This window comes from Erigeron canadensis, chromosome 4, assembly GCF_010389155.1.
Source record: "Erigeron canadensis isolate Cc75 chromosome 4, C_canadensis_v1, whole genome shotgun sequence".
Lineage (NCBI taxonomy): Eukaryota > Viridiplantae > Streptophyta > Magnoliopsida > Asterales > Asteraceae > Erigeron > Erigeron canadensis.
In genome coordinates, this window is record NC_057764.1 from 6,180,946 (window position 1) to 6,306,521 (window position 125,576).

The 125,576-nt window shown below is 34.7% G+C and overlaps 6 protein-coding genes and 5 long non-coding RNA genes across 11 annotated transcripts; 4 read left to right on the forward strand and 7 right to left on the reverse strand.

Moving 5' to 3' along the window:
- The first annotated feature begins 15,770 nt into the window (after window positions 1-15,770).
- Window positions 15,771-16,163, forward strand: LOC122596896 (translation initiation factor IF-2-like). The gene has a single exon (XM_043769540.1). The coding sequence runs from the start codon at window positions 15,771-15,773 to the stop codon at window positions 16,161-16,163; it is 393 nt and encodes a 130-aa protein (XP_043625475.1).
- A 4,762-nt stretch (window positions 16,164-20,925) lies between these two features.
- On the forward strand, window positions 20,926-28,510 carry LOC122598418. Its single transcript, XR_006323612.1, has 4 exons — window positions 20,926-21,210; window positions 21,646-21,716; window positions 22,020-22,084; window positions 28,316-28,510. It is a non-coding gene; the product is annotated as an uncharacterized LOC122598418 (long non-coding RNA).
- Window positions 28,511-30,945: 2,435 nt separating this feature from the next.
- LOC122598417 lies at window positions 30,946-31,906 on the reverse strand. Its single transcript, XR_006323611.1, has 3 exons — window positions 31,771-31,906; window positions 31,245-31,345; window positions 30,946-31,022 (listed from the first exon to the last, which is right to left on the reverse strand). It is a non-coding gene; the product is annotated as an uncharacterized LOC122598417 (long non-coding RNA).
- Window positions 31,907-32,710: 804 nt separating this feature from the next.
- Window positions 32,711-36,981, reverse strand: LOC122596592. The gene is made up of 8 exons (XR_006323336.1): window positions 36,809-36,981; window positions 36,080-36,154; window positions 35,665-35,771; window positions 35,333-35,505; window positions 33,928-34,079; window positions 33,770-33,809; window positions 33,089-33,220; window positions 32,711-32,982 (listed from the first exon to the last, which is right to left on the reverse strand). It is a non-coding gene; the product is annotated as an uncharacterized LOC122596592 (long non-coding RNA).
- A 1,197-nt stretch (window positions 36,982-38,178) lies between these two features.
- LOC122596591 lies at window positions 38,179-38,968 on the reverse strand. The gene has a single exon (XM_043769202.1). The coding sequence runs from the start codon at window positions 38,930-38,932 to the stop codon at window positions 38,360-38,362; it is 573 nt and encodes a 190-aa protein (XP_043625137.1). The 5' UTR covers window positions 38,933-38,968; the 3' UTR covers window positions 38,179-38,359.
- Window positions 38,969-40,390: 1,422 nt separating this feature from the next.
- LOC122596590 (probable hexosyltransferase MUCI70) lies at window positions 40,391-48,035 on the reverse strand. Its single transcript, XM_043769201.1, has 8 exons — window positions 47,905-48,035; window positions 47,632-47,772; window positions 44,971-45,147; window positions 43,961-44,029; window positions 43,678-43,877; window positions 43,168-43,583; window positions 42,015-42,199; window positions 40,391-41,035 (listed from the first exon to the last, which is right to left on the reverse strand). The coding sequence occupies exons 2-8, from the start codon at window positions 47,711-47,713 to the stop codon at window positions 40,662-40,664; spliced, it is 1,503 nt and encodes a 500-aa protein (XP_043625136.1). The 5' UTR covers window positions 47,714-47,772; window positions 47,905-48,035; the 3' UTR covers window positions 40,391-40,661.
- Window positions 48,036-51,411: 3,376 nt separating this feature from the next.
- On the reverse strand, window positions 51,412-55,243 carry LOC122598083. The gene is made up of 3 exons (XR_006323531.1): window positions 55,060-55,243; window positions 53,885-54,010; window positions 51,412-52,036 (listed from the first exon to the last, which is right to left on the reverse strand). It is a non-coding gene; the product is annotated as an uncharacterized LOC122598083 (long non-coding RNA).
- Window positions 55,244-63,510: 8,267 nt separating this feature from the next.
- Window positions 63,511-64,095, reverse strand: LOC122598301. Its single transcript, XM_043770892.1, has 2 exons — window positions 64,065-64,095; window positions 63,511-63,961 (listed from the first exon to the last, which is right to left on the reverse strand). The coding sequence occupies exons 1-2, from the start codon at window positions 64,092-64,094 to the stop codon at window positions 63,608-63,610; spliced, it is 384 nt and encodes a 127-aa protein (XP_043626827.1). The 5' UTR covers window position 64,095; the 3' UTR covers window positions 63,511-63,607.
- An 823-nt stretch (window positions 64,096-64,918) lies between these two features.
- LOC122594858 lies at window positions 64,919-65,811 on the reverse strand. Its single transcript, XR_006323126.1, has 3 exons — window positions 65,742-65,811; window positions 65,012-65,102; window positions 64,919-64,929 (listed from the first exon to the last, which is right to left on the reverse strand). It is a non-coding gene; the product is annotated as an uncharacterized LOC122594858 (long non-coding RNA).
- A 19,746-nt stretch (window positions 65,812-85,557) lies between these two features.
- Window positions 85,558-86,487, forward strand: LOC122596897. Its single transcript, XM_043769541.1, has one exon. The coding sequence runs from the start codon at window positions 85,558-85,560 to the stop codon at window positions 86,485-86,487; it is 930 nt and encodes a 309-aa protein (XP_043625476.1).
- A 21,833-nt stretch (window positions 86,488-108,320) lies between these two features.
- LOC122596898 (pentatricopeptide repeat-containing protein At4g35130, chloroplastic) lies at window positions 108,321-111,032 on the forward strand. The gene has a single exon (XM_043769542.1). It carries the CDS (start codon window positions 108,321-108,323, stop codon window positions 110,697-110,699), a length of 2,379 nt encoding a protein of 792 aa, XP_043625477.1. The 3' UTR covers window positions 110,700-111,032.
- Window positions 111,033-125,576: the final 14,544 nt, after the last annotated feature.

Genomic DNA, 125,576 nt, shown 5'->3' on the forward strand with positions numbered 1-125,576 from the left:
CTGGTCGTGCTATTGAGACTTGGAACCAGTTTGATGCTCTATGCCAGATTAACACTAATGATGTTAGTATTCCCTCAGTTGAGCCTTCTTTTCCTGCTACACATGCTGCTGGGGATGATGATGATATGTATGCTGAAGAAGATGTTGAATCAGATGACGGTTTTGGACAGTTCATGAAGATGGACGAGTAGCTCTGATAGTTATACTAGCTCTGTTTTATACTCTTATTGTTTAGATTGCTAGTTTGATTATTTATTGGGTATCTGGGCCTGTCCAGTTACTCAGTTGGTTCATTTTCTGCACCATGGGTCCTCTTTATCTTTTATGGGGGGCATGTGGGGGCATTACTTTGTAAATGTTTATTGCATTTATACATTTTCCTTTAATCCAACAAGTAAACCCGACTGGCAAGTAATTCTGAACTAGAAAAATGACTAGTTCAGAATACGATCCAGATATGGATATAACTAAGATATAATTGACTTAAATTAAATACAAGAACATAAAGTGCTGAAACTATATAAATAATATGTATAGTCAAGTATGTAGCATTGAGACACTTATGTATTTTTCAAATGTATTTTATTCATGTATATAAACAAAATACAAAGATTGTTGCGGAACAAAGATAAAAACCCAAGTGTAGTATCTAAACACTCTTGAAATACAAGTGATCTAATTAACTTGGAAATATTCGTAATAATTACTTAGAGTATATCTCACAAGTTGCAATGCCAAAGTTGAGCACTTTGCAAATTGTGAGAAACCTTGTATTTATAGGCAAAGTCCATGATGACGTGGACTTGGCCGCACAATACGTGGTTGGGACACATTTAAAGAAATCAACAAGATTCCTTAAATCGTGCATTTTAAGGTTAAGTGTGAAAGTCATTTAATGTGACATTTCACACTTTATTCCCAACCATTTGACTTAACCAAAAAGCTTTCCCAGAGATAATGTTATTATCCGGGTAAAGAATGGTAAAGTAAAAAAGGCTTCCTAGTAATCAGTGTAAAGTGCTGTAAATACTTTACACTGAGATGCTTCAGTCTTCGACCAAATAGAATCTTCTCAGAACTTTGGTTCTGAGATGATTCTCTTCTTCAGTCTTCAGTCTTTGACTTCATAATGAACGTCTTCAGTTTGGGTTGATCTTGATCTAAAGTGAAGCTTCAAAGAACTTATTCTGAATGACTTCAGAATTCTATACAAGTATCTTCTATGAGATTCAGCTATTTCTGAACAAATTATACTTGGTCGATTTTCGACCTAATAGGCTAAAATTTCAATCTTGACCATTGATTTCAATTTAAGGGTCAAGATTTGGCTAACATGATCATGTTAGCCAACTTGAAAATCCCCTCCTAGTCTTGAAGACTCATGATGTCAAAAGCAGCCTCACATTTTCACATTAAATGAGGGTAGTTGGTGCAAGTAAGTAATTTTGCATGCACTCGATTAAAGTACCATCCAAACATTATTGAGTTTGGTGGAGCATGTGTAATTAATGTGGGAGTTGATTGAATATTTTGAGACACATATTTATCCAAACTATCTATCTCTCTTATTAATTAATTTAAATATTTTCATTTAATATCTTTATAATATTTTTAATAAAGTTATTTAAAAAACATACATCTCTTAACCATAAAATAACTACACTACCACTTACGTCAATTACTTTTAGATACCATTTACGTCAATTACTTTTAGATACCATTTACGTCAATTACTTTTAGATACCATTTACGTTAATTACTTTTAGATTAATAACCACATTGTTACCACCACCGCCATTAGCACCACTCGTTGCCGTCACCGCCGTCGCATTACGCGGGTACCCATCTCGTTAAAATATACGTACAAGTTTAAAATCTAATGTTATAAATAACAAGTCTAATATCTATCGGCTAAAAGTGCCTAAAATAATATGAGATACAAGTCCAAAATCTAATGTTAAAAGAGAGAATTCAAATATCTAGCGACTAAAACAATATGAGATATATACAAGTGTAAAATCATCTGGCGCTTTATGAGACAATTGAAAAATCTACCAATTAAAACATAATAAACACACACATGAATAAACTTCGCAAACGTGTGGAAACTTATATTTTCCAAGCAAAGAAAGATAAAATGTAAACATAAATAAACAAAAACATTTCGAAGCATATACCAAAATGACAAATCGACCCACACACAAAACATTACATCTAGATGACCCCCGACAATTGTTATCTCCGGATCCCACATGCGAAATGGGTTACCAAAACGGATCAGTCTATACACGTGGGATAAAGTGGGGAGTAATTTAAAGGCATCTATGCTGCTGCTCGACGGGAGAAATGGGTACAAACATGGTATCAAGCATAGTTGTTGGACTATCACTTTTGACTCGACTCAAAAACATGATTTTTTGACTTGTGACTCGAAAAGTGACTCGACTCATAAGAGTCTGGACAACACGTAATATTGTATAATTTTATATATGTGATGTTTTTTGAAACAAAATATAAGTTGATCATCTTAATTTATTTACAAAATAATTACATATTCGATAATTTTGAGTTATAAACATACAGTTTATCTCCAAATTCGAATTAAAAGTATAAAAAATACATATATAACAAACAAAATTATATAACTATAAATAAAATACCTAGTACATAACCATAGTATCTAATTACAACAATTATAAGTTTGCAACTCGTATGACTAGGTTCAATTTCACACAGTGATTCATAAGAGTCTGGACAAAAAATGGGTCACCTAATGAGTCGACTCGTTTTTAATGTAAATCGACTCGTCTCGTTACTCGTAAGAGCTTAACAACTATGGTATCAAGGATTAAGACATTTCTTCCAATTCACTCGTTTACCAAAAGATAAACATGACATTCAATAGAATACATGAAACATTTGATACATGTTGCCTCTAAAAGTTTTATTGTCGCATGTTAGAAAGCCATGTAGGAATGCTATCTAACTTATCACACTTCTTGTCAATCTCCTTAAAATCAACTGAAAGGTGGTTCTGTGTACAATAAAGATAACATTTTTCCCTTTTCAATACGTTACATATCTCACCATAAGACAGTTTGACAAAAATATATATATATATATATATATAGTCACCTTGTCAAAATATTTGGCAAGCCTAAGTACATTCGAACCAATGTTGCATCCTGTCAAAAAGAATTATACCATCTTTCACACTTTCAGGGTCTCTAACAGTCTCTTTATTTATTTTACAACAAATATTAAAAAATTAATATGTGGGAAACATATATAATAACGACACGTTAAACTTTTTATAATATCATAAGTTAACAAATATTTAACTACGTAAGAATTAAACCACTAAAAAACATGAAGTTACATTAATTAGTGGTCGTTTAGATTCCAGTTAATAGTGACAAGACAGTGGAAAAATTAATACATCATCTATTAGAGGTATCGCTAAGCAAACTTTTCGTTTATTTGGATGTCTTTCATTCATTCGGATATGTTTAACGTTTTGCTCGAATAATTTAGTTATACACTAAAATTATTAAGCAATTTAATTATCAATCTATATATCACAGGTTGTTTTAATCTAACTTAAAATCATGCATTATATCATTGCAATTTTCATACAATTATTTTTCTGATATATAATTGTGATAGCTTACTATAAACTCCATTTTTAATTTTTAGTTCTTTATTAAGGTCGGGACATTCTGTTCAGTTTTTAAAACATTGAATTAAAACGATAAATGATAAAAATCCTATAAAAAAATCTTTATAACCAAATTTTATTCGTTATATGATAAAAAAATCATAAAAAATATATTTTAATATAAACGTATTAGACTAAAAAAGAAAATTTTTATTGTAACAACATTATGTTAATTTTAAAGATTAAAATATGATGTAAAATATAAAAATATTAATTTCTATAATTATATTATTAAAAATATTAATTATTAATGTCTACAATCTTTAATAAGGAATTAATAATAATTTAAATTTATTAAAATAAAATTAAATCTAAAAAAGTTGATTAAAGTATATGACATCATCATTTAATCATTTGATTTAATAACTCTAAATAAAAGTTGAATTTTATCTAAGAGTTATATTTCTCCAATTATTAATTAAGGTTTCCTATCTATATATTTAGAGATTAGAGATAATAAAGATAATATGGGCCGAGTTGCTGGACTGGATTTGGCAGCTTGATACCAACTTAAAATTTGTTACTACGTATTATTGGCCCAATACTTGACAATGACATCGGCTCAACCAAATGACTTTTATGAGGGAGTTTATGAGGGGAAATGATGTAACCAATTTATACCCATCGCCTACATCATCATTGGCTTATTTCTTAAGTGTTTTAAGTCATTTTCGTATGCATTTGGCGCGTTTATGGTATTTGTTAGTGTTTTCAGGCTTTAAACAGGTTACGCGTTCATTTGGCACATTTTCAGGTGATCTTAGGTCAATAAGTGATTTTTGATAATCGAGAGTTGTTTCAAGAGGAAGAGATGGCAAGGTTCAGCAACTTTCAAAGTCGAAAGAACATGTTTGCACATATGCTTCGGACTGCGCCGCGGTGGGACGTACCCTGTCCACTGCGCCGCAGCCATTATCTACGGCTGAATTGTGAACCAACCCCACTGCGCCGCAGTCAGTTAATGAGGAAAAGACTCCGTGGATTTGGACTGCGCCGCAGTGGAGGATGTAATGCCCACTGCGCCGCAGTCACCTGAAGGTCTAATGTGTATTTTCTAGTTTTAAATTTATATCACGAAATACCTAGTAACTGTCTACTACACACTTACGGGCAGTGTACCCGTTCGTATGCAATATAGTGACTTGGTAAGTACGAGGTCGAACACAAGGACTTATTAGGCAATTATTACAATAAAGTGATTCAGATTAAAAGGGGGTTTTGTGCCCGAATTGCCACTTTGCAAGAGTTAGTTGAAAAGTCAGTAATCCTGTAGGATTAATCGCAATAAAATATTTTGTTGTTGAATTTCGAACAATAGTTTAAAAGGGCACCCACTAGGATCAGCTCACATGTCAATCATCAGGTCTAAACATTACTTGCATTTGTTGAACGACTCAAAAGATAGACAAGACGAACTTCCGTTATACTTGACACTTAAATTGCTCTAAATATATTTATCGCTTCCGCATTTAATTTCTATCCAAAACAATAAAGCATTAAGATCCTGAGTTGATTTTCACGATTTAACCTATAAAAGCTTTCTTCCGAACTGCTTATTCACCTAATCAGATTCCTCTATCATAAGTGTTTACACATTCAAAATGAATTTAATTGTTTAAAATCTTTACCGTTGGTTCTTTCCGAACTCCAACAATTTTTAGGTTAATTATAGACCGACGATTGACCTTTTCATAAACTAATTGACAATGACATAGATTTCTACCGAACTTCTAATTACAATTATCAATCAATAAATATAAAAGATAAAAACAATATTTAAACTCAAATAAATATGGATCTTCGATTAAACATGGAAATCTTGTTCAACGATTGCAAGTAACATTCAAAACGACCCTATGACATGTTCAGTACCCAAGCGGGTGTAAAGAGATTTAGCCTCTCATAATGAAAAGATTAAAACAAACAATAGTATATGAAGACATAATGTACCGAATGTAGAAATCCTTCCAAGAATGACTAAAAATCTAGTCCGAAATGATGAAAATAATCCAATCTTAATCTTGATCTTCAAGGATGAATAAACTGATGAAAAACCTCCTCTAAAGATGCAAAAATCGGCTGGATAAAGTAAGGTAGGGTTCTGGAATGATAAAACAAGCTATTTATATGTTTTCTAATTTTATGTGCAGAATCGTCCTTAAGCTGCGGGGCAGCTTAGTAGCTGCGACCTTTTGACCTTTTGACCTTTTGACTTTCATTGACTTCGCAAGGATCAAGACTGGAGGAGCTGCTGCGCAGCTTAGGCTTTCTGTTTCAGAGCTGAGGCGCAGCTTCTAAGCTGCTGCTCAGCTCTTCTTGATTCTAGGTTTGACTTTTGTTGACTTTTTCCAAACTTCATCCAAACGACCCAGTAATCATCCGTAAGCACTTATTTCACTTCAAGAATGTCGTTTTCTTCAGAAATACGCTCAAGTACCTGTTATTAACCTGAAACACTAACAAATACAATAAACGCACCAATTGTATACAAAAATGACTCATTAAACATGCTAAATCAACCATATTAACTATGGGAAATAGGTATAAAATACGACATATCAAGGTCAAAGTCAAAAACACCTCACTGCGCCGCAGTGAGGGAAGGCACGACCTACTGCGCCGCAGTGGGTGCACAGGAAAAAAAGCTGGAGTCGGTTTTGCATCAGATTTTTGGAGGAGTATATATACAAAACCCTAGGTCGAATTTATTTTTATCCAAAGTCTTTCTAGGTTCTGTTCTACAAGGGTTCTTCGATCTCCAAGTAGGTTTTCACTTAGGCAGACTCATCGAAGATTCACGGACACCCATCTAGATCGTATTAATTTACTCTCTTGCAATTTTCTCTTTTACTCAAACAATTGGTACAATATGTTCTTCTTTTTATTTGATTATCATTGTTACTTAATCATGAGTGGCTAAACTATTTATCATCCACCTTGATTAAACAAAACGAATAATGTGATTGCAATATCTTTAATTCAAAAGAGTTTATTTAATTATCGGTATTCTGTGATCTTGGTGATTTTAATTCTTTTTATTAACTAAATTTGATATTGGTTGCATATAATTCTTCGTTGGTGGTACCAGTTGAATGTATATGTGATTTTAAAACAGTTACTTGTCTATGAATAATTATCACTAGTTCATGGTATGATAGTGAATATCATTTTAAAAAAAGATTAGTTTTGTCAACGTGATTCATAGCGGTTGGTGGTACCACGTTGTTGTCACATAGGTGCAATTGATAATTCGATAGCCAATAAAACTAATTGTTGGAAAAAGTTGTCTTTGCTTTGGTGGTACCGGCTTGGGTAATTCGACTAGCAATTAGGTGATTCGGTAATTTGTTCACGGTTGGTGGTACAACGCGAGCACTTTAATCTTGTCACGATTATCTTTAAACTCTCAAGAATTTGATCTTAATTAAATGCAATCACATTTGAAGTCAAGGTGGATGACTTTTAATTATATTGTTTGAAGTTCTTTTCAATTTTATGCAATTTGTTTTGCAAATCAATTTTAACTTAATTGTCAAAGAGGATTTTCGAAGCAACACCTGTTTTCCAAACTATTTCATAAAGCAACTAGTCATATCCAATCCCTGAGAACGAACACAGACTTATCTCTTAACTATATTACAAACGATCGGGTCCACTGCTCGTGAGTGCGTAGTAGTGAATTTTTAGGTAGTTCTAGTTTTATTAATTTAAAGCTCGATTTTGCACATCAATTTTTTTGCGCCACTGTCGGGGATTGTGTGCCGATTTAGTTGTTAATTTAATGGTTTGATCCTTCCTCACGCGTGAGGAAGTTATTTGCTTTAATAGTTTAGTTCTTTTTCTTTGTTTATCACAGGTGCATTTGACGTGTGGTGTTAGTTGTGTTTTGAAGGTTTGCTTTATTAGTTGATGAACTTGTGTTCTTCGGGGTTACCTTTGCATAGTCCTTGAGAAATCCACCAAGTCGTAGGTTTAATTTCGAAGCACCAATACTGTATTCACCTGTAGCTCACCCAACTACGGATTCGGACGAAGAAGGCTTCTACTTGGGGAAAATTCTTTAATCTTGCACTTATTAAAGAAGAGATGGGTGACGAAAGACCGAGAGATTCAAATGACATCCGGTATGGTGACTGAGCCCGAACTATTCCTACGGCTCGAGGTTCCGCTATTAGAACACCGGTTGTTGATCAGAATTTCAACTTGAAGCCGAATCATCTCAAGAGCATCGAAGAGCAGAAATTTGATGGCAAAAAGAAATGGGATCCATATAAGCACTTGGAGAGATTTAAGAAATTAGCACGGCTCTACCAATATGGCCAAAATCAAATGAATGCCGTGAAGCTTGAGTCTTTTCCCATTACTCTAACTGGAGAAGCCGAAGATTGGTTTAATGAACTTCCCGAGAATTCGATTACTACTTGGGATCAACTCAAAGAAGCGTTTATTGGTAAGTTTTACTCGGTTAGAACTCAAAGGCAATTAGAAAAATTGATTAGATCCTTTTTTCAAGAAGATGGGGAAGATGTTGTTGATGAATGGATCCGATTTAAAAAAATGTTGAGAAATTGTCCGGGTCATGAATTAACCAAGGAAAAGTATGTCGAGTTGTTCTTTGATGGTTTGAATAAGGCGTCCAAAAGAGAGATGGGGTATGCTTTTGGTGGAAGTTTTAGCAAGATTACTCCAAATGAAGGTTATGACATTTTGGAAGCTATGGTGAAGGATAATGCATCTATGGATGATAAAAGATTTTTGAATAATGAGAGCCGGTTTAAGCAAGGTAAAGTTGCAAGGGCCGATGGTAGACACAATTCTAATGTAATTGACGAGATTCAGGCTTTGTCTGCACGTATGGATAAGGGATTTGCAGCTCAAGAGTCCCAGTTTGGTTATCTTGAAAGGGATGTGAAAGTTCTTGCTGATGGATGTGATCATTGTGGAGATACACATTATTCTGAAGATTGTCCCAACAGGGGACCTGAAGATGTAAACTACATTCAGAATCAGCAACAAGGAGGTTTTCAGCGAAACACCGGTTTTTGAAACCGGTCATGAGGTAGTAACTCCTATAACTCTTCTTTTCCTGCTAATACTACTCGTTTTTCAGGTAACAGGTGGCAAAGGAACAACTATCAAAATCAGCCACAACAACAGGAGACTTAACAAAGCCAAGGATCAGGTTCTTCTTCTTCTACTACCGATCCTAATGCCGAGTTGAGAGAGATGATGAAACAAATGATAAGCAATCATATTGAGACCAACCAAAGCATTCAGAATATAAGAGAGGATACTAAGGAGTTGAGTAAGAGGTTGGATAGGATTAATGGCAAAGTAGAGATGAATGCAAAGAATCAGAGCATCAACTTCAAGGATCTTGAAAGTAGGATGGCTGTTATAACTAGGCCTCAAGGTGCTTTACCTAGTAACACTCAGCAGAATCCGAAGCAGAATGAAGGGTCGAATAATGGTCAGAAGAACACTCCACCTCCAGTTCGTCAGGAGCAAGCAAAGGCCATTACAACCAGAACAGGTAGATCCTATGACCCTCCTCCTAATCCTAATGTTATTGTTTCAGATGTGCAGGATACAGGTGATCATGATGAAGCTGAAGTTGATGAAGAAATTGAGATGGAAGATAGTTCGACTGTGAAGACTCCGGTTACTCCACCAAAACCGGCTGTGATACCCGAGGCTAGGCCATACAAGCCTAAGGTTCCATTTCCACAGCGGTTCAGAAAGACTAAGCTAAAGGAACAGTATGATAAATTTGTTAATATGATTAAAAATGTTCACATTAATGTTCCTTTAGTTGATTTGATCCAGGGAATGCCAAATTATGTAAAGTTTATCAAAGAACTTATGACGGATAAAGGAAAGATGGATGAGGTGAAAGACGCTTATCTTAATGCCGAGTATTCTACTATCTTGCAGAACCAACAGATTCCACCTAAGCTTGAGGATCCAGGGAGTTTCCTTATCACTTGTTCTATTCATTCTTTAACTTGTAAGGCACTTGCCGATTTAGGTGCTAGCATTAACTTGATGCCTTACTCGGTTTGGAGTAAGTTGGCTTCCGGAATTTTGAGACCTACTCGTATGAGTATAAGATTAGCTGACCATTCTTTTCAGTATCCCATTGGGATTGCTGAAAACATGAGTGTCCAAGTAGGTCATATTGTTTTTCTTGTTGATTTTGTGATCCTCGAAATGGAGGAAGATACTAAGGTACCCATAATTTTAGGTAGACCATTCCTTAATACCGCGGATGCTATCATCCGGGTGAAAGATAAGGAGATTTTTCTAGGTGTGGGTACGGATAGGATTTGTTTTTCAATGTTGAAAGATCTATTAAGCATTCTTACTCTACTGATGAGTCTTGTTTCAGGATATATGTCATTGATGATGCTTTGGATCAGGAATTTGAGGAATTCATGGAGACTGAGGTTAATGAAGAGCTCACTCGCTTAGGAGCTGGAGATATAGATGATGATGATTTGTTTGCAGAGGTTTTGGCACTAAGTTTGGATGAGACACCTCCAGAGGATGAGAGCTTTGAAAGAGTTGTTGCTGATGGAACCTCAAGGGTACCGAATTCTGTTGATGTACCCTCTACTGATCTGGAGCTTAAGCCATTGCCTGGCTACTTGGAGTATGCTTCCTTGGCAGGTAAATCCTCTTTACCTGTAGTTATCTCTTCTTCGCTCTCGAGTGAAGAGAAAGGACTTCTTTTGGCCGTACTTAAAGCTCATAAGCGGGCTTTTGCTTGGAAGACTACCGACATTCCAGGTATTAGTCCTGATTTTTGCCAACATAAAATAGATTTTGTTGATGATGTGAAGCCCGTTGTCCAGAGACAAAGGAGGCTTAATCCTAACATGAAAGAGGTAGTTAAGAAAGAAGTCATTAAGTTGTTAGATGCATGGATCATTTTCCCTATTGTCGATAGTTCTTGGGTAAGTCCGGTCCATTGTGTGCCCAAAAAGGGGGGCATGACCATTGTTGAAAATGAGGATAAGGAACTCTTGGCCACTAGAACTGTCACGGGTTGGCGTGTTTGTATTGATTACCGTAAGCTTAATGATGCCACCCGTAAGGATCACTTTCCCCTACCTTTCATTGATCAAATGTTGGAAAGACTTGCAGGCAATGAATTATTTTGTTTCTTGGATGGGTTCTCCAGGTACTTCCAAATACCCATCGATCCGAAAGACCAAGAAAAGACCACTTTCACATGCCCATTTGGTACTTTTGCTTATCGGCGAATGCCGTTTGGTTTGTGTAATGCCCCGGGCACCTTTCAAAGGTGCATGATTGTTATTTTCCAGGACATGCTTGAGACCTCAATGGAGGTTTTCATGGATGATTTCTCGGTTTTTGGGGATTCTTTTCGGTCTTGCTTGCATAGCTTAGATAAGATGTTGACACGGTGTGAAAGGGCACACCTTGTTTTGAATTGAGAAAAGTTACATTTCATGGTGACCAAGGGTATTGTGTTGGGGCACAAAGTGTCAAGGGCCGGGATAGAGGTTGATAGGGCTAAGATTGATGTTATAGTCAAGCTACCCCCACCTTCCAATGTGAAAGGGGTAAGAAGTTTTCTTGGACATGCCGGTTTTTACTGTAGATTTATTAAGGATTTCTCTAAGATTACTCGTCTGATGACCCACTTGTTGGAGAAGGACGTCCCTTTTGTGTTTGATGATGCTTGTTTGAGTGCTTTTCAGGTATCAAAGGAGAAGCTGACTAATTCTCCCATCATGGTTGGTCCGAATTGGAATTTGCCGTTTGAATTAATGTGTGATGCAAGTGACTATGCCGTAGGAGCGGTGCTTGGGCAAAGGGTTGATAAGCATTTCAAGGCAATCTACTTTGCTAGTAAAACCTTGAACCCAGCCCAACAAATTTACACCACAACTGAGAAGGAGTTGCTTGCTGTTGTTTATGCATTTGATAAATTTAGATCATATGTAGTATTGAGTAAAACTGTTGTGTTTACTGACCATTCGGCCCTAAAGTACTTGTTCTCGAAACAAGATGCTAAGCCTAGACTTATCCGTTGGATTTTGTTATTGCAAGAATTTGACATAGAAATTAAGGATAAGAAAGGGGCCGAAAATTTGGCTGCCGACCATTTGAGTCGTCTAGAGGATCCTCACCGGAAGGAACTTCAAGAGGGGGAGATCAATGATTGTTTCTCCGATGAGTCGGTTAATGTTATTTATAATACTAATGATGGTCCTTGGTTTGCAAATATAGCTAATTATTTGGTTGCAGGAGAGATACCAGATGATTTCCCGAAACAGCAAAAGAATAAGCTCAAGACTGATGCTAGGCACTACTTTTGGGAGTCACCATATTTGTTTCGTATTTGGGCAGATGGCATGGTGAGGAGATGTGTAGCTGAAGCTGAAACCAGGGAGATTTTGGATGCTTGTCACTATGGGCCAAGTGGAGGTCACTATGGTCCTCAAGTTACTGGTAAGAAAGTGTATGATGCAGGTTTCTATTGGCCTACAATTTTTCAAGAGGCCCGGACTTTGGTAGAAACTTGTGACGTGTGCCAACGACAAGGGAACATCACTAGACGGGATGAAATGCCTCAGCAAGGAATACAGGTATGTGAAGTATTTGACATTTGGGGTATAGACTTCATGGGACCATTCCCACCGTCTAATAAGTTTCAGTATATTTTAGTTGCTGTTGACTACGTATCTAAGTGGGCTGAAGCCAAGGCTTTGCCTACAAACGATGCGAGAGTAGTCATTGATTTTTTGAAACAGTTGTTCTCTCGTTTTGGTTGTCCTGGGCCCTAATTAGTGACCATGGTACCCATTTTGCAAATCATCAACTAGCTAAGGTTCTAAAAAGATATGGTGTTTGTCTCTACTTTTCTACTTCTTATCACCCACAGACCAGTGGTCAAGTAGAAAATAGCAACAGGGCTTTGAAAAGAATTTTGGAAAAAACAGTCGGGGATAACCCCAAGGTTTGGTCAAAGAAGTTAGATGACGCCTTGTGGGCATTTAGGACCGCTTTTAAGACGCCGATTGGCACCACACCATACCGGGTGCTCTGTGGTAAGACATGTCATCTACCGGTTGAACTAGAGCATAAGGCGTATTGGGCGTTAAGAAACTTGAACTAGACATGATGGAAGCTGGTGAACTTAGAATGTTGCAACTTCATGAGCTCGATGAGCTTAGGTTGGGTGCATATGAAAACTTAAGGATTTATAAAGAGAAAAAACCAAAGTTTACCATGACAAAAGGATCCGTAGAAAGGAGTTTAAGGTTGGGGCAAAGGTTTTGTTATTCTTGTCGAAATTTAAAATTAAACAACCTAAGTTAACTTCTAGGTGGATAGGACCTTTTGTAATCAAGCATGTGTATCCTTCTGGCTATGTTGAGCTTTTCAAAAGAAATGGAGACGGTTCTTTCATTGTTAATGGTCATAGGTTAAAGTTGTATTTGGAAGAAGATCAAGAGGAGGGGATGACTGAGGAGATCCCCATTTTTTAATCCGAAACTTAGAAGATGGTCGAGTCTAGCTCATGACTCGTAAATAAATTAAGCGCTTCTCGGGAGGCAACCCGTGTCTAATTTTGTTAAATTATATTTTCATTTTGTTAGTTAGATTTGATTGTGTATTGTCAAGAAAGTGCAGGAACAGACTCGGTGTGAAGCGGAAGGAGGTATGTTTTCTTTTGAAAATTTTCTAAGTAAATAGAAGACATTTTGAGCCGTGGATCCCCACTGCGCCACAGTGGGGGAATAACATCATGACTGCGCCGCAGTGGGGGAATAACATCATGACTGCGCAGCAGTCTGAATGCACGGAAATTTTGTGTTCAAAAGCCCACTGCGCCACAGTAGGTGAAGATCAAAGCCCACTACGCCGCAGTGAGCGAGTTGACTAGTCAATGACAGGAGCGGGGGGTTATAATTAGGATAAGGAGGGATGTATTTGTTTTTCACCACAAAAAATCTCTCTCTCTTTTTCTCTCTATTTTCAAAACCGAACGGGACTTTTTAATACCCTCCAAGAGCTCCGAATTTTAATCTTAATCCACCATCAATCTTGCACTTTTATTCTCTCTTTCTCTTAGATTATCATCCATTCATCATCAACATGGGAAGAGGAGTAAGTTTTCTTGACTATTTTCTTTTTATTTTCTTTAATTTGTGATTTTTAATTTTTAAGGTTTAATTTCCGAATTAAGTTGTGGGTTTTGTTGGTTATGGGGTATTGAAGCCAATGTGGTATGTAATTTCCCAATTCAAACACTTGTTCATCCGGATTTGATTTGAAATTAAAGCTAGGGATTTGAAAAAAAAATTAGGGCTTTTTGATAAACAAGTGTGGAGGAGGATTAATGATTAATATTCTAGTGATTATTACTTGTTGAGGCTGATTAAATGAAGAATTGCCCTGTATGTTTGCTTGAATTCGTAATGAACAATGATGAAACTGCCCAGAAAGCCCAGCCACTGCGCCGCAGTGGTGAAGGGCCTTGCCCACTGTGCCACAGTGGCAATCTTCGTCTCTGTTTGTCCTTATGCCTCACTGCGCTGCAGTGAAGTGGTGCTTATGCCTACTGCGCCGCAGTGGGGGTTTTTCCTGTCCAATTTTGCTCATTTGATTTACATGATTCCCGTTTAGCATTTCTTATTTAACACGTGTGATTATCTTATTGTTTGTGATTATAGGATGCTACCGGAGTTGACAAAAGGAAACAGACAGAAGTCAGGCAAGGTAGCGGAACTACCAAAGTCCCCACTAAGACTGCCAGGCAAGCACCTGAAGCTCCCACTCTTACTTTCTGGCTGGGCCAATTGAAGGAGAAGCACACATGACTTGAGTTTGAAGGAATAAGGCAGCCACACAAGAACAGCTACCTTAATAAGTTGTTCTCTCTTCATAAGCACGTTGTTTGCCCGCCAAGATACCTTCATCCTACAGGTGCTCAGTTTTTTGATATTCAGGGGGATATCAACGGGTGGTTTAGAGTTGAGGCACAAGTAGGTGACTGGGTAGTTACTAGTAATTTGTGGCAAAATGTGTTCAATAATCGGGAACCAGTCTATAGGGAGTTGTGTTTGGAGTTTTATTCAACTCTAAAATTGTCAAAAGAATTGCATAAGGTGAAAGACATTTTTGAGGAAATGTGTGTGTCTTTCTATTATGGGGGAAAGCAGAGGAAGTTGTCCATTGGTGAGTTTGGTTACTATACGGGTATGTATACTAGGGATGAGCTAAATAACAGGGAATTTAGAGCGTTGTTGAGGAAGGGTTTATATGTTAAACAAGATTTAGGTGACGGTGAGTCCATTCCTCAATATTAGACTCGCATTTCTGGGGGTGAAGCTTGGCCTACTAGGGGGTCTGGTAGTGTGTCGAAGGTTAGGAGTGTTAAGTTGAGGATGCTTCACCGAATGATTGTTACTTTCTTGGTACAGGAATCCACTCACTGGGACAAGGCGTACCAACTTGACTTGTGGTTGATGAAGCTGATTTCTGAGGGGGCGCCTAGGAAGTTCGCATTGGTCCCATGATTGTTCTGGATCGGATGTGTAACCACTCCGACTCGGAGTTGGTTTTGGGGCACTTTATTACCCAGATTTACAGGAGGATGGGTATATTTAATACGGATGAGTGCCAGACTGATCTTTCTCCCCAGATTTTTCAAGAGAGTTTCACTGAGAAAGAACTGATACGGGCAAAAATTGTAAAGAAAGGGTCGGGGGGCCAAAATGCTAGGTTGATGGATGATATAGGAGTTATTGTTGCGCTGCATCCAATTGTGGAGGCTGATGAGGATGTACAGATGGAGGATGCTCCACAGGAGCAACCCAGGCCACGTGCTCGCACCATTCCTGTCCCGGGTTCATTTGATCTCACACTGTTAGGACAGACGGTGCAGAACATTTATGAGCAGCAGCAGCAGAGCCGCCAGGCATTTGATGATTATCAGCGGAGGATGGACCAGGATATGACCTGGATTGGTTCCCATTAGGCTTATACTAACTACACGGTAGATTATTATCAACCCATGTGGAGCGCCCAGTATTTAGGACAGGAGTTTGTCCGACCTGACCCGAATCCTGCTTTCAGCCCTCCACCCATCCATGTTCCCCCATATCGACAGGGAGGTGGTTCCTTCTTTTCTATGTCTACCCAGGGTGGTATGTCTCCACGACCTCATGATTTGGGAGGATCTCCTAGATCACCGATGCAGTTTGGCACATTTACAGGTGGTGATGCTGGTGTTTCCTCTTCTATGCCTAGTTTTCCTGTAGATACTGGCTCTGGATTCGCTGATTTTGCTGGAGGCTCAGGAGGTTTTGCTGCTGGTGGTTCTGGATATGCAGGTGATCAGTCAGGAGGTGGTTATGGTGGCTCTGGCTCAGGAGCGGGAGATGCATCGGAGCAGGCTACTCGCTAGGTGGATGATCTTTTTGGTCCACCTGGTGCTCCTTATGACTATCACGGGCAGCAACAATGATGATAGTGATGATGTTGATTCCCATCCGATCCCGTGGGATGGAGTCATATGATTGTTGATTGATTATTCATTTGGGTATCTGGATGACTGTACTCTATACATTATTTCTTATTTTTTTGTCTTTATTTTTTGGTATCCACCCTACAGGTGATGAGACATTGTACTTTGTTATTTTTCTTTTTCTTTTGGTTTGTTTGCATGAACAGTAGGGATTAGGATATGTTTGGAATTTGTTATGGTTTATTTCTGATGCAATGTGAGCAGGTTATTGATAGTTATAGCGCAACACAAGTGTGGGGGAAATCCTTTGGATTTTCTTCCCATCTAATTTCTATGGCATCAATGTTGATTGTGTGATGGTGTGCGTATGCTGGCAGTAACTTCAGCGCCATATTTGTTATTGCTATGTTTGATGCACACACATGACTCTCGCACCATCCGTTTTGGTACAAGTTGTTTCTCCCGCTAACCAAAGTGTTCTTCCTATTTCGGAAGTGCCCTTTGTGACACGGGGTCGACTAACTTGTTTCAAAATGGAATGTGTCCTTATTTCGGTATGTGCTCTTATTTTTCTATGTCGCTTACCCCTATTTACTTTTGTTTGACCGGATATGGACATTGATGGCATTGTCCATCTTAAGTGTGGGAGTGGGAAATAGGTTTAAGCTACCGGGTTTATCGCTTTTGTTATGTTGCCACCGAGATTTCTACTGGTTTCGTGGATGTGTCCCTATTATAGGCCTTTGGATTCTATCTAAGGGTATGAGTCTCCATTTCGAGCTCTTTACTGTGATGTGCATGTTTAAAACTGGTGCTTTCAATTTGGCGGGATAATAGAAGTTGATATGATTTTTAAACTTGAGTTGAACTTGTCCTTGTGGTAAATTGCTTTTGTCACTTAATCTTTAATTTAATAAGCAATTTTACTACAAACTTTTTCCTTGACAAAAAATTTTAATTGGCGAAGTGTGTTCTGAACGGTTATTTGGCTAGTCCTTTGGGATTGATAACATTACTTGCATACTCATATATATCCAAAACACCCAATTGTGAGATTTCATCATTTCATATATAGTTGTTCAGGTAGCGGTTTTGGTTTGTTCGCCTCGTAAATACGTCCCTCTCTTAGGCTCTTGGATTTATTCGGGAGTAAGGGTTTTTATTTTGATGCCCTGCACTAGGATGTGCGTGTTTGAGGTATTTCTAAGCCATTTCCGGGTTCTTTTCTTGATAAGAGTATACCGGTGATGTGTTGATTCTAGAACTTGGCCTGGTGATCGTGACGAGTACATCGGATGACGAATTGGCATTTAGGTTTGACCATACAAGTTCTTTCTTTCTTTTCACTTTTCTTTGGTATATCCATACTCACCTAAACAACCTTATACACATACATGTATATTTACACACATTTTCCCTTTTCTTTGTATACCTTAGATCACTTTATACACATATACATCCCTATTAACTTTAGCCTTTTCCTTTGTATCATTTCACCTTTATATGTAAACTTTACCTAATTGTACCTAACTATACCGATAGTCTAATCTGGGGGGGCCATTGATTGTCATTGGTTTGTTTGGATGGTTTGGGAGAGTTTCAGTGGATTGATTTGTGAAATATTCTTGTCTATGAGAATACGTCAATGAGTTAAGTTATTGAAGATTGTCTTGGATTGTTCAAACAAAGAAAGTGAAGTATTATAGACATGTTTATTATTGTAAGAGGGTATCTACTAGTTGAGTAAAAATGGTTCAAAAGAATAAAAAGTATTGAAAAACAGAAAAATTAAAAAAAAAAAAAAAAAAGAACTTGGGCTACTGGTGGGTATTTCTCATTCTTAAATGTCTAGAAAGTTTGTTGTATCATTATTATGGAAGACTTGGTTGATAATAAGTTGTTTGAAGTTGATACACCACAATGGTGTCGGTTTTGCTTGGTACTTTGGAGGTGTGTTCGCGGGATAGCATCTTATGGGTTAGTGGTTTGTTGACAATCAATGGTATAGGTTTGATTAGACTATTTTGTTCATTTTTCATATATCTTATACTATCAATTCTTACCTTTCACTTTTAACCTATAAAGTTCCCATATTTCATTGTACATATCCATATATGCATAGCCTTAGTTTAACTAAACAACCTCCCTTGTGCCTATTTTGACGATGTACTCTTGCGCCGTGTTGGTGCAGTGACAGTCCTAGTTCAAGCCTATGGTAAAAGAGTATACATCACGACTGAGCTATGAGTGATTCTTCATATATTCAACCCCGAAAGTAAGTTTGTTGGAGTAGAATGATATTGATAAGATCGTTTGTTTCATTTATGTTTAGTTAATTATCATGGCTTGCGGATTGTTCAGGTATTGTCAAACATTTCGAGTTTTCATTTAAGATTAAAACTGCTTCACCCGCTTTTTGTCATTCGACACGCTTGGTGTTGCTTCTTTTTGATACTTGTCACTTGTTTGTTAGTTTGATTGTCAAGGAAAACTTTTACTTAAATTCCGGATTTGCTTGAGGACAAGCAATGCTCACGAGTGGGGGGATTTGATGTGACCAATTTATACCCATCGCCCACATCATTATTGGCCTATTTCTTAAGTGTTTTAAGTCGTTTTCGTATGCATTTGGCGCGTTTATGGTGTTTGTTAGTGTTTTCAGGTTTTAAACAGGTTACGCGTTCATTTGGCACATTTTCGGGTAATCTTAGGTCAAGAAGTGATTTCTGATAATCGAGAGTTGTTTCAAGTGGAAGAGATGGCAAGGTTCAGCAAATTTCAAAGTTGAAAGAACATGTTTGCACATATGCTTCGGACTGCACCGCAGTGGGAGGTACCTTGTCCACGACACCGCAACCATTATCTACGGCTGAATTGTGAACCAACCCCACTGCGCCGCAGTGGGGAGTGCAACAGAGAGACTGCGCAGCAGTCAGTTAATGAGTAAAAGACTCCGTGGATTTAGACTGTGCCGCAGTGGAGGATGTAATGCCCACTGCGCCGCAGTCACCTGAAGGTCAAAGTCAACAACACCTCACTGCGCCGCAGTGAGGGAAGGCACGACCCACTGCGCCACAGTGGGTGCACGGGCAAAGAAGCTGGAGTCAGTTTTTGCATCAGATTTTTGGAGGAGTATATATACAAAACCCTAGGTCGAATTTATTTTTATCCAAAGTCTTTCTAGGAGCTGTTCTACAAGGGTTCTTCGATCTCCAAGTAGGTTTTCGCTTAGGCGGACTCATCGAAGATTCACGGACACCCATCTAGATCGTATTAATTTACTGTCTTGCGATTTTCTCTTTTACTCAAACGATTGGTATAATATGTTCTTTTTATTTGATTATTATTGTTACTTAATCATGAGTGGCTAAACTATTCATCATCCACCTTGATTAATCGAGATGAATAATGTGATTGCAATATCTTTAATTCAAAAGAGTTTATTTAATTATCGTTGTTCTATGATCTTGATGATTTTAATTCTTTTTATTAATTAAATTTGATATTGGTTGCATATAATTCTTCGTTGGTGGTACAGTTGAATGTATATGTGATTTTAAAACGGTTACTTGTCTATGAGTAATTATTACTAATTCATGGTATGATAGTGAATATCATTTTAAGAAAAGATTAATTTTGTCAACGTGATTCATAGCGGTTGGTGGTACCACGTTGTTGTCACACAGGTGCAATTGATAATTCGATAGTCAATAAAACTAATTGTTGGAAAAAGTTGTTTTTACTTTGGTGGTACCGGCTTGGGTAATTCGAGTAATTTGTTCACGATTGGTGGTACCACGTGAGCACCTTAATCTTGTCACGATTATCTTTAAACTCTCAAGAATTTGAACTTAATTAAATGCAATTACATTTGAAGTCAAGTGAAGTCAAGGTGGATGACTTTTAATTATATTGTTTGAAGTTCTTTTCAATTTTATGCAATTTGCTTTGCAAATCAATTTTAATTTAATTGTCAAAGAGGATTTTCGAAGCAACACCTGTTTTCCAAACCATTTCATAAAGCAACTAGTCATATCCAATCCCTAAGAACGAACACGGACTTATCTCTTAACTATATTACAAAAAATAGGGTCCACTGCCTGTGACTGCGTAGTAGTGAGTTTTTAGGTAGTTCTAGTTTTATTAATTTAAAGCTCGATTTTGCACATCAGGAATCATGCTTCTCTTTTAACAGCATATGATTTTTCCTTTTACACTGTATTCTTGAATTCAAAACATTAGAAAACAAAAGAAAATAGTAGATAGGAAAGAGAAAAGAGAAAAATTATATTCATAAAAAAACATTCTTGAGTTTAAATAAGTAGACAAGAAAAGAAAGAATATAAAATATGATTTTACAATTTTGTCCTCATTGTATATATAGATTTATTAATTAAAAATCAAAGATATTAAAAAAAGAACTGATCAACTCATTCTATACCATTACGATATATTGTTTTGTCAAATTTATGAGTAGAAAAAGTGAATGTATAGAATGGATGTATAGAACCACATCTCGTAAGAAGAGAGCCCCACCATCTATTATTACTGTCCATTGTTCCATTCATTTATCTCTTAAAAAAAATCACAAAAGAGCCACCATCCATTCATTATCCATCTTCAAAAACTTAAAAAAACACCACCTTTTTCTCTGCTTCTATTCGCCTACAAACACATAAACCATAATTCTACCATCTCCACGGTTGTCTACCGCAGAACAAACCATCAAGTTATCCTATCATTCCTTTTCTTTTCCTGTATAAAAAAACTCAAGAATGAGAAAGTTAGGTTTTTTTCTTATCATTTCTTTTCCTATCCCTCCTTAAAAAACTCAAGAACGGAGTGTTAGTAAAATTGTTTATACTAGTTTTTTTACTTCCTTACCCTAGAATCCTAGATCACTCATTCAGTACCTTATCATCTGCCTTCTCTTTTCTTTTACCTAACCTCGACGATTTTCCACCTCAACCATCTTGGAAGCCCATCGGTATACTTTAGTATCATATTTGTATATCTATATTATTATTATCTTTTTGTTTTGTTTTGTTTTTTTCTTCTTCTTTTTTACCTGCCATACCGTCATTCTTTGTGTATCTATATTCTCTAATTTCTATTCATTGTTGGGCTGCTAGCATGTGATGAAATAAAATTTATATATAAAATATTTTAAGGTTAAGCTATACTAATTTAATCAATATTAAGATAGAGTTTTATTAAATATTGAGCTGTAGACACTATTTCACCTTTTGGGCGAATGTCCTTATTGAAGAGTCTCTCTGCCATTTACAGCTCATTTCGTATATCAGTACCACGGTATTTGTTGTAAAAACCCTTTGAAAATGACAATATTAATATAATCTTTGGTAGGATTTTTTAGTTTTGGTTACAACAGATTGTGTTTAATTTGTTGTTTTTGTTTTAGTCATAATGCTCAAGTTGTTTCAAAAGATTGGCGGATTTACTTCCGGTGATCATGGAATAGTGAATCATATGGTAAGTTTGCATATATTTTATGTTATGTTAACACCCGACCCAATTTCAAATATGAAAATCTTACTTATCTAACCTTCGTTAATATGCAATTTAATTGAATATCATAGTTGATGATTGAGATTATATATGAGTTGACAACTAATTTTCCAAAGACCCTGTATCTTATTATAAATAAGGTACCAGAGTCGAAAATCCAGAATTCCCGCAAATGGATTTAATGATTTTTGTTTGTTGTCAAAGCGCTTTTTTATTATTATTATTTTTAGTTATTCTGGTAATTGCTTAACCACCATGTATCAGCAGATGAAATCGAAGGAGACATTAATGGGTATTTTGAAAACTAAAGCATATCCTTTATGTAGCATCAGGTATCTATCTTGCTATCCCTCATGATTACACTTGTTTTCTTGAAAAATCGTTATGGTAGTCTGAAAAACTTAAGTTTCAATCCTTGTTAACTATTTCATAATTTAATATTACACTTATGAGCCAATAAATTATAAGTTTTAATGGTTTAGTAAATATGTTTGAATTTGTGTTTTAATTTTAATAAATATAAATACTTTTTGCTTCATATAAATTAATGCATTAAAAAACCTAAGACTGAAAGAGAATCATCATTCAATTCGATGGTCTTATTATATTGACTTTTATAGGTTTATTACTCTATGATTTGATGATTTGCAAGGAAGCAAGCGATCTTAAGTCTTAAATACGAAACATCCTTATGATCATATTACTATGTAATAATTTTGTATTCATTTGGTTATTTTTACTCTCATTTTCATATTCAAATGGAGAAATTGCTTCGACTCGAAGGGAAGAGAAGTTTTAATATATACGTGTTTATGTCACATCCTTCGAATGGCATGAGGTTTACAACATCAGATATATTTAGTAGATGGTATAACTCTAATCTCCAAAAAAACAATAATATCGTCACAATATTTACACATCTACACCATCACCATCTATTCATACAACAAACAACAGGTTAAGTGCATAGTTGTTCATCACACGCACTTCGAGATATTTAGGCTTACATCCATTCTTTGAATATTGGAAGCAACAAAATTATGGAGAAGAAATTATAATTGGAGGTTATTGACACTGGAATAATACCAAAACACCTTTCCTTCAACCCTATAAGAATCCCTTCTCTACCCCACAGATGGAAAGGAACAAACTTTTATGAAAGGAACAAACTTTTATAACAATAAAAGTTTATTCTTTTCCATCTGTGGGGTGGAGAAGGGATTCTTATAGGGTTGAAGGAAAGATGTTTTGGTATTATTCTAATGTCAATTACCCCTATTATAATTCCTTCTCCGTAATTTTGTTGCTTCCATTATCCAAAAAATGGATGCAAGCTAAATATCTCCAAGTGCGTGTGGTGAACAACTGTGCAAATAACCTGTTGTTTGTTGTATGAGTAGATGGTGATGGTGTACGATGTGTAAATATTGTGCCGATATTATTGCTTTCTTGGAGATTAGAGTTATACGATTTACCAAATATATCTGATGTTGGAAACCTCATGCCATTCGAAGGATATGACATAAACACGTATATATTAAAACTTCTCTTCCTTCCAAGTCGAAGTAATTTTTCCATTTGAATATGAAAATGAGAGTAAAAATAAGAAAATGAATACAAAAATATTACATAGCAATATTCAAGAGATGCGAGTCTTTTTACATAGAGTAACATAATCATAAGGATGTTTCGTATTTAAGAGTTAAGACTCTTTGCTTCCTTGCAAATCATAGAGTAATATACCTATACAAGTCAATATAATAAGACAATCGAATTGAATGATGATTCTCTTTCAGTCTTAGGTATGTAAGTTTAAGCTCATTATGTTTCAAAACCTCAACTAGAGGTTAAAGTCTCCTCAAATGAATTTAAAAAAATGCCCCTTTTTGATAGTGGTAAATAAAGAGTGATGGGAAGAAAACAAAGAAAAGCTCATTGGTAATTAGGCATATATATGCATATTCAGCTCCGATATTCACATTATTGTTAAACAAATACTAGTATGTTGCAAAGTAAGTCACATTATCACAAAAGCAAAGTATTCACTTCATTTTAATGCATTAATTTAAATAAAGAAAAAAGTAATTATATTATTTCCTGTTTTGTAGCACATATTACTCCATCTGTCCAATTAAAAGTGTCCATATTCCCTTTTTTATTTATCCCACTCATAGTGTCCACATTTAAAATACACTAGCCAAATTCCAAATTTACCCTTACCATTTGACATATAGAACTTGCATAAATAAACAATATAAGTGGACCATATCACAGAATAAAGCAAAACGTAAAGAGTTTCATCTTTCAATTGATACACTAACTTGACAACAAGACAAAAGACTTTTCGTCTTCAATTTTTTTACCACGAGCACATGCATTTTGTAGTATGAGGAATTCATATACAAACTTGACAACAAGACAAAAAATTTTCCATCTTCATTTTTTTTACATGCATGTTATGTTATGTACATGACAAAAGACTTTCCATCCTTCCCTTTGCTTCATTTTTTTTCTTTTGTTCGTTTCTTTACTGGGCTAAATGTAAGATTACTTCATCGATCAAATTTCTATCACACTCGATTTGTAATGGTAACTTTCCTTGACGTTCCAATTTACCTTTACCAATATGTGGTGTTTGATAATGGTTGCTACCATGCACCTTCATTATTTCTTTCATGTATGTTTGTAAAGTCAAAAACACATTGTTAAGCTCATGGGATGACATTCTTTCAAAAGAGGTTTGGACTGCATGAACCAATTCATCTATTGAACCCAAAACCTCTTGTTCTTGAAGTGATTGAATTGCACGAAAAAACCCGAGATCTAACACATTTAAATCCTGGCTATTTGGAGGTTGAAAACGAAGTCGAATATCAAACCCATCTCGAGATGCTTCTTGAATAAATTGTTCATCGTCAATGCTAATATGTGGCTTCGCATTGTCTTGTTGAATGAAAATTGGACTCAAATGACCTTGTGGCCATTTATCCCTAATAGTTGGTAGTACTTTATCAATTAACCATGACCTCGTTACTTCTTTAGTCACCAATAAGATAGGCTTAGTCTCTAAAGTTCTCGCAACACGATTCTTATTTGAACGTTTTACGGGTTCAAGTTTTGTGAAAGGAAAGATACATATCTTTCCCGAAAAAAGTTCATTACCCGACATATCAAATCTCGGTCGTGCAACAGCGGCTAAAAACATGACCTTCGTGATAAAATTTTTTGATTTACACGTTCTTAACGGCTCATCTTCGTCGAGTACAAGGTAGTAACTTTTTTATGGTTTGGACATGTAAAACCATTTTTCATCAATGTGAACAACGTTAAACATATCATAAAATGAAGGAGTAGACAAAGATGAAGAAATCATTGATAAACAAAATTCTAACCTTGCCTTCTTATTCTCTTTAGTCAAAGTCGGCTTGGTAGAAGTTGTTTGTGGTCGAAGTGCACCTTCTTTTATTCGTCTACGCACCGTTGATTTTGGAATATTGATTGCTTTCGCAATTGATCGGATATTGGTTCGACGGCGTAGTGGTATTTTTAAAACTTGGTCGAAATTGATTTGTACCCTTTTTTGTCTACCTACGAATGGCTTCCTTCAAGACACATCGACTACATATCCATGGCTGAATTGAAACCTAGCTCGATGCCAAATACGACTTACAGTGCGAGTAGATACAGAGAAATTTTATGCCACATCGCTTATAGATCCCTATTTTAGTTTTCCGACGATACTTTGTTGCAACAAGGCTTCATATATGGTTCGACGTTGGGAATCAGTCAAGTTTGGTTTAGTGTTTGAGTTAGTAAGGCTATCTATTTACTAATAGGAAATCGAGTGTAAGTGCTAGCTTATTGAAGGTGAAGGACAGAATGTGACATTAAGCAAATGGTTTTAACCACAATTGAAATAGGTATTTTATCTTTACCAAAAAAAAGGGCGGTAATATGAAGTATCAACCTGGCGGCATAATACACAATTGAAATGAAATGGTAATGTTATGTGTAAACAAAGAAGTATTTCGCGGTAAATGTGCAGTAATATTGACTCCAAAAATTAAATAGCTAAACTCTATCGTAAAAAAATTGTTTTGGCGGTAACTAGTGGCTCCAAAAACTACTTCTGTATGACTCTTTGGAAACAAATTTGTCAATATGCTAGTACAACTTGAGTAGGGTCACAAACATTAGTTCATTTCTTTTTGCAGAGTTGATGTTTTGGTTAGTAATAGGCTCATGGGTAATATAGTCATTTGGTAAGTAAAGAAGGCAATAATTCCATCAACCTTAAATCTTGTGTTTTTGAAAAGTAGGACACTTTGACTGGGGTAGAGGGAATATTAAAATTAGATTAAATTACACTTTTCGTCCCTGAAGTTGGCACGTTTTTCACTTTTCGTCCTTTAAGTGAAAAAATTACAATTTTGACCTTAAAGTTGGCAGATTTTTTCAATAATCGTCCCTCGCCAAACGTCGTTAAGTTTCAGCCGTTAAGTCGGACACGTGCAACACACGTGAGGGACTGAAACTGCAAAAAATGACAAGTTCAGGGACGAAAAATGAAATTTACTTTTCTGTTGTCATCATCTTCATCTTCTCCGGCTGACTTTCATCGGAAAATTCACCGGAAAACTTAAAATGTCGATATCTCACTCGTTTCTTCGAATTAGACCACGAAACCACCACCAAACTTCTCAAAATTAATTTCCGCACGAATCCTAACCAAAAGATTTCAGATTCAACACTTGCCAGAAAACTCAAAATACCCATAACATGGATTTTGAGGAATATTTCTGTACGATTTAGCTTGTTCCAAGAATGCAATATTTCTCTTTTCGCAAATAAATCCATGTTGGATTAAGTGTACGTGCTCCTCACTAAGACACCAATTGTGTGCCTCATTTATTATTCCATAAGCTCTGCACCAAAAAAAAAAGTACAAAATGGGGAGAGACCTTCATGTGGGTTCGGTTTTTGTCAATGAGGCAAAGACATAAGATCGAAAAATTACAAATATATATAAAAGGGAGCAAAAAGGGACGAAAGGACCAGGAGGCCTAACAAGCCCCGACAACTCAATTATTTCAGATCAAAAATTCCGATCATCGTCACCTGATTCTTAGTTTATGTAATAGAAGTTCAAAGCAATTTACAGTTCGTCATTTGGTTGATTATAGCTCTTGTTCTATATTTTGTATAGAAACTTTAAATCCGTTGTTCGTAAAATCCTTACGTCGATATCTCATTCTGAAAGTTGTTACAAGTTTACTATTGATTCAGCTAGTATTGTGTTAAGTTTCATAGCGATTCGTTACCTTTCATTTTTGGCGATTTAGTTAGATGTTAGTTTTATCGTAAGGTTTTCGATATAGTTTACTGGTCAATCGTTAAGGTTATTAAGTTATTAATCCATGCTAGTTTGTTCCTTTTTTTTTTTGTCAACTGGGTCTTGGTTACAATTTCATTTATGATGCTTTTAATTTACATTTCATGAAATATCAACATTTTAAGATTTTTTGTTAGGATTCGTGCGGAAATTAATTTTGAGAAGCTTGGTGGTGGTTTCGTGATCTAATTCGAAGAAACGAGTGAGATATCGGCATTTTAAGTTTTCCGGCGAATTTTTCGACGAAAGTCAGCCGGAGAAGATGAAGATGATGACAACAGAAAAGTAAATTTCAGCTTTCGTCCCTGAACTTGTCATTTTTTGCAGTTTCAGTCCCTCACGTGTTTTGCACGTGTCCGACTTAATGGCTGAAACTTAACGACATTTGACGATGGACGATGATTAAAAAAATCTGCCAACTTTAAGTTCAAAATTATAATTTTTCACTTAAGGGACGAAAAGTGAAAAATGTGCCAACTTCAGGGACGAAAGTGTAATTTACTCTTAAAACTAAAACACACATTCAGACATATTTACTAAACCATTAAAATTTATAATGTATTGGCTCATAAGTGTAACTTCAAATCCAAAGGGCTTTTATAACAAAAAGGACTTATGTTTAGATATGTATCGCTACAAAAAATGACATTTCGGGTAAAAAGTCATTTTGAGAAAGATAAAGGTAAAAAAAAGTTGACAAATAAAGAGAGAGCAATCTTTTTGACACAAATTGCCAAGTAAAAGTTCTTTACATTACCAGCTATATTCTTGGAAACAGTAAAATATTTTATCTTTTACATGACCAGTCACTTCAATAAAGGTGATCCGTAGATTTTTTTTACACATTCATGGTATTATATAGAACGACACTTTAAATCATTTTGATAATGTATAGTCAAAAAAGTTAATAGCTTTTTTAAAATGCAACACAAAGAAAAACAATTTACAGTTTATGGACATGTAAATTATCATTTCCTTCATGTTTTATAAACAAACAAAAATACAACCCGAATATAAACTTATGTAAATCATCGAAAGCTGGAAGTTGCTAGCTTCTTTTCATCTTGGTTGCCCTTCTTTCAAAGCTACAATATAATATTTTAGCTCAATGACAAATAAACTCAAGGCAGTTACATTTTTGTAATGTTGGTGTCCTTTTGTACATGATCAGGATCATCAAGCTCACTCAGCTGATTAATTGTTTCGAAGAAAATAGAATCTAGAAGCCTTACGGTGTGGTTGTGTTACTAGACCCGTGTGTAACATGTAATAAACTTGGCTTTCTTTGTTACAAATAGCTGCATAGTAGTAAAAGGAAGTATGATACATCAGTTATATAGAATTTCAGCCAACTGCCACAAAAGCATTAAAGCATTGTTCTATTAACATTGGTATAAACATATTGAGGAGGCATATTACATTTTTAAACATATTGAGGAGGCATATTACATCAGTGAAAAGTTCATTTAAAAACTAAAATTTGTGTGAAAACTAGAAAACTGATCAAAACAAACTGTGATTTGAATTTAACACAACGTGTTTTAATTGTGTTTTTATAAAACACAATGTGTTTTTATTGTGTAATCTAAAATACGTTGTGTTAAGTTTTAAATCACAGTGTGTTTTTTTATAGCGTTGTAAATGAGAAAATTGTTCAAACACACCGTGATATGAACTTAACACAATGTGTTTTCGAAAAACATATTAAAAACACATAATACTAACATAATACTTAAATTTTAGTTTTCACGAAAATTTTAGTTTTCAAATAATCAAAACCCTATTACATAATACTTAAATTTTTTAACATTTATTATTGAATTAGATCTCTTTAACTACTAGTCAAGATATGTTTTATGCAGCATGAAAGAGAGAAATCAGATAAGGAATAGGCGGCGACTACGTTTTCTACAGTTTAAATTCCAAAAAAAAAAATCTACTTATCTAAACATACTTGGTAGCAGAATGACTAAAATTGATACGAGAAGGTCAGGCTCAGGAAGAAGAATATATTGCATGCCTAAAGGAAAAACCGAATTAAAACAGTAAAACCTGGGAAAAAATTTTAGAGATGCTAAACAGTGTCTAGAGTATGCCTCACAAGTTAGATGCAGAAGATGAGGTTTCCTAGAACTAAAGTAGGTCTTGGTCAACTTACATATATTCTAAATAGATTTAAATCCCTCGTGCAGTTTTGTTGAACAAAATTTGCTTTCAATTAACGCATTTACCTATCCTAGAAAGATTACCTAAGATAACCCATAAGCCCGTTAAATTAAATCTTATATATACAACATGTCTCGCTAAATAATGAATCACTATAATCACATGCCGACCCAAAATATCTTAGTACAAAATGACAATTTTTATAGAGCAACTTTAAGAACCCCAAATTGGTACAGGGTATTCACACTTGTGTGCATAAAAAAAAGTCATGTCTTGAATGTTGCCCTTTAATCATAAGCTTCAATATTTGCTCCTTCATGTGGGTTGCTTCATGTTGCCTTAAATCTAAACATCCAACTGCCAATCATATATTCGCCATTAAACAATTTCCATATATTAGGGGGAGGGAGCCGGAGCGAGATGGAGGAGAGAGTTGGCGGCGAGCTCGTGAGATGGAGCGAGCTTCGGTTGCCGGTGAGGGGAGCTGGGCGCGAAATGGAACCGGCGAGTATGTATCTCGCGGAGAGTTGGAGAAGACAGGGACCATTTGTGAAACTTTTCAAACGGTCAAATGACCGTTAAAGGGACTGTCGGTGCAAATTAAGACGCTCCAGGGACCATTTGTGACAAGTCTGGCAAACTTTTTTTTTTTTAAATTTCTATATAAAGGGCCGAACCTATTACACCAAAATCACCACCAAACACCATTTTTACTCTATATTTCTCATTTCAAACACAAATATTAACATATTTTCATCATATGGATCCATCATCTTCATCATCTTCATCATCGTCGTCCGAAGCAATTTCTTCAGCTTCGGAATTTTCAATTCCTTTGCCGTTTTCAAATTTATCCACGGGTAGTAGCCTACCTTTTTTGCAAAGTGTTCTTGACGCGGTTGAAGACGACACGGCAAGCTCAACCAAAACCCGCGCCTACATCGAGCGGTTTCGGGAACGAGCTCACGAAACGCTTATGCGTGAGTGCGTGACTACTTTGTTGAAAACCCAAAGTTTGGCCCGGTTTGGTTTCGTGAAAGATTTTGAATGAGTGGATGAGATAGAAGATGAAGAAGTTCATCATCGTCTTCGATATGATCTTACAGAGCACGTTGGGAGACAAAATTTATCCCACCTCGACGACCCGGCGGCTCAACCAACACCGATTGCCGATTTATTTATTTAGTTTTTTATATTTCGTAATAAAATGTATGTGGTTTTATTTTATTTTATGTTTTGTATCTTTAAATTTTTAATATCTAAATGAAATGTATGTGTTTTCCTTATATATTTGATTTATATTAAAAAGAGTTAGTTATGTAAAGTTTATAAAGTTAAGGATAAATTATTAAAATGTGAAGAAAAGGTTGGGAGTTTCGGATGCCACTAAAAAAAGGTTGAAAAAAGGTTAGAGGGTTAAAATGAGGTGGAGTAATTTGATTGGATAAAATTGAGGGTTGAGAGGGTTGAGCTCTCCGGCTCCCTCCCCCCTTAAGGTCCATATTGAAATTTGCATAATTTTCAGTCTCATGATTGTGTTTAAAGGTAAAAAACGATACCAACATTTGCACATTCAAGAGACTAATTAGTATATAATATAAAACATAAGCAAATCATCATAAATCTAAATTGATCACGACACACACATTCCGAATTTTAACTTAAACCCCTCTTTGGCAGATTGGGTAATGGGCTAAAAGCTTGCCCTAAACCTGAAACAACAACCCAAAAACAGACCAAAGCAGCATAAAAGAACCCAAATTAAAGAATATCAAACATGAACTTTTCAAGTGACAAAACCACTCTTTTTTTTTGTTGTTGTAAACACAATGGAGATATAGTCATTCTCAGAACATATATAATATATATAGTTGAGATATAGCCATTCTCAAAACATAATTAATATATACATGTTCAATATTCTCGGGACATACCTCAAACCATGTATACTTCAGACTATTGTTTTTTGTAGCCACACCCCTCTTATGCAGTACTGAAGTAACTTTGCATCCATGACAATCGCAACAGCAGTACCCTATGAAGATAAAAGTGAAACGTTAGTGAATTGGGGAAACATAGCAAGATAGTTGTCATTTTAGTTAACAGTTTGCAGTAAACACAAAAATAACTATACATCAGCCTCTTTTTTTCATGGATATTTGGAAACAAAGAAAAGATATCAAAACAAAATAATTAACCTCGGGTCCCTTTTACTAAATGGCAAAAAAGAAGAATGAATTTTCAAGGCCATCAACAGTGGCAACAATGAAATTGCACAACAACCACCACCTGAAACTTGCATAATAGGTTTCTAAAAAAACCCATCAACGTATATCCACAGATCTAACAAAGAGATTTATAACATATGAAAATATATTGCAGCCGTCATAACATTAGAGACTGAAATTGATTATTTAAAAAAAACATAACAAAGAGTTAATACCACTTGATCATACTCACTTTCCTCTGAGCCAATGGCTTCAGAACTCGCTCTCTTCTTTCTTTGACTGGGTTGCCACATTCTCATCATCTTGGATATATGGATTTATTAGTTCAAATAATGCGACACCAAATACCTAAAGGTACATATAAGCAAGTTTCGAGAAATATAATAAAAGCTGGAGTATAGTATCTAATGCTTAAGTTTAAGCATTTTAGAAGAATGAAACCCATTTCATTCATGATCTCCATAACCCATTTTTCTTTGACTATCAACTCTTGAAGCCCAACACAAAAGCCCATATAACCTTTTTTCTTATAATACCGAGCTGTGTCAAAAAAAACCCATCAAACTTAATACTTCTCTACTCAAACTTAATACTTCTCTACTTACCAAATGCTTTACAGACTTCAATTGTCTTCAAGTTCCTACTATATGCAAAATCAATAGAGATCTTCAATCAAAAACATTTAGTCACTATCTGAATTATCATTTTTTTACACCATTCTGGTGACCAATACAACCCATGCCACCAACCATAATATGCATGCCTTCCCCATATCACAATTCTCCCTGGCTTCTAATACCAACTCTAAAAAACCAACTCTAAGTAACCCAAGACCCATTCAGAAAACCAAAACTTATCCACCCTAAAATGTGTCATATTTTTTACCCAAATTAAATATTGCCAACATTGACCAACAAAGAAACTCAGTGGGGACCAAACAACCAGACTCATTGAGCAATATAAGAGACATAACCAACTTCATGAATATTTTTTAGCTTCCAATTAGAACTAAGAGGTCACATTATTTGCTACGTTTACCTTGTTGATACATGTCACTTACCATGACATGTTTAGAAGTCCGTAGTCACATATAAAACATATCTCAGCAAGCTCATCCATGTAAGTCAATTTCTTAATTTTGTATAGAAAAGTCAAATCAAGTTCTGCCTCAAATTGGGTCAGCACCAAATTTTAATTTTTGTCCAAGTCAAGTTCTTCATCAATATAGTATTCAACCATGAAAGTCAATGATATAGAAAAGTTGAACAAATGTAAATACTTAAAAAGAAATTGAGTTATACTTGTCCCAACTCATATACTAACATCAATATTTTCTCATCTATACTTGTTAGAGCTACTCTACACTTGTTCAGTGCGAAAACCTGGCAGACAGTCAACCTTTCCCATACAATACGGCCATCAATTTCTGGATCATGCCTCATGCCTGGTAAAAAAGAATACAAAGACGAATATGCAGTTAATAACCAGAAATGGCTTTACCAATGACTGAACATAAATTTGATCTTAAGCAAAAATGAAACAAATGAGACCTTCTCTTGTGATCTTGGCTGCTTTCTCCCGTGAGGGTTTCTGATTCAAAGGCACGTAAGATCAAAGGCATTAAAAAAGAAAAAGTTGATTAGCCAGCTGATGCTTTCGTTTTTTAATTCTTTCGAGTAGCTCTGCACACGGATGCTTAATTCTTTAGATCCTTTTTTAATTCTTTAGAGTAGCTCTACACACGGATGTTTAATTCTTTAGAACCTTTTAATTCTTTTGTAAATCAGACTTTATCAAATAGACAAACAAATCTCTACAATCTAAACTTGTTTTCGACCTTCCAAGTTCTATTCTTAATGCTCTACATCCTTCCCACTTTTAATGCCCGCATTTCAATCATCAAGGTTTACTTTTTATATTATGTGTGTATATATATATATATATACCTTGATATTAGGTTGAATCTGTTCAAAGCTAGTCATCCCACATAATGCATACACTTAGTTTCAAGAACATCAATACTGGAGGAGCAAGAGGGAAGAGGGAGATTTTGGGGGGGGAGGGGGGTATTATTTGGTTGGTTTACCATAAAATGCATGGGGGGGCTTTTTAGGTGGTGGGTGGCTGGGTGCATAGATATGAAGGTTACCTTCTCACTGGCCATTTAAACACAACTTCATACCAGTAATTTTAGGTGGGTGGCTGGGAGCATAGATATGAAACACTTGTACCTGAACGTTTGATCTTCTTTCGTCTACTTGCATTGTCAACCTGTAAGTGACATGCATATCACTCCGATAAAAGCCATCAACAATACAAAATACTGAAAAAGCTATATAAACAATAATACTAAATTTAACATAATAATACTAAACATTAATACTTCTACCTTTTAGAACTTATATTTTCTTCCAAGCAAGGTCATTTGAACTTCTACCATTTCCAGAGCATTATTCTTGCAATGGAAACTTTACAGCTTTTTCTTGTGATTTTAGCAAGGCCAACTCCTTAAGCATGTAACCTTCGGCTTCATCTCTCACACTTTGCAATGTCAATCATGTTAATCAACTATTTTGTAAAATAAGTCTGTGCATTAGTTATAATCTCAAACAGGCAGCTTATGACCTCCAAACATCTGAACCACCCCAAACATCTTCTTATTTAGAGCTTCAAACCTTAATCAAAATCATTTCCCAAAACTGTTTCATACGTTCCACTTGCTAACGAAGAAAAAAAATAACAAAAAAACCCAACTGAATATAAAGGATTATAAAGGATCGAAAAAAGTTACCCCATTCACACCCCATAACTAGATACTACATTAATCACTGAATTTGGATCAATTCTTTGATACGAATTGACCTTTAATCTTTGGATCCAATACATGAGACTCTGTAGCTCACATAGATAACAATATAGTCTCGCTACATGAATTTAATATTACCAAGTATTGGACAACTTAAGAATTACATTGTTGCTAGCAATACTCATTGAAGCAACTATGGGATTACATCCCTAATTAACTCAATGAAGTTAGTAGCAGTAGACTTTTTGATAGTCCCAAACGTATGAACAGATCAGAAATATAATCCGAGATAGGAAGTAGCAATGAGATAAAGGCTCAGCATTCGTCGATAGTCGTTCAACAACAGTTTATCTGAGACTTATGATACAGTCACACCACATAAGATTCAAATAAACCTTCCAAAGATCAATTCCTAAAATGCCAAATTTAGGATTGCAATGGAAATTGATATGCTCGACTAGAAAACCCAGGGAGCAAACATTTTACTTGAAAATAAAATAACTGCCTGTTTGCCACCACATGGCTGTACATGAAAACCATAAGACAGGTAACCACCCAACACGTCGCCCCCTTGAAGAAGTCTAAACAAATACGAGTACTTGACTATTTCATAAAATAATAATAATAATAATAATAATAATAATAATAATAATAATAATAATAATAATAATAATAATAATAATAATAAAAATAATAATAATAATAATAATAATAATAATAATAATAATAATAAGACTTCCAGGTGCAAATAATCAACTGTTAACAGGCTCCAACTGGACTAAGCTAGCCCAGTTCGTAATCTCATTTATTGGTCTCGGCTCTGGAACCTAGGCTGCTGGTTCCCTATCACTTCTAATGATGGGTAATGCAATCTAATAGCATGCTAACAAATTGCGCAATATGTGCGATAATATACTTTAAACCATATATATAATATATCAAATGAAAGAAAAGAAAAGAAATAGCATATATATATGAACAGCAGTACCTGAAAAGAAAAGAATAGACGATTGGCATGTATATATGAAAGTACTACAGTTAGAATGAGCAGCATCCACAGAATACCACCCACTAGAAGCAAACGAACAAATCCACTCTTCCACTCATTTTTGATTGAGTAGTCCACAGATGACTTGTTTGCCTCAGAGAAACCATCCCTGCCTATAAAAAAAAACCATCACTTTTTATACAATTTTCTTCAAATGTGTATAAAAACACCAAGTTATCCAACAGAATCATCAGAAAATTTTAACCCCATATAGCATAAAATACTATTAGCATAACAAGAAGTTAACATGCAAAATGAAAAACTATCAATACCATTTCATACTCATTCAACTTCACTAATTAGTAATCCCGCTTTCCGCCTACCATAGAAATCTCACACCATCCAACTGACCCAACACTACTGTGTGATAAATCTCAACCTACACCAACTATAATTTGTTAAACCAACTAATTCACAATAGAAAATGTCAGACCGTCAGATAACTTGACAATACACAGACCATATTAAGAGATAATAAACTGACACTAACAGCATAACTTGGTTAAAATGCATGCCTAAACATAAAGGGTGTGTGCACATAAATTCTTTTAGGGATTATTTCCAAAATGACACACTTCTATCAGTTCTAATTCAATTCCCAATAGTTACAATTTATGGAGAATCGCTATATATTCACAGACACTGGTATCCGAAGTTCACATCAGCATTCAGAAAACAAATACGAACCTTATCAAGCTTTTGGTCCCACGGTCCAGATTACATCACGCCTAAGCTTCCGTATGTCATGCTTTTAAATATTATCTAAATAACCACAAAACTAATACTTCAATCCAACATTGAAAATAATTAGCATTGTTCTAGTTAACTTCAGAATTCAGAGTATAGACACAGTACTTATATTTCACAAAGAAAATAATAACAGATAACTAGGTAACACAAAATCGAATTCGTGTAAATCAATTTATAAAATCTCCTTAAACTTCAAAGTAGTATCAGACAATCAGGCCAGCAGGATCACAAATACATTCAGCATAATCAAACAATCTGTAGATTCATTCGATACAAAATCCCTAACTACACTAAACGAGCAAATAAAAGACCCACAGCTTCAATATTGACAATTTTAGACAAAAGAATTTCAAAAAATAAAAGCTCTGACAAAAACACTTGATCAAATCTATTCCTTCAAAGCCAAAGGTACATGCCACAAACTAATTGACTCACCTAATATTAAAATGCAGACTCTATTACCCAACTGGAAGAGTAAGTATACCTCTAAAAAGTTAACTGTGGAAGACCTAATCGACCTCTTAAGCGTCGTATAAACCTATTTCTTTCGATTATTATTCTACTTTGCTGTTTAGTTCATATCACATTAATCCTAGTATCCTCATTAACTAGTTAAATCATTCATCGAGTTTTATTTGAAAAAAGACTACGGAAGGTTGGACTCACATAATACGAGTGCTATAGTTCTCGTCAGTGCTTTTAATCAGTCATCAAATGGATTGACCAGTTTAAAAAGTACTGTTGATGGAATCCTCCAGTAGTAGTTAGCAGTACTGAAGAAACGAGCCATCTGTCCAGAAGCAAATATTCCAGACGCAACCACAAACTTACATTTTTTAACATATTCAATGTCTTTAGGGGACATTTCTGCACTGGCCACCATCCTGCATAAACCCATAATGCACCTAATAAGGAAAAGACAATGTACCAACTAGCATTTAACAAGACAAGGAGGATAATCGAATTCGACAATTAGAGGGACTCTGTACCTTGTGCTTGATTTTAGCGTGAAACTATCCTTTCGCTGTTTCCAGCTTTGATGCCCACCAAATAATGGAGAAGAGTCTGATCCGTTTATGCATGCATTATCCACCTCAAAGTATGATAAACTTTGAACAAACTTTTTTCTCAGGAATTACTACTTTTTCTGGGTCACGAGCCAAGGGAATAGTACAGCCTAACATATATTACAGACCAGTATCATCAAGCTCACTCGGTTGATTAATGGTTTCGAAGAAACTAATATCTAGCAGTCTCACGGCGTGGTTGTGTTACCAGCCCCATTGTGTGTAACATGTAATAAACTTGACTTTCTTTGTTACATAGTTAAAAAGAATTGCAGCCAACTGCCACGAAAGAAAAAAAGCAATGTTCTATTAACATTGGTATAACTTAGCATTACATTTTTAAACATATTGAGCAGCGTATTATATATACTCTACTTTTTAACATTTATTGTTGAATTAGATCTATTAACACCTAGTCCAGATATGATGTATGCAGCATGAAAGTCAGAAGTCAGATAAGGAATAGGCAACAATTACGTTTTTTACAGTTTAAATTCCAAAAAGAATACATCTAAACACACTTTGGAAGCAGAAAGACTAAAATTGAAACAAGAAGGTCAGGTTCAAGAAGAAGAATATATTGCATGCCTAAAGGAAAAACCGAATTAGAACAGTAAAACCCGGAAAAAGGTTTTGAGATGCTAGACAGTGTCTAGAGTATGCCTCACAAAGTCACAAGTTAGATGCAGAAGATGAGGTTTCCTTGAAACTAAAGTAGGCGCTGATGATTTAACTAGATACTAGATGAATCACATGTTGAATTTGGATCAATTATGTCGTACCAATTGACCTTTTAATCTTTGGATCCAATACGCAAGACTCTGTAACTCAGATAAATAACAATGTAGTCTCACTATACCAAGTATTAGACAACTTATAAATAACATTGTTGCTAGCATTTAATACCTACTCAAGCAATAAATAACCCATTTTCCTAGCTCCAAATTACATCCATATATCTTCGAAATATCAAACATCAAAAACATTGATTCCAATAACTCCATATGATGCCCATTTTCCATATCATCATAACACAAAAGAAAAAACAAACAAAAACCAAAAATACCCAAATATATAATACTAATACTAATAAGATGTAATAAAACCATAATCTCTCAATCAGTCCATTATTTATAAGTACAATAAAACATTATCCCAATTTTTCCCCAATCTTTCTCAATTTCTTCTTTCCCTTGCCAACACTCTTCTTCACTTCCTCTTCAACTTTTCGACCTCGGGTCCTCGAAGCGACACCATCCGTCTTATTTGCAACAAGATCAAATTCATCAGACAGCTTTCTTATCGGCCACTTGCCCCTTATTTCTTCATCTTCCTCTTCTTCATCAATCAATCCAACCAATTTCCTCTTTCTTTTCGGGGCCGGTGGGGGCGACAAACTCCGCCCCCGCCCCTTTTCAACACCCTTGTTTTTTTTCGAAATAGCCGCTTTTTTAAGGGGGATCTGGGTTTCTTTTTTTATGATTGTTTTTTCAATTTGGTTTCTTAGTTTTTCGACATTTCCTTCGATACGACCTTGGAGACGGTGTCGTTTGAAGCTTAGACCACCCATTGACCAATGAGCTTCTTCTGCCCATGACATTAATGGGTCAAGTACTGAAACTGGTGGGTCGACCCGATCCGTGTTGTATTTGATATCTGTATAGTAACGTGGCCTTGGAAGACTGCTTCCATAAAACTTTCCCGGCCCTAATGCAATCACCATTCTTGTTTGTGTTTTTCTGTTTTTGTGTGTGTAAAAGAGAGAGATTAAAAAGATGGTAAAAGCAAAAGGGGTGATTGTGTATCTTTATAGATGATGAATTTTCTATTATTGGCGGGAAGGATTAGGCGCCACAATTCTTTTTTGGCGGGACTCTTCAGAATCAGAATTAATTATATATTGAGAGGGGATAATTTTGATATTTTCTTTTAATTGAGTTTTTGCATTTTCTATTTATCGTTTACATATACTGTATTTAACTAATGGGCTACCCGTAACTTTTTTTTTTTTTTAACATTAAAGACTATGACATCTAATTCGACAATTTGTGGAAGTCGAATCGCATACGAAACACAAGACCCTCGAAAATCACCTTAATAATCCACTCTTACAAAAATAGAAAATGTGATTCGAACCCTGATAGAGATCTACAAAGTTTATGATATTACCAATAGGCTACCCGTAATTTTAGGTTACCGGATAGACACATACATGTTATGATAAAATTAACACTATATGATAATCCTGTTATTTTTCCAAACATGAATTCAACATAAAAATGAACAGGTTAATCTGTTAGGACTGTTACTATATTAGAAAAATTGTTGTACTATAGATTAGAAAACAATCAAACATAACTCACAATTACAAATGCCAAAACCAACTATTGCATGACAATGAACAACTAAATTGCTGTACTGGAGATTGAGGTAAGCCGGAATGGTGTGAAGATTAGCATGTCTTATATCCGGGAAGCTTAAAAAGGAGTGCATACATGAAGAAAAAAAATAGTTAAATTCTAGAGGTCAATCATGTATTCTCATAACGTTTTTTGACACTAAACATAATAGTAAGACCAACAATGAAGCTCAAAGAGTCATGTTGGAAAGCAAGCTATTCAGTTTCACAATCTGATACCATATTTTGGGCGAATCAACTTTAGGGAATTTCAATCCTTCTTGCAAGGCCATTCCGGTTTACAGCACCCTCGACCAATTCGAAAATTCAAGTACCTGGTTTTAATAAAATGCATTTAACTTTTGTATCTCGTTTCCCACCATAAAAAGTTGAGGACTCACTCAATAATGATGCTTAGTTATCTTAATCGGACTCGCTAGATATCATCCATAGAAAAACCCCATTAGGTCTCAAATTATACGAGTAAATGTTTTCTGTTTATTTACATTTCCCTTTCACATGTATTTGAATACCGGAGTTTGGTATTCAAATGGGATAATATCTGATCCAAAATGATTTTTTCCTCAAATTGAGAATAATTCAATTTTTCACATCTCTTCAAATCTTAAATGAAACCTCATAAACTGGTACAACAAATTTGAAAGCTTTTGTAGTTGAATTTAATTTCCGTGGCTAGTTGAGGTGAGTAGGTGACCAGACAAAGGGTCGCAACAATCCAATACGAGGGAGTGAGGGACAACATCTAGGCTTTAAACATTATGATGAAAACAACAAAAGTATTATACAGCTAAAATAACATTTCGAATTTCCGAAGAATCAATATTTAGTGCAAAACAACCTCATCACTTACGGCAATAATCTTTTCTCCTAGATCTACGATCTGAAAAAATAAACAAATTCTACCCTACAACCTTCAAGATAACAACCTAACAACAGAGTAAACATCTACTATATAACGTTTTCTATAAGATGCGTATAGAAACAGCATTCTAAAAAAACACAAATATGACTCTCAAATAATGTTCAATAACTATCATCCGGCTTTGGATGTTCTTGCAACGGGTGGAAGCAAAACCGAATCAAGGTCGCCTGGATAAGGTGACCACAACCCTAATCCTCCCCGGCTTTCTTTTAAACTACTATTGTTGCCTTTAAGCTCATTTAGAGATTTCACCCACTCGATTTTAGAAGAATGTTCACGAGTATGTGGGTGTAATATAAAGATTGAGTTATACTCGCAGTTTGGGAACATGAAGAACTTGAATTGTCCCTTTAGTCTGTAGACAACAAAGCCAAAGCTTAACTGATCTCTTGGTGTGAGTAAATTTACTTCGTTGAACCACAAGCAACTAAATAAGTTATTCAAAGGAGTATGTTCACGTATGATTATAGCCCCTTCTGGCACGTCTGGTTGACAAGAAAAATATATCAGGTTCAGGATAATGTCAAACTAAAAGATTATAAACACGTTTAGTTACTTTTAAATTTTTAAGTACTTTGGATTTGGGTTAACAATCGACACTTCTAGTGAACTATACACATAATATGAAGTTTTACATGTTTAGTGAAGTAAAGACTAAAGAGTATAAACTTTTAAATTTCTCATCTTTTGAACTTGGCATCAAAATTCACGTGTTAATTAGTAATATATAGTCGACCAAATGCTCCCAGTCAAACCAATGCAATTATGTTTTGGGAAGATGGGATTATGATATTTGAAACTCATATTACAGGACCCAAAAACAATTGTATGACAGTGGCTTACAAATTACGGAGTACAATATATATAGTTATGAGTTATTTCATATCTCTACTACTTTATAAAAATTACTCATATCACCCTCTCTCCTAACACTTTTCAACACCCTCTCTCCTAACAATGTCCCCATACAAAATGACCATTCTACCCTTAAATGAATTAAATAATTCTCTCTTTTATTCATTAATTTAAACATCTTCACATAAAATACCTATAATACCGCTAATGAAATAATTTACAATATAGACCCATCAACTCCTAAAATAACTACATTATCTTTTTTACATTAATTATTTTTACAATAATAACCACACCGCCACTACCCATCACACCACCACCACTACCAACCACCGCCCCTAACACCACACAGCCGCCACATTGCGCGGGTAAGATGCTAGTATCATCTCGTTTAACATTCAAAAGCAAAATCTGAAGTCTGAACACTTCATTTAAGCTAGAGATAGATAAATCATGCAGATCCAGATACGTTATTTTTAAGGGTATATAAGACATTTGGTTGAGGGTAAGTGTATTTTCTAAAACTAAAATTCATGCTAACGCTGGAATTTCCATCAGAGAGGGATATAAGTTAACCAGATAGAAAAGATAGCAATATTGATATCTTACCACTTTTGGTCTGCTTCAATGGGCTCCAGGGCTCTAATCCCTCATAACGATATATTTTCATGTGGCGATCAATAAGAGGCCGAGCATATCGTTTCCTTCGCTTGTTAGAATCAGCCTCCTCGTATATATTCTTGTGATGCTTGTGTTGAGCTATCGCAAATGTATGCTTCCCACGCCATAAATACCTGCATGCAAAAAGGCAAAACGTCATCCCAATTCTACTTTCTACATTAAAAAAATTCTGTTCGTGTTGAATAACAAAATTACATCAATTCAAATCAAAATAGAAAAAAAAAACTGATAGAATCATATGTCATAAATTATCATTGACTATTAACGATTCTTCATCAGGTAACCAGTATTGTTATTTTCCAGACTGCCCCATGAAAACTATAAAACATGATCATTAAAATCATTTTTATTCTGAAGAACAGATGATTACTGAAGTAATACAAAAGATGTAATCAAATTTGACACGCAAACTACTTAGATATATATTGACATATTTAGACAGAAACTGTTACTGGTCAGCTTGACCTGACATGACCCAAAACTATGTATTACGGAGTACAAGTTTTGGTAACTGCCCATGTCGCCATCTCTAGCATATAATATAACTGTAGCTATAGGTCATAGATAAAAGCTTGGAACCTCGGATTTCTATAAGAATGGTAATTTGTAAAAAGGGTCTTCTAGATTATTGCATACATCAAAGACGAATCCACTTGTTTCAATTGCTACTACTTATTGTTGAAAATACGAGGAAACAAAATGGACAAGTAGGGACGGTAACAAATAATGACATGGTAACTTTTTGGCACTAGCGGAAAGGGATTGGTCTTGTCCAACGTTAATAATCAACTATATATAATTAGTGTGTTATGGATTGGAAATCAAAGATTTTTTCAATAGCAATCTGACGTATATTATGAAATGATTTAGGAGATTTTATGCAGTGAAAGAAAACTTGTGGCAACTTTTGACCCAGTTAGCCTGTCCAACAGATTCATTATCACACAAAAATTGTTGGTTTCAAAAGAAACATAACCCAAACCAACCCATTTATAATCAGTGTGTCTAAATTGCCACGTCTATCATACTACACAAAGCATAAAGACCCGATACATCTGTAACACTCAATAGCTGACTATACCTTTCCAACATAAGCAATGGATCTACAATTAGCTCCATTTTTCCATCAATCCAGATACTGTAAAGAGCTTGAGGAAAGAGCCTATGAGTCAATATCTTAGGAACCTTCCCGTTCCTTCTAGGCTCATCATACGGTGGATGCTTTAGTAGAATAATGCGCCAAATTCCTACCCATTCTCCCCCGTCACTATCTTCCCTCACAGTAACATTTTGCTTAATGAAATTTAGAGATATCTCATCCACCACCATAAGAAAACAGAACAATTTTTTGGATCGTGGGCTTACATTTGATGGCTGATGAGGTGTATCATATCCATCAAATATTCCAGATGCAACCACAAACTTACATTTCTTAACATATTCAATGTCTTTAGGAGACATTTCTGCACCACCACCCCGCATAAACCCACAATGCACCTAATAACGGAAAGACAATGCTACAATTAGGCAATTAACCATATTAACAGGATAAGGAGGATACTGGAAGTCGACATTTAGAGAGATTATTTACCTTTGTGCTTGATTTTAGCTTAAAACTATCCTCTCGCTGTTTCCAAGTTTGATGCCCTCCAAATAATGGAGATGACTCTGATCCATTTATGTATGCATCATCCTCCTCAAAGTACGATAAACTTTGAACAAACTTTGAAGGAGTCCTTTTCTCAGGAATTACTACTTTTTCTGGGTCACTAGCAAGGGGAATAGAACAGCCTAACATATATTACAGAACAGTATCATCAAGCTAGCTTAGTTGATTAATTGTTTCGAAAAAAAATAGAATCTAGCAGCCTTACGGTGTGGTGGTGTTACTAGCCCCATTGTGTGTAGCATGTAATAAACTTGGCTTTCTTTGTTACAGATAGCTGCATAGTAGTAAAAGGAAGTATGATACATCATTTATATAGAATTGCAGCCAACTGCCACAAAAGCAAAAAGCATTGTTCTATTAACAGTGGTATAACGTAGCACACATTTTTATACATATTGAGCAGGCATATTACATATACTCTACTTTTTAACATTTATTGGCGAGCTAGATCCCTTAACACCGCGTCAGAATCGAGATATGTTTTATGCAGCATTAGACTCAGAAGTGAGATAAAGAACAGGCGACAATTTACGTTTTCTACAGTTCCAAATCCAAAAAGAATACATCTAAACATACTTTCAAAGCAGAAAGACTAAATTTGATACAAGAGGGTCGGGAAAAAAGAATATATTGCATGCCTAAAGGAAAAACCGAACAAAAACAGTAAAATAAGAAAAAGAATTTGGAGATGGTAGATAGTGTATAGAGTATGTAAAAGATGCAGTTTCCTAGAACTAAAGTAGGTCCTGATGATTTATAGAACTTACATATATTCTAAATACATTGGCAACAAATGAGTTGCCAAAAAAAGTGAGTTTGACACTCTTCCAATTGCTTTAACTGGATACTAGACTACTAGATGAATTACATATTGATTTCAATTATTTCATACCAATTGACCTTTAATCTTTGGATCCGATACATGAGACTCTGTAGCTCACAAAAATAGAAATATAGTCTCACCACATGAATTTAACTTTACCAAGCATCGGAGAACTTATGAATTACATTGTTGCTAGCAATACTTATTTAAGCAACTATGTGACTACATCCCTAAGTCAATAAAGTTAGTAGCGGTAGACTCATAATGATGGATAATGCAATCTAATGACATGTTAACAAATTGCGCATTATGTGCAATACCTGAAAAGATATATATAAAATATATCAAATGAAAGAAAAGAAAAGATATAGCATATCTACGAACAGCAGTACCTGAAAAGAAAACAATAGACGATTGGCAAGTCCATATATGAAATAGAAGTACAGTTAGAATGAGCAGCATCCACAGAATACCACCCACTAGAAGCAAACGAACAAATCCTCTCTTCCACATATTTTTAATTGGGAACTCCGCAGATAACTTGTTTGTATCAGAGAAACCATCAGCACCTATCAAAAAAAAGAAAAAACACAGCGCTTTTATTTTTTCAAATGTGTGTATTTTGAATACCAATTTATCCAACAGAATCATCAGAAAAGTTTAACCCTTCATATACAAAATCTATAATCAGTTAAATTTTAATAGCATTATATACAGTTAGCATGATAACAAGTTTAGAGGCAAAATGAAAAACTATCCATACCATTTCATACTCTAATAACTTCACTCATTAGTACTCCCGCTTTCCTCACATCCCATAGAAATCTAACACCAAACTATTAACCCATCACTAATGTGTTATAAATCTCAGCCTACACCAATTTGAATTTGTTAACCCAACTAATTCACAGTAGAAAAGGTCAGACAATCAGATAACTTGACAATACACAGACCATAATGAGAAATAATAAACTGACAATTACAGCAAGTTTCGATCAAAATGCGCCCTAAACATAAAGGGTGTGCACATAAAATCTTTTAGGGGTTATTTCCAAGATGACGAACTCTTTCACTTTGATCAGTTCTAATACACTTCCCAAAATTTACAATTTATGGAGAATCACTATATATTCACAGACACTGGTATCCGAAGTTCACATCAGCATTCAGAAAACAAATTTCAAACCTTATCAAGCTTTTGGTTCCATGGTGCAGATTACACCCCAATTGCCTAAGCTTCCACATGTCATGCTAGATACATCTAATTAACCACAAAACTAATACTTCAATCCAACATTAGAAATAACTACCATTGTTCTAGATAACTTCGGACTTCAGAGTATAGACGCATACCAATATTTCACAAAGAAAACAATAACTACTAGCTAGGTTAACCCAAAATCGAATCCATAAAATTCAATTTATAAAATCACCTTAAATTTCAAAGTAGTTATTCAAACAATCAGGCCAACAAGATTTAAATACATTTAGCATAATTAAACAATCTGTAGATTCATTCGATACAAGTTCGCTAACTACACTAAACAAGCAGGTAAAAGACCCACAGCTGCAATATTGACAATTTTAGAGAAAACAATAAAAATACTATTCAAAGCCACTCATTCCTTCAAAGCCAAAGTGCCACTCGATCAGTATACATTCCACAAACTAATTGACACCAAATACTAAAATGTAGACTCATGTAACTAATTGGAAGAATAAGTTTGCCTCTAAAAGGTTAACTGTGGAAGACCTAATCAACCTCTTGAACGTCTTATAAACCCATTTCATTCGTTTATTCTACATTTCTATTCAGTTCATATCAGATTCATCCTAGTATCTTCATTAACTGGTTAAATCATTCATCAAGTTATATTTGAAAAAAAAACTATATCGAAGGTTGGACTCACATAATTCGAGTGCTATGGTTCTCATCAGTGCTTAAACTGATAAACAGGTTAAATGTAAATGATATGTTTCTAATCAGTCCTCAAATAGATTGAACAGTTCAAACAGTGCTGTTTATAGTAGCTGGAAAATGATCAATCTACTAATCTGCGTGTTATGTTAAATTCGATGGCTTTTCAGGTTACTGATCCATAGCAATTACAGACATTGATTTTATGCAGTAAAAATACATTTGCAGGTGATTTTTTTTATCTGTTTAGTCCATATCTAACAACCCTTGCTGATCTACTTTTTACATCACACATATGACCTATCATAGGTAAAAGTAAACATAACCAAAATTAAATCGAAGCAGATAGATCGAAACTGATACTGCTCACGTATTCCTCCTAATCAGCAGAAACAAAAGTCAAGCTGATGACAGCATCCTATTGAACAAAGAACCCAGCTCGTGGTTATATTTAGGAAGACCCAATGGACTCATGTTGCTAAAATGATTCGATATGAACTAGCAAGCCCATACAAAAACCATGGTGTAAAAATAATATATATTGTCGATTAATCAATAGTGCCACCAGCAAGTCCAATATATTTTTCTTGACAGAGAGAAAAATATTGCAACTTAGACACTTAGTCGAACTACGTGGGTGTGCCTTCATGTGTTTCCACCTATCTATAACACTCTCAACTCCTAAACATGAGAATGCCATCTCTATTTATACTAATTGACACACCGAATACTAAAATGCAGACTCATTTATCGAACACCAATTCAAAATCTTAATCGGAGATCGACCATGAACCAATAACTTCAGAGGCTGTATATCAGTTATCCGCACTACAACCAAAAAGTGATTTGTGTCTATTGCAGTCTGTAAAACTATCTTAAGTCAAAATGAGTATGAGATGTAGATATGTATTTTACTGCTCGGTTTCTGTCCTACATTTCATAACTATTATCAGTTTTTCGAGGCATTGTCAAAGGACCAAAAAGGGACGACGAAGATACTAAACGGGCGAATTCTAAATACACTCAAAATCTACAAAACTAACTAACAAACTCACAAATTAGTATATAAACGATATTTTAAAACTACTGCAAAGAACGAAATATAAATAGTACTATATAAGTAATGTATAATTACCTTTAATCTGGAAGCTTGAACTATCAACACGATCGGGAGGCCGGCGAGTTTTTTGCCGTAAAGAAACCGAATTATTATCCATATATGTATTTAAATATACTCTTCTTAGATTGTAGTAATTTCTAATCTCAATCTAAATGACTGAAACATTCAGCAGTAAAATCAAACACAACATAATATCAGTAGGTATTTAAATTTAAAAATAGTTAAAAAAAACAGCTAAAATAAGGAGAAAAATCATGAAATCAGTAAATAATAGATGATGGTGATTACCTAACTGGGCACGATTAATGGTTGCAATGGGGGATTGTCGGAAAAGGCTGATAAAAATCAAAACTTATAATTTCCGGCCACTTCTTCAGTTACTAGTAGTTCGTCGGTGATTGGATTTTTGTCAGAATCTCATTCCTAATTCCAAGCAATATATATATATATATATATACACGGCTATGCAACACAAAAATAGTTTAGACATTTATATGTACTTTATAATTTATTTTTTGGGTAATCATCCATCTTAACATAACCTAATAACTTATTAACTAATAAATTGAATTAAGCAAATTCAATGAATTATACAGAGTCAACGGTACGACAGGCAGCGTTGCCTACACGCAAATTTGCTTCTGAACTCAATTTAATCAAATTGATTTCCGATTATGTCATCATTGATTATGTTTCATAATAATATCACATTACGAGTATAACTATTTTAAAAAATTATATAATAAAGAAAATATTATAGGATGTGCCTTGTGGAATAACTACGGCAAATAATTCCATCAATATGTATCAGCTAATAATGACAGTGACGAACCTATGATTATTGTAATACATATTGCAAAGCATAAAATTTGGAACCGTATATCTTCAAAATTATAAGCTTTTATGACTTAAATGTATGAAGATCTAATATTAATAATATCGTAAACTCTGTGTCCAGTGTTGGACACCGGTCTAAAATCTAGTACCCTCTATTAGGGATGAGATCGGTACTGAAACCGTACCGAAACAATTAGAACCGAACCGAAATCGACTTAGAATGATAACCGAATACCGTACCAATTAGGTAGAGAAATAAATAGCGCTGGACATGCCATACGTAACTTTTTATTCCATTGGTTACTCTTATTGAATTTTCATAACTAGTGTGACTTGTTCTTATTGGAGGTGGAAAAATAATTGTGTTGGAACTTTGGGTACTATTATTATCAAGGTTGGGAAATTCGTGATTCGAGATCGGATTGACGAATGAAGGAGTCAGGATTTTTAAAGAATCAGAATCGGATCGGAAAAAATCTGATTGACATTTTTTATGTAAAAGTTATAATTTATGAAATTATATGTAAAAATCTTTAAATCAAACATTATTATTTAAAAATGTTAATATAATATTTTAGAATTTAAAACTTAACAGAATTATAAATTTAGAAATTAAATAATTATAAAGTTTTTATGAATATGATAATATTGGGCTTTGATCCACAACTCATTTGTTGGTTAATCCTAGGCAGTCACGGCCACACTTTTAAAAGGAAAAAAATATACGTGTTGTCAGTTTTACATCCATCATTTTAGGGTTTTTGTATTTCCAAGCTTTTCTTTCACATCAGCCTGTAACATGTAAGAAACCATACTCCTCTTTTACATCTTCATTTTATCTTTCACATCCGTCTTCTCCGTCTTTATGGCCTGAAATCTTTATCTCCGACCACAAAATCCACTTTTCAGACTCCAATTTGAGATAAATCCGGTCATTTTTGACTGTGGACTACCATTGACCGATTTTTCGTTCGATACAGCCTGACTCGACTCGTTGGGAGGCCGATCCACGATCTAAATCCGATTTTTTGCCTACTCCATCCGATTTTTACAACCTTGATTATTACGTATATGTTAACCTTCAAAATTGTTTGTTTGCTAGTAAGATGCAAATTTGAAGGTAAGCTTTTTATGAGTTTTGGTACAAAATTTCGGTTTCCCCGTATCGAACCGGTACCGAAACCAAAAATAACCTAAACTAGAAACCTATATCGAAACTGAATCCCAATCAGTACTGATTTTTGGTACGAGTTTGGTTTCGTTATTTCGGTAATTTTACTCAACCCTACCCTCTACCCCTAAATTTTACAAGATGCACACCATATACTAAGCCTTAGTCTTATTTCTTTTTAGGTATTTATTAGTTTTTATAAGGGAGGGGCTTCCCTCTTTATTTCCTCAACTTGAGTCAAGTTGGAGAAATCTTGACCCTTGATTGAAAATAAATAAATAAAAACTTCCCATATATACAAACTTTTGATGTTCTACTGGAATCATACCTCAACTTACAAATTTCTACCCGGACCATACCTATTTTGATAGTTGTTAATTTGGTTGTTAAGTCCAGCCATATGTTGTGCATGTGAGGGCTATTTTGGTGTTTTCAAACCTATCTCTAATAAAAGATATCAAATCAGTAAATTCATGTATACTTCAGACATCATCCGTATAATTATATATGATATAATTCTATCTTTTAGGTTTTTAAGGTACCATCGTGTATACCTTTTAACTAAATAATTTAAACAATTCAATAATTTTAATATATCTTAATAACAAATCATCATTGAAGGTATTTTAAACTATCATTGCTTACTTTCTTTTGAATAACAATACTTAATCTAGTTAGTTGATAAAAATTTAATTTTCTTTTTAGAGAAGGTTTTTTTTTAAAGGTGTAGATCATTTGCATACAACAGAGAATCTAGCATAAGTTGTTTTAATCGAGTCCGTGCGAGAGAGCCTCCTCACCGTCAATAGTAGGAGGAGAAACTCCCAACTAAACCGTCCGAAAGTACGACATTTAATTGGGATAAAACTTTGTCACCTCTGCAGGACTCAAACCTACTTCACTGGAGGACTTTAATGTAAAATTTCTTCAAATGTCTTTCCCATGTCTCAAATTCATAACGAAAATTACTTCTTTTTAAAGAAGGTAAAAATCAAACTTAAAACGATTACAAGAAAACTTATTAAAATTTAATGTTCTATATAATTTATATAATTTTAAAATTTTGTCAATTGCATGTTTTGAGTATTACTAGCTCAGAAGTCGGGACCAAACGTACTTTATGAAACCCGAAGAGGCAGTGGACTTGAATGACATGGAAGTCAACCTTTCAATTGCAGAAAGAGCTAGGAGCAAGCCATTTTGGAGTTGTTCACATGTAAATTGAACAATCCGAGTCACAGATTAAGTACTTGTTTGGTAAAGTTATTGAAGTTGATTTTGTGATTGCAAGTGCTTCTCATTGTCGGTCGATTGAATTGGATTAGTCTGTTTCTAAATGGGCGTGGTTCTTTAGAGGTAGATATTGAAGGTAGACAGTAGACACCATACTTTGTTTCTTGAATAATCTATGAAAAGTTTATCGGATCATGTGGAATCACAATGTAGTAATTCAGTTCTTTGTTGTGACTCAAGTAGAGTGACGGGTCAACGCTCATCTGGTTCTTTGACTTTTCATGTTCCTAAAACAAGGGTGGCTGTGATCACCCGACCAAACACTCCTATCGACCTTAAAAAGTCTATAATTGCGTCCCACTACCAATTAATCCTTATATATATATAGTTTATTTATGTTAAGACATCTGACCTGCGTTAAGAGACTAATTCGAGATCATCTGCTTTGTGGGTAGCAAGAAGTCACTGGGTGAACCTGGCTACGTGACCACAAAAGTCCATAGACTTTGTTCTTAAGATTCAAACTTGCGATCTCTAGATATTTTTAATAATCCTTAATTAGAAACCAAGTTTATTCAAATGATGAAATGAACTATATAGTTTTATAAACCTGTTACACAATCTCCCAACCAATAGATAAGTCTATAGTGTAGTTTCCACATCAATACCATGTCACTGTGGACTTAGCTTACAACATACATGCGAATGAATAAATTGTCATTTCCTTATACATGAGCTATTGCTATAAAACATGAAAAAGCTGGTGCATTCTATGATAATCATCATATTATGCATCTGGCTCTTCTTATAACCTTTTTCCCTATGCCCCCTACACACCAATATCATGGATCTTCCTTTGGTTGAGGAGTGAATAATGTTGGCACAACCAACACCATTGCAAGAATCCACAAGATATAATAAGCATAAGTTAGGATTTTATAATGTCCACGGGAAAAGTGTTGATTAGATGGTCTTTTTAAAGTATCGTATAGGCAAAACAAAATCGCTAAGTCCAGAATAGCCATGAGATAAGCTACAATGGAGATGATCATAAAGGGAATGTGAGTGTCAAAAGGAGAATACTTTTGAGCTATGAACTTGAATGATAAGAGTGTTGTAATTGTTGGATACACTCCAACAAAATATGTACCAATTTTAGGATTCGAGTAATCATGTAACCTGCATAAAGACAAAAAAGCAAAGATGGATCAGCAAGAAGATATATTATTAAAATGAGCCTCTATCAAGATGCTAGAGGGACCGAAACAAAGACGTTTAGAGTTACAGCAAAAAAATAAACGAAAGATGGATAATATATATGAGATTCTATTAAAGTATTATACATTAAACAAAAAGGAGTAGTGCTACCATAAGTACAAAGATATTCTATACGCTAACAATGAATAATGCAATCTGGACTGTGTGATTAAGGATTCCTCATATCCAATCCAAGTTAAAAATACGAGTATTTCATTTTGACCGATCAAAAGGAAAACAAATACGAAAAAGTTCAAATATGAAATCATATTCATTGATCTCAATCCCTAAATTTCACCACAGTTTTACCATTAAAATCAGGATATCCCATTCTCTTTCTATAGAGAAAAAAAAAAAAAAAAAAACCCTTAAAGATGGGTATATATATTGACAAAGTTAATATGTTGATGTAAGCAAGAGAACAACATATTAGCATGAAATCTCCTAGATAGAAAAATAGTACATTTTAACAAACTGGTCTTTTAAGTTTTAAGAAGGAAGCAAATCGGTTTTTACTAGCACAACCATTTTAACTAGAACTAAGGGTAACATAGTAGCGTAGCCAAGAATTTATTTAGTACTAAGCTGAACAATAAATATCATGTATTTCTCCAGAAGTCCTCGTAAGATATCGAAGCATTAGAATATCATAATGACATTGTTACTTTAGAAGACTATTGACAATTTGTCACATACAATTCCACGTATGATAGATTCACAACTAAATTTAAACTAAAAACCTCATCGATATCAGATTTACGTATATGTGAATGTAACTAACTATGAAGGAATGTATATAGTGTGAAAAAACTAAAGTTGTGTTCATTGTATGTAATGATTTTTCGAAGCTTGTGCATTGTATGTATTCAGGTATATGTGTCAACCATATAAGTTGCCACTTGTAAGGTTTTGATTGGTTGGACAATGCACAAGATTTGAAAGTTCATTACAAGCAATGAACACAACTTTAGTTTTTTACACTATAGACATTTGTCCATAATTAGTTACAATCACACATACTAATCCCAAACCTTTATTGTCAATACAAAGAAGCAGACTATCAACATTTAACAACATCACAGACAAGGGTCAAGGTTGATAATCCGAAGTATATGTAAACTATGAATATGATAAGAACAAACAAGTATTTTCTAACCGATTAAAAAATAGTATGTTTAAAAACTTGTTAACTTGGCTACAAACATAAGGGTGAACTATGTGCGTACTGAAATAATACATAAAAGAAAGTTTAATAGAAATTTAAGAGAATAAGTTACCCGAGTGAATCGCAACTGAAAGATATGATAGCGGTTACTCCGATTAGGATAAAACTCAGTTTCAAAATGAAAGTCAGAATGCATCGCATTTTTTTCAAATTTATTGCTGCCAAAAAAGTGCCATGTTGGGTGGCAAGTTATTTTATAGGTTAAAACCTACATTGTTTAGACATGGACTAATTTCCATGTTGATATGTTACTAAAATCACAAATTTAAAGAATATCATACTCAAAGCAAGTACTACAAAAACAGGGGATCTTGGGAATATGCTTAAAACACAGACACATGTTCTTTGCTTTTCTTTATTAAATTGCATTAAAAGTTAGATGAAAAGACTTCGTAAGTCGCTATAAGTTCATAAAGAAAGCTTTATAAGATGAAGATACAGAAATATCGACACACTAAAACGTTCATAGAAAATAAGTGTCGTAGCCATAATCAACATCTTCAAAAGGAAATATGTAAGACAAAAACAGGGGATAAAGAGCTTACAATGCAGTGTGTGGAGGTTTTGCAATCTGAGTAGCTATAAGGGGATGATTACTTGAATCATCCCCAGGATTCACCATGCTTGTTGCTGTGGATTCATTCTGAGTTTCAATGTCCGGCAACACATTCCTATAGAAAATGATTATCGAATATAAGAAAACTGAACCAAAGGAACTTCGGTGACTGTATTGGATGAAGACCTTCAATAAAAAAGGTTGTGAGTTCAAATTCCGCTCAAGACACTAGACATTTTTAACCAAGCCACTAGACATTGTTAAAGCATTTACTGCTCAAATTCTAAAAACAGAGGATACAATAATAAATCAACAACCAACATCTCAACAAAAAGGTTGCTCTTTAAAATAAAAAGAAAAAGGTATTGGACATGCTCCGGCAGTGGGTCTCTTGGTTTTAAAAAGCGATAGGCGCACAAAATCAACAGGGTCCATATATAAAGTGGGGCAAAATCCAGGAAATTAAGATAGTGGGAGCAAAAGAAAAATTCCTTAAAAAGAATCGAATAGCCTTATGGTAACATCAAACTAGTTAACCCACCTAAAATTAGCTTACAAACAGCACTAAAATCAGCTGTAAAACAACAGCAAAGCAGCACTCGATAGTGAAACTGTAGCAAATTAGCAGTAAAAACTGCAGTAAAACAAGAGTAATTACTTCATAGAATCAGCATACAAACACCACAAAAAACAGCCCAAAATCTGCATAAAACAGGCTAAACATAACTTAAAATCAACATAAAACTACTAACAAAAGTAAGTTTCATTAAACTAAGAGAACCAAATTACAAATTACAATTGCCCTATGTGAGGACCCATATTTAGAAAGTGTTTGATAATTTTTCATTCGTGACACTAGCAAGTGCTTCTAATTTTTTGACCGCACAAATTAAACATGAGTAAAAGAACATATCACCAATTCGATTTCGCAAAACTGTCTTTATAAGTATTTCTTCATGTCCTTTAATATCACAAATATAACTAATAAAGTTATAAAATGGCTTACAAAAACAACTTTAAAAATATATAAAAACTAGGAACTTTCCAACAAGAATTGAATCATAAAATATTTACAAAATTAAGACATTCATAAAGATTCATAAAATTATGACCTATCATTAAGTAAAATTAGGGATTTGGAATAAATCATAAATAAAAGTTTACCATTATAGCATTCGTAAAATTGGAGATTTGAATTCAAGATCAATGTAGAATAATCGGATAGTCGTTGCTGTTGTTCATGTTGTGTGTTGAAAACTTTCACCAAAAGGCAAAAGCTAATACAATAATAGATCACGTTTTTTTATAAATTAATTACTGAAATTTCTTTTCTTCAGCAATTGTTTTTTCTAGATGTGCTGGGTTCATTTAATCATTTTGTACTTAAGGCTTGGTTTTAAAAGCAGATCAGTGGTAAACACCCTTGCTTCTCGAGACAGAGGTTATAGGTTCGATCTTCATCCCATGCAAAGGTTGGAGGGCCTATTCTACCATTTAGGTAGAAACTGGAAGCAGCCTCTCTACTTAGGTAGAGGTAAGGTATGCCTACATCTTAACCTCCCCCATACACCGTCAAGGTATTGGGGCTCAAAACCCGCAGAAGACGACACTGAGCAGTTACTTACTTTTTTTTGTACTTAAGGCTTGGTTCGTTATAAAAATTAGTGGCATTGGGATTTGAGTTGACTAAGTTCATCATCCCCCTCCTCTACGGCTCTACGAGACTAATTATGGATCATCGTTTTTGATATTTGTATCATCGTTTTTGAAATATCTATACAGTCTATTACTAGCATATTAATCGTATAATGCGGCAGAGGTGGTGATAGCGGCGGTGGTTGGTAGTGGTAGTGGTTTGACGGTGGTGGCGTAAAAATAATTAATGCAAAAAGGATATTGTAGTTATATAATGAGTATGAATCTTTATTGTAAATTATTTCATTAAGGTTATTATATGTATTTTAAGTGGAGATGTTTAACTTAATGAATACAAGAGAGAAAAATTTTTATATAGTAGTTGAGATATAAGTTGTACATTGTGATAGATGTATGAAAAAGAGTGGCACGAATATCACATCCTATTTCCGAAGTGCGACCAGCTTTTCGTAAGCAAGGCGCACACTTATGAAATATTAATTATTTATATAGTATTTATAACACATAAAATACTAACACTCCATCATTAAAAGCCTCGTGTAAGTTCGCATTGATAAAATTTTGTGTTCCGAAAGAAATTCCATAAAGATTGTTGGTCTAGGAAAGAAGATATAAATTTTTTTAAAGGTAAGGAAAAAAATTTCACATGTTAAGAAAATAAAGAGTAAATTACATTTTTTGTCGCTCAAGTTGACTTGATTTGCAGTTATTACCTTTAAGTGAAAAAATTAAACTTTTAACACTAAAGTGAGTCAATTTTTTCAGTTTTTACTCCACCACCAGTCACCGTCTATTTGGTCTGTTAAGTTAGGGACACATTCATCATTTTATCTTCTTCTCCTTCTTCTTCCACACTTAAGCATCACCAATCACCAGATCTTAATCACCAAAATTTTCATTAGTAAGCCCATTAGTATGTTTCTCACATAATTCTCATGATCTCATTTTCATCAACAGATCTCCTCAGTTTTAGTATGTTTCTCACAGAAGTATTTGGTACTTACTCCATTACCACATACTTTGTATTCAGCAAATTTCTATTCAGTTTGTTTTATTATTAGGGATTCGTTTGTTTCATTTTGAAAGTGTTTGGTATTTCGCCTTGTACAAAAAACTTTAAACAAAGTTTTCGGCCTTTATGTACATGACTGGTTCGATTATTGGAAGAGTAAAATGTCACCAATTTAAAGCTTATTACTTTTCAATTTTCACTATAATAACCAGTGTGCCCTACACATCTCTAAGACTCATGTTCACTATGAGCATACAAAACACATAATTGTTATGTTACAAGAGATAGGAGGGAGTGATGCACGACGTAAGTTAGTAGACAACAATATTTGTTAAATAAAAGAGTAAAAATGTCTTAGGATGAGTCATAAGAAAAATGTCTTTCTCAGTTTTTATTATTTTTTATTATTATTAAAATAAATAAATTAGTGTATATAGAAATTAAAGAACAAGGAAGAGCAACAACCCCTATCTGAAGAGTTAGTTATACGTTTTAAGCATTTTAAGAGCACCTCCAATAGGTATCCCCAATACATTCCAATACACTGCCACATCATTGTCACATTAGAAAAAACCTCTTTCCAATACATTTCTCTCAATTTACACCCAATACCCAATACATCAAATACATTCTAATACACTTCAACAAATTTATTTTCACACTTTTAATTAAATAAAATCACAAATATATTTTATAAAATAAATACAAATAATAAAACAATGATAAATATAGGAAATTTCTTATTTATGAAAACAATAACAATATATGAAACTATGGGGTAAAATTTGAAAATTTATGTATACTAGATGACAAAAGTGTCATAATCTTCTTCACAAACACACACACACACAAAATTACAGATCGGAAAAAAAAGCCAGCCAGCTGGAGATACACACACACACACACACATATATATATACATATTTTAGAAAATAAAATTAAAAAAAAAACAAAATAAGCTCCGACCTCCGTATTAGCCACCATGGAGCAACCCAATACGCACCTCAATACAGTCGAATACAGAGCAATACAGAGTATATTGGGGGTGCTCTAAGCAGAAATTCTTGAGTTACTCCGTATTAATAAGTTGTTGTCTCAGCAAAACAATACGTTTATTCATTATTCTATTTTCACTAATAAATTTCATAACTGCAAATACTAATTTATAATCCAGGATTATCAACATCAATACAATGCACATATTTAATTTGTAACCAAATTTTATGTAACTCTCAATATGCACCAATAAAAAAAATATAGGAGTATAATTTTTATAGAATAATAACATATATAGAGTATGTTCATTACTCTATGGAATGTTTGATTTTCGATCACTTCATTTTACTAGTTTCTTTGTCTTCTAATATTACTCCGTATTTTTGAACATAACCCAAAACTGCTACCAAAACCTAAAGAATCCATAGATGAGAAAGTTTATTTTAATTAGAAAAAAACTGATATCTATAATTTAACACTTTAAAATACTTAAAAAAATTAAATCGGAGGAAACCTTTAAATCTCCGTACCACATTGGTATCAAAATGTACAGGCCACATAAAATATGTTCTAGTTAGATGTTTTTACCCAATACCTCACACATATTTAAATTTTTAAATATTTCACAATCATGTTTGCAAACAAGATAGAACTTGGGTCACTTAAAAAACATCGGCCTAGGATTTGTAGATGGTTAGTGCTTTGTAGATTAATAACAATTTGTATCAAATTTTTGTGTTTGAAAATTAGGTAAATTCTCATAGCATTTTATAGAAATTTATCAACACTAATAAGAATAAAGAAAACACAATAAACATGTAGCTAGTAAAAGTACTTACTCTGTACGTGTTAGATTATCAATTTCTTCGTTGGAAACTCCAATCGTTCCACCTTGGTTTAAGAGTTCAATGCTTAATGTTGCCATCACACGTTGATCATCTTGGTCGTTTGAAGATTCAAACCTTTATTAAGAAAAGCACAAAAACAAATTGAACTATTTAAGAATAATGATATATTTAATTTCCTAAAACATCATATTCAAAGGCTTTCTATTTTTTTTAAAAAGAACATTAAAATTATAGCTCACTAAATCCCCCAACATCAAGTTGGGTTTCGAATCTACGTACGTTTGTCGTTTCATACCTCATTATTGACAAACGTGAAAATCAATAGATAATATGAGGAGAAAGAATTTGGGTTAGACATTTCACTCAAGTCTCGCTATTTAAAAGTAAACCAGAAATGTTGGGTTTTACCCTGAGAATTTTATGTTTATTCTATGCTATAACATATAAATTTGATATCGAAATTTTTCTCAATTACTATAATAATATCCCCACGCTCCATCGAACCTCCTAACCAAAAATCACACGGCGTGAACAATTATATAATCTTGCAAAATCAATTCACCTGGCTTCAAATTCATTCTGATAAAAATGATATATAGACGTGCTCGGTAAGTCAGAAAATGCAATAATATTATGTAGAAATAATAAATGACGTATCACATAAAGACGATTAACAATGATATGATATATATGTTTGGAACATAACCGGTACCTTCACATGTTTATCCGATGAGGAATCTGATACCTGAACCCGATTTGATCGGGAAATCCCCGACTTGACCGAGGATGGAGACGGGGATGGGGATATAATTCTAATTCCCGATGGGGATGGGGATGGGGATGGGGATGGAAAACCGTAAATCCCCGATCCCCATACCCGACCCCGAAATTACTATATATATTTATTAGAATTAATTTAAGTTTTTCTAGGATTATATTAGGTTTAGAGTTTTTATTTAATATTTTTTATGTGTTAAATTTTATTTATCATTTAGTTAACATAGATATTAATTTATATATATAAAAAAATGTCGAACTACATGTTCTACTACTTATATTATGCTACAATAAATTTATGTTTACACAAAATGGGTATACCCGATATCCGACGGGGACGGGTATGAGGATGTAATTTATATCCCCGACAGGGATGGGGACGGGAATGGAGATTACAAGTGGAAACCAGGGATGGGGATGGGGATCATGATATCCGACAATACTCGCCCCGTTGCCATCCCTACAGCGGTACGACTGTACCTATAACAAAATATAAAATGGAATAACAATACAAAATAAAAATTTAGAAAGTAAGACTGCTAAACAAAAATTTGTTATATATGGAGAATAAATTGAAAAAGAAAAATGGTTTCATGGATTCGAACCAAAAAGAAAAACTCAAAGGCAACTGACCCATTTCACTTTTAAATCATGTAAGTTACGATCATCAATTATATATAGAAAATTGATTAGTTAGTTTGGAGAATTGGAGTTCCGATACACGAACTTTGCTTAAACGGTTTTTATATAAATCATATATTAGGCCGCTAGTCAAAGGGACGGAATTGACAAAACATATGTAATTCAAGGGCCAACTTTGTGAAGAAGTCATATGAAACAATCTTCCCGCAAAGAGACAACCGAACATGAATTCCCTCCATTAAATCACAGCCTCTATCATGACTTTAAATCTATAATTGTTCAAAAAAAATCATGACTTTAATGTAAATTGTGTTCTTTCAACTTAATATTACCAGAAAAACTCATCAAAATACTAGTACACACTCATATATGAATTTCAGATTTTTGCAGGGGATGGTGTTAATGCGACGGAGTTAATGCGACGGAGTGGGAATGACAAGTAAGATTAGTAATTGAAATAAAAGGGGCCAATAGTGCATATTATTTAAAGAGTTAAAGGATAAATAATATAAATAGGTGAGAGGGGTATATTGACTATTTTGCAAAACTTTAACTTTTTAACGTGAAGTCTAATTTTTATATACTCCAGTATTATTGATAAAAGGGATAATAAATCATGAACATAAAGAAAAAGAAAAATAATAATTGGGAAAAAATAACTTTCCAACGTCTAGTTAGAAAATAAAATAAAAGGAACGGAATCGACAAAACATATATAGTAAAAGGGCCAACTTTGTGAAGAGATCATATGAAACAACTTAACTGCAACATCTTCCCGCAAAGACAGAACCAAACCCGAGTTCCCTCCATTAAATCAAAGCTTACAAACTCTTATTTCTTTCTATCATCAATTTAATAATAATAACTTTCTGATTGTATGAAATGTATTCTTTCAACAACATATTACTGGATAAGCTCATTCAAATACTACTTTACACTTATAATAATTAAATTTCAGAATAAAACAGGGGATATGTACAGTACACTAGTACACTACACTATTTAATTAAACAATATATACGTATAATATATATAAATATATATGTATAGAAAGTTGGCTCAAACAAAGTAATTGAACATACTCTGAAGTGGGGTGGTGTTCTTCATATTCACGGATGGGAAAGGTAGCAACAGTAGTCCCACCAGAATTGAACCTTGAAATCTCATATATGCGAATCGTAGTGGATTCAGGCAGGTTTTGACCACCAAAGTAAGGTACAAACCTTCAAAAAGAAACAAACGTTAATTATATTTAGAAAGAAGGTGGAAAAAGAAAATGGAAATGTGGGCAAATAAAACAGAAATGGATGAATTTACTAATACATATGTATTGGTGTGTTTAATGGAGAAACGGAAATCTGTGTTTGATTTCCTCCTGTTGTGGTTGTGATTGAATTCTCCATATTTTTGGTTGTTCAGGAAAAGCGAGTGGCCGACTTTTATAGTGTAAAATTAAAACATCATCAAATTATTAAAAGACGTTCGAAAAAGATTATTGATAAATAAAAAAAATTAAGCAAGTTAAATTACGTACTGCATCATAGAGTCCAACATACATAAACCTCAAATCAGTTTTTTACAAAATTTATGACACTTTATATTTTTAAATATTATAAGATATACAACATAGTATTTATCTCTAACACTCCATTCTTATCTTCCATAACCACAATTCATACTTACATAACCAAAATTCATACTTAAATATTGAAATCTTTCAAAACTTCATTAAAAAAAAAATCATCCGCATATTGAAAATTTGAAACCTTTCAAGCTCCATTAAGAGGTGAATAAAGTCTTTTTTATTATAAATCCTTACGTATTGGAATATTAGTCCTAATACTTATTGGATACAACACCGACATTGGATAACGACGTCACGTTGACCGTTGACTGTATCGTGACGTCACCAGGGTATTAGCGGCGACGTCGCCGCTAATACCCTGGTGACGTCACGATAACAGTCAACGTCAACGTGACACCCTGGTGACGTAATGATAACAGTCAACGACGTCGTTATCCAATGTTATCCAATGTCATGCTGTGTTACCCAATGTCATTCCGCTATCTAGCCTTCAAAGATGACTTTTTAAGTTTACCAGCTTGAGTGTTATGATTAAGGAGCTTAGCTTGCCTAAGAGCTTATTAGAAGGAGTCAAAACTAGCTCGAGTGTTATGATTAAGGAGCTTAGCTTGCCTAAGAGCTTATTAGAAGGAGTCAAAACTAGCTCGACAGCTAGGTGTAGAGATGGTCAATATGGAGTTTAAGGGTGAGTTGATATTATTGATATGTTAGATGGTATCTTGGGAGTTGGACTTTATCTGTCAACTACTACATCCTTTCAATAATATAATGTTTACATTAAGCTCATACTTAAAAGTTATCAATTTATATATAAAAAATTTTTAACTACTTTTTTTGTCATTGTTTTAGGAAATTACAATGCAATATAAAGTTACCTGTCTACAAAAGTGATATAGATCAATACCTGGTCGGTGAACGGGTTATAAGTAAACAAAAAGTCTTTTACTTAAAAGTTAAAATTTATTATGAAAATCAAGCATAATGTTAACATATATAGAGTCGGGTTAAAATTTAACTTGTATAATTTTCGATATAATATATATAGAGTCGGGTTATTATATATTAAGATTGTATATACTCGACCTTACTCGAAATTTGACTTGAAACCAACTCGGAAAACTGGGCTAAGACTGTGAATTCTCGACCCGGTAACCCGCCTACTTGATTTTTTTGGGTTTGGGTCAGGTTGACTTTTTAAGTTAAAAGGTCAACATGTCATCCAAAAATTATTAAAAATTTTATAATATTTTTTATTAGGTCGACCCACCAACTCACTTGATCTGACATCTTACAACTTATTTGATTTGAAATCAACCCGCCAACCCATATAATCTCAGATCATCAACCCACCAACCTGTGTGACTTGAAATCAACCCACCCACCCGATTTTTTGGGGGTTTGTGGTTTGGTTCAGTTTGACAGATTGGACGGTTTGTTTGAGATTTCCAAATTGATTTTCATATATACTCGGGTTCAAGTTGAGTATTTCAACCCGCTAATTCGAGTTGAGAATGTTTTCCGAATTAAATGGCTAAATGTTTGATGTTAAAATAATATAATTCAAAATTTTAAACATGTCGTTATTTCAATGGCTAAGATTAATTTATCAATGTATTTCAATGACTAAGATTAAAAGGTGAACTTATTTTTTTTCTCTTAGTTCTACCAACAATATATATATAGTAAAAAGATAAAATGAGAACCATATATTTGTCAAGAACTATGAGAACTTTTATTTAGAAGGGTAGATTTGTATTTTATAAAATCAATAGCGGCGACGTCGCCGCAAATGGTGATGACGTGGCACTGCCACGTGGTCGGTCACGTTAGTCTGCAAGCTGGTTTTTACGTATCGGGAATGGTTTTTTGTATTTGTTTCAGTAAGATGAACATTAGTTTCAATAAGATTAACACTTGTTTCAATAGTACCACGAGGCCCTCCTATTGTATTGTAATAAATGATTAAATTCGTTAAATGTTTTAAATCTACTAATTGCTCATACTTTTCTCATACTTTTCTGTTGTACATACATTGATTTTATAATACTTTTCTAAATTTGATAGCAATTATTTTTTTATCAACAAATGTATAAAAACAGAAAAAAATACAAATGAAAATTTCACGCAAATCAAGATTACAAAAGGAAATTACACTTCCGTTAAACGATGAATACAAACAATAAAAAAAAGGGAAAACTAATCACTTTCATCATCACTATCACTATCACTACCCAACCGCTGTGTGGGGGCCCGTGACGTGCTAGGCCCAGCATGGGATGATGACGTGCTAGGTCCGTCTTTGAATGATGACTGGGTCCAAGTGCTACCCTGGGCGAACATATCATTGACGTTATAGGACGGTGACTGCTGGGCTGGGAAGGGTTGCTCTATATCCTCTGGGAGGGGGACATTCAGTCCACGTGTTCCCCTAACCACATGCCCAACCATACGAGTATGTCTCGATCGTGTCCCTAAAGCGTCCACATATGTCTGCGTAGGCGGGGTATTGGGCACTTGGGAAAGTCTTTGGTGGGTATCAAGAAGCTGCTCCTGTAGCACATAAAAATTAAGTTAATAATAACTAAAAATTAGTTATACTTAATATAAATATACCAAAAAAATATCTTTTTCCCGGATTTGTGCAAGATCTTACATAAATGGGCATAACCGCGTCCTGCACCATCCCATCTCGTCTTGTGTGGGCCCACAAATAAAACTCGGGCGGGTCCTCACGTCGCCCGTCATTATCTTCCTGTATATACATTAATCAAAGTTATATATTTGTATGTCTATCTCTGTATAGATATATGTTTACATACGTGGGTATAAATAATTACGTATAACTTACAGCGTAACGCCATTCACGCTGAGCGTATGACTGCCGACCGTGAGTACTGACAAAATTATTTTGTTGCTGCCTGTTTGTCGTGTTTCTTTGGGCAGCAATCATCCGGGGCTCGCTGGTCCAGTAACCCAGTAGATAACTCCACGCCTGTGGAGGCATCCCATACGGAGGTTGACCCTCCAGTTCTGCCAGCCTTTGGGACCCACCCCTGTTAGTGAACCAAGTCTTCTTGAATTTTGCTTTTTTATCCCTGTAGATCTTCAGGGCATCCTGACGTATCATCCTGGTCACGGCCTCGCGTAACGGGTGATTTTCTGGGTGACCTAGATATGGTTCTAAGTAGAACCGTCTCTGCAATAGTACCAAGTAAAAGTTAGCATCTACCATTTTTTTAAAATAAAGTATTTAAAAAGTAAAAAAAATTAGTTTTATACCATAAGCCAGTCAGTAAGTCCATCCTTGATGGGCTGGGGCACCTGATCCCACGACTCGTAATTATGTGGGACGGTAGCGACATAGGTCCCCAAATAGCTCTTGTACCACTTGGCGTGGTCCCCGATTGCCTGCCACCTACTGAGATCGTTATTTAACATAAGCGAAATTCGGCGTCCCGAATTCTGAAACTCGCGCTCCAGATCGTTGTTAGCAGCAGCAGCTCTCCTTGTGCTAATACCTGCAAAACAAAATAAATTAACAAATATATATATACATATGTACCATATATTTATATGCAACGTACATTAATATATACTTACCACCCGTACGCCTACAACCCCATTCGGGATTCCACCCCCAGTTTGGAGGGTCGTTGCCACCATCTCCGCCGTGAAGTGCAGTCATTTTAACCTACATCAGCCGTCTCAATTTATAAAATAACATAAACAATCATAAAAGTCATAAAAAAGGTGTAACCTAAATTAACATATTTTCGACACAAAATTGTTTTCCAAAATTATTATACCTAAAATGACCACTTTTTTGCAACTATTTTTCAAACATTCGTTTATAACATTAATACTAACCTAATAACAACTATATTAACAATTACAATCATACTAAAAAGTGTTTTTCTAACTAAGAATCATACTTTGAACTATAATAAACAATAATTATAACTACAAATGTTTTCCTAAAAATTAATAAATTTCTAAAAATCATATCATTCCTAACTATAATAACATAAGTAATCTTTCCTAACTATAAAACTATAACATTTCTATAACTAATACTTTCTAACATATATTTACTAACACTTGTTCCTAACATATATTTTATATAACATTAAACTATAACATTTATATAACTAATATTTTCTAACACGTATTTTCTAACCCATATTTTTTCTAACTTTTTTTTTCAACATATATTTTCTAACAAAAATATATAACAATTCTATAACTAATAATTTCTATAAGAAATAAATATTTGATAACATTATTATATATTAAAATAAAAACAAGTATTTAAAAGGTAAATGAGTGTTACCTCGTCTGAAAAATAGTTTACCGGAAAAATATGTATAGCAAAAAACGCACTGTCTGGCTGGCCGGAAAAATAATAGTCGCCGAAAACTATAAAAACTGTTTTCCCGTACGTCAGTGGTGGAAAATACGTTCCCCACAAAACTGGTAGGCCGGAATAAATTATCGCCGGAAAAATGTCGCCGCTAAAACTACGCCTGAAAATGGACTCCGGGAAGCCGGAAAAGGTAGATAGTGTAAAAAGGAATGTTGATAACGATGATGAGGGGATAGATGACCGGATTTGTGAGTTATAAGAATGGAGTAAAAAGGATTTTCCTGCAGAAAGAATGGAGGAGGAGGAGAAGTATTCCGGAGAAGAGGAACGAATGGATTGCATTGTTTATATCGAAAATCTGCCAGTGGGGGACCCACTATTAGCGGCGACGTCGCCGCTAATAGTGGGGACCACCACCACGTGATACGGTCAAACGTTACAGGCGCATGTGACTCTGGGGCCCACTATTTGCGGCGACGTCGCCGCTAATAGTGGGTGGTCGGGTTACACTTTTCTTCCTGGTCGGGTTACGCGCTTCGTGAATAGTAATGAAAAGCTTGGAGTAAAGGAAGATTCGTGAGTGAAGATAGCCATGAATGGAGGATGAGACCATGAGAGTGTCACTACTAAAAAGAATCTAAAATTGAGACCTCTTATAGAAACCGAATAGATTTTTATCCTGCGAAAAACACGGATAAGTTTTTAAAAATCGATTTTAGTAAATTGATACCAAATAATATTTCAGAGAATAAAATAATTAGTTTAGAAGTTAATATATTAGATAAAAAACAAGTATTAAGACATACTAATAACATAATTAGTAAATAAGGTAAAAAATGTATATCCATCATCAATACAACTATATAGATTTTTAACCCGTGAAAAACGCGGGTAAGTTTAAATAAAATGGTTTATATTTAGTTTGTTATTAGTTAACTAAATGTAAGAACAAATAACCCCAAAAATTCCAAATCCGTTATTAGTTAATAAACCATATTATAAATGGTTAAAAAAGGGAGACTCGTACTTTCTATGCAACATACTTTAGATTTCATTTTATGGATGCATGCTATTATGTGGATTTCCTTGGAAAATATCTGGATTTGTTCGTAAAAGATACAAGTCAGGATCCCAGATTTTTTGCTTCTCATTTGGGCACAGGGTTGAATCAGCATGTGTGTATTCCCCATCAGATAGTACCATTTCATTGCTATCAAATATGTTTCACTTTGTTTTAAATACATACTCATGCCTACTTTATATTACAAAGTGATCAACGATAAGTATCCTTAACAAAACAATGTCAACTTTTTTTCAAATTTCATCAGAAACATATTTGCAAACCATCTATGCTCTCGTGTAGCTTTTAAATTATCTACCACTTCACAGTTTCCTTATGACAATTCCGAATATTTAGCAACAGAACTCGGCTTTAAATACTCGCCACTGACCCCGTTCACTTGTGGGTGCAGTGCCACATAACGTGTAGTTGGTGCCCCCTGAAAATCAAAATTCAAGAACCTTGAAAATGAGTCATTTCCTACAAAATATATCCGGTTTAGTATGTAAAGATCAAGTGATCCAATGCTAACAATAAATAATTGCAGGGACACCTACGTGCAATGATCTTCCGGTGCCTTGATTCATCACTTATCTTGTCAAATTCGACTTCTTTGACTACAAACTAATGACCCATATATGACAAGTTATATATTCTCCTTTTTTGTGTTCACACAAGGTATTCTTCATCATCTCTGAGTAAAAGATTTGTTTACTAAAATATTTATTATAATGGTGGCAATACAATAATAATCATTCGGAACCTTTATTACACGCTAACAACATCACACATGATATTTTTATTAGTTGATAATGGAAATGATGGAACTTTACCTGATGACATCCTCATTTCGGGTATCCACAATCAACAACAAAGAAGCTACCTGCTACAACGGCTCTGGAACTTGACACTCAAATCTTTATGTGCAAAATAAGTAATCTTAAGAGAACATGGCCCTAGATCTAGAATTAAATAGTCGAAACAACTGAAGAACCTCAATGACAGATTGTATATATTATGAAATGTCACAAATGATGCTAACCTAAGAATCTGCCCCAAATGAGACGAGTTATAAAAGTGTTGGTAGCTCAAACAATCTCGATCTAAAATGTTAGTGGGTTAATTTATAGCACTTTAAATTGTATCCAAAGTAGTTTACCTCTAATTTGAGACATATTTAAAGTACCGTGTGGAGTATCATGAGAAACCCAGGGACGCTCAAACAACCTTTAACCAGATTAATCAACGTTTTATTTAATGTTGCTATAATTGAATAGAAATTTCTACAGAAAAAAACTACCTTATGAAGCATGGCCTTGCACCTTCTTACAGTTTCTGGTTCAAAACTCTTAACAGCACCTTGTGGACTTTTATTCAGGCTTGGTACCAGCTACACTTGAAGAAACTGCAAATCAGAAACATGTTTTAAAGATTAAGATACATGATGGGAGAGATTTAAAACTTCATCTTTAGGGAGGTTCATAACATCTACACTAACAGGTTCATAACATCAATTCCAAGCTACGGCCAGTAAATATGACCAGTCACGACTCCAGTTACAATCCAGTGAATGAAGTCTTGTGCTATTTTTATACCTGTTATTATTGTCCAATTGACCAGTCATGACTCCAGTTCATCCACCAGTTCACCCACCAGTTGAAGTCTCAGTCAACACATCATTCACCTGGCAATTAAAGCCCCATCACAACTGCAAATTCAATGGCTTTCACCTACATATACAAAGACAATAATATAAGATATAGTCCTTAGCAAGTGCTGGCCATTTCTACTTTTTTACCCAAGTTGCCCGCCAACCCGTATTTGCAACTTTAATGACTCGATACATTTCCATAAGCTTTATCACTTAAAAACACACCAAAAATCTGCAGATTACTTTTAAATAACAAATTAATCACTTCCAACTTACATATTTCCTATTTTGGTTATAAAAAAAAAGGTTAAGTGGGTCAAATAACCCAAAATAGAATACCAAATTATTCTTGCTACCTCTATAAACCACCATGTATCTAAACACCCGTATAGACCATGCAGCATATAACTAATCCTGTATATGAATCAAATTATTTCCCAAAGTATATCCTGAAAACCATGCAGCTTAAAACCTTCCGGATCTCAAACTCCTAACACAAAAATATATAAAACCTAATTTATATAATGACAGTCTTAATTTTAAACCAAAACAACCTTTTTTGACTCTCTATAAAGTCCCATGGCTGCAACATAGAATGGGACCTCCCGAAAAAGAGTAGCACCGGTCTCACGGAAGAAGCCTTTGAGACCATTTTGTTGCCATGTACAGATGCTTGCCTCCGCCACATTGTTGCATATACCTGCCTGCAACCTTTGTGATGATTTCCCTAAAAAATTTGTTAATTTACATATAGCTTTAAAACCCGTGTCCCGACACGGGCGTGTTATATATACATTTGACTTATCGAGGTGAGTATAGGCCAGAAGATCAAAGGTGAAAAAGCTCAAAACTAAATCTTTATAGCTCAATAATGTGTTATAATAGCATCAGCGTCCTAATCATGTGACAAAACCAAATATTTATAGCTTAATCATGTGTAATTCATATTGCATCAGGGTACCTAATCCCTGTTGACCCAAACCAGTTTTTAACCTCTTACCCAACCCAACCCAACCCCCATTTATCTAACTCTAGTGTAAACATATAGTATCAGGTATCTTTAGAGGTGACACGTCTTACATAATTTTATTTAGAGGGTTAGTTTAATGCCGAAATATTTCATCAACACGGTTTGACCCATTTCGGAAAATATGATCAGGGTGTTTCACGCAGACGCAAACTTATCTAACCCATTTAAAGATAATTTAAGTTGTTTCAACATATTCAACCTAACCTGCCAAGTAATTTGCTTCCGCAGGCGGATTAATGTCTATTTTTATAGCCTAGCAATAAGATTAAATATATATAACAGTTAATTACGCAAGATAATTATAAGAAATAACAATTATGTACTAAAAAGAGACTTTTTATGACCAAGCCCGTATCCAACCCACCCATGTTACCATCTTTAGTCTAAGAATCCGTTTAATGTACAAATTCATGACTGTTATACCAAGCTCAATCACTTACCACAGGAGGCCTTGATAAGCATGTCCTTCTGGTCCAGTTATACCAAGTTCAATCATTTTCGGCATGAACCATTGCCAATACACCAAGAGACTTGCATTTTCTAAGACCCCCCAACAAAAGCTCATCACTGATCATAAGAGAACCCTTATAAGCCATCAAAAACTTAAAAGAGTTAATACCTGTAGTTTAGGACAGGAACAACTACTTTAGTCATTTTAAGAACGAAAAAACGTTTTCAATCTTCATGACTGAAAAATCCAAACCTTTTTCCTTAACCATAATTTTCATCTCCTTGGAAACAGTATCATCCCATTTTGTGATCACCATGTGAAAGTTGTAATCCATGCAAGCCAGCTTTGCTTTTTCAGCATAGGCTTCGTAACCTCTTGTTACAAAATATTAGTTTTAATATTAGTTTTAATGTTGTAATTCCAAGTTAGAGGGTCAATATGTACAACGAATAAGTCGAGGGGGCGTTTATGTCAACTTTGAAAGTCTGTAACAACTAACCGTTGAGGACGGTTATTAGTGTCGTTGTATATATAAACCAATATTATCAATATAATGGATATACAGAAAATTAAACAAATCTCTTTTCTCTCTCTCTACAAATTCTTCATTTCATTTGGTATCAGAGACACTCTGAAGTGGAGCGCTTCCGATAACCACCACCGAATTTCATCTCCGATCATAATTCCGGTTAGGTTTCTGGCGAATCATTGAATTCTCTTCTTCTCATCAAAATCAATGGCGCCAGACACTCGCAATCAGGATTACGAACGTTTGAAGAAGGAATTCGATCAAACTCAAAAGGATTTAGCTACTCAGATCAATTCTTCACTAACGATGCGAGCTACAATTGAGGAATTGACAAAGGAGGTTGAAATTTTAAAAAATCAACGACAATTGACGACGGCGCGTGGTGATGGTGAACGTTATAGTGCTAACAAGTTAACTCGACTTGAATTTCCGCGATTTAATGGTGATGAGGTGGATTCGTGGCTTTATAAGTGTGATCATTTTTTCACCATTGATGAAACTCTGGAAACTAGTAAGGTGAGGTATGCAGCAGTGCATATGGACAACAGAGCACTTTCATGGCACTTAGGTTACATGAGAACAATTGGCAAGACTATGGAAGCTATTTTGTGGACAGATTATGCTAAAGCTATTACTGCCAGATTTTCAACCACATAAATGGAGGATCCTATGGCTTCCTTGAAGGCTCTCACTCAGACTGGGGATTTGGAGGTTTATTGTGATGAATTTGATACACTACTCACCAAGGTTAGTCTTCCTGAAGATCACATTATTAGCTGCTTTATTGAAGGCCTGAAACCTGAAATTAAATGTCCTCTTAGAATGTTTAAGCCAAAAACACTTAGAGATATCTATATTTTAGCAAAAATGCAGAATGAAAGCAATAAATCCTTAGGCAAAGCTTCCACTGGTAGTAGTAGTTATGGTTATAAAGGATGGGGAATCAGGAATATGCCTCAGTTAAGTAATGCTTCAAAACCACCAATATTGGCTACACCTGTGAGTTCAGTACCTTCAAATGCCATAGTGCCTGCAAAAATAACTAATAAACATTTAGAGGAAAAGAGATCCAAGGGAGAATGCTTCTATTGCAATGAGAAGTTTGTACCTGGTCACATTAAGGTCTGTAAGGGGAAGAAACAATTCTTTTTGATACAAGTTGAGGAAGGTGTAGAAGAGGAGGTTAATCAGGTGCAAGAAGTGGTGGAATGTAGAGATATTGTTGTGAGAAATCCTGAAAAAGCTGTGATGATAACCTCACATTTCATTGAATGCAATTCTAGGAATTCCTTCCTACTCCACAATGCAAGTAGTGGGAACCGTAGGTACTAGGAATTTGCATATTCTAGTGGATAGTGGCAGTACACACAGTTTTATGAGTAGAGCCCTTTCAGAGAAAATGAAGTGTACTCTGCTCCAAATTCCACATGTTAAGGTGTCTGTGGCCAATGGAAATGACATGACCACTGTGGATATGTGCGAAACATTTGAATGGATGATGCAGGGAGAGTGGTTTTCTGCGTATATGTTATTATTAGAGCTAAGCAATTATGATATTGTCTTGGGAGTACAATGGTTAGCCACCTTGAATGATATAGTTTGGAATTTTAAGAACTTGACAATGAAATTTAGTCTGGAAGGCAAGCAATTTGAGCTAAAAGGAGTGGGCAAACAAGGAGTCAGTTTATGTTCTATGGAGAAGATGAATAATATTTGAAGTCATAATGGGGTGGTTCAAGCAGAATTACTGGCTTTCACAGAGCTTGATGGTACCAATAATAGCCCATTTGCTGCCCCAGTAGTGTTAGTGAAGAAAAAGGATGGCACATGGAGGATGTGCATTGATTACAGAAGCTTAAATGCAGCTACAATTAAAGATGTATATCCCATACCCTTGATTGAAGAGCTCTTGGATGAGTTGCAGGGTGCTTCTATTTTTTCTAATTTGGATTTAAGATGAGGGTATCATCAAATTAGGATGAATGAAGCAGATATCTATAAGACTGCATTTAAGACTCATGCAGGCCATTTTGAGTTCCGGGTGCTTCCATTGGCTTGACAAATGCACCAGCAACCTTTCAATCTTTGATGAATGAGGTTTTTAGACCATTATTGAGGAAATGCACACTGGTATTCTTTGATGACATCTTGGTGTACAATCAAGGTTGGTCTCAGCATATGAAGGATTTGGAGTTGGTCTTATCAATAATGAGGGAGAATGAATTAAAAGCCAAAAAGACTAAGTGTGCTTTTGCAGGAGAAAAGGTAGAGTACTTGGGTCATGTAATTGATAAGGAAGGGGTAGCTACTGATCCCAACAAGATTAAAGCAATAATGGAGTGGCCAGTACCTTTGAATGTGAAGCAGTTAAGAGGGTTTTTAGGATTGGCAGGGTATTATAGAAAATTTATCAAAAATTTTGGGATTATTGCCAAGCCATTGACTGAATTGCTTAAGAAAAATAATTTTGGTTGGTATACTGAAGCTGAAGTAACATTTATCCAACTTAAATTGGCTTTGAGTAAACCCCCTGTGTTAAGCCTACCAGTTTTTTCAAAATCCTTTATTATTGAAACTGATGCATCTGGAAAAGGTTTGGGAGCAGTTTTGATGCAAGATAAGCATCCTATTGCCTTCATTAGTAAAGCTTTGTCCAATAGACAATTGGCATGGTCTGTATATAAAAAGGAGCTTTTGGCAATAATTTTGGCAGTCAAGCAATGGCATCACTATTTGGTTAGTAATCATTTTATTATCCAAACTGATCATCATAGCCTGAAATATCTAACTGAACAAACCATTGTGACTCCACTGCAACAAAAATGGTTATCTCAATTGATGAGATATGACTTTGAGATAGTGTACAAGAAGGGGGTAGATAATATTTTAGCTGATGGGTTATCCAGAATACATGGTTTATCCTTGTTACAAATGGGGGTTAGTTCTTTGGATCCTATGTTATTAGATAGGATTAAAGATTCATGGATGCAGGATAGTGAAATTAAGAAGGTTTTGGAAATTTTGCAAACTGGTAGCAATGTTCCAAATAGGTCATGGGATGGACAGATTTTGAGAAGGAAAGGAAAAATTGTGGTGGGAAAAATTCAAGAATTAAGGAAAGATATTATTTCTTTACTTCATGATTCAGCAGTGGGTGGTCATTCAGGGATTGTGCCTACTTTGAAGAGGATTTCTGATTTGTTTTTCTGGAAGAGGTGTGCAAAAGATGTTAAGACTTATGTGAAAGAATGTGGGGTTTGTCAAAGAGCAAATATGAATTAGTTCCTTATCCAGGCCTACTACAACCACTAACAATTCCACAATCTGTTTTCACTGATATATCCATGGATTTTGTTTCTGGCTTACCTAAAGTTCAAGGGAAGGATACTATCTTGGTTGTGGTAGATAGATTGACCAAATTTGGCCATTTTATCCTTCTTTTTCACCCATTTTCTGCTACTACAGGTGCCAAGGTATTTTTGGATAATATTTTAAAAATATTTTCAAAACACCATTGTGTCAGATAGAGATCCCATATTTGTCAGTAATTTTTGGAAAGAATTCATGAGATTGCAAGGAATTCAGCTGGCTATGTCATCTGCTTATCACCCACAATCAGATGGTCAGACAGAAGTTTTAAACAGGTGTTTGGAAGCTTATTTGAGGGCTATGTGTATTGACTCTCCTACAGATTGGGTAAAATGGTTACCACTGGCTCAATGGTGGTACAATACTTCCTGGCATTCTGCTATTAAGATGTCTCCTTTTGAGGCTTTGTTTGGAGTTAAGCCAGCTATTCATATATCATTTATTCCTGGTGACACTGCTATATCTGCAGTTGAGGAATTGCATAGGCAGAGAGAAGGTATGCTTCAAAGATTGAAACAACATATGGCAATTGTAAGAAATAGGATGAAACAGACTGCAGATTTGCATAGGAGTGATAGGGAATTTGCTCCAGGTGATTGGGTATATGTGAAGTTACATCCATTTTCTCAACAATCTCTGAAGGTTCACCATAATTGAAAATTATCTGCCAAGTATTTTGGGCCATATTTGGTAATTCAAAGGGTTGGTGCAGTTGCATACAAGCTTGATTTGCCTGACAATTCACAAATTCATCACACATTTCATGTTTCCTTACTTAAAAAAGCTCATGGGTCGCCTGTTCACACTGCTACATAACCACAAGGGCCAAGGTTCACATTGCAGCCTAGATCAGTGATTGACAAAAGGTTGGTTAAGAGGGGCTCCAAAGCTGCAATGCAGGTGCCGGTTCATTGGAATGGTCTTAATCTGGAAGATGCTTCATGGGAGTATCTAGATGATCTCAAGCTTAGGTTTCCTCATTTCAATTTTCGAGGGCAAAAATTCTTAAGGGGGAGCATTTGTTACAAAATATTAGTTTTAATATTAGTTTTAATGTTGTAATTCCAAGTTAGGGGGTCGATATGTACAAAGAATAAGTCGAGGGGGCGTTTATGTCAACTTTGAAAGTTTGTAACAACTAACCGTTGAGGACAGTTATTAGTGTCGTTGTATATATAAACCAATATTATCAATATAATGGATATACAGAAAATTAAACAAATCTCTTCTCTCTCTCTCTCTACAAATTCTTCATATCACCTCTAGATAAGCTGCCTTCTACGGGAATAAGAAAATCAATATGCACGGTTGTCCCACCTGCTAATGCAGCTGCTTGACCACTGAAAAAGTTGTCAATTGTCTCGGTGCCCATGAACTCCATAGCAAAGTGTATGTGAGGATCATTTCATGGAATGATTCCTTGACGGCGATTTTCATCAGCATAGTGCTTTATAACACCAACAACTGCCTCATATGAACTAACCACAATTTCAACACCTATAATATTCACAAATGATATTAAAAGCTAATCTCATTTAGTAAAAAAAAAACAGTAAAAAAGACTCCCTAGCCTATTACCCCGAAAAAAACGAATTTGTACCTGTGGATATGTGCTTCTTCTTTATGTTGATGTATATTTATAGTGGCTTAACGGTTGAAAAGTGTGTGAGGTTTGGATTTGAACTTAAAAGGATTCCAAATCAAATGTTATACCTTTTCATACCTCTGATGATTTTCCACCAAGACCACCACCACTATCTTCAGGCTGCAATAACAGAAGTCAATCAAGTCAAGATTGTTATATAATGATATAAATTGGGAAATAATTTGACATTTGCCTTGTCTAGTCTTTGGAGTTGTTCTGCATCACCCTCCTTCTTCTCAGATTCTTCCAGAGCCTTTTGATTCATAGATATAATTTGTTGTCGAATATCTGATGCATCATCATCATTCATCGGATCATTAGCATTCGAGTCATCAAGCAATAGCGGAAGGAAGATATCAAAGACATGAATTAACTCTGTTATACAAAAGACACAACTATTAGACATGTTGATGATAGTGCTCGATCCAAGACCTAATCTAGTATAGCTTTTATTACAAAAGTTTCAAAGTCATGATTCTTAAAAGTCAAATATTCATTGAAGTATTTTATCCAAATATTCATTGAAGCATTTCATCAAACACTTGACATTCATATACAAATTTGAAATTTTTGGCCATATGCTTGACTTTTTTTACATCATGTAGCTTTTTAAAATCTATAAAAATATATCAAAAGCTAACAATAAAAAAAAAAAATCATATACCTTTTCATCATCTTCATCATCATCATCATCATCATCATCATCATCATCTTCAAGCTGTGAATCCCTCTATTTCTCCATGTCTTAAAAACAATGAGAAGATTGTTACCTATGAACTCGAAAAATCAACTTTATCATTTATAAGAAGTATAGGTTCAAACTATATAAGTAATAATTGTTGCAATCTACTTCATAACTTGGTGTTTCAAGTGAACAACCACAACAACAACAAACCACTGAAATGTTTCTCTCTTTGGCTTCCACTTAAACCCTCAACTTTCTTTGTATTAAAATACATCATCTAAAAAAAAAATTAAAAGCCCATAGCTTTTATATATATACAAAAGTTAAAAAAAAACCCCAAATATTAAAAAAAAAAAATCATATCAAATCCCTATATAATATATACAAAGAAACAAACCTTTTAGCAATTGATTAATTAAGTTACCAATATGTAGATGATGAATAATTGATCCTTTTTTGAATGAATTTTAAAATACAAACCTGTAAAAGCAAAAATGAAGTGTGTGTTATTTTTGAGAGAGAGAAAAGAGTCTGATAGGAAAGTAAAATACAAAAATTTGACGACTCTTTTTTTAGTCTTTCTATATCTATATTCTCTCTCCATTTCCCACCACTCAATTTTCTTTTTCCTTTTCCCACCACTGAATTCTCTTCTTCCTTTCAAAAATAAAAGGCCCGCCCATTTTTGATTTTCAAAAATAAAAGGTCCCGCTCATAACTTACATACTAATTACACCCTCTTACACTTCACAATACACACGAGTATATACACACACTTATACACCATGAAATACACACGAAAATCATCATCAACGATGTCATACTTCCAATGTGGCATTGTTGTTTAGCTGATAACTCAGCTTTTTTTCAAATCGAAAAAGGGGATTTTGCAAAAAAATTGATGGAACTGATTTATAAAATTTAAGGAAATTGGTTTTTTAACAAACAAAGTAGTTTCTATGTATTCGTCTCCAATCAAAGAGAAACCAAGGGGTTTGGTGCCAATGCCAATGATTGTGTCGATCTCGTTGCCTGCTAGCCGTGTTGGTGTTTAGTAGATGAAAGATTGAGATCTTTGTTGTTAGGAATATTCCAACTCAATCTTTTGACTCGGAATTTGACATGGAAATGTTTGAATGTTGGGGTTAGGAGGCTTGAGTTAACAAAAGGTAGTGATGCGCGTTTGTTTCTTCACCAGGATACTGATTCCATTGAGGGCTAGAATCATGGAGCGAATTAAACTTTTTGGTACTTAAGAGTTGAGATTTTTTATTTTTTTTGGTTAAAATATTTTTGCTATTGACAAAATGCTTTTGCTTAAATTTGAAGGGGAAAGTAGACAACTTCTATATCTATAATCCCTTATAAAACATATTGGACTCTCTCTTTTAGAAAATTCAGCAATCTTTTCAATATCCTCATATTATTTAAAATTCACACATTACTTCTAATTTTATAATTGTAAACACAATCAGACAAACACCCTACCAAGACTTAACACACAGTGACTTCTTTCTCTTTTTCCTATCTACACATGCATATCGATTCTTCCCAACTATATTGTATTATCATTACCGTTTAACCGTCGCAACGCACGGGCACCAACCCTCGTATTTAAAGAAGAGATTATTAAGTGATGAGCCTTTTTGTAAAAAAGTTCTTTTTATGTACTTATTGTCTTAAGTTCGACGGTCAATCAACTCTATCATGTTATAGTTATAGATTTCATTTTTTAACACTAGTTCTAGATTTTCTGAGCGATAATTTTCATTAAACGCCTATTATATTAGCTATTAAATGGTGAATTTAGAAAATAACTGCTTTTTCAACATTTTTAAAATTTTAGCCGTTGAAGTTTTGGGTAAGTTATAGATAGTCTATGTAGTCGGTCAGGGTCGGTCCTAAAGATTTAGATGCTCAGGGCTTAATGGTTGAATATATGCCCATTTCAAAAACTTCAAATAATACAACATAAAATTTTTAAGGGTTTGAAATCTAGTCAAGCTAGGCAGCTTATAAAAATTTATAAAAACTTTACTACTTCAATTCTAAAAAATTTATAAAAACTAATAAAAAAAATAGATATTATATATTTTAATCCTAAACACCTAATAATATAGGTTATATTATACTATATGCATAAGCAAAAATATATAAAAAAAAAAAATCAAAACTCAAAAGTTTTAAAATAGATATCACCTAAGAAAACTTCAAAAGTGTCTTGCTTTTTTTCTATTATTTGGTGGGCAAAGTATACCTTTCTAACTTTTATATGACTCCATAATTTAAATTATATGTTGGTTAATGCCTTAATGATAAGAATAATTCAAGAAGAAAACAATATATTTAGTTAAGAATGTGAAAACGATGATGGCTGGAATTTTGATGATTTAACTGAAACAGATGAAAACAATTGATATCCTAGGTAAGAGATTATTACTCCTAAACTTTAGTGGTTTCCTTTTAACGTATTACTCTTAGGTGGCGTTTGTTTATGACTTAATAAATTAAGTCATGACTTAATCAAAAGTATTTAATCCATTAAGTCATCAAACATGTTTGTTTTTATGACTTAATAACCAAAAAATAACTGTATTAACTTAATCCATACAAACATTATTTATCCATTCAGTCACTTAACCAATTCAGTCACTTAATGGTTAAAAAAACAAACAGACCCTTATTTACTCTTCCTGTGAATAATAAATGGGTCAGACACTTATATGAGCCCAAAATTGGACCTACTCTAAACTAATATTGATTTAAAGACGTTGCCCCCTAGACAATTGTTGCTTAGGGCTCAAGCCCTTCTCGCCCAGCAGCAAGGCCGGGGCTGTAGTCGGTTTATCTAGAATGCTGTAATTGTAATTGTTGACCTGGTCCAGTGGCGAAGCCAAGATTTATATCTTGGATGGGCCAAAACTAAACCACGAGGGAACGAGTACTAAAAGCTAAAAGTTCAAAAAAACAAGATAACATAGTATAAAGAGACTATACATTGTGTTTATACAATTATATAGAAAATTATAACTGGCGCGATGCTCTTTAAAGTCATTAAAATTATCTAAAATGCTTAAACAGGTAAAAATATATAACTTGTGTAAATAAAAACAAAAATATTTAGTTATTGTCTTATTAATCTATATTTATTTATGTAAATAAAAGGAGATGTCTAGATGGTAAATCAAACACACTTGAAATGTCTTATCTATTGGTCTCTCTTTTCCTTAAATTCTTATATTTATATATTAACCAATGTTTATTTATGAAATAAAAATGATATGCCGAGATGGTAAATCATAGAATAGAATTCAATGATCAAGATATAATATATCTTTCTTACGTTAGAATGTTAGTTATAGATAAGGAGTAAAGTGAAAGATAAACCGTGAAGCATTATTCATAACTCATCATAAACTCCCGGATGAAATGAGCCGGGGATTACTTCTTTTAGACTTGGATGGGCCATACAAACTATGGACCAAAATTTGATAGAAATGTACATGTGATTATGTGAATCTTAGCATTATCAAAAGAGTTGGGATGGGCCTTGGCCCATCTTGGTGCATATGTGGTTGACCTCTAATATCCTGTTAGTTGTTTTTCTAGTTATTAATCTAATATAATTGCTTTTGCCGTTAAAAAAAAAAAAAAAAAAAAAAGCGCTTAGAAGGTAAAGATGATTACATGACAAGAGGCTGGTTTTGAATCCACTTCACGCAACAAAGTTTTTATGAATGTTATTTTATAATTTGAAGACATGCACGTTTACAATTATCATATCAAAAACTTCTAAAAATCAAAGATATTACATTTCTTACTAAAAATTCCAGATAAATCTATATTATTTTCATTCTCTAACATTGCCTAATTGGTTGGCTTTAATAACATAACACTACAAGAAGAATGTTCTTTAGTGACGACTTTAGTTAGTAACGACTAAAATTTGGTCACTAATAACCTCATTTAGTTACCATTAAAAAAATGTGATCATTAAATTTGGCCACTAAACAAAATTAGTGGCCAAAAAATAACATTTTTTGGTCTCTAAACAAAATTAGTCACGGACCTTTAGTGACGAAGAGTGACAAAAAGTGACCACTTAAAATTTGGTCACTAATTTATCATAATGACCAAATTTTCGTCACTAATTTTATTTAGTGACCAAATTTTCGTCACTATGATAAATTAGTTACCAAATTTTAAGTCGTCACTTTTCGTCACTAAAGGTCCATGACTACTTTTGTTTAGAGACCAAAAAATGTTATTTTTTGACCACTAATTTTGTTAGTGTCCAAATTTAGTGACCACTTTTTCTTAATGGTAACTAAATTGGACTATTAAGGACCAAATTTTAGTCATCACTAAGCAAAGTCGTCACTAATCAACATTTTTCTTGTAGTAATAAGTATTAATTGCATATTCCATGGTTCCATATTCCATATTCCTATAGTATATTTAAATTAAATAATGAATGACCTGGAGTTTGTGTTTCTGATGAATAATAATTTTATTAAATTTGTTTGGTATGAAAAATTTTCATTCAAATGATTGGCTGTGTCATTTCTAACTGGAAGTCGTTACATATATAAGACTCTTTTATTTAATGTGTTTGACTTCTTAATTGGCGTAGTTGATCAACCACCTCTCATGTGCTGTATGTGTTTTATTACTAATTAATTTATTTACTTCTAACTACAACTTATTAAAGTTTGATACACCTACATATATATATATACACCATGTAACTCAATGGCATATACACCCATACTATTCAATATTCAATATTAATCTCTAATTAGTTTTAAGCACAAGAAACAGAAATAATCAAAATTCTCTAGCTTCAAATACATTAAGATTGAATGGCTACAAGAACTCTTGAGAAGATCAGGATTCACGGGGGAGTCGTTTCACAGAATGTCGAAAATGGAGTTGTGAGGATGAAAATCTTGGTTAAGAGACAAGAATTGGACCAAGTTCTCGAACAAGTTATGAAGAAAGGACACAAGAAGCAAAATCGTCATAATCTTCCACCATTGTCAAGATCACCGTCGTTAAAGTCATTAGACCAACGGTTGAAAGATACGAAAAGAATTCGGATTTTACGTAAACAGATGAGCAGAAATTGTCGAAGCTATTGGAGGCCTGCCCTTCAGAGCATCCCCGAGACTGACATTTTGACTATTTGAGTTCTAGTTAATATTTTTTGTTTCACATAACCAAGTTATTTGTCCAACTTTTCTAGTTACTAGCGATTCGTATTTAATAAGGAAATAAAATTCATTACATTGAAATTAGTATTTCTTAATTCTTATTATTAATTACGTACTAGCACAGTACCCACGCAATGCGCTGGTGGTCCTCACGGCGATGGTGTGATGGTGGAGGCGACTGTTGGTGGTGAAAACGATATCAAGTGATGTAAATTATTGATGTAACAGATTAATGGAGATATTTTGAAAGATCACTGATTGATAGTATAATTTAGTTATGCGAAATGAGTAATCTTCCTAACAAAATAACCTAAAAATCCTCCGAACTATTAGATGATGACAAATGAAAAATTACAAGATTAAAAAAGAGAATTAGTGGATGTCACATATCACATTTTTAAACTTTTAGGAGGATTTTTAGGCTAATGTTTAGAGGATTTATCATTTTTCTTTTATTAATGTTAAGTGATAGTGTACATAAAAATATTTTAATGGGTATTATGTGTAAATATTACACCAGTTTTAACATTTTTTAAAATAAAAAGCTTTTTTTTTTTTTTTTTTTTTTTTGATATGGTATAGTTATATATGGATCACAACATGTATGAAACTCATATTACTATGCTCTTTGACAATTTTTTTTAAATAACAGTGGTGATTGGACTCAGCGGCATGCCTTTTCATCGTCTGATAGATATTGAACAGTCAATCCGAAGGCATGACTGGCAGTGAAAGTCTCACTACCGTTCTGGAGAAAACCAGTTAAATGCTATAGAAAACTCCCATGCCCCATCACATTGGCAAAGACTTCCCAATATGTCTTTCAAAGATGTTAAACCTATGACCAACACTTGGCTAAAAGACGTAAAAGGCACTAAATGTCCAGTTAGGCTAAATCTGAAAGACCTGCTCTTGACAAATTAAGTGTAATATATATTCAAGAAAGATAAATTAAGCCAATTTTATACATTATGGAGTAACATATTTGTACTTATGGTATATAGTAAAGCTTATATAAATTTAACATTATCTTATTAATTAATTAATTAACAGATAAAATGGGTAACTTTTTAATAAACATTAAAAACTAACTTGGTTGGATCGATAGTTGGAGCCCTTGTCTATGGAAACAGAAGTTATGGACTGTCTATATATCAACATCCCCCATACATCATCGAAGACGTTATTGAAACCTAAAACCCGTAAAAAACGGCATTGAGAATTACTTTTTTTTAATAGACATTAAGATATATGTTTTGGCTAATTAATTAAGATGACAAACACGTTGAGCTTTTATCGTGTTAATCCCAACTCGATGTTTAACATGAATCATTATTTGAGTCAAGCTTCTATCAAGCGCGGGAGTAAAAAGGTGTTAAAGCTTATCGGGGCTCAATTTGAATTATGTGAATCTTTCAACCTTTAATCCGTATCTATATGTATATGTATTTTTATCTTATCTTATCTTAATCTTATCTTATCTTATTATATACTAAAAAACAGTTGAACTAATGACTTATTAACCAATCAAATCGTTCAATTTCATCAAATTGACTCTCGCTTATGTCATCATTTAGATTAACTATAAATTAAAAATCATAATAATCATTATCCAAATATATTATTATATTAGTATTTATATTTATTTGTAAAAAAATTCTCATTAATTTACCCTTTTTTGTTTTCCATCAACAATTTATACTTTTTAGCCCTGAATACTTAATTCATATTTATTTTTAGTCATCAACTTGAAAGGATTTTTTAAAATTTTTTAAAAAAAAGTTACAAAAAGTATTTATATTTAATTTTTTAAAGTTACAATTGTCACTCAAATCAAAAGTCCTAATTGTTATCAAAGAATATCAAAACAATCCTAATGGTTATCAAATTATCATAGGACAATGATTAAAATAAAACATATTCATGTTATCGGCCGCATCATGATCAAACACATATACTTAGACGTCAAGTACAGGATCACAAGTATGTTTATACTTTAATTCTTAATTATCTTTCATAATAATATCACATTATGAGTACAACTGGTTTCAAACAATTATATAATAATGAAATTATTGTTGCATGTGCCTTTTGTAATGATTACAACAAACAATTCCATCAATATGTCTCAGCTAAATAATGACAGTGACAAACCTGTTGTTATTGTACTACTACTTGCAAAGTATAACACTTAGAACCGTATATTTTCATGAATTAAATGTATCAAGATCTAATATTGATAATATCATAAACCCCGTGTCTAGTGTCGAAAGTTTGCTACCAACAAGTAATGATGCAAGTTCTTCAAGTACTTCTACAAGGACTTCTACTTTAGCATCTAGATTCAAGAAGATTCCAACTCCAACAAGTGATGAATTAGATATTCTTTTTGAAGAATTCTACAATTCCAAACCGATTCATGATGAAGAACCTCGAGTCATCGTTGAACCAATTCAGACAAATGATCCAGTTCTGATGGCGTATCCGTACTACGCTACGAAGGGTCTGCCAAACAAATGCTACCCCGCAGTGTCGCGAAAGAACCAGCGCGTGAAAGGCATCTAGTTGGAAATAATACTCAAATAAAGAAAAGATTACCTAAATCTCTCCTTCCTTAGAATGCGGACGATCGGTTCCAACTTATTTAGGAAGTTAAATCTATTCCTAAAAATGGGGAAAACCTATCTATAGAGGAGTTCTCCCACCTTACGAACTTCTGGTCCTATAAAAAGGAGATATGACGAGATGAGAAACACCCACAACACTCCGACTTTGATTAGCGTAAAGAGGCTTACACTCTACCTACAGGGAATCGCTAGTAATCAGAGTCAAAAACCTCCCCCATTCATCCTTAGCGTGATCCGGTGCACAAACATTGGCGCCATCCGTGGGACCCTATATTTTCGTCCTGCAAAAAAAAAAAAAAAAAAACACCATACAACCCTTCCTTTCTTGTACCGAATCAAGGCTAGGAAAATGGCCGATGAACCACCAGGTTTCGAATCGCAAGCCCAGCAATCGCCTGGAAACGAACCTGTTAGGAATACCCCACCCACTTCTGGCCCAGCAATTATAACACCTGCTGGCGATGATCGACAAACAGGCTCCCTCGTTGAAGGCGGTGCGGAGCACCCTACTCAGACACCCGAAGGCTGTGGTAGGTTTTCACGGGGATCCCCGACAAGAAACCCGATGCTGTTTGACCCCGATTATATCGTCAGAAACTACAGTCATATCCGACGAACTATTAGCCATCTCAGGAGAACTGGAGCATTGGGCAGCACTAGCAGGGTGCTAGATTTCGATGGTGAGACAGATGACGATTATGATGCAGAAACTCCACCAAGAGAACTTCGGAGATATCCCAGAAATTCAAGACCTCGAACCGGAGTCGGGTACGGCTTTGACCTGGGTAGCGGATGCCTCACACGCCAAGATCCTCTAAGCCACTCAGGAGGAGGGAGACCCGAGGGTTCGGAACTCAGAGACCTCCCCCAGAGGGGAGGATTCAGGACGACTCCCGGACTAGGGGTACAGGGACAGAAGGTCCGCGACCCGAAGTACCTAGGGGCCAATCCGTTCTAGATCGAAACCCGCAGAACACTATGGGAAATCCCGGAGGTGACAACGATGGTATATCACGGAGTGCAGCTCAGGTTCATAACGCCCCATCAGGAATAAACACAGGGCCTTCGGGCCAAACTTACCAAGTGCCCCCGGGTTACACTTATCAGGGACCTCAAAGGCTAACCATCACAGGACCTTTGGACCATACGTATCAAAGCTTATATAACCAAGGATACTCGGGGCAGGGTTATGGAAACACGAGCGGCCCGCAGTATCATCCCAGCCATATGGTAACCAGGCGGTTGGGCCCTTACATCAGTATTTTGCACCCCAATTTGCAACACAAACCTTCGGAACAGCACCATTTCCAAGACCGTACGAGCCCCAGAATTGGGGGGCTACGATGTACCAAAATGCCCTAGAACTCAGCCTGGTTGGAGGAAGCGTCGAAAACTCACCCTTCGTCGCCTGGATACAAAGTTATCCCCTCCCAACCGACTGAAAGTACCCTTCCCACCTTGGGACCTACAAAGGAAAGAGCGACCCGGATGATTTCCTAGAAGCGTTCGAGGGTGTGGTAGAGATGAAAGCATGGAACGTACCTATTGCATGCCGAATGTTTAGGTACGCCCTCGAAGGAGATGCCAGAGAATGGTTAAAAAGCGTAACGAAAAGGTCAATTGTTAGCTTTGATGACCTCAAAGAAAAATTCAGGGCCCGGTTCAGTCAGCAGAAGAAACACAAGAAAATCCACGTGGCAACCCACGGGATAAGACAAAGAGAGACGGAAAGCTGCAGGTCGTTCATCGACAGGTTTACTACAGAGACAGAATATATAGTAGACCTTGCTGAGTCCCAAAGGATATCTGGACTAATTCACGGCCTTCGACACAAACCACTAGTAGAATTCCTATATAGAGACCTTCCGAATACTTATAAGCAAGTCCAAAAAAGAACGCATGTATTATTGGACGCGAGGGAAATAGCTTCTAAAGGGGACAATAGTCCTCCACATGACAAAGACGCTTCAGCAAAAAAGGGGAAATGGGGAAATGACAGAGAAAGACCTAAATATAGCCCGTACCAGAAGGAAGATAGGGGACTTCACAAGACTATTTTACCAGAACTGAACAAGACCCCGAAAGAAATCCTGCTCACCGAAAGCGCAGCAAAGAATTTCTCCACACCACCCCGATTAAACCCAAGGAGCAGAAGAGACACTTCCAAATACTGCGAGTTCCACCAGGACTACGGTCATGATACCAACACCTGTTGGCAGCTAAAGAAAGCCATTGAAGAAGCTATTAGCGAAGGAAAGCTGGCACACCTGGTTAAAAGTGTGAGGCAACAAACCCCCAAGAAGGAGGACGAGCAAGGAGAAAAAAAAAGGCCCAGAAAAAACCTACTATGCTATTTTGAAGAAAAAACTTGTGGAAAAGCACCCGCTCCCAAAGATGTATCGGGGCGATGTAGGCAACATTTCATTTCCTTCGACATACAAGGTTTTCCGTGACCCACTGGTAATCACTGCTCTTTTGGAAATATCAAAAGTCAAGGAGATAATGGTAGACACAGGGAGTGAATGTAATGTGTTGTACGAAGAAGCATTCTAGAAGTTACACCCTGTGTCACGAATGAACCTCAGAAAGACAGTCGCTTCGGTACAAGGGTACTCCGTAGAAACAGGTATACCCATGGGAAAGCTATCGGTCAAGATGACCATCGGAGAAGGAAGGTGGAAGCGAACTGAGAAAATTAGTTTCCTCGTGGTCAATGGAACTTCCCCATTCCAGGCGATCCTAGGCAGACCTGGAATACAAAAGTTTGAAATGATCCCATCCGTCATCCACGGCATGATCAAGTACAAATCGGACAGAGGCATTGGAATCTTGGTAACAAAGAACAAAAAGCTATCTGAAGAAGGCCAGGATGGGCCACACTACCTGACATGGAGCGAAGGACCTTACCTAGGCCGCATGGACGGATACTAGAACACCTACCAAAGACAAGGCAATTTTAGTAAGGCAAAATCTTTTTAATCACTATCTTTTTTAAAAAAAAAAAACCTAGAGAATATGGTATGTAACCTCAAATGTGTTATTTAATAAAGGCTTATATTCCTTTTATTTGTATATCTCTCCCCGTATTTAAATAGAAGTGCATAAACTTGCGCATAAATTTAAAGACATACAAGGATAGAGAGATACAGCATTAACTCATATATGATGAAAAATGGGGACACCCATATATGCATAAAAAATCTCCGGAGAAACTGGCAAATATCCGCCACAACAGATGTTGACATATAAAGCATGCTAAGACGGTTCTCAAACCGCACATAGCATAAAGTACCTTGCTACGCATAGGTGGTTCCCAAACCATTTATAGCAATGTATAATTTGCTTACCGATAAAAAAAGGTTTTGGTTCTTAGACCATGTAAAAATAAAAATGGTCCTCAAACCATATAAGAAAATTTTTCTTTCATGAAAAATTGTATAAAGACAAATTGCTCTCAAACCACATACAATAAAGGATGATGTATCACCCCACACAGTGGTTCAACACAAACACAATCTGCTGCAGGCAAGTACCAAAACGACTGAAGATATCAGTCATAGCCGCCCCACGTTATATTCATAAATGCAGCGCTATAGGCGCTGCACACAATATTCATAAACACAGTCATATAAGACTGTAGGAAAACGATAATTGTTTCAAAGTCACAGGCATCATAAGTTAAAAAGGAAATTGTCTGGGTTGGCACATATGCCAAAATACCAAGGCACGTAGGCCCGATCACTGGGGTGCATTATAGTCTTCTGATTGAATCACATCAGGAACAATCTTAAGCAAGTCTTCAACAGCAGCATGAGGGTCAACAACAACCTTCTCCAAGAATGGAAAAACAGCTTCCTTCCACTTGTGATCAGCCACCTCCAGCTCATGAGAGGCATTGGGGACAAAATCACCCCTGCAAGTCAGGTCACACTTCCCTTCGACCGAAAACTCCTCCAGCACAGTGGACCTTTCTTCCGCCCTCTCAGCGGAGGTTAGATCACCCAGAAGCTGCCCAACCTCATCACTATAAAGCAAAGACTTACTCACATACGGGATCACCTCGGTCACTACCCTTGCCCTGTCAACCTTCAGCAACTCAACCTGATTACGCAACAAACTGCTATTCTCCTTTTCCTGATCAAAGTCTTTTTGAAGTTTCGCCAAAGATTCTTCTTGCACAACGACATCTGCCTTCAACATGTTCAGCTGCTGTTTCAAACTCTGAACCAAATCGAATGCTTCAACGGTGGTTACAAACCTGGCTTCCCTGGCTTTCAAATCCTCAACTGTGGCGGTTAACGAATGCACCTCCAAACTTTTAGACCTCAGATCAATAGCCATTCTGGTAAAACGCCTAGCAGCAACAGCATCAAGATAAGCATGGAACTGGCGATCCTTCTTAAAAACCTTAAGGAAGGTCTCGTTGTCCATGCTGTCAATTTTCTTAACATCTTCAGCATTCATGTTATCACCATTCAACCAATTGAGAATTTCTTGATCATGCAAAGCTGCAACAAGGGAAAAGCCAAACAAGAATTTTAGGAAAATACAAGCATGTCAGGGGAATAAAGTCAATAAGTAAATGCATAGCTATTGACAGAATAAAACAACGATTGAGGAAGGATATCAAAAAAGCAGATACCGGTCTTCGGGGAAGAGGGCTTACGGAACTCAGCATCCTTTGATTCATCACCTACTTTTCTTCTTTTCAATCGACCGACAACAGATTGAGGGACACTTGTACTCGGGGCTGCTTTCTTCTTCTTCTTGTCGGTAGCAGATACTTCAAGAACTTCAACATCAAAATAATCCACATTAAGGATCGGTGGATTCACAGCACTTTGCACTTCAGGATTGTCATTATGGATGCCAGAGGATCCTGCATTTTGGGAAGGCGCATCAGCAGTACCACTCCCCTGTCCTTCAATACGAGGCACAATAGTAACCTCCTTCACTCCTTTCCTCACAAATTTCCTAAAAGTCATGTCTGCAAAAACAGATATCAAAAACCAAAGCATTAACATAAAAGAGGCGAAAAGAATGATGTGACACTTACCATCAATATTCACACCACCAGGCAGAGATGGTATCAGTTTGGCTTTATACAAAACAACATCAGGATATGCTACAACTGTTATGGGATTCAAACGGATTTCTCTACACAATGCATCAACGGCATAATCTGGGAAAGGGTTGTCATACTTGGCATGGACACACAATAACTTCTTATCGGTGATAGACTCATATTCTTTTGGGATTAACGACGACCTCATGAACACAAATTGACTTTTCCAGTCACGGATATCCAACCCATCCCTCTTAAAACAACCCGTTTTAGAACGATTGCCCACTATAGCCCAGTCACCAGAGGGGCAAGTTTGGACAAAGTACCTAAACAAATCTAACGACGGCTCTCCCCCATATGCCCTACACATCACCTCAAAGACAACAATCCTAGACAACCCTAAAGGAGTGATGGTAGAAATGTGGATTTCAAAAAAGGCAAGGACTTCAAGCATAAAAGTAGAAAAAGGGTATCTAACATTGCCCTCAAATACAGATTGCAAATAAAAACCCACATACCCATCAGGAGGGGTCAAAACGGTGTCACCATTCGATGGTATTTTAAACAACGATATTTTACCAGGAAAAAACTTATCAACAAAAGTGGTTAGCTTTGATCGGATAACGGTGGACTCGGTAACTTTTATGCCTTCTTTCGACATCAGAACAAAGAATCGATGAACAAATATAAGATTTAAAGGGAAGGAATGACGTACCTACTGTGATGACTGGAGATGACAAGGTCAGAAGAAACCCTAGACAGAAAGGGACTTTGTTTTTAAAAATAAAAGAAAGAAGTGGAAAGTCGAAAATAAAATCTAAATAAAGATAACCATCGGCTTTATATGCGAGGCTGCATGCTAATCAGGGCCGTCGAAATCGTGCCTTGACATTCGTGCCGAACTACCACTTTTAAAAAAACACTGATTAACACCTTTCAAATCAAGGTTTAATTAGGATTCAGGGAAATTGCAGTATAGCCCCTAGTAGACACCAAGTTTCAGAATAGTCCAAGGGAATGACTATTTGGCAAAAATCACCCCCTTGGACTGGGGGGCTTGATGGCGTATCCGTACTACACTACGAAGGGTCTGCCAAACAAACAAATGTTACCCCGCAGTGTCGCGAAAGAACCTGCGCGTGAAAGGCATCTAGCTGGAAATAATACTCAAATAAAGAAAAGATTACCTAAATCTCTCCTTCCTTAGAATGCGGACGATCGGTTCCAACTTATTTAGGAAGTTAAATCTATTCCAAAAAATGGGGAAAACCTATCTACAGAGGAGTTCTCCCACCTTACGAACTTCTGGTCCTATAAAAAGGAGATACGACGAGATGAGAAACACACACAACACTCCGACTTTGATTAGCGTAAAGAGGCTTACACTCTACCTACAGGGAATCGCTAGTAATCAGAGTCAAAAACCTCCCCCATTCATCCTTAGCGTGATCCGGTGCACAAACAAGTTCCTGACAACAATCATGAATCATCATCAAGTTCTTCTGAGCAAGGTGCTACATCTTCTAGGAGTAGTTCTTCATCCTCTTCTAATGATTCTTCTTCGCCACTCTCTCCTGATAATTCTTCTCAAGTGAATGTTCAAGAACAACCTACCCAATTTACTCAGACAACAAATCCGATGAACACTCCAAATGTGTATGTGCCACTTGACTTCGATCATCCATCCTATGAAGAAGCAGTTTTACCAGGCTATGATTCCATCTCTCAACTAAACTCAGGTTTTAATGATGATGATGTTGATATTCATCAACAAGATCCTCTTCCTCATGATCGCAAATGGTCACGTATGCTGAAAGATCATCCTACTGATCAAATTATTGGAGATTCACAAGCCGGAGTAACTACTCGTACTTCAGTTAACGAGTGTCTTGTTGCACTTTCTCTCAGCAACAATAAACCTAAAACTGTCTCTGAAGCTCTTTGTGATCCAGAGTGGGTTAAGGCAATGCAAGAAGAACTCGCACAGTTTGAAAGACTGAAAGTATGGAGATTAGTTCCAAATCCTAGAAAAGATGATCCAATAGGCACTAAGTAGATTTTCAAGAACAAAAAGGATGAGAATGGAGTGGTAGTAAGGAACAAAGCTCGACTTGTTGCAAATGGTTATTGCCAACAACCTGGTGTTGACTTCGACGAAACTTTTGCTCTAGTTGCAAGAATGGAGGCCATTCGGATTTTCTTAGCTTATGTCACATTCCGAAACTTCACTGTGTTTCAAATGGATGTGAAGACAGCTTTCTTGAATGGTGACCTCAAAGAAGAAGTTTACGTTGAACAACCAGAAGGTTTTGTTGATCCTAAAAGGACAAACCATGTCTACAGGTTAGACAATGTAAGTCCCTTTGCCACTGGATCTAACAAGATTAAGTATCTAATGTATAAGTGCGGAAAATTTTATACAAAAGCAATCAACAACAATATATCAATACGAACACGAATATGAATAAACTGGAACCGTATATTACTTCAGTAAATGCAATTACAAGTAACACACCAGGTTCGAAGTGTGAAAATATGAAAACAAAACGTCTGGAAGATTAAACCTTAAACATAAGGTTTAATCTCTATTTATACTAAAACTTACAGACTTAAACAGACCTCGAACTTCACGGACCCAAGCCCAATCTTGACCTGGAGCTCGACCTGGTCAAAGGTAGAGGTTGACCTGGTCAATGGTCGAGTTTGACTGGTCAAAGTTCGAGGTTGACTGGTCAAAGGTCGAGGTTGACTTTATTATTCGCGAAAACTTAACGTTTATTACAAGTACATATTCAATAGACTCAAGACAAACTTCTATAATGATGTTGTCACCCGGAAATGCACCAACAGACTCCCCCTTGACATCAGCATTTAGAAGTTTCCATCGATCTTCAAAGTATTCACTTGTAATACATGGAGATAGTAAAGGAAATGTTCAATCAAGCACTCCTTGAATATTGCTATCAATAATGACAATCATTAGTTTAAAAATTTGCAATCAACAAATTTTCGTTAACTAATAATATTATGTCTTCTTTTGGTAAGACTTGATCTTTATGCGCTGCACACTGATCTTCAAACTGCAAAATCTCTGTATCCTTATGACAATTAATAAATTCAATACTTAGATTGTAATTCTCCCCATGAACAATACCAAATTAAGCTCCAAGCAATATTATCATGCCAAACATCATCACTTCAAAGTAATACAGACATCATTGCCTCCTCATGCAATTCGGATATCATCACTCCAGACATTATGCAAAATAACATCTCTCAATCTATTTTGATCTTCAAGTTTAACCGACATATGATAAAGAAGTTGAATCTCCAACAATCAGCATCGAATTTAATCAGCTCTCACAACGATAAGAAATTTTGTAACGTGAATTTCAAATATGTAGCACTCACAAGATCCATGTCTTCAACCAATAGTGTCTGACTTTGTCTTGTATCTTCATGAATTCACCAATCACCTAAAGTCTTTCATATCAAATCTCCCCCTCAAGGTAAGCATCTCCAAAATACATAGAGAATCACTTAATCTGCAACCTCTTCACTAGTCACCGGATTAATCATCTCTACATCATTGGCATTAAATAAAGGTTTGATTTTCAATTACTCGGCTACAAATGATTTTCTTTATCACAAAAGCTTTTCGACAAAATCCCAAACACATGTTAAGCAATGATCATAAACAGTTTACTCGGATTTTCAATCACTGTCTTCAATCTTCATCTGATTCATTTGAATCACCTAATCTTAAATCATGCGCCTTTGATCCAAAACTAGGTCGGACACATGTCACACAGATTCAAAACCAAAAAGATACCATGACTAAACCTTGTCGAAACACCATGATCTTCATTGCTACGAACATCCAAGAATTTTGCATAGAAAACATGGAAGCTTTAAATTTTTATCCCCCCTTTTTCTCTACAAAATTCTTAAAACAGCCTATATGTTTATTTTTGGTTTCAACACATCTCCCAATCTCATCTTCATCCCACGGTTGTTCACATATGCAATCCAGAGATAACACAGTAGCTCATTGCCAAAACAACATCATGACATAATTGTTCACATATACAATCAAGAGATAACCAAGTAGCTCCTTGCCAAAACAACATCATGACTCAATTGTTCACATATGCAATCAAAAGATAACCAAGTAGCTCCTTGCCAAAACAACCTTTTTGGCCTGGTCTTGAATTCCTTCTAAGATTTCTCAGAATCTTCTATAGAGGATAAAACTCTAGCCACTATTGATTCGAGTTGTCTAAATTTAAAACCTAAAGTTGATCAAGTTTTCAAGTCTAATGCTTTATTACAGAAATTAGACCAAAACTCAAAGAGTTTACAATTTCAATATTTCAACAAGCTTAGACCAAAACTAAATCAAGATTACAACTTCTTCGAACACAACATACCAGAAGGTTGGTCGAGCTAGTAAGAGGTCAAGGTCGAGCTTGAGGTCGAACTCGACCTGGTCAAGTTCAAGTGATGTTCCCATAACCATTGGAAAGTAGACTCATTTACGAATTCGTGGCCGCTTGAATCGTCAAAAACGGAGTTACGGTTTGAAAGTTATGGTCAAAACAAAATTAGGTCGAGTTTTACTAGTATTGGTCAAGTTTGGGTGAGGTTGAGCTCGACCTGGTCGAGCTCGAGCTAGGAGGTCGAGCTTGATGGAAGGAGCGTGGTCAAGCTAGGATAATGGTGGTCGAGCTAGGAGGGTGTTCGAGCTCGAGCTAGAAAAAAGGTCGAGGTCGAGCTCTACAAGGTCGAGGTCGAGCTTGGGAGGTCTAGGTCGAGCTTGGGAGGTCTAGCTAGTGTTTAGACGAGCTAGGGTTAGGTCGAGGTTGAGCTTGGAGAGAGGTCGAGCTTGGAGTGAGGTCAAGCTCGACCTTGGAGCGTGTTCAAGGTCGAGTTTGGCTTGTTCTTGAGCGAATGGACGTATCAAGCTTGTTTTCATCAAAAAACTTTGAAGAATCGAAATGAACCACCTTTATTCTTGTTGATACGTTAATCCCGAACCAAAAGAATAACTCCGTTGGCTCTGATACCACTTGTAAGTCCCTTTGCCACCGGATCTAACAAGATTAAGTATCTAATGTATAAGTGCGGAAAATCTTATACAAAAGCAATCAACAACAATATATCAATACGAACACGAATAATAAACTGGAACCGTATATTACTTCAGTAAATGCAATTACAAGTAACACACCAGGTTCGAAGTGTGAAAATATGAAAACAAAATGTCTGGAAGATTAAACCTTAAACATAAGGTTTAATCTCTATTTATACTAAAACTTACAGACTTAAACAGACCTCGAACTTCACGGACCCAAGCCCAATCTCGACCTGGAGCTCGACCTGGTCAAAGGTCGAGGTTGACCTGGTCAATGGTCGAGTTTGACTGGTCAAAGTTCGAGGTTGACTGTTCAAAGGTCGAGGTTGACTTTATTATTCGCGAAAACTTAACGTTTATTACAAGTACATATTCAATAGACTCAAGACAAACTTCTACAATGATGTTGTCACCCGGAAATGCACCAACAGACAAGGCTCTCTACGGTCTTAAACAAGCACCCCGTGCATGGTATGATTCCTTAACTACTTTATTACTAAGAGGTGGCTTTACCAAAGGCACAATTGACCCTACCATGTTAATTCGCAAACAAGGTAAGCATGTTCTTCTTGTCCAAATATATGTTGATGATATTATCTTTGGGTCAACCAGTCAAACATTTTGTCGAAACTTTTCATCTCTTATGGTTAATCATATTGAAATGAGTATGATTGGGGAAATGAACTACTTTTTGGGTCTTCAAATCAAACAATTACCAAATGGTATTTTTATATCACAAGGTAAATACATAAATGACATGTTGAAAAAGTTTGATATGACTTCATGTTCTTTAATTTCTACCCCAATGGCTGCTCGAACAAACATAAATGCTGATAAAAATGGGAAACCATTTGACCAAAAGAGATATAGAAGTATGATTGGTTCATTGTTGTATCTTACAGCATCTCGCCCAGATATAATGTTTGCATCATGTATGTGTGCTAGGTATCAAGCTGCTCCAACTAATTTACATTTTCAAGTTGTGAAACGAATATTTCGTTATCTGAAGGGTACACCCAATTTAGGTCTCTGGTATCCAAGGGATACTGGATTCAATCTAACTGCTTATTCAGTTGCAGATCATGCAGGTTGTAAGCTTGATCGCAAGAGCACTTCCGGTACTTTACAATTTATAGGTGATAAAATTGTGAGTTGGTCTTCCAAGAAACAGAATTGTGTGTCATTGTCAATGGCTGAAGCTGAATATGTGGTTGCGGCTAGTTGTTGTGCACAAGTGTTATGGATGAAGACGCAACTAACTGTTTATGGTCTGAAATATGATCATATCCCTATCTATTGTGATTCTCAGAGTGCCATTGCTATTGCTGTCAACTCAGTAAACCACTCTCGATCAAAGCATATTGATGTAAGATATCATTTTCTCAAAGATCATATTGAGAAAGGTGACATCGAGCTCTACTTTGTGGGAACTGACTATCAACTTGCATATTTGTTCACAAAACCATTGGAAGAAAAGAGGTTTAACTTTCTAAGCTCTAAGCTTGACATGTTAAATCTTGAACCTTAAATTATTTTTTTCTTGATACATTCTAGAAAACCAAAAACAAAATTTGAAAAGACAAAATCAAATACAAAAATATAAAATTTTGAAAAATAACAAAAAGATTTTCTTTATTTTTATTTATCTCAAAATGGTTTACATATACCATGTATGTAACCCGTACTTGATTGTTTTATTTGTATCACAGTGGCTTATACATACTTTGTGTATAACTCGTACTTCATTATTTTATTTATATCACAGTGGCTTATACATACTTTGTGTATAACCCGTGCTTCATAATTTTATTTATTTCAAAGAGGCTTACATATACTCTGTATGTAACCCGCTCTTCAAATACTTTATTTAAAATTATCAAATTTTACATCTTCATGAATTATTCATTTTTAAGATTCTGTTGTTATACATATATATTGATATAAGAAAACAAGGAATCGAACGCATTTGTGTACTTCCAAGTGATCTTATATCAAAATGTATGTGTCTTAGCAGTTGATTGCTTACAAAACAAGTTTGCTTAAATGTTTTATTGCATCCAACTTGTTGATGTAAGATGCGAAGGATCGAACGCCTTTGTGTACTCCCTAGCATTCTTATTATTAACATTGTTGATGAAGCAAAACTTTGTGTCTCTCAATTGAAAAATCTTGTTCACGTTAGACTCTCAAGTTTTTCTGTATATAGCACAACCAAGATTTTACTCTTTTTGATTTCACAAAAACCAATTTTTGCTCTACCTTTCTATGAAACACATTTTGATCTATTCTTGCATAGATTAAGGGGGAGTTTGTGATTTCAAAACTTTCAAAATGTGTTTTAAATCTTTTCATACGCACGTTTGATGTTTTTCAAAATGACTTTTCATCAATTGAAGTTCGGTGATTAGTTTGCACATGAGTGATTCGTTCACTCCATGAACTTCATCATCGCCAATGAGTTCTAACCCCGGAGTATTCAATTCTTTCATTAGATTGTAAGGGTATTTTGGGTGATGATGGTTTCGTGCAAATAGGTTGGAGGGAGTAAAGTCGAAAAGTGAGAGGTTAAGGTGATATGTTGTGAGAAAAGGGTTAAAAAGAAATAATACCCTTCCCTAAATTCTCAAATCGTCGGGTTAAACACATTTATATCGGATGTCATTCGTTAATATCATAATAAAGACTTCATGGACCCAGTGAAGTGATGCACATCTTTACCTAACCACTCAAGTGTTTCTTAACAAATACTTGTTACATTTCTCACGGAGATTTTCACATTTATATTGACTCTTCATTTGGAAGATGTTGATATTGAATAAGGGCGACATTCTCCTCCAGTCCCCGACTTCATTTGATCACGTTGTGTCTAGAGCTATCTTGATTGATCATTATTCATTTCTTTAAGACACCTTCGAGTCATATATTTGTGATATTATTGCTTATCTTTGTGATATATCCGGAACATTTGTAGTGATATCTTAATTGATATTCCACGATGATCAAATGGAAATCCTACCAATGCTAACATCTTTTCCAACGTTGAACGTAGGTCTCATAATTACATTTATGTGATTATTGAGTTACCGAGAAGTCTAACAGTGACCTCGGATTTTACCTAAAAAGTCTTTAAGGATAATAGACTGTGGTTATCGAACGCTTCGGCTGTACTAACCATGATTTATATTCTTTGGAGCAATCTAGTGGTTGAAAAGCCGCAGACCGAACTATGTTAGAACATTGCTTTGTGCATGTCTCAATGATACATAGAAAAATCCGAAAAATGTTATACATTTCTATCTGTCATTTCATTAATCCTTTTGATTTTTGAACATGTTAACGGATCATTCTTATCCAGTTTCATTTCTCATCCCACAAACACAAAAACCACCAACACCTTACTATAGCGTTTGTATCAACAACTTCAACCTTACATTTTAGTTACCCTTAGGATTCTTTGGGTTGGGCTAATGGTTTGGGTTGATGCGTTGATGGCTGATATTTCTTCATGTGAATCTAGTTTTGGATTGTGATATTTCTTTTAGCATTTTATCAATCAATGTTTGCATAATGACATTGGTTTCCAACTTTGTCATTATGAGGGGGAGAAAAAGACTATGATTGATTAGGAAAGAAATCAGAATAATTTGATGGAGAAGAGTTTGTGCTTGGTTTGTGCAATTATGGAGTTAGTATGTGAAAAGGTGTTTGTTGGTATATAAAAATTTGAAAATTGGATGAAAATTACACAAAATCGAGTTATGGATCGTTCAGGTTAATGTGTCAAAGATTTTCAAAACATTTCAGTCAATTGAGCTCAAATTTTCACTAGATTTTAGCTGATTGAGTTCTTGATTTTGAAAAAGAGGAAATCTAAATTGATTCCAAAGATAAGATTGAGACTGAAAATAAAAGGATATTCTCTCAAGATGGAACAAATGTTTAAAAATGCTCCAAAATGGTTATATTCATATATTGAGGGGGAGCATGATTACTTCATAAGAGACTTATCCAAACTTCATTCAGATGGTTACCCTCCAAAGTGTTCAAGTCAAATGTGACAAAGATTAAAGCTACAAAAAGTTGTAAGATTGGTTAGAAGATTCAAGACAAAGAAGTAATGTTTCAAAAGAGTCTTCATCAACATACTTCATTGAAGATCTTCAAAGTCATACAATAACACTTGTTCAAGAAGCTCCAATGCATATATCAAGGGGGAAAGTACAAATTAATGATACTTCATTTCAAGAAGTTGAATTTCACTCAAGAATTGAAGAATCAAAGACAAGTTCATACTTTTCGCACCTCAAAAGATAACTCTGATTCATGATTCAACAATCTTCAAAGATTCAAGACACACACACACTCTTTATTCCCTGTTCGAAAAGAACATTGAGAATCATCTCATGATTTAACTTCAAGAAGTCCAAGACCAAAATTGAATCAAGTTATTCAAATACTTGTTTCATCAAACAAATTGTCTTCACCACCGGGCTCATCAATTTCATTCCTACAAGACAAGATAACACGTACTTCATCCATTACAATATATCACTAAGGGGGAGAATGTTAGAAATTCAAGATAGTGGTCATACTTGTTGTTAAGTCATAGATGAATGATTTCTAAGGTTGAGGGACTAGATGTGATAATTAACATAAATGTATAGTTAGACTATAAATAACCCCTCACACCTTAAAAATCATAACAACTTTAAGCCTTTCACCCATTTTCTTTATTCCTGTAATAATTACACATACTTAATAACAATCTTTCCTCTCTCCCTCTCTCTCTCTCAAAAACACACACTAAAACACCAAGAACACACACATATCCAAATCCACCATTGAATCTGTGAATCCAGGGCTGAAATCGTGTTATCTACATCAAATTAATTAACAAAGAGAGAATTGAAACATGTACCTTTGCGCAAAGCTTCCAATAATATTATTAATAAGATTATTATTTTTATTTAGGGTTTAAAGTAAAACTCCTCTACGATCGCACACTAGACACCCATATACCTTATGCTAGTACCCGATCACAAACTCACAAACCCGTCGTGAATATCCCTTTCATTCAAAAACTCCATGAAACGAAAACCAAGTTGTCAACTAATGAAACCAAAAACTCATAATTAATTCTTAGCATTTATTACATGTAGGTTCCATATGGATTTCGTGTAACACAAAACCAAACACACTTAAAAGGGTTTCGGTCGAATGAAATAGATGAGAGAAAGAGATAGATTTTTAGTTAGGTTTTTCCCTTGTGAACTTATAAAAATATTCTTAACTTTAATCTTCTATTTATAGGCTTAGGTTTAGGGTTAATTACTTAACTTGAGGGACAAGTTTAGTTTAAGGCCTAAAACCCATTAAATGGTTCGGCCCCATTCACCTTTAATTAGAGCCCAACTCTAATTTCTAATTATCACATAAGCCCTTATTCTTTTAATTAATAAACATATTTATCTTATAATTTAGTTTATTAATCATTTCGTGATCAAATTAATTAATATATTATTTTAATATACTAATTAATAACATAGAGTTACCATGTCATCTCGTGTGACCCCGTAGGCTTAAATTATTTTCGGACATACGTTTATATTTAACATGATCACACTCCAACAGCTCCCACTTGAGCATGTTATTTATAAAAGTAATAACATTGGTTAGCGTCTAGCAACACGCCAATGCTCCCGGAAATATTTAAGAATAGTTTCTTAAATTGCCAATTTGAAATGATTTAGACTTTTATATCCCTTTGTTCGGATACCCTTGTTAATTATGAATATGGAGCAATGTCATTTCATAAATTAACGATTATGTTTCTCATTTCTACAATTAATCAAGATTACCAAATTAGTCAAGGCCTCCTCTTGAGTTCATTTAGGTATGGCCATACAAACATCTTAATTAATTAATGAGGGTGCCAAATGGTATCATACTTCAGTTGCAAATTGAAGGAACAAATCCTGTATTGACTACAAGTGTCTGGCCATGTCATTTTTTAACATTTCTGAAAATAGCCCTTTATTACTACCATGTTCAGAACAATTAAGAACTATATCTAAAAATGCAATCCACACATACATAACTCACTTGTATCTCATGTCAAAGGATAAATAAAGTAACCATTTCACAAATTTCATTTAGTGACGCCGATCCATAAAATGAAAATTCGTTAAGTGGAGTAAGTCCAATATTCACCTTTTGAATATCATGTGAGTTTGGTACGATATCCACCATTTTCAAAATATTCCCTTAAATATTTTCACCAATCTCTCACAATTGTCTTACTTTAACTATATTCTCATATAATTAATCGACAATGGACGTTAAAGAATATTCAACTAATATTCATGAATCTAAACATGCAAATATAGGACACAATTATTATAAAATGAAATTACATATACCGCGTATAAAAATTCATTTAAAAAAATAACAATTGTTTAACATCCCATTATCCAAATACCAACAACAGATTTACATGATATAACTTAGCAATATCTAAGACCCATGCCCTCAGCATGCTTATTGAGCTTTCCTTTTGACAATGCCTTTGTAAAAGGATCCGCTAAGCTATAATATGTGTGAACTTTGAGTAATATGATTTCACGTAATTCGTTTTGCTTACGAACGTAGTGATATCTTCTTAGGTAATGTCTAGCACCTTTTTGAACCCAGGTTCATTGGCAATGATAATTGCTCCCGAATTATCACAGTACAGTTCCATAGGTGTGTTATTTGAGGATTATCATGTTAAAATCCAAAAATAAACTTTCTAATCCAGACAACCTTCATGTTGTCTTCTCTGAGACGACAATATACTCAGGCTCTGTCACATACATAGCAACTGTGGTTTGCTTTTAGCTTAAAGTATTCCATTGTGTCTTAATTTAAAAAGAAGACGTATCCCGACTAATATTCTTGAAACATCTTCATCAGTCATGAAATCCAACATCACAAATTCTATTACCATTTGAATTTTGATCGGGATTTCAACCATACACCAAGAATAATTCTTTAGTAGCCCGCATGTACTTAAGAATATTTTTCACAGCAGTTCACTGATCCACTCCGGAATTTTGCTGATATCGGCTAACAATATTTTGAGCGAACACAACATCAGGTCTAGTGCATCTTACCGCATACATGATAGATCCCACAGCCGAAACATAAGGAACCCTTTGAATACGCTCCACCTCTTCAAGTGTAGAAGCACCGTTCTTGCTAGATAACTTAAGTTCTTCTTGCATAGGCAAATTCTTGCGCTTAGAATTTTTCATCTTGAATCTCCTCAAGATCTTATCTATATATGCACTTTGACTTAATCCAATCAACCGTTTACTTCTATCTCTATAGATCTTGATTCCAAGACTGAATGCCACTTTAACCCAAGTAACATTACTCCCACTAGCTTTGTGATATGCACATGGCTCATCAGGATTTTGACCAAAACCAAACTTTTTGATTTTCTCATCAAATCTTTTATTCCAACTCCTTAATGCTTGCTTCAATCCATAAATGGACCTTTGAAGTTTGCACACTTTATCAGGATGTTTTGGAATGACAAAACCTTCTGGTTGTACCAAATAGACTTCCTCGTCTAGAAAACCATTCAAGAAAGCGGTTTTGACATCCATTTGCCATATCGCATAGTCATAGACGCCGCTATGGCTAAGATGATCCTAATAGCTCTTATGTTCGCAACGGGAGAAAATGTTTACTCATAATTAACTCCATAAAGTTAAGTATAACCTTTCGCCACAAAACGAGCTTTATAGGTGTGTATATTTCCATCCATGTCGGTTTTCTTCTTGAAGATCCATTTACACCCAACGGTTCTACCATTTGGTGGAAGATCAACCAAGCTCCAGACTTGAATATCTTTCATGGATTTCATTTCCACATTCGCAGCTTCAAGCCATTTGTCAGACTCCAGATCCGATAATATAGCTTTGAAATTAGGAGGTTCATCCAAATCTCCTAATACGTGTTCTTCAGACGCAACCATAAGATTTAATCTTTCATGAGTACGTATTGTCCTTTGAGGACTTACGAATTGGAATCGCTTCATCTTCAACTTGTAGTTCACTTAGAGATTCATCTCTTTGAACATTCCCCCCCCCCCCGAGTTGAAGATTTCTAGTGCTTTCAGAAGTTGACACATCTTCTTGAGCCTCATCAAGTTCAACAATCCTCCCACTGTCTCTTGAGATATGAATTTCCTTTCAAGGAACTCAGCAAATCGAGATACCTTAACAGTGTTTCCGGTAGGAAAGTAGAAGTAGTAACCCATTGTTTCCTTTGGTGTCCTACTAAGATGCACCTAACACCACAATTCATGCGGTGTCTTGTCAAACTTCTTGGTTGGAACCATACTGAGAATGCATGCAGCAATCTCTAAAGCATAATCCCAAAATGAAATGGGAGAGTCTTAAGATTCATCAATTATCTCACCATGTTCAACAAGGTTCGATTTCTTCTTTCACATATGCCCTTATATAAGAGTAAGCTCTTGAATAAATCCACAAGCTTTAATTAGAGCCCAACTCTAATTCCTAATTATCACATAAGCCCTTCTCCTTTTAATTAATAAACATATTTATCTTATAATTTAGTTTATTAATCATTTCGTGATCAAATTAATTAATATATTACTTTAATATACTAATTAATAACATAGAGTTACCAAGTCATTTCGTGTGACCCCGTAGGCTTAAATTATTTTTAGACATACGTTTATATTTAACATGATCACACTCCAACACATAAAAATCAATTTTTGTTGATATGGATGAGACTTATTACCTGTGATTTTCATGAATAAACTTATTTTTGTGTTGTATGAAAGATTTGTTAAGAGATTTGTTCATAAAATGGTTAGATGGTTACATGCATTCACTTTTTGGATGACTTTTGTAACAACTATATTTTTGTTTATTAAGTTTTGTAAAAAGATTTTTTTACATATTAATATAAATCTATATTAACAAATTCAGTTTAATATGATGAAGAATGATCTTGAATATGTTTGAAATCAGTGAATATTGATGTTAAAGTGATACAAAAGGAGTTTTAATCTTGTAAGTCATAAACTTAAGTGTTAAATAAACAAGAAAGGTCATTGGTGAGTTGATTTAATCAAAAACGAATCTGACATAATCAGTTTTCTGCCTTGGAACGGGTAAATTAGGCATGTGAGGGCAGTTTCAAGCATAACTTTCACAATAAAAGTTGTGGATAAACGAGTTAAGTTTAATCACCAACTGGAATCACTCAAAAATACTGAACCAAACAAAAGATATGATTTTTCTACTAAAACTGGTCAAAACTGCACTTTTGTCTGAATATTTTATCAACTTTAACAATTTTTATCTCCTAAACCAAAAGGCTCCGGGAGGTCATACTTGGAGGAAAGTAGGTTCAATATGTCCTAAACTTAAAATAAAATCTTCGGATTTTTCTAACAATCAAAACATTGAGAACTTTAATTAAACTTCTGATGTCGCAAACAGTACCCATTCATGACAGTTTGTGTTTGGGTAATTTTTAAGGATATCAAACATTGTCTAAAAATTCATCAAAAATTCACAAAAATAGGATACACATATAGATTGTTTTATATAAATTAGGAGGGTCCAAATAATTAGATTTAACCCCGAATTAGTGGCCAACATTTCGTAAATCTGATTAATAAAAACAGAAAATATGAACGAAAACTAACCATTTGTGTAACCTGGCCCAAATAATAAACCCATGGAATCATAAATCAGTAGGCCCAATTGGCCTAGCCCAATAACCAATATAACCCATCAAGCATATAACCCAAAGGTTAAGCCCAATAACACACTTAAGCCCAAAACACTTGGAGGCCCATGACTTGTAAGCCCAATGACTGTGGCCCATAAAAATTAAGTGACCTTCTAAAGCCCAAGTGATCGTAAGATTATCAAGAAGTATATGAGATAAAGGTTAAGTATAATTAAGTGGCGTGAAACACAAATTAAATGGATAAACGGAAATAACTAAGTTAATTAAAATATTAAATGATACCTCGAGCGGTAATTTACACTAAAATTAATTACACATCCAATAATGTTTAAGAGAAGATAACTTAATATGGCATTAGCATATGATAACCTAAGACGCCAAACGAAATCACAAATGAAGCCAAGTTGCCGAAATTCTGACAACTTATAACTGCGTATATAATGAAAGTAACCTTCTACGCCATCAATCTTTACAACTAAAACGATGTGAATATTAGCTATATACTTGGATCCCACAAATGATAGCAACATAATGAAAGTGACATTTCTAAGTAATGGCTTAAGATAGGAACTTATGTATATTAGTCCTCTCGTAGGGATAGTCATGGCTTGAAATATGATTGAGAAACATGACGGATACATGATCAAGGAAACAATAGATGGGAAGTATCCATATTGGATATGTGGATATAATGTGTGGCATATCAAGGTGAGTCATAACCCCCTTTCAAACCCTTTTATGTGTTTTTACTTTCAGGGTGAAAAGCATGATAAATAAAATTGATTTCTTTTATGAAATGATTTTTGAAAGAATGATCATGATATGGGAATTATATTGTATGTTCAACATGTTATATATTATATGATGAGCTTGAATTCTGTTAAATTGTTTCACCTCGGTACACTACTATTAACCCTTCGAGAGGCCTATAGTTTGATAGTTGCGCAACTAGGATTTGTCCGCTCACCCACTAAAATAGGTAGCGGTGGAATGTTTGGTTTGCCTTTGTGGCGACCTCCATTTCCAGTCCGTCCTCGCGGTGCTCTAACTACTATTACTTTATATGTTGTCTCCATGGCACGACCCTCTATTACAATTATGCACGTGGTTGACAGCATGTGCTTATCATTTAACAAACCCCTTTGGGATTTTCCATATTATATTTATTAGGACATAACCGGTTTTAGTAATGGCTCAAGCACAAACTCATCTTATTATGCCTTTGGCTAAATCATATTGATATTGTTTATGGATGGATTTTATGGAATGAACCTACGGTTTGGGTATTGGACCTTATATAGAATCTTGAAAGTTGTTGAACTTGACGATATTGAAATCCTGATGACCGAATGGTTTTGATGTGATATATGATTAATCGATTGATATATTTATCTTTCGCGATGATTTTGACAAATGAGAACTTTATAAGTTACCATGGATTTTTCCAAGTCTTGAAATGACATTATGGTATTTGAAAAACTTGATATTTGGAAATGAGAATTTTGTCGGTCATATGGTTTGGGTATTTCGAAATCTAATAACAATATGTTTTCTAAGTGTTAAAATAGATATGTACCAAGATTTATATAAAAACCTATGCACTCACCATCTACGTTTTCGTAGTTGACACTTTTTCTTCATGCTTTTCAGGTAATAAGCTTAAGCTTTGAGGATTTATATGCTTCATGATTATTTGCATAGCACTTTGGAGTCAAATATCAAACCTTCTGATGGGCAATGGAATCTGCCTTGATCATTGTAGTATACTATTTCATGTGCTTGTTATTTGTTTCGTGAACTTAATATCCAAGTATGGTGGACGCATTTGTACTTGGAGATTGATCACATGTTTGTACATTTGTAAATTCTTTTTATCAAATAAAGCTATGGTGAATGTTATTTATAATCCTTTTGAATACTTGACTTTCTGTACATCTCATTGTTCCGCCTTAGTTGAGGTGTTATAACATCTATATCCCTTATAAAACAAGCTCCCCCCCTCCCTCCTTAATTTTACGAACCTAAAATGACATAATTACCCTTCATCTTAATACATTCTTATTTCCATTTTATAGACTGTGACTAAAATGCCCTTAATAAAAATTCAACCTTTATCTTCCCCTCATGCAGAAACACATAGCAAAAACCATAACTCAAAATGCGTCCTTTTCCTCCCCCCTTTCAAATTATATCCCACCCGTAACAATTCATCACATCTCCGACCGTAATGAAATTACTTTTATGTTAATAACCCATCATCGTTGCTGCATTGTGCGGACACCAATCTAGTTTAACTTTTTAAAACTAAAACTACTCATATTCATAAACCTTCCATACTTATAAAATCATCACAATTATCAATAAACATATCAACATTATTGACATGCTATTTAACTTAATTTAAACTAAAAACTATTTTTTTTATTTATTAAAACATAAGTTAAACTAAAACATATCAACATTATCAACTCAAATTAAACTAAAAACTAATTAACAAAGTTTTACAAATATAACTGCCACCGATTAAATTATATATACGTGTTCTCTCTCCTCGTTTTCTCTTTTGGTTGATTAAACCACTTCAATGCCAGTTATGTTTATAAAAATTTGTTTGTAAAATGTTTGTCACTTTAGCATAACTCATACATAAGAGTTTTCTATTTTTACAAACTAAGTTTTACAAAAACAACTTCCACCAATTAAATAATTTATGAATGGAGATCCTCTAAAGTTGCTTTCAACTTTACTTAAAGTTGAAAGCATCTTGACCCTTGATTTTAATTCAAGGATTAGGATTAACAACTTTACCAAAATAATTATCTATTATTGTTTTTTTTTGAACAGCGAGTTAGTTCTTAGTAGTTAGAAATTAGCATTCGAAACACCACAGTAACATCCAATTGGGCAGTATGCGGAGCTCGAATCACGAATGTCTGGGATGAAATCCAGGACTATCGAGAACCCCCTAATAATCTACTCCTACAAATGTAGGAAGTAGGATTCGAACCCTACTGGATTTTCCCAAGGCCAAATACCTTACATATGGGCCACCATTCCATTGGCACCAATAAAGTTATAAATAACTTATAACTTTAGAGCATCACAATCCATTATTTATATGTGTTCTCTCTTCTTTCTCCTTTTTGTTTGATTGGACCACTTCACATGCCACTTTTGTTTATAAAAATTAGTTTATAAAATGTTTGTCACTTTAATATACTCTTACATTCTAGAAATACATGGGTTACAAGGTTCATCTTCCATTTAAAAGAAGACAATACAAAAAGTTTCATTTTAAATATAGTCTTGTATTCAAACACAAACTTTGCTAATTCAATCTAAACTACAAAATAAATACATGGGCCATTAGAGTTATGTTATAAATATTATCCATGGTCATATAAGAAAATAACATGATCTATTTTTGTCTTATATTTAACCATTTTCTTTATATCTTTTATATGTTTTAATATAAAGTAAATGACTAAAGTAATAGTTCTTCCGTCCCACTATAAAAGAAGACTTTAAAATTTTAAAATTAGACATATTTAGTGAGACATAGAGGCGCGTTTGGTTCACAAAGTATTTTTGGAAGGAATGAAATCTTTCGAAGGAATTGGAATCTGAAGGAATGGAACTTGACGGAATGTTTTTGATTTTTTAAGAATCCAAGTGACAGAATGAATGAAATTCCTTCCTCCATCCCCAAAGAATGAAGATTCCATCAAATGATGGAATGTTTATATTCCTACAGAATGAGATTCTTTTTTTTTTGAACAACCAAACACACTAAGAAATAAAATTAAATTCCAGTTCCATCAGATTCCATCAAACTCTGTGAAACAAACGTGACCAGAGAGTATCTTTTTAAAGGGTAAAAATGATTTAGTAAAGATATCAAACATAGAGTATGTTCTTTTCTCCTCCAACAACCAACCAAATACTTTTCCTAATACCTTTTTAATACGTCTACAACACCAGGAAATTCCCCTTCATCTCCGACTTGCAACGCACAAGTTTTAATCTCTCGTAATTAATAAACTTAAATATTTCATGACAAATTAAAAAATTTATAATGCAACCATTAACTAAATGAAAATGCATTTTCGTTCTTTGTCCCATTTTATAATGAAGTTAAAGTATGGGGGGCTTTATGAATAACACCTCTGATTAATACGTACTACAGAATAAAATTGCGCAACTACGACTAATTGTTTTGTTTTGTTCATTCCCGCCACAGGGATAAGCCGATAATGATTTCTTTATAACTTTTTAAAAAATCGACTTCATTTTTCTTTATAAACAAAATGATTATATTATCATTTAGTTCATCTTTCAAATTCGTTTGTAATGATAAAACCCAACAAAAAAGAATGAGAAGAGCCAAAATCATCAATCAGTACGATTCGTATAAGCTCAAAACATCAAATACTGTTAAAAATGTTAAATTTCAATCAATTTCAAAAACAGTGTTTTCTCAAAAGATGGAAATTTTGGCATCACTTGTGGAACGCGGGTCAATTGAAGATGCACTCCAAGTGTTTGATGAAATGCCAAAAAGAAGCAGTTTTGTTTGGAATTTTGTAATTCGGGTGTTAACTAATAATGGGTATTTTGAAGATGCTATTGGGTTGTATTGTCAAATGTGTGTGGAAGGAATTAGAGGTGATAAGTATACGTTTCCGTTTGTTATAAAGGCGTGTGGGGGGTGTTTGGATGTTTTTGAAGGGAGGAAAGTGCATTCAAAGTTGTTTAAAGTTGGATTGGATATGGATTTACATGTGTCGAATTCACTTATTTTAATGTATGCGAAACATGGTTGTATTGAGATTGCGGAAAAGGTGTTTCGTGAGATGGGTTTTAGAGATTTGGTTTCATGGAATTCGATGATCAATGGGTATATCTTGGTTAATGATGTATTAAGTTCACTAGAATGTTTTCGTAAAATGCATGGAGAAAGAGTTCAACTTGATAGGTTTACGATTGTAAATGCTCTTCATGCGTCTTCTCGGATAGGTTCTTTGCGCTCTGGGAAGGAAATTCACGCTCAAGCAATCAAAGGTGATTTGGATTGCAATGAAATGGTTCAGACATCACTAATCGACATGTATGGGAAATCTGGTGGAATGTGTTACGCCGAGAGGGTTTTCAACATGATGTCTCAAAAACATGTTGCAGCTTGGAATGCAATGATTCGTGGGTACGCGTCGAATGGTCAATCCTTTGAATCATTTTCTTGCTTGAGAACTATGCAAGAAAATGGTATTAAACCTGACAATGTATCACTAATAAACTTGCTTCCATCTTGTTCACAGCTAAGAACCATGTGGAGTGGCAAAGCCGTCCATGGCTATGCAGTTAGAATGGGATTTCTTCCTCACATTGTACTAGGCACTGCTATAATAGATATGTATGGAAAGTGTGGAGAGCCCAGATTGGCAAAACAGGTTTTTAATCAAATGCATCAAAGAAATTTGATATCATATAATACTCTGATTACTGCCCTTGGTCAAAACGGCCAATATACAGACGCGTTAAACTTCTTCTGGGATATCTGGAATAACGGTTTCAAACCGGATGCTATGACGATTACTAGCATTCTACCTGTGTATTCTGAGATAGCCTGGCTGCGAGAAGGAAAACAAATTCATGGATATATTGTAAAATCGGGTTTCTTATTAAATACATTTGTCCTCAATTCACTTGTATATATGTATGCAAAATGTGGGGATGTTGTTTCTGCACGGGATATATTTGATGGGATTTCCGTGAAAGATATTATTTCATGGAATACAATAATTATGGCTTATGCCATTCATGGATATGGTGAAGTTTCAGTTAATTTGTTTTCTAAGATGAAGAAAAAGGGTATAAAACCAAATGTGAGCACTTATGTTTCGGTTTTATCATCTTGTAGTGTTTCGGGTATGGTGGAAGAAGGATGGAAGTATTTCACTGAAATGAAAGTTGAGTATGGAATTGAACCATGCATAGAGCATTACGGGTGTATGCTTGATCTTCTTGGACGTGTTGGTGACATTAAAAAAGCCAAACAAATGATTACTGAAATGCCCCTAGAACCTACTTCTAGGATCTGGGGATCTTTGCTTACTGCAAGCCGAAAACATAAAGATCTAGAACTTGCAGAATTTGCTGCTAAGCAGATTTTACAGTTGCAGCGTGATAACACAGGGTTGTATGTTCTGCTGTCTAACATGTACGCTGAAACAGGGAGATGGGATGACTTTAGGCTGGTCAAATCTATTATGGATAGTCAAGGCATGACAAAATCCATTGGGTTGACCATTGTTGATATCAAGGGTAAAACCTTTAAGTTTACTAATCAAGATAGATCCCATGAACTTACTCATCTGATTTATCATGTATTAGATATCATATTAAAGAAACCTCATGGTAATTTTCCTAGATTCAAACCTGCTGAGGTTTGGAGAAAAAGGTCAAAATCAGCAGATTGGCACAGTGTGAAACTTGCAGTTTGTTTTGGGTTGATCTCTACCTCGATTGGGAACCCTGTTCTTGTACGAAAAAATGTTAGAATCTGTGAAGATTGTCACAATGCTATGAAAAAGATCTCATTAAATTGTCATAGAGAAATAGTGGTGGGAGATTCGAAGATTTACCATCATTTCGAACATGGTCATTGCTCGTGTCATGATTATTGGTAAAGTAAAGTTTCCGCATGTACATAAATCAAGTCAAGATTTTGGATTCATTTAGTACACGATTGTAAGTACAGAGCTTATCATATCTTGACAATCTAGTGTACAGTAAAGTTAAAAGAGAAAAGATTCTACTTAGTGTGTTGTACTATTATTATGTATAACACAAAGAAAATTTAGCAAACTGTATATATGTGTCCTGTATGGCTGTGTCAATCTCCAAAGCATACATCTTTAACTTTGTATCGAAAAACATATATTCCTTCGTCAGTGTCTTATATATTACTATATTAGAGGTTAAGTTCTCTGCATTATATATAACTATCTATTTATCTATCTACTGCAATCATTTGTCAATTATGAAAAGTGCAACTTCAAATAGATAGTAGCTCATATTTTCCTAAACGATTCAGTCTCAGTTTGTCTTTGATTGCATATGCCAAATGACCCAAATTAGCCACTACACCTCTTTTTTGCATGTGCAGATGTTAAAGATATCTATTCAAAAAAAAAAAGACCGAATCCAGGAACCCGGATAAAAGTGTCATCATAATCTGTTATTTCTTATTGTTCAACCCCTCGGCTTTCAACCAAGCCTTATGATATGATCCCACATCGGCCAAGTATGGGATTGGTTGGTGGTTAATAAGCCTATGTGTCCCTTCCTCCTTTGAGCTAGCTTTTGGGAGTAAATTCTACACCTAGCTTATGACATGATGCGAGCCTATAATGGGATGAGTTCGTATCAATTGGTATCAGAGCCAGCCCTACCTTTCGAGGTTCCAACGCTTGGAGTGATGGCCTATGGAGTGGTGGCTTGGACCCAAGGAAAAGGGTGTCAACCGTGACCAACATAGCCGTGACCAATGAGGACGTTGGCTCTTCAAAGGGTGGGGTATTGATATGATCCCACATCGGGCAAGTATGCGATTGGTTGGTGGTTAATAAGCCTTGGTGTCCCCTCCTCCTTTGAGCTAGCTTTTGGGAGTAAGTTCTACACCTAGCTTATGACATGATGCGAGCATATAATGGGATGAGTTCGTATCACCTTATCTCATGCAACACCATAGATTTGATGAGCCAAACGCATTTGGTACATATCATGATTTGGCCTGTAGAGAGAGATACTAGACTACAAAATTTGTTTAGCTCTATTCGTTAGTTTTGAACTTAATATCTAGCAGATCCTCTCAGATGGTGAAGCTTCCTGGTTAACTCAACCTTTTTCGGTATAAGAAGTAAAAGCGGCAGTGTGGGGTTGTTACGGTGACCGTGCCCCCGGTCCAGATGGGTTTAATATTACATTTCTGAAACGCAGCTGGGAGTGGCTTAAGAATGACTTTATGAATCTTTTCAACGAGTTCCATGTAACTAGTAAATTACCACCAGGGTGTATGGCCACTTTTATTGCCCTTTTGCCCAAAGCGAAAGACTTGGTTAATCTCCCAGTTTACACCAATTAGTCACATTGCGTTGGGTTAATCTTGATTTTGGGTCAAAAAGTATGGGTCACTTTTAGTTTGTTTTATAAGTCTTAGTATGTATTTTATTTTAGCAAGTGTCTAGTATTTAAGGTAAGTAAGTTTTAGCATGTTTTATATGGTGTCTTTAAAGTACTAAGTCGTGTCATGCAGTAAGTTTAGTTTTTGATTTAGTCTTTGGCATAGTGCCTTGGTTTTAGGAGTAAAAGAAGTGGCAAAATACATGGCCAGAGTTAGTTTTTTATGGTTTTTACGTGTAAGGCTATATATAGCCCCATGCTTGTTGAATGAAAGTAATTTTCCTTTTCTGCAAAAACAAACTCTCATCTTTTCTCTTTATCATAAAACACAAAGTAACTTTAATACATAAAAGGGCCTGGTATCTTACACATTGATTGTATTAAGAAAGTGCTTTCTAAAGTCTTGGCAAGTCGTCTGAAAGAGGTAATGGGCAAGGTGATATCAGTTGAACAATCTGCCTTCTTATCAAACAGAAGTGTCACTGACGGTCCCCTGATGTTGAATGAATTAATTTCCTGGATCAAAAGTCGAAAAGGAAAGGATTGTTACTCAAAGTTGATATAGAAAAGGCTTATGATACACTAAATTGTAATTTTTTGCTCTCTGTATTGGGGCAAATGAAAACTTCCACCAAGGTGGTGCTCGTGGATAAAGTGCATTCTTTCCAGTACCAGGGCCTCGGCTCTAGTAAACGGTTCCCCGACACCAGAATTCAGCTATTAGTGGGGGCTAAGGCAGGGGTATCGCTATGGAAACCCTATCATCAGAGGTTAAACGAGCTGTTGCTATTGGGTTATTTAGAAGGGTATGATGTGGTCCTCAAGGGCTTGTGATATCACACTTTTCATGCGCAGATGATGTGGTGTTCACACTTTTTTGAGTTTCTTTTACCTGGCCTCGGGACTATGAGTTAACTTTACTAAAAGTCGTCTATCTGGGATTGGTATTAAGGATACTAAATTAGCTACCATGGCTGATTCATTTAAGTGTTTAGATGGAAGTTTTCCCTTCAAATATCTTGGTCTGCAAGTTGGTGCAAATATGAATTCGGTGCCAGTCATTGTTTCCTTCAGATTGCGCCTTTCTATATGGAAGGCAAAAACCTTATCAGCCGGTGGTAGACTCGTTCTACTAAGATCAGTGGTGGACTCTTTACCCACATATTATTTTTCTTTATATAAAAAGCACCTATCCAAGTTATTAATCAGCTAGAGCAATTTAGAAGAAATTTTCTCTGGTGTGGTTCATTAGAAAAGTCCAAAATCAATTGGGTGGCTTGGGATTTGTCATTTTCTCCAAGGATTTCAGGGGTGTGGGATTAGGTTCCTTGCGAGATGCAAACTTGGCTATGTTGCCAAGTGGTGGTAGCGATTCAAGGTAGAAAAAAATGAGCTTTGGAGAAGATCGAGTAGTCTGGTCTCTTCACTACTTGTGTAGATCATGGTCATACATACCAAAGCGACTTTCTCTTCCAGTCGTGGAACAATATTGCAAAAAAATCGGCTTCTTTTTTACTTTATTAAGCAATAGATATATCACTGTTGGAACCACCCTTTGATGCTTCTGTCATGATTATGAAGAAATGTGGGCTCTTGTCACGAATTGGTGCAAGATTGGAGCTTTCTTCCCATTTACTCTTAAAGACCTGTTATCTTGAGTCCTGACATACTCACTTTCACGGGACCTCAAAATGAAAGAAGATGGTGCATGGAATTATTATTACAACAATGTGGGTTATAAGGTCTACACGCAACAGGCTGTCTTTCAAAATAAAACTGCGACAGTACCAGAGGTGTTTGGGCTGGCCGTTTAGGAAAAAAAAAAAAGAAGAAGAAGAAGTAATCTAGCAGATCCTCTGTTTAGATTGGCTATTGCATAAATTGGTCACCTGCAGATTCTAAAATTTAAATCATCTACTACTAGTTGAGGGATCATGTCACGTGATCGGTTCGCTATATGATCAGGTTCACCCATTAAAAGAAAATAGTAGCCACTATATAGTATAGATAGTTGATTTTTTCTTTTTCTTTTTTTGGACAGGAAGGGTATATATAATATACGAGACTAAGTACTCGCGCGTTGCGGTGGTGAGATGGTAAGGTGATAGCTAGGTCAGAGAGTGTGATAGTCAAATGCCTACGGCCTCCGCCCTCCGCCCTCGGATTTAAAAATTCGTCGAAAGTATATCGAATGACATCTTTAATGAAAGAGCATGAAATTTTAAGAACACCCATACAATTTTTATAATTTATCGACGTAGATTTTTGAGATAAAAGATTTTGAATGAATTAGAGGAATAAATGATTTATGGAGAAGAGAGAAAAAAGATGATTGGTTGAGATTTGAGGAGAGAGAAAGGATATTATGGTTATTTTAGATAAATATAGAATAGATGAGAGAGGTATTTGGAGATGTACTTAAAATCAATATTGAAAATTTCAACTCAATGTTGAAAATCTGAAAGGAATCTGCTTTATAATATAGTATAGATAGTTGAATTAGAAAACTAAAACACATTAATTAATGTCATACTTTAATTTAGTGATGTTATATATTAGGCCACAAACCAGTCTAAGTTTTTGTATGATAGACAGATAGTTTTGTCTTAAACTTCTCTCTGGCTAACCCGAGATCGATGAACTGTATCATGTTATGGTGAAAACTAAACACTATTAAACCAAAGACCAAAACAGGGTCTTAGAGCTAGTTGTGTGGTGACCAAGAGTGGCCATGGCAAACCCTATAATTTTTATAAAACTTTATATTTTTAGTATTTTTTTTATTAAGTATTTTACTAGTTTTAAGGTAATTGACAACCCTAGACAAGTGTAACTGAAAATCCTGTTCAGCAACCTCAGAATAAAAATCCTGACTTCACCACTGTATACGGTGTTTCCAATCTCATGTTGATTGTGTATATTAACAACTCCAGCCAAAGAGTGAGAAGAAGCTAGTGACGAGTGCTGCTATTGCTTATGGGTTTTTCCTCCCTATTAACCTCACTAACCCCCTTTAGAGTCAGGGATCAAACCAGCAACAGATCCTACTATTAGTTTATGGTCTCTACTTTTTACTATGTTCCTATCTCGTGTACAAAAATAAGAAAGATGCGGACGGAAGCTCCCGAACACCCCGTCTTATGGAGACGTGTGTATGCCAGGCAGGGACGGAACCAAAACGTTTTGTACAAGGGGACAAATTTAAATGTCACTTATTATATTTATTAGAGTCATCTCTGGGGAAAAATCTTTTTAAAAAAATTGGCCCTCACCTAATAGAAAAAATGGACCCCTAAAATAATTTCGTTAACATCGAGTTTAGTTAGATTATCAACGATCGGTGTTGAGAAAACCGAGTTTAGTATAGGTGAGTGTCAGTTATGAGAACATCTATCTTTAACATGAACATTGGTCTTTGCAATTTTGGAGCATGTGGTAACCTAGAAGTTGCGTTATATTAAACCTCATAAAATAAGTTCATCGAAATCAATGATATACAATTAACCCTCTACATAAATTTTCACCTGACTATTGTGATTACTTTTATATAGTAATTTGAAAAGAAAATAACATTTTTACAGACAACTATACTATTTAACAATGTATAATATATCGAAATCAATGATATACAATTTTTACTACAACAATAGAGGATTTATCTCAAAATTAATGATTCCAACATAAGTAACATACTTCCAAAGAAGAGGATTATCACAATGATGGTGACATTTGTATGTACTTTTTTTAATTATTTAAATTTTTGGGAACAAAATTACAAATATATCTCTAAAAAATTACATTGTACCAAAATTGGAATAGGCAACTGCCCCCATTGTAGAACTGTCCATGGTGCCAGGGGAATGGAGGGCTGTGGGGAGATAAGATCGTTTGAGAGCACCCGGCCAATGATGATGAAAATGATGGAACTTAATCAGATGATTAACAATGCCATAATGTTCTTTTATAATGTTAAACTGTTAGAACAACTAGCCATTATGGACAATTAAACAACGTTTAAAACTAACCATCATATATTTTTAGACGCTAGCTAGGTCAATGAGGTTGCCGCGCTCATCGGCCATGTTTTCAACAAAGTCGTCTTTGATTAATTATGGCTGATCACCCTTGTCCCTCTGTCGCTAATCAATATCATGGGCTTACTTTTCATACACTGTACTGTATGAGTGTACGTACCTCCCAAGTCAATAACTATATTCCTATCCATACACTAATAATTAAGTTACTAACAACAATTAACACTAAATTTATTGACATTTTCAACTAAGCAATCTAGCTAGCTATAATCAAATCATGTTTATTTATTGAAATTAAAATAAATATATATATATAAGGATAGAAAGTTTGAGTTTTTTAATTAGGACACTTGTTAGTCTACTAATGAAAATCAAATTTGGTCAAACTAATTGTCATGAAGATCAAGTCCGACTCACTTACTTGAAATAAAGAAGTTAATTCAACATTACCTCCTCACATCACAAGGTATAATATCATTAAGATTTTAATAAATGATCCATGGCCGAAGTAAAACCACACATCTTAATTACTCAAGGGTTAGCATCTTTGCTTATGAAAACAAAGATTTAGGATTGACTTTCATCTCATGTAAATGTCGGAGATTTTTTCAATCAAGATCAAGAAGTGGTCTCTCTATTTTATTATTAAAGTTATTATGGTAAGTTTAATTTAAACAGTCTTAAAGGCTTATTCTAAAAAAATTCTCGGATTGATGAGTAAAATCGAGTCTTTAACCTGCCAATTAATCCAATCCTCACTTTTTATCATTTGTAGCTATTCCACTTGATTTAATGGCAGAAACTTCGATGAAAGGAATGTCAAAGGTGTAAATGGGGTACGTGTAAAGAAACAAAATTGAGGTGAACAGCTGCGACAACTACCATACATGGATATGATGGATCCCACTTTCGTGACCGTTATTTGCATGCACACGTACAATAGAGTGGTGTACACTAACTCATTAAAGCCAGCAAAGTAATCGAAATCAAATAAAGTACTGATAATTATTGTGAAATACTATAGTTTATTGTTAATTTTTTTAAAACCGACAAAAATTTAATTAAATGATGAAAACCATTTAGCAAAATATTAAAAGTCAATACATAAATTACAATCTAGAAGATAAACATTACACATTTAGATCCAACTCGAGATTTTGATTGCAAAAATTGTAAAAAAGGTAAAAAAACTTATGTCAATTACAGTTAAAACTAAAACACGAAAAAAAACTCTATTTACGAATGCCTTAACAACGATTTTCACTCCGAGATGTCTATATTGTGATCCCATACAAATCTCGAGGAAACACGAACGCAATATAGTTACAATATATTCAAAATTAAAATCGTCGGGGTTAGCTTTAGTGGTATGAGTGATAGCACATTAACCTATATGTTTATTAGTATAAATCTCATTATAACAACTTTTTTTATATATATAATAGCATATTACTCACGTAATACGTTGATGGTTGTCACGACGGGGGTTTGGTGGTGTTAATGATGGGTGGTGATGGCGGCGGATATTGGTGGTGGTGGCGATGTCGAGTGGTGTAAGTTGATCTAAATGTAACTGATTTAAAAGTGATGGTAGAAATATTTAAAAATATAAAACGGTGATGTGGTGGTTACAGCGATTGGTAGTGATAGCGGCAAGTAGTGATAGCAACGACGACGAGTAATGATGGTAATTGATATAAAGGACTAAATTAAGGTTAACAATTTAAAGGGGTAGTGGGGATATTTCAAAAGATCATGAATTAATGGTGTAAACTATTTCGTTATTGTTAATTTTTTATTTTATTCTTTTCTCAATTTTTCACAAAAAGGTGTGAAATTTATATGGATTATAGTGCTATCATTAAGAAATCACGTATTGATAAAAAGTCACAACCAGAAGCGGAGCCAGGATTTCACATTAATGGGCTCAACCATTTTTTTTTTCGATCGTTGTATACAATATAATGTGTAAGACATAACAATTTAATAAAATGTAAGTGAAATAGAATTTTTATTGCGATAATTTACTTTTATGAACCAAATGTAAAAGTTTTACTTGAACTGTCATGGCTATAAATCAAACATTTATAGGTAGCTTGTTTCAAAAAAATATTTATATAAGTTGACGAGTTAGTCTTGTAATAAAAAATATGAATGTTTGACATAGGCTAAGCACCCCAGTCCCCTTACTCGTCACAATCCAATTAAAACACCACATATGTGTGAAATTCCTTGGAAACCACCTAACTCCCTCCAAACAGGACTCGTTTCCGAACTTAAATATAGTTTGAATAAAAAATCTAAATAAAATCACATATTGATACAGTCAAGCATATACAAAAGAAAACTATGCCTACTTTTTGAATGTATAATATATAAGAACTAAAAAGTCACAGTCCAAAACATCGCAAAGCTTTTATGTACAACAAATCTAGCTAGCTAACATTCTTCGATCTAAAACAAAGAAAACTGGGATTCACCAAAGATCAACCTATCATTATAAATCGGTCTGTTGGTAATCATAGATTTTTGCCTTAAGTAAATTTGAAGGTAAGCTCAGTTTTTTAGTAATATTAATTAGCCTATTATAAGTTCAATTTATACAATAAAAACAAAAACGATTAAACATGATAAGATATATGAAAAATATTCCAAATTTGAAAAAGAAAAACGTAAAAATATGTACACAAAAGTTTAAAAGAAAAAAAAAAAAAATACTAAATCAAGATCAACCGAAGCTTTAAAAAGTCGCTTACAAGTCAACCTTCAACAACATTAAAAATGAACCCTTAACTAATGCCTTGCAAAACACCAACAAAAACAATCCTTGAACATCCAAAAACAGGACTTGTCATGATCGGTATGAGGCTCGGATGAAATATTGGGCCGAAGGTAGGCCCAAGCGGCAATTTGCAAAAGAGGTTCCTTAATGGGAATATCTCGCCAACTATTAATCCTTTTCAAAAAGGTAGGAGAATCAATAGGAGAATCGGGTGGAAGGTCTTTAAGACTTGTGTATGAAGAAGTTGACGAGTCAACGGACAACATCTCGATATCGGTATCCCCGGAAGACAAAGAACTTTGATCACCCGTGGCTATTATAAATAATTTGTTGTTACTTTTGTTGATGATGTTGGTTTTATTGTTGAGGTTTATAAGGTTTGTAGATGCCATAGTGTTAATAGAATACGAGTATGATTATGATTCTTGTTCGAGTATATGCATATATGTTTTATGTATATCTAATATAATAAAATAATTTGAAATGGGTTGAGATAGAAAGATATATAGGAATTTCCGAAGATTTGGGGAGGGAGAGGAATTGAAGTAGCAAGAGTGGTTTATAACTTTATATGGGAGTGGAGACTAGCTAGTGTCTTGTGATATCATAAAGTTAATTTATTAAATTATTACTTTATCTAAAATAACATAGGATAAGACAAAAAGTAATTGTACGTTGATTATAAAGTTTAAAGACTTGACTTTAGTAAATAGTTATTTGAACTTTACTGATTATGATGATTGATTGATTATGATTATTGATAATTTCATTTGTTTATAAAAAAAATAATCCATAAAAAAAATATTTTTATTTAAAAGAAACCTATTTAGCTTTCATTTATTAAAAGAATTTCATTTCTATTGAAGTGGCTTATCGACATGTCACTTAACGAATAACTAACTATAAAAATTAACATTATTTTTATTGGGAAACTTTTAAAATTAAAGCCATTTTAATAGATTAAACCTAAATAGGTTCTCATTATTAAGAATTTAAAAGAATTTAAAGTAAAAATGTTATCTTTTATGTATTTTTCTTTTTATAAAATTAAATTTTTTATTGATTAAAAATTTTAAGTTATGGAACTCACAAATGGGGATCAATTGGCAAGGTGCGTCATCAAGTTTTTTTAGAAACTTAAGATAATTTATACATACATGTAAAAATTTATGCATTTATGTGTAATACTTCAAACTTTAACATAATCGACCAAAATATTAACATAATTCTTCAAGCTTATTAAGTTATTAGCTTAAACATTATTGTCAAGAAACAATTAAAAGATAAAAAAAAAACAATAAAAAGATAATAAGAGTCTTTTAGACCTTGTTGAACTAGTCATCATTGACAAATCGTTGATGTTAATCGGAATACTCAACTTTTTATTGTTTCTAGACCAATGTCAACAAAGCCGATTTAAATTAACTTTTTATCGTCTCGTTGATCTAATTGCGAATTCGATATAATTGACTAGACCAATGTACAAAATGCCGAGCTAAAGTAGAATAACTTTTGACACCTTACAAATTTAGTTAATTGATTCTGTAACTGTCAACGTTTTCCTGACTTTGTTGGTTTGAATTTAAAATTTCTATAATATATAATTCTTATGATATTCAAAAGATAAGAGAAGAAAGGACATGTGGCTTGGTAATGTTGGACCATAAGAATCCGCTTAATTTCCGTGTATGTGGTTGGAAGCTTCGAAATATTATTTAGTTATAGAAACTTTTCCCTCGCCGAAAATCTTGGTATTATTTTTTGTTTTAAAAATGAATTTGGTTGAAACTTCGTGTTACGATTCGACAACGGGAGGTATAGAATATGTTATCTTGACCGGGTTTGCGTTAAAGAGCTTTCTTGAAGTAGAAATGTCTATTTCAGATACCATATATGAGGAAATCTCTCTATGAATCCGGCCGAAGGCACGACAATTAATAGGGTAAAATTGTTTCTCTCAGACTTGAATCTGAATAAACCCAAGTCAAGACTTCATTAAAAAAAAACTTAAATTACATGTCTTACTCAAAGCTTAAAGAACAAAATATCATAAAGAGAATGAACTTACAACTATTGAGCCATAAGCTCTAAGGACTTGGTATTATATTGTTAGTTGGGTGAATTGGCCGTGTCTTAAGACATAAGACTCAGGTGGCCTTTTATTTGAAAGTTAAGGTTTTTAATTCAAGTTATGGCAAAAAAGTTTTTTTTTTTTTTAAGTTAGTTTTTTATTTAGATATGGTAGAGACAATTTTAACCAGCTAATTGTTGGACCTTCAACCCCTTGCTCATAAAAAATACCTTGAGATATGAAAATCTAATGGCGCGTTTGGTTCGCGGAATATTTTTGGAAGGAATGAAATCTTTCAAAGGAATTGGAATCTGAAGGAATGGAATTTGACGGAATGTTTTTGATTTTTTGAAGATTTAAGTGAGGGACGGAATGAGATTCCTTCCCCTATCCCCAAGGAATAGAGATTCCATCAAATGAAGGAATGTTAACATTCCAACGGAATGTGATTCCTCCATCTTTAACCAACCAAACACACTAAGGAATGGAATTCAATTTCAATTCCATCAGATTCCATCAAATTATGTGAACCAAACGCGACCTAAGACTCGAACCCAAGACCATGGAAAAAACTCACCTCCGGGACTCAAATAGTAGATTTAAAAGATACCTCTGACCAACTCACTTAAGTGTTCATAGGATTAATTAACTAAGAGCATTTGCACATCAAAATACGAATCCAATGAAAACAATGTAAATTAAACCTTCAATTTAATTTAAATTTTCTAGAAAAAATTTTGTTCTATATTTTTATAATTAATATTAATGATATTAATGGTGTTTTAACTTGTTTCCATTAATTATATTATACGAGGGTTTAAAAAGCCGTGCTACGCACGTCGTGTTTGAAATATATCGTTTGCATGTATAATGTTTCCGTTTTTTTTAATTGCTAATGAAACTTGTCTCGGCTATACATCAAATATAATAAATGATAATTTTAGTATAATATCCACGATATAGTCAATTACTAAAATGCAGATGTTGTCGCAAAATGCACGGTCGTGCACTATTTATCCGTTTTAAAAATTAAAAAACAATTCAAATGTGAGGAAAATATGTGACAAAGGTTGGATGCATTTAACATCAAGTTTTAGCAGCTTGCAGCTACTTTGACCTGTATTCCCCGTTTGACCCGTTACTTTGTAGCTTGACCTGTTTGAGATAAAACAAAAACAATGTCAAGTCATTCATAAGTGGTTCTCGCCGTTTTAGACTTTAAGCTTCGTACCTGAATCAAACACGCCTAAGCTCCCGCGTGCCACCAGGCAGTATTCGCACTTGGCTCGTCCTGCTCAGTCCATTCATTTTCCAAATTGCATGCGTTGCTCAAACAAAGGTATCCAGATTGATCAGCTCTTGAGATGAACTACTTATTGAAGATGTTTCAGTTATGGCGACACTGATGCTAGAGTGTTTAGGCTGTGAAGCAAGGTTGTGTTGGTCAGGAGAATCTGATGGAGTATCCCATTTCAGTTGAACGGTATAAGTTCCGAGATGTGCGTTTTGCTAAGTGGTGGTGTTACTGGGCTGATCTCGACAGATTCTGGTTACAAGCTCTAAAAAGTAAAAGACTATGCCACATTAAAAGGCTCAATTCATTTAAAAGGGTCGATTCAGTCATGTGTTACCTCTAGGTGGTCAATCGGGTTACCAAAGGGTGTTCGGCGTTTAGGTTCTGTTCTCGCTAAACAAAGTGGTGTGAATAGTTTTCATTAAAAAGTAAACGGTTCAAACTGGTCAAAAGCTGCCCGAAGTGTTTTTCTAGTGCACTTGCGTCATAGATATACGTGCTTGTATCATAATTGACAAACTATGTAATTATAAAACATTTCAAACTTTTGACAACAAAGTGTTTGGGTCAACCCGGCCATCCTGTAGCAAAATTACCTATTTTGATCAATATTTTTTGCGCATTACTTGATGCACCTGCTCCGTCATTTTGCTGATGCTACATGTGCTTACCATCTAGTCTGCAAGCGTTGTATGAAAACTAATCCCATCTTTAGATCTTGGTTGAGATGGTAGTGGAACACCTTGCTGATTAAAGCATTGAACGTTGTACAACTCTATAATCTTTTCACAGTTTTCAGACTACCATCTTTGAGCTTGCCATTTATCAAACATCTCTCGACTAATAAGGCACACAAAGGTACCATTAAAAAATACTCGTAATAGCATCATGATAGGTTGTATAGCCAGCAAACATTCAACAATAACAAGTAACAACTGGTATAAATGCCTTACGTCTAATGTTTGTGTGTGTCAGCAAAGATATGAATTATATGTCGCGTGATGCCCGACACTACAGAAAACACGTTAAATATTTGAGTCTACACTACGCAATGAATAGAAATATTGGTGATACATAGTTACAGACCAAAAATGGTTAGGCAATGTTCAATTATTTGGGGATCCTATCGAAAGGCTAACACTGCTATGCCTCAACGAAGCCAGATGCTTCCATCTAGCCACATCCCTTATCAATTTAAAAAGTTACTAATGCAGTAAAAGCTGATCATATTTAGCATATACCATAAGATAAACATATAAACACTTGAACAAGCAACCCCAGACATAATGCGTTATAAACCAAAATCAAAACCAAACCTGGAACCAATTAAAAGGCATAATCTAAAACGATGAACGTCTAATATTCATCAACAATAAGTCAATAACTTAATGACATACAGGGAATTGGTCAATCTTGATGGAGTATAATCACTTTATCAATACTTTTAAATAGCTATAACTCTTAATGACATACACACCCTTCATTTGATACTAACATGTAAACATCAATCAATTGCCAACTAATTTCTATTTCAACTGGTGGCCCGGACCCTATTCAACCGATACATTGTCAAACAATTAACTTAATACATCAATTGAGGTATTCAAAACTTAATTTGATTACCAAAAAGATTATGGTCCATGTAAAAAAAATTAAGGTACCTCATTGACTTCAGATAACCTAAAACATGACTATGTAAAATCTTATATCAACATACCCAATAAAACATGAAACTATATCCTCATTCAACTTATTTCATAGAAAACATTCTATAGTGGTTAAAACAAAAGAGATCACCTTGTTAAGGCGAGAGCAACATTTATGACCGGTTACTACCTCTGAATCAAATAAAAATAGATCACTGATGCTAAACTACACACCTTATTAAGCTATTACTATTGTGTTAATACACAAATCTTTCTGTTGTTGTGCTTTTTGCGGCCTATCAGTTTATAATGAATAATATTCACAGTTTGCAACTACTAAGCTTTCTAGATTAACATCACCAATTAACTCACCCAGTCTGACCACTCTGCCACCTAATTATAGTTGTGCAGAGGAAATTAGTATTTCACCAGTCATATTTATTATTTAAAGGTCCACTTCATCCTATTAGCTTATGAGCTAATCAGTTCGAGAGCAGTTTATAAATAGCTTGTAGATCGGTGTGAAGAAAGTCGCCTATATTTACAAAAGTCATTGTTCGGATATAATGTAGCATGTCAACCCAACCGGAACTCTTTTGTTCCACTACCGAACGACCAAGTTACAACATCTATCGATCTTAATTCTTAAGCAAATAATAGGGTCTAGATGACTTACTAAATGACTGCTGTAATGATAAAAACAGAATGGTGATGAACTTACTAACTCGCTACAAAAAAAAGGCTAACATCAGTTTATAATGAATGAATAATCCCGGCAGTTTACATATATAAAGCTCTGTACTTGATACCCAATCTATGTTTACTCATTTGAAAATTATAATATTAAGAAAATTTTTGGTTCTGGTTTAAATCGAACTGGACCTAAACAATGTCAGGAACTGTATATTATGTTGGTTTAAGTTTCCTGATAAGTGACTTAAGAAAATAACGTTTTGTTTGATTTGGTCAACTTGAGTTTTTGCTTTGAAATTTGAGTCTAATCTGACTTGCCGGTTTTTATGTGGATAAAATCAGTCCATATTGCCCTGCAGTGAATAAGGCAAGTTGTGAGGCATCAGGCATGTTGTAAAAACGCTATAAGTAGGATTAATAACAACTTTTCCTTGTTGCTACATGTATATAGTCCAAATCAAAAAAAGAGCGATAAGGAGAGTGGAATTAAAGTTGGACTTGCTGCTGCTTTACATAACCCAAATATAAAGGTATCACATGGTGGCATCATTAACAGGTGAAAACAGGTAGTTTCTACACCCGTTAGACTCATTCGGCTTGTTCATTCCATTTTAAGCTACATCATTTTAACTTTACCCACTTGATCCTTTAATATTAAAAAGCGTACCTTATAAACGGGTCCAAGTTATAGATAGTAAGGGTGAACAGGCCTAAGCTTAACAAATTCAACCTCAAAATCTTGAAAGTGTGTATGTTAACCTAAAAAACCCACCCATTTTGCCCATTATCTGATTTAGGTTCTGTACCAAGAGCATATCACATCTTTGTTTTGGGATATATAAGCAATTCACAACACACACCG

Excerpts from the sequence above, each read along its gene's own strand:
- LOC122596897 (XM_043769541.1), top strand. The coding sequence starts at position 85,558 with ATGAAAGCATGGAACGTACCTATTGCATGCCGAATGTTTAGGTACGCC.
- LOC122596898 (XM_043769542.1), top strand. The coding sequence starts at position 108,321 with ATGATTATATTATCATTTAGTTCATCTTTCAAATTCGTTTGTAATGAT.
- LOC122596591 (XM_043769202.1), bottom strand. The coding sequence starts at position 38,932 with ATGGTGATTGCATTAGGGCCGGGAAAGTTTTATGGAAGCAGTCTTCCA.
- LOC122596590 (XM_043769201.1), bottom strand. The coding sequence starts at position 47,713 with ATGGATAATAATTCGGTTTCTTTACGGCAAAAAACTCGCCGGCCTCCC. Across the intron at positions 43,878-43,960 it reads GCTAGTAACACCACCACACC|GCTGTTCTATTCCCCTTGCT; the intron begins GTAAGGCTGCTA and ends AATATATGTTAG. Across the intron at positions 43,584-43,677 it reads AGCTAAAATCAAGCACAAAG|GTGCATTGTGGGTTTATGCG; the intron begins GTAAATAATCTC and ends TTCCGTTATTAG.
- LOC122596896 (XM_043769540.1), top strand. The coding sequence starts at position 15,771 with ATGTGGAGCGCCCAGTATTTAGGACAGGAGTTTGTCCGACCTGACCCG.
- LOC122598301 (XM_043770892.1), bottom strand. The coding sequence starts at position 64,094 with ATGGTGCAGGACGCGGTTATGCCCATTTAT. Across the intron at positions 63,962-64,064 it reads ACGCGGTTATGCCCATTTAT|GAGCAGCTTCTTGATACCCA; the intron begins GTAAGATCTTGC and ends TATGTGCTACAG.